The sequence below is a fragment of the Prunus mume genome, linkage group LG3 (genome assembly GCF_029339155.1).
Source record: "Prunus mume cultivar Tortuosa linkage group LG3, ASM2933915v1, whole genome shotgun sequence".
NCBI lineage: Eukaryota > Viridiplantae > Streptophyta > Magnoliopsida > Rosales > Rosaceae > Prunus > Prunus mume.
In genome coordinates this window covers 26,953,918-27,084,028 of record NC_142700.1, presented here as the reverse complement: position 1 = coordinate 27,084,028, position 130,111 = coordinate 26,953,918, and the positions used below count along the sequence as shown (strand labels likewise).

Genomic DNA, 130,111 nt, shown 5'->3' with positions numbered 1-130,111 from the left:
CTGAGTATATTCGTGTATTTTTTGTTTATGCACTATTGGTTTTGAGTCGACTATAATTTGCTGTTAGGTAGCAATGTTATTACCTTATATTGCAACTTTACAGACATGCATTAGAAATATAATTTCATATGAAACAAGCAGTGTTATTACCTTATACTGGAACTTTACAGTGGTAGACATGCATTAGAAATAAGATTTTATATGAAACTAGCATTGTTATTATCCTATACTGGAACTTTACAAGGGGTAAACATGTATTAGAAATAGGATTTCATAGGAATCTAGCAGTGTTATTACCCTATACTGAAACTTTACAAGGGGTAGACATGCATGAGAAATAGGATTTCAGAGGAATCTAGCAGTGTTATTACCCTATATTGGAATTTTACAAGAGTTAGACATGCATTAGAAATAGGATTTCAGAGGAATCTAGCAGTATTATTACCTTATAATGGAACTTTACAAGGGGTAGACATGCATTAAAAATAGGATTTCAGAAGAATCTAGTAGTGTTATTACCCTATATTGGAACTTTACAATGGTAGACATGCATTAGAAATAGGATTTCATAGGAAACAAGCAATGTTATTACCCTGTACTAAAACTTTATAGTAGTAGACATGCATTCAAAATAGGATTTCATTGGAAACAAGCAGTGTTATTACCCTATACTGAAACTTTACGGTGGTAGACATGCATTCCAAATAGGATTTTAGAGGAAATAATCAGTGTTATTACCCTCTACTAGAACTTTACAGCCATTAATCAACATGAAAGTAAACTAGCAGTGTTAAGAATGAGTATATGACTAAATATCTCTTTCTTTTTTGAGTTGCTGAAAACCGACTATTTTATAGTCATATGCAGTTAGTCCAATAGTGAAAATCCAATATAGTTTCAAAATTTTGTCTTGGATTCGAATCTAAAATATTGTTATTATCATAGACTAGAACTTTACAACAATTAATTAACATTACAATAAAGGTTTGGTTTTTAAATGTCTTACCTTTGAAGCCTTTTCTTGTTGAAATTGTTCTCTGAAATTTTATCTTTGTTTTGTATGTGGACGTTAGTGTGTGGTGTTGATTTTTGAAAGTAGATCAAGCTTGGTGGTAGTTATGGAGTTTCAGTTTGCATAAATGATGAAGACGGTGAAATGAAGAGATGTTTTGCAGAGATGGTTTAATGAAGATGCATGCTTGAAGTTACTGTTTTCGAGACAGTTTTGTGTTGTAATAAAATGTTTGGACTTTTTGTAACCAAAAAAAAAAAAAAAAAGTTTGGGCTTTTATATAAAATTGGGTTGGGCTTGTTTTGGGTGTTTTTTGAGTTTTTTTTTTTCTGTTGGACATCAGTGGCAGTCCTGTAATTTATAAAAACTTCAACACCAATTTCTTATATAGTAAATGGATTTTGGGTGTGTTTCTAAAGTGCATTCCATGTGGGGTTTTTTATAATTTCAACTCCTATTTTGGGTATATTAGTAAAGTTCCCTAGAATTAATGGTACAAATCCTATTCGAATTAGGCAAGTCTAATTCAGGAAAGTTGCAAATTGGTCTCCTAGAGAAGCCTTGGGTGCGTGAGACTGAGAGCCCACGCCATACGACGGCTCCTTCTTCTGTCGTCTAATTTTCTATAAGCAAGCGGAACCAAACGACGCCGTATCCATCCAGTTTTCAATTTTTCAGCTTTTAGTTTACCCACTTCTACCATTAATATTATAAAGATATACCCTAAACCTAGTTCCAACCCCCCAAAAAAAAAAAAGTCAACTAAATCACGTAAATACCGATTAGTGTTTTTTCCCTTATGCCTATTCCGTGTGCACAACTTGGGTGTCTACCTTTCACTTATGTAGCCCCGCCTTTTTTTTTTCTTTCTTGTAGTACAAGCAATTCACTGTATAAAATTATATAGCTACTCCCTACTAATTGTTACATTAATCTTCCTTTGCTGCCATTAAATCAAATTCAGAAAATTAAAGCCTGCTACTAGTTTGTTACATGAATATAACAAAGTATCAGCATATTCAAATAAACATAGTTAAAATTCCCAAATGATTCAAAATGCTAAATGAAGAAACAGTAGGTGACTACCAAGATTGTCAAACAGAAAATATTTACTTGACAAAATGAAGAAATAAGAATCACATAGACAAACAAGTGACTAGAAAAATTTGATAATTCAAAGAAACCACAGAGTGAATATGAATTTAAGGGTGAATCTCATGCATCTTAAAAAATATTATGGCTTTTGATCCGTGGCATTATGTTTTTTACATAAGTTTTACATCCTTGGATTCGCCCATTATGAACGAATGAGATTAAACTTGACATGATAAGCTTAGCATTTATTACCAAACATTCTACAATTTTGTATCTCTTATAAATAAAATAGGCTTGTTACTTATAATGCCCCCTGAAATTTTGGTCAAATATAACTTTGCGCCCTCAAACTGAAAGTCATCCATATACCCCATTTGACCATGATTTTGTGTTTCACTTTACCCTATGCCGTCAGCTCCATTAAAAATGTTGACGTGGTAGTTTTGTCTTTTCATCATAGATGGATATTTTCTGTCTAATATGAGAGGGTAACCTGGCAAATTGTGGAACCTACCTCCATTCACGAGCCTAAGTACAAAATGAAAATTTTAAGTGTGTTGGTGCAAGGAGATTTGAAACCATGACCTCCAATACCAAACAATGGGTCCTCACCACTAGAACAAGATGTGTTCTTATGTAATATTTGTACTATGATCAATTGGGGTGGCTAGGTAAGTGTTTGGGCCAAAAATTGACACATCCAGCCCAAGGCTCATCAGAGCAAACAAGGTGATTTGGGCCTCACAGGCCCAACATAATAGGAAGAGGGAGTCCAGAAGAGGGAACAATCCCACGTGGCAACCTCTGGGATAAAAAGTCAGCAATGGCAGCCTCTGGGATGAAAAAGTCAGCAATGGCGGAAGTCAGCAATGGCAACTGCCATAGAAGAAGTGATTGAAGGGTTCGTGACATCAAGAAGAAGAAGATTAAATCCCCCTTATATATGTATATTCGAGATTTTTTCTGTCTTTACAGAGAAGGTAATTCTCCCAAATAGATAAGCAAGTTACAATCTCGAGAGAGGATAAGCGGGAAGCGAGGCTGTCCGGAAAAGAATCAAACTAACCATCACGGGTAAAATATCACAAGGGGCAGCTAAAAACAGGGAAGTGATCGCCTATCCGAGAGCCTATCTGCCAAAATCAAGAAGAAGAGGAAAAGGGGAAAATATCTTTGCCGCCAATAAAAAAACACAATCACCCTACTCCAAAGAAGAAACAGTTTTTCTATAAATACAAGAAGGAGTGAACAGGGTAGAGGACACTCAAGAAACCAAAAAATCAATCAAAAACAAAAACTCAAAATGATCACTTGATCTCAAAAAACCTTCAAAACACTGAAGCAACCAAAGCTCATTGAGCCAAGACACCAACACAAACAACTCAACCAGAAGCTCACTTGAATTCCAAGTGAAAACCAGCTTTAGATTAGAATTCCCAAGGTTCAGACTTAGCAAAAACCAAGACAGGTAGAGCTTGAGCTTTTCCCAAACATGAAAACCTCAACAAATTTTACAGTGCGATCTCTAGCCCATCAAGTCCTCGAGAAACCACTTCGCCTTACATTGAAGAAGCCGTAGTTCGCCCCTCGAAGCTTCACAAAGCTTAAAGTACATTGAAGCTCGCAGAATCTACCTTTGGTATCGATTTATAGTTGAAACTTAGCAATCGAGTTGTCAACATTCCGATCCGGCCAGTTCGATCCGGCCGGACATTTCCGGTCAACCGAGCGAGCCTCCCATCCAGAAATGGAGTTCCAATTGTATCTTCATCTCTCTAGCATGAGTATTTCTTGTTATAGTTTTGTAAAAGGCGATTACGCTAAAAGCGATTTAAATTCTATCGATTCGCTTAAAAGCATTTAAATTCCATCGATTACGCTAAAAGCTTTAAATTCCATCAACCATTCGGCGAACAACCTCTTTATCTTGAGATAAATTATTAAAGTCCTCACCGATCGAGGCAAGAAAAGAACTTACTTGGGAGATATTCCTCACCCAAATTCACAATCGTTTGTTTGCATAAATCAAGAACTTGGCGCAAGTTATCTATTCCAAACTAAGTCTGCTAGAATTTTATTACTAGCGTTGGCGCTCGCACACCAAAGAACGCTGACTTGTCGACAGTTTATGGTTCTCAAGCGCAGTGGGAATTTTGCCCTTCCATCACAGAGTAAACGCAAAACGGGCAAACAGTAAGGATGGATTTGTTGGAGTTGGTTGGGTGTAGGTTGGCATTTTGGAGTTGTGTGGTTTAGGGTGGGTGATTTGGAGTTGGTGAATGAATGTGTTGGAGGTGATTGGGTGGAGATGGCTGGTGGTTGTGTGGTGGTGGGGTTTGTCCAATGGGAGCAGCAGTGGGGATGAAGTGGGTTTGTGGGCTAAGGCCGGTTTGGGATTCTGCCGCTTTAAAAAAAAAAAAAAAGATGCTTATGCTGTGCTTTAAAAAGAATCAGCTATAAAGCAAAGCAGTTAAACGTTTGGTAAATTGTAATTTTAAAAGTGTTGTGAGTATGAAAAGCAGTGTCAGAGTGTTTGGTAAATTTTATTGTAAAAGTGTTGTAACTGTTTATAATGGCTAAAATAGACATGATGCTAAAAGTGTTTTTATACTAATCTGTTTTGTAAAAAATAAACTTTGAAAGTGTGTTATACTTTTCTCCCTAAAAATTATAAATATTTGCTTAAAGAAAAATAAAAATTCAATTTTCTAACGAAATATACCATTTATTTTCTAGGACCAAATATAACCTACTTTTGTTTAGACTCAAATGACATTATACACAATCACTTTATACTCTACTAGAACAACCTTGGGTATGCACAAATTTGAACTCTCAAGGTCTGGGAAAAGCAAAAATAATTAGGCATTTAATAAATCTTCCAACAAAGAAAAAGTGATCACCACGGTAGTGGGTTAATAAACCATCCTTCAAATTGAATAAGTAATAAATATTTTTTTGACAAATCCATCGTTCTAATAAGGTTTAAATTGTAGCAATAAAAAAATGGAAATAAAGAAATTGTCTAAGAAGATGCATTCATTAAACTTGTTGCAATCTTGTTCATTAATGTTTCTACTTCTTGTGCTCCAGGCCCTTGAGTAATATGATATTCTTCTTGTGCATCACCCTCCATCTCCATTGCATTTGGGTTGTCATTTACTTTGTCAAAATGAAAATCACGCTGGCCATGCCTCCTTATGTACCTGTGAAGTGCCATAGTTACAATTACTATCTTCACTTGTTATGGAATGGATAGCTAGGCATGTCTCGAAAAATACTCCACTTTTTCTTCCATACACCAAAAATGCGTTCAATGACACTCCTAAGGGAAGAGTGTATGTGATTAAATACTTCTCTAGAACTTGTTGGTTGAGTACTCCTATGGAAATCTGGAAGATGATACCTTTCACCTTTATATGGTCCCTAATACCCGCTCATTTGTGGGTAACCCGCATCCACAAGATAACATTTTCCTATAACCAATAAGATATGTTTAATTGTAATGTAATTTGAAAGTGAAAAAAATTATAAGTTTAATGATATGCACATATTTGAAACATTACTATTTGGAGGTTTGGGAAAATTTAAAGCATTGTTTCATAATGCTGATAAAAATACCCTTGTATTGTGTGTAGTGCCTTCCCAACCTGCACATGCAAACATGAATTGCATGTCAAAATTACATGCAGCCATTATGTTTTGAGTCGGTATTCTTTTCCTGCCAATATATGGTACTTGATCTTCAGGAGGTATTGATGCTTGAACATGTACGTCATCTATAGTACCAATGCAATCCTGCAAACAGTAAGAGAAACATTTGAATAAATATTACTTTGTTCATAAAAAAAAACGATAAATTGTTACATCTAATTCTTACCTTAAAATGGGGCATATATCTTGAATCTCTCAATATCTCTTTCAGGACTCCATTAAACTCAGGATCCGAGGGTTTTATGACATCAACGGCTATAAGGCATACAATATCAAGTAATGTACCAAAGTATCTACTCACAGTTTCACCAGAATGTTGAAATCGTTCTTGTGCTAGCCTATTCCCTATACCATGTCCTAGAATGTGCACAAGCATTCCCAACATCTCAGCAGCGCACATTCTCCTAGAACCTCTCAACCCACAATTATTTTTCAGGTCAGTGTGTAATTTCAAAAATACACTTTTATCCATTCTAAACATTCTATAACAACATTTTTCATTCCCCCGTAACATTTCCATCACCCACTTATTTCCTGTTTAAAAAGAATCCATACAAGGACTTTTAAGAGTATACTTCTCATAATAATATTCCATAGTACGAATACACACATACAATTTGGTTGAACTCCCTTTCATCTTCTGAAATTTCCATATCTTGAAATAAACCTGCAATGTTATAGACATTCTCATCATCATAATAAACTAAAATCCACATATGCATTGATATAAAACAAAAGTCATATGAATTTTCAGTCAAAGCAACCAATTAAAGTCATTCAAGTAACAACTCATTATTAAAAGGGTAAATTACTCAAATGGCCCTCAAACTTGTACGCGATTTATATTTTGGTCCATAAATTAAATTATTAGTCCATATAGTACATAAACTCTATTTTAATTGCCCATTTGATCCAACTGTTACATTATGTCAATGTTGTTGTTAAATATGAGGGCAAATTGGTCATTTTGTACGTTAAAAATAAATAAATACTAAAAAATAAATAAAAGCTCTCTCTCTCTCTCTCTCTCTCTCTCTCTTCCCATTCCCCCATGGCTGCCACCCTCAAGCTCCAAACCCATCCCACAATCACTCTCCACCCAAACCCATCCAACAACCACCCTCCATCCCAGGCCCCATGAACCCAAAACCCAAGCTCCTCCTACCCTCCACCCAAGCCAGCAACTACAGAAAAAGAAAAGAAAAAAATCTTCCACAAACCCCTCCCAACCAACCCAGAACCCCAACTCAACAACCACCCAGACCCTCTCCCCCCCCCTTGATTTCCCTTTGTTGTTGAGAGACAACCACCCACCACCCTCCTCCCCACCTCATCACCCGCCAACCCCACCTCCCAAAATCACAACCACTGTCAATTTCTCACCCTCCAAGTACAAGTACCGATTCTTCAGCCAAGACACCGACATTGCTGCGAGGTTTTGGGGATTTATGCCATCAATACCAAGGCCAACACTCCCACCAGTTTCGCCATTGCCCACCTCCTCAGGAGCTTTCCTCTTCCTTTGCGTCTCTTCAGCAACCTTCAACAACCTTTGTTAGTATTATTTTGGACATTAATTGTTGGGCTGGATGGTTGAAGGTCATTGACAAACCATCTTTTTTTTTTTTTTTTTAACAAACACAGTAATTGGAGAGGTCTATAGGGAATTGGGGAGAAGAAATTGAAGGGAGGGGGTTTGGGTCTCATGATTTTTTTTCCTTTTTTTCTTCAATTATTTTATAATTTTGTATTTATTTTAACCATATTTTATTTGTTAATTATGAAAAGTCATATTTGCCCCTAAAATTTGGTTACATTTATCAGAAAATGTAACAGTTGGATCAAATGGGCGATTAAAATAGAGTTTATGTACTATTTATACTAATAATTTAATTTAGAGACCAAAATGTAAATCGAGTACAAGTTTGAGGACCATTTGAGTAATTTATCATTATAAAAATCATCAATATATAGCAGTCACATATAAACTAACCATCCAAATAGCAAACCCAAATAAGAAACCTAAAAAAAAAAAATCCTTGAGCAAAACAAAGTTCTAAGAAATTTTAGACCATATTGTTTGCCACACAATATATCATTAATCATAATTAAATTATAGCTAGCTTATTTTTCAGAAAGCTCATAGTTAAGCCATTGAAGCTTGACGTTAGGATCTTCCATAGTTGTGAAAATTTCTCTTTTCTCTTGATTTAGAAATAACCGAGTTGCAAACAACCACAAATGGCTCCCAGGTCCTGCACCTGTAAAGACGAAACTGCTTTCATCACTTCAGCAATGCTACTGCCTTGTGACCCTTTCATCATCACTAAAGTTGTACCCTATTCTCCATTATATCAATCATCCACTCAATATGTTGTGACAATTTAGCAACACCTCCTACCTTCTCCACTTTTGTAGCAACTCTATTTCCATTCTTCTCTTTCTTAACTTGTGTATCAAGTTGTTGATTTGTTCTCTTTTTCCCCTTCCCACAAGATTTTTCAGTGACTTGAATTATTTCATCTGGTACGTATACGGGATCATCCGAATCATCACCACTGTCGAGTAGAATACCCTCACATTTGGATGAATCATGAGTTTCATATGGGAAGTACACCAGATGAAGGTGCCCAAGCATGGTCACCAGTGGCGGTGGTGTTCATGAACATTCTATCAAACTTCTCTTCCATATCAGGACTATTACCCTTTCTACGTAGTTTTGCATATTTGGGATTTATCTGCATTTCAAAGAGAACAACATGAAAAACTATTACAGAGGTTTCATTGAATTATAATAAACAAACAACATTAAAAGCATTAATAATAACATACCTGAATTTTGTTATGCCACCATTCATCAGAAGCATCAACAGTCCGAAGTTTGGAATTCCACCCAAGACCAGTTTCCTTTCCAATTAGTTCTTTCCATATTTTCCATTGCTCTTTAAATGCATCCCACTTATTTTTCAATTGTGATTTATTATACTCTGCTCCTGTCTCTTTACTCATGCTAATCCTCACATTTTCCCATCATTCTTTCTTAAAGTGAGTACCAGGACGATTTCCTGCCTCCACCTCCTTGATACACAAGTCACAAAATATAGTTGTATTTTGATTATTCCATATAGCCGAAACTCGAGATCCACTAGCCACATTATTATTCTTCACCATCTGTGCATTTCTTATATAAATATGTATGTATTGGGAGATGAACATGTTATAGCAAATAATTGTTTTACTAAAAACATGCATATAGTGCCCTACAGGAATACTTGGGAAAAACTACATATATGAAAAGCAGTTAAACCAAGTAGTACAAGATGACAATGATTCAAACACACTCCAATATATTTTTCTCTTATTTTTGGGTCTGCAGTTTTGATATTACCTATTCTGACATCAAACCCTATTGAATTAGGAAAAAGATTAATAAAAGTTAGAGAAAAACCACCATAATTTTATTTCTTTTATTGAATCAAACCCTCTAAAAAAACAAAAATAATGAAAAGCAAGAATAATACCTATAATGAAGAGCAAAAATAATTTATTTCTTTTATTGAATCAAGCATCACTATCATACATCAGCTATGGAAAAAAAAAACTTGTGGGTTGTTTAGAGCATAGATTGATGACTTTAAGGTTTTGAAAACTAAGCACTAGGCTTTTCTAATTTGCTTAAACTTTTTTCACCCCGAACCCATAAATTATATGAAGATCCGAATTTGAATCTCATTACTTATTATACTTGTGAATTGCTAAAACCGGGAATATATTTTGGTAAATAGTTGAGTGACTTGGATGAAAATAGAGTAAAGCTTAGGCCTTTTACAGGACAAGCAACCCATCAATGGATAAGAAAGCTTCCAACTTGGAAGAATTAGAGTTGAAGGAAAGCAAGGTTGACCTACCATTCAAGGACCTTTTGGACCATATGGATTCCATCCCTCAAAACTATCATACACGAGAGATTGAAGAATCCATATATCCCTAAAAACTATAATCAATAGCTTTGAAGAGTTTGATCATTTACCTTTGAAAATAGATTGAGTGAATTGTTTGCAAACTTTGGGAGGCTATAAGAGATTGAGCGAATAGATTGATAACTTGGGAGGCTACAGGAAATACAAAACGTTGGTGTCTGCAAACTTGAGAGAAATACGGGAGATAAATTTCTAACCTAATAAGGGTATTTGTGGAATTGCAAAAAATTCATTAAAGGGAGCGTGTTGCTTCAATTGAAAGCAGCTTTAAAAAGCAACCCCAAGGTTGTTTTTAAAAGCTGCTGTCAAAAGACCATTGTTTTTAAAATAAGAAGGATATTTTATTTTTACCAAACACCTTAAACCAAGCAGGTTTTTGGCGAAAAAAAGCAATCCTAAACGGGGCCTAAGAGAGATGGGAGATGGAGATTGTTGGAGTGGGTTGTTCTGGTAGGTAGGTTGAGGTCGCGGTGAGGTGCAGGAAGGTGGAAAGGTAGTGGTGACATCGAAGTGGGGCTAGGTGGACATGGCTGATGAGGGTGGGGGATGTGGTTGCTGGTTTTTTTAATTATATATTTATATGTTTCAAGAGAATTTTCTATTTTATTAATGTTTTTATGCCATATGGGACAAACAGGCGAAATTATCCTTGCCATGTCAGCAATTTTGACGGGGTTAGAAACAGAGTTGATGGTAGGGGCAAAGTGAAACGCGAAACCACAATCAAATGGGATATATGGGTCACTTTCAGTTTCAAGTGCAAAGTGAGATTTCACCAATGTTTTGAGGGGCATATAAGTCAATAAATTAAATTAAATTAAATTTCCTGTCTCCCTTCCTTTTTTTGGAAACATAATTTTTTATATACCTAAAACAGAATAAACTAGCAAATTCCAATAGGTTGTTTGCAGCATGAAAAGTCTTGTGATTAATAACCTCAAAAATGGATTCTTTTTGTTATTAATATTTTGAGAAGTCATATAAGGTTAATTAAATGTGTAAGCAATTTATGAAGTTGGTTTAATGTGGAAATCATGGTAAGTGTGTTTAATCTCAATTCGGATTATAATGTGCTTAAGTTTAATTTTATAATTTTTTCAAAGCATGTATTAGAAATTGAAGTGAGAAAATTATGATTCTTGGATATAAAAATAGTATAAGTCGATACAAGCACATGGTAAGTTTCGGAGAATTTGTCAGAGCTCGGATGAATTTTTAATGAATTTTTTGAAATTGGATCAATAAGAGGATGACACGTGGCAGCCAAGGAAATAAAATAAAAGGCTTTTTATCACAAAACGTCCTTGACGTTTGCGAAACTATCAGATTGCATCCTTAAGGTTTTTTTGTATCACTCATGGTCCCTAACATTATTATCGGTGCTCTTAAATAGTCGATCCGTTAAAAAAACTGTTAAGTCCCTATTTTATGAAGGATATAATCATCAAACCAATCCGTTTTGACCTCTTCAATGCCTTAGACCCATTTGCCACCAATTCAGGACCATTTCCCTCCATTTTTTGTTGGAATTGGCGGGCAACTAAAGCTGCAATTCATTTTCACATGCTAAAAGCTTTGAAAATGGAATGGAACAAATTGGACTATAAACAACACACGTTGAACAAATTTAATAAACTACCAACCACTATGAACAAATTGAACCAACTGCATACATCAAAAACCACTTCCATATATAAAAAATCACTTTCAATTACATCATCAACCACATTCAATCCCATCACATTAACCCCTACATGACTTCCATCAAAAATCACTTCTATACATACAAAAATCCTAGACCACTTCCATCAAAAACCACTTTCAGTTCCATCACTTTAACCCCTAGAAAGCTTCCATAAAACAAAACAATATCATACATCAAAAACCTTATACCACTTCCAATTACAGTTCCATAAAACATCATCTCAAACTCTCCATGACCTTCCTTTCTTTGTTGGAGACTTTAATTTCCTTCTTTGAACATTTTGTGATGTTGAGGCCTGTTGGGGTGAAGAATTGTGTGCAGTAGGAGGTTGTGATGCCACTTGAGGTGCTGGAGAGGGTTGTGAAAACCTGACAACTGCTAAAGAAGGTTGTGAAATACTTGTTCCCTGCTGGAGCATTAGAGTTTGACCTTGATTGCTGCATTTTCCTCCCTTCTCTTGCCACCTAGACAATAATTAAAGTCAAACTATAATACAATAATGAGAACCATTTTAATCACAATACAACGATTTTGTAAAACCTTAAGTTTTGGTTTCCTTTGTCTAGGTTTAGGGACCACTTCGGCACTTGGAGGCTACAAAGCATATGAAGAATTTTAGTAATTAATCAATAAGAAAATTAATAATATAATTCCTTGAAGTAAGAATATAATATACCTGTTGACTTGTTGATTTGCCACATGTTTTCTTATTATGGTCAGCTTGGCCACATTTGCTGCAACTAAATTTGCCATGAACCCACTTAGATAGTTTGTTTCCTTTGGTTGTAGTTGATGGATCACCTTGCTCCCTAGCCCTTTTCTTTCTTAGCCTCCCAATTTGCTTCTTAAATAGAGGGGGCAACAATGGGTGAAGACCAGTGCTTAGCCACTGATCCATACTAGGCATTGGAGAAATAATAGGGTTATAGCACTTAAGATAAGCTTCCATTTTGTAGCACTCATCTACATATGAGTAAGGGTCATGCTTCCTTCTAAGAATGCAACTGATTGCATGTGGACATGGGAGCCCACAAAGATCCCATCTCCTACATGAGCATGTTTTTATTGCAAGATCCACCGCAAATTGCCCCCCATGCATATTTGTGACTTGATATTTCATATCCCCAGACAAAGTAGGAATACAATAACCATCCTCCAACTTGTTCTTCTCCATAATTTGTTCAATCCTTGGACCAACATGCCTTTTCCACTTCCAAGCTGCAACCCTCCTGTTTGCCATCCTCACCATGAGATTTGTCCTTATACCCTCAAGCATTGACAAAATTGGCTTGTCCATTGCCTTTAATATTGAAGAATTGAAAGCCTCACAAAGATTATTCAACAAAATATCACACTTATATTGGGTTCTAAAGTGTGATCTACTCCAATGAACTGCAGACTTTGGGTGCAACCACTTCCAAGCAACTTCACTCTCTTGCTTTATCCTCTCCATATGGCATTGCCACCAAGGGATTGTTGTTGCCTTAGCTGCTTCCCACATAAGTTGTTTCAATGTCAGGCCACTATGTGAAGCCTTGAAATTGTTGTAAAAATGACGGACACAATGCATATGTTCTGCATTGGGAAGTAAATCACTAAGGGCAAGTGTTTATCTGAAATGAAAGCATAACCATGTCCATTTTCAATGGCTAAGTCCGCAATCAGATTTCTTAAGAACCACTCTCATGTCTCTTTATTCTCTATCTCTACAATAGCATAAGCTAGCGGGAACATTCCATTGTTCCCATCGATCCCCACTGCTGCCAATAACTGACAGGATGTGGTCCCTTAATGAAACACCCATCCATACCAATTACAGGCCTACAACCTTGCAAAAATCCAGTCTTGCATACTTCCAAACAAATATACATCCTATGAAACCTTCTTTGATCACCCTCCATCTCAGTTTTAAGCAAAACCGCACTTCCTGGATTTGCCCTCTTCAATTCCTCACAGTAATCGTGCAACTTGTGGAATTGCTCAACAAAACTACCTTTGTTTAACTTCGTTGCCTTTAGCTTAGCTCTATATATTTGTTGCATACTCGGTTCCAAGCCAAAATCTCTCTGAGTTATAGCTGTAAATCCAGGAACTGATCAATCCGGATCAGCCCTTAACTCATTTGCATACCTTTGAGCAAAACAAGTAGAATTCAACCAGTAATTTCTCTGATCCCTTGAACACTCATGCTCCAAATTCAAGGTTTTGATGACCATTGTTGGTGAGTCATTAATTCTCGAAGCAAATATGACAAAAGGGCTGCCCACCTCACATGCAACCCTTACTCTTCGTTTGTCATCCTTTTTAAACTATATGTTCTTCTTTACCATGCAAGTATAGTGTTGCACGACCTCTTTAAATACTGTTTTGTTGGCAAAGTGCATGCCAATATCAAAGGTTGGATTTTTTAACATAGCTTCTCTCCTCCATTGTCTGAAGTTTGGAACATTTCTTTTCCTCCTATTGCTGGTGACTTCACCATTCTCATCGCACTCGTCATCATTGTCTTGTTTGCTATGAAGATGTTCTGAATTCTAGACATCATCTGAAATCTCCCCTGCATAACCCCTTCAGGCTATTTTTCAATTGGATTGTCAATGCACTCCTCAAACATTGTATCATCAACGTCCACCTCTTCTGCATCTGTATCTTGCTCATAGTCACTATCTATGAACTCCGTATCGTCTTCTTCATCACTCTCTTCATTTTCACTAGCATTCCCAGCTCTTTCACTTTCTTCCTGCATATTAACTTCTCCATTTTTTGTACCATTCTCATCTTGTCCCTCATTTTGCCCTTCATATTCCCTTTTTAAACCTTCAGCTTCTTTATAGGTGCTACTTGCTGTTTTACTTAGTAAATCCCCATGCTAACCTTGCCATGACAACTCATAAAGTGCCACATCAAATGAAACAACATATAGATGGATAATTTTGCTGTTAGGCCTTTCTGCAACCATCTGCAACACATTTTCATCATTACCTATTAATTTGTAATCCTTATCAAAATGCAACTTGTAGTAAAAGCATATGTTCTCCCCTGTATAACCTATTTCTTTTGCAATCCTAACTAGCTCAATCCACAATAATTTATCTCCATCTATATTGTCAAGAAACACAACCACCCCTCCACAATATTTATCCCCTTTTCCGACAGCTACTTGCATCAGTGTACCTCCATAGTGAATCTCAAGAGTAAGCTTGTCAGGATCTACCAGAACAAACGCTTAATTAATCCTAAGAATTGAAGTGTGTTTTTTTTCCTTCATTACCGATTTCGAAGCTTTTCTATAATAAATACATACACCAACTGCATGAAAACAAACCATATATGACAAACCACAACCACACACTGACAATAGCCAAAGTACCAAAGCACCAAAACAATAAACAAACCCCCATATTTGAATATGACATAAACTAGTCAAATATGGACCACACCCAAAGCATAAAGCCACAGGTTAAAGCATAAAAATCCTCATCAAAAGCAAATAGTCAAATACGACTCAAACTAGTCAAATATGAGCACTTTGTTTTTTCATTCTTCAAAAGATTCTTACCTTTATACGTTGGAGCCTTTCCTCCTTTTCGATAGGTTTCTTTTGCCTCATCCATCTTCTCTCAATCACTTTTGCAGATGAGCTTTACCGCCCAATTTCCCAGAAAATAAGGGTAGAAATAGGTATGATGATGTTGACGACAACCTCGAGGAAACATATTTGAAGCATGAGAGGTAAAAGGGATCTGACGATTTTATCCCTCATAAAGTTGGGGATTTAACGATTTTTTTTTATGGAGGGACCATTTAAGAGCACCCATATTAATGTTAGGGACCACGAGTGATACAAAAAAACCTTAAGGCTGCAATCTGATAGTTTCGCAAACGTCAGGGACGTTTTGTGATAAAAAGCCAAAATAAAATAAATGTTCACTACTGTTTGCACGTGGGTGCCTACACTTTTTTCTCCTTTTCTTCTTCTTCTTCTGGTTCTCTTCTCGTGTGCTTTCTTCATCTAGTCCAATTTTCCTATTACCAAATCCCCTATACCCCCCTTGTTTCCTCCTTAGTTTTGTGACATGTGGCACTATGTTAACTCTCTTAATTCCTTTATTTTTAAAAATAATTACAATATATTAAAATACATGTTTGACAAAAGAAACTGAAGTATAAAATAAAATAAAAAGTTCCTAGCACACGACGACCATCCAACCCCACCGATGAAGCGTCCCTTTCCCCCTCTTTCTCACCAAATTTCTGGCCCAATAGAACATATTTATGTCGTTTGACTCAAATCCTCCATCAACCTTATAGATTGTTCTTCGTTGGAGGAAGCAATCATGGGAAAAGTCAAGGTCGCGATGGAGCAACCGCGGGAATGTTGAGCTCGCGATGAAGCTTGATGGCATCTTCGAGGCAGAGGACTTGTGGATTCTAGATCTGGTGTAGCAGTGCGAAGGGAGATATAGGAGAAGAGGAGGGTGTGCTTGTTGAATTAAAGGGACCACAATAATTGAAGGCAAATCGAGATCTATATATGTTGGCACTGCATGGTGGGTGGAGGAGAAGATGAATGGACTATGCTTGTGAATAAAATTATTTTAATATTTTAATATTTTAATATTCTTTAATACAAATAACAATTAACATAGTTGCCGCCGCTGGGGTTGGGTTGGGGATAATAGGGGCTGCCGCCGTTGGGGTGGGAAGTGTTCATGTGCTGGGTGGTTGTTGAAGTTTGATTGGGGAGGGGGGGTTTGCAGGGATTTTTTTTTATAACTTCAATTTCTTTTGTCAAACGTGTATTTTAATTATTATTTTTAATAAAGGGATGAAGAGAGTTAATAGAGTTAAATTAGTGTTAGGTTGTGAGCCACATGTCACAAAACTAAAGAGAAAACAGGGGGCACTGGAATTTGGTAACCTAAAAATTGGACTTTCCTTGGTTGATTTGAGAGAGAAAAATAAATTTTCTTAGAAAATACTTTGAAATTCATAGCTTTAGTTATAGAGCTCAAATTGTGGAACCGTTTTCACCTACGTGATCGTGAGAACGAACCCTACAATCTAAGGTAAATTTTGAAGGCTTTCATACAAATTTCGAAATTGCTACAATAGTGGACTTTTTATGATTTCAGTTCCAAGTTCAATTTTGAGGATAGGTTGTAGTCCTCGTTGTAATGAGCATGGTGGTGCGAGATCCGTAGTTTGACCGATGATTTATGCATCACAAATTCTTGATTGTTAGATTGGACTGCTGGATCGTGTCCAATTTTATGTATGTAGTTGTTTGTATTGTTGTGAGTCTATAGGTTCACGCAGACCCTAAGTGATCGTGCCTAATCGTGTGATCTAGAATGATCTGATCGTTGGATTGGACCCAAATTGATGCTAGTAGATGTTGGGGCTATTTAGAGTCAATTGGTGCAACCGTATGTGAAATTTGAGGTTGTGGGCCTGAGGCAGATTTTTGGAGCGTCATGTTGCCGTGTGGGACCTATGGGACATAAATAGACTTTTTGGACAATTGGAAATGTTTGTCTTGTTTTGATGCCGACAATGAGTATGTCATAGTTTTGAAGTTGTTTGGATGAGATTTGATCGCTTTGGACCCTGGGTTGGTTTGAAGGGCATTTTCATCATTTGGATGCAGAATCTTGGATTTGCGCGAGGTTGAGGATAAGGTTGAAGACGTGGTTGGTCGTGATAGTTTTTGAATTGTCAATGACTTTCGGGAGTCACATGTGAGGTGCATCTCGAGTGACGTGTGCCTTGATTTGCATGCCAGTGCACGATGAGATGAGTTGGGAGCTCTTTTTTTCTTTTTTTGTGTGGGAGTTTTGTTCTAAGTTGAAATACGTACTTTGAGTTTGTATTGACATTGTAGTTTGGAATAGGTTGTATTGTAGTATGGAAAGAAAAAAAAAAGTACATTTGTTGAAGATTCCAAGCTTCGCATCCCGTATCAGTTTGTTTGTAATAACTCGAGGGTTATTTTTTGTTGAAAATTTGAGAGCTATTAGAGTTTTATATTTTACTTTTGGAACACTCGCAACTCACACATTCTCAAAGCCTATACTAGGGCTTTGACAATTTCAGTTAAACAGCCCAACTACGATCTTATTGAGTGATAATTTTAATATTTTGGCACATATCTAAAGTTTTGTATCAGATTATTTTCCTCATTTAATATGTATGAGTTAAAGCATTAGACTTAATGGTCGACTTACAATTTTTTTCTGCTTTTTTAGTTTGCAAATTAATCGTTTTATTAGTCCCTGAACTTAGACCCGATTTTGCATTTAAGTACCTTAGTTTCCAAAATGGTTCCCTTGGTCTTTCAACTTCAGTTTAGTTAGGACAAATGGTCATGCAGTTAATTTTGTTAACTTTTCTGTTAGATCCAGGGGCAAAATGGTATTTTTGTATCAAAATTTATTAAAATGTGAATAAAAATTAAAAAATTAAAAAATTAAAAAACTAAATTTAAGTAGCATGTAATAAATAAAAAAAGGCTCTTGCATGCACGGGAGAGCTTGCAGAGAGACTAGTTGTTTAAAGGTATAACCAAAACATGATTTAAAGGAATAATTAAAATTCGAAGATATAGAAACATAATAGATTAAAACATACCTTCAAATCTCTTGTTCTGATCTCTGAGAGTGAATCTTCATAAGAAAAAAAAGAAAAAAAAGAATGAGGCAATAGTAACAGAGAAATAGAAAATAATTAACACCATTATAAATAAAACAAAATGACACAAAATAACATAAAATTAATCCTTCAAATCTCTTGTTCTGATCTCCGAGAGTAAATCTTCATTAAATCAAAGGACATAGTAATAGAGAAACAGAAAATAATTAACACCATCACAAATAGAACACAAAGAAAAATATGTTATATTCCTATTTAGATCGGTGCACTAGATTCTAAGTTATATCAAGTTTGATAGGTTATTTCCTTTTGCGCGAACCGTTGATGGGCTTAGAGTGTTAGGGCTCTTTTGGGAGTGCTTTTGGATCAGCGAAAAGCGCTTCTAAATGGGTGAAAGCGCTTCTGTCTTTAAAAAATGGTGTTTGGCAAAAATTGCAAAAGCGCTTTGGGTGAGATCCAAATGCACTTGGAGTGGTTTTGGAAGAAGCACTTGAGAGATGCCAAAAATGCCGATATTTAATTTTTAAAATGCCAAAATACCCTTCCTTACTTTTTTTTTTCCTCTTTTTATTTTATTTTATATATTTCCTATATTTATTATAGTATTTTGAGATTCTTTATATTTTTTAAAGAACTTTTAAAAGCGGTTTTACTATGTTAGCCAAACTCTCAACAAAATATCAAAAGCGCTTTTATATAATGTAAAAGCATTTTTAAATGTGACATTCAAACGACAAACTACTTCTTTGTAGAAGCCCTTATGTCATAAGCGCTACTGACATAACCGCTACTAGCATAAGCGCTTCAAGAAGAAGCACTCCAAAACGAGCCTTTAGTCAATTCGGCCTTGGTGATGAGTAGAGACGACTTGACCTAGCCTTATATAAGCTTAAGACCCTGCTCTCATCACATACGTTCTCTAACCCTAATCTCATCATAAACAGAGAGCTGAAACAGTTTATGAGAAATAGCAGAAGTCTTAACTCGTTCCTGTCTTTTGCTAGAGTTGTTGCTGCTGTGATTGAATGAGTTCGAAGATTGTGTACTCAAGGAAGATGATGTCAGGTATGTCTTTTATGTATTTCAGGTTGTGTGAAAGATCATGAACACTTATATAGAAATTCTAATAGTTAGTATCAGAGCACATGGTGATTTTCTTTTCGTTGATGCCATGAATATTTTGGTTATATTTAAAAAAATTTACGACAGATTAAACATGTTTTCTAAATACTATGAATATTAAAGAATTTGGAAAAAAACATGTTTCAATTGACTTTTCATATCTTCAAAACTTTAAACTCGGCCTTATGTCACTGTAAAGCAGTGGGTTCTGTTACTTATGTCATTCATTAGGGACACTGAAAACCCCTAACACACTTTTCAAAGCAGAAACATTGTTCACGTCATAATCATTGTTCACAACAATTTTAGGGTTTTCTCTTAGATTGAGTTTTGTTTGGTTATACTATGTGCTAGATATGAACTTGTTTTTGTTATGAGAATCAACAAATTTTTCATAACAAAACCAAACCTAAATACTCAAACCCTAACGAAATAATAAAATTGCATCATACCTAAATTACTTGATAAGTTTGTTCAACAAATAGAATCTATCCTGTAATATATTTATGATGGCACAAAATAACACGTAATCTGTTTGTAAGTTATAAGTAATCTCCTACCACAAAGGCGTGATACTTAATTAAGGAAACTTGTATCTATTACCTGTTAGTTTTGTGGATTAAAGTTAAATTGAAAAACTGTTTTCTCTTAACAAATTGCGAATCGGTTTTTTGGAAAGTACTTATACTTCCTTTTGCAAATCCTTATAGCATCGAATCCTTCCTCAATCAATTTCTCACAAATTGAAAAATTCACTGTATTAGATTTTAAAGTTATTCTCAAAATGAATGAGATTGATTATGATCTCACTCATGATTGTATTTAATTCAAGCTAGTCATTTCATCTATGTGTCTTATAGTACAGCTCCCAAAGCTTAGGAAAAAGGAGAAGCATCTAGCATTTAATATGTGCTACTCGTGTCAACTTGTCATGTATGAGGTTCTAATAAAGAATATAAAGGAGCTAATTAAGAAGCTGGACGAAGATGAATTGCTACGAAAAAGGGTTGAGGCGTAGCGACACCATCAACTTTATGGATGACTCATAAAGAAGTACACAGCTACAATGGACAGTCTTAGGATCATTGTAAAGTTTTGGATGTTCTTGGGGAATGGAGAGCAAGTAGATGTAGAAGTCATTGGAGTTGTTAACATGAAGTTGGATTCATGATTTTTAGAGTTGGATGATGTAGTTTTAGTACCTCAATGAAGAGGAATTTAATTTATGTTCCAAGATTATCAAGACTTGGTTTTGTTTCTGAATTCAATAAAGATGGCTTCACATTATCTCAAAAATCTAATGTTCTTGCTACTGGTTTTCTCTCAAATGGATTATATTGTCTCAATTACAATAAAGATGGTGAAGTTTTAATGGCTAAATTGAGTGTGAAAAGGATTAGCAGTGAAGGAACATTCACTAGGTTATGACATAGATGTTTAGGGCACATTTCAAAAGAAAGAATGAAAATTATTATTAAAGAACAAGTCTTGCCACCATTGAATTTCAGTGATAACGAGATTTGTATTGAATATGTTAAAGGAAAACTCACTAAAACTAAAAAGAAATGTGCAACTCACAATGGTGATCTTTTAAAGATCATCCACACAAATATTTGTGGACCATTCCCTTATCAAACAATTGATGGAAATCGATTTTTTTATCACTTTTATAGATGACCATTCTTATTTTGGTTATCTATACCTTGTAGCAGAAAAATCTCAAGCTTTTGAGATGCTCAAAAATTTTCAAACTTAAGTTGAAAGACAACTTGACAAAAAGATCATAATTGCAAGGTCAGATAGAGGGGGTGAATATTATGGACGTTTTGATAAAGGAAGATGTTTTGATGAAGGAGGATGATGTGCTAGATCTTTTGCTAGGTATCTACAAGATAATGGAATAAATGCTCAGTACACAACGCCAGAAACTCCGTAATAGAATGGTGTGGCTGAGAGAAGAAATCGAACTTTGAAGGATATGGTTTGTAGCACGATTTCCAAAACTAATTTGCCTATGCATCTTTGGGAAGAGGCGATCAAAACAACAAACTACATACTTAATAGAGTGCCCAATAAATCCGTGGCTAAGACATCTTTCAAAATTTGGACCACCAGAAAACATAACTTGTGACATCTTCATGTATGGGGTTGTTGGGCTGAAGTTAGAATCTATAACCCTCAAGAGAAAAAGCTTGATCCTAAAACGATTAGCTGCTATTTTATTGGTTATCTTACAAGGCCAAAGAGTTCTAGATTTTATTCTCCAAACTATGGTTCGAATTGTTGAGACTGGTTGTGCAAAGTTTATAGAACGTGAGGAGAATGCTACTGGGAATGAAGATTTTATTTTTGAAGAAAAAGGGGATGTAGCTGTGATTGAGAATGCTGAACCACATGTTACACCATTGATTCCCTTAAGTGATATCACACCAGCCCCTTAGAATGATCAATTGGAGCCTCCATAATTCGAAGAACCAATTGACCAACAACAAGAACAAGCTACAAAAAATCCTCAAATAAAAAAATTAACAAAACCAATACAACTGAGGAGATTTGACAGACCAAGAAGATACACATCAAATTCAAATTATGTGTACCTACAGGAAACATATTTTGACATCAGAGATGAGGATGATCCAACAAGTTTTAAATAAGCTATGGAGAGTCAGAATGCAGAAAAATGGAGGGAATCAATGTTAAATGAACTCGAAAGCATGAAGAATAATTAAGTATGAGAATTAGTTGAACCTCATAAGAACTAGAAATTGGTAGGCTCAAAATGGGTATTTTAAACAAAGAAGGATAATGATGGAGAAATCAAAATATTTAAGGCTAGATTGGTAGCAAAAGGATTCACCCAAAGAGAGGGAATTGACTACACTGAGACTTTTTCCCCAGTTTCTACCAAAGATTATTTTCGCACAATTATAGCATCGATGGAGCATTATGACTTGTTTTTACATCAAATGAATGTAAAAAACTGTCTTCATGAATGGTTTACTTGAAGAACCAAATTTTATGAGGTAACTTGAAAGGAGGAAAAAGAGCATATGGTTTGCAAACTTGACAAGGCGATTTATGGACTAAAGCAAGCAAGCAGGATGTGGTATTTAAAATTCCATCAAACTGTCTCATCCTATGGTTTTGAAGAGAATATAACCAATTAATGCATTTATTTGTGTGGGAGCCGATTTATTTTTCTAATGTTGTATGTCAATGATAAACTTTTGGCTACAAATGATCACAATTTATTGAAGCATACTAAGGAGCTACTTTCAAATAATTTTGAGATGAAGGATTTGGGAAAAGCTACTTTTGTGTTAGGCATTGAAATTCAGAGAGACCAAGCTCGAGGTCTGCTAGGCTTGTCATATAAATATACATTGAAAGAGTACTCAAACGTTTTGACATGAGTATATGTTCTGGATAGAAAGTTCATTGGCTAAGGGAGATTTGAAGAAAGAGCATTGCCCCAAGAATAAAGAATGAGAAGCTGAGATGAGGAACAAGCTATATGCTTCTCTAGTTGGAAGCATTATGTATGCACAAGTGTGTACAAGGCTAGACCTAGCCTTGTGCATTAGCAAGACGGAACAAAGGAGATTTCAGAGAATTTGGAGCTTGTTTCATGCCAATCTAGGATGGTTACATCTTTACTTCAGGTTTTCTTTTCAAAATGGCAAGAGCAGTTGTTGCTTGGAAGAGTGCTAAACAATCTGGTGTTTCGAGTTCAATTATGTTTTCAAAATACATAGCTTGTTATGAAGCCACTTCTCATGCAGTATGGTTAAGTAATTTTATCAAAGACATTAAGATGGTGGACTCAAGTTCAAGACCAATACAGATATACAATGACAATACTGTCGCAGTTTTTCACTGCATGAGCAATAAACTAGTCAGGTTTGATCATATTAGAACTCAAGATATGATTGCAGATCCGTTTACAAAGTTTCTACCTTTAGAAATTTTTTTGAGACATGTTGAGAACATGATATTATTTCCTAGCTTTGTTGTTGCAATCTAGTGGGATTCTTGTTCCAATTCTGATATTTTTCTAGTATATTTATTTTGTTGTTTTCTAGATTGAGGGATTTGCATTTAAGGATGTTAATTTGGTTGACAGTTTTTATTATTAAATAATTCCTACCATTTTGACTATTTAGATGTTTAAACTTATTATTCATTTTGTTTACGTATGTGAGATTATGGTCTCTTTGAGATACTATTATTTTAATAACATAACGGATTGACTCTTGCTAAGTCGTAAAGGGGTATATGTACTAAAAAGCATAAAGATTCACATTACGGATCAATACATGTTAAGGTTCGCGTTTGTAGGTGTTTCATGTGTTTTGAGATTGCATTATGTGATTGTAGAAGATGACATATTTTTAATAAAGAAGAGTTGTGCTTGTCTATAGTTCGTTTTGTCTAATCGCTTTTCACTATAGTTTGAAGGGAATGACTTAACTATTTTAAACTCATGGCCAATAAAGATTATCAAACTTTTGCAACACATAAGCTTAATGCTCTAGTGCTTGATCTAGTGGGAGAATGTTATATTCCTATTTAGATCGGTGCACTAGGTACTAAGTTATATTAGGTTTGATAAGAATTTAAATTAGGTTATACCTTGAGGCCCAAAACCTTATGAAATAAGATAAGTTTTGATTGAATCAATTAGGGAGAATATTCATTTGTAGATCCTTTGCCTCTTGAACTTCCTTCTCTCTCTTCCTTGTTTCCTGTAAAACCAAAGATGAGTAAAAGACCACACCTTGGGGGTGTTGGCTAGCCTAAGTTAGTTCAATTGAATCCTTGAGAAACAATAGTTAAAAAAAGGTATGAAGTTTTCTTTATGGGGAGAACCGGGTGGCCGGAGCCGTGTGTGGTGGCACTTAGCCGTGTGGGAGAGACAAATTTGGGAGAAGTCGACGCCTAGGGAGGCCGTAGGCTAGGGGAGAGAGAGAGAGAGAGTGAGAGGTTTCAGTTTTTTTTAGGTTGAGAGAGGAATTTTTGAATTACCTTGTGTGTTGAATGATGCTATATATTTATAGGGCTCTAGACATCTATGGTTTTTCAAAGAATATCTTTTTATTTGGAAAGAATATATTATTTCTCCAAATTGTAGAGATTGAATCAATTAGGGATTTGATTGGGATCAAATTACTAATTGATGATGATATCTCTGAAATATGATAATATCCTAAATTTGTGATATTATCTTTTAATTGGTGATTATATTCCCAACCATATTTAAGATAATATCCCTATTTTTAGTATCAATTAATTGGCAAAATAAATGGGCTCAATTAATTACCCTAGATGATATTCTTGTTGTCCACGTGGCGCCTTGTGATTGGAAGTGGGATTATTTGCTCCCACCGGGATTGAAGGAGAAGAAGGGGAAGGAAGTTCGAGAGTTAAAGAATCTACGTACTAATATTCCTCGTACAGAATTTTGCTCAAAGATCGGCAAATCTTGAAAAATCTAATAACATGAAGTAATAGAAATTTTAATTCAATCTAAAATTAAAAAATAAGACTAAAAATTATAAAAGCCAAAATTTAAAAAAAAAAACTACAAAAGACAACTCCCCTTCCCAATCCCTATCCCCACCACCCTTACCCACCCCGACACCACTCATACCGTCATGCCTCTCTCAAAACATTTGGGGCTCGTTTGGTATGCGGGATTGTCATGGACTAGACTAAATATTGGGATTGTCTTGGATTGGCTTGGCTTGACATAAGTTGGATAAGACTTGTACTGTGTTTGGTGCGCGATTGGATTAGGACTAAATTTTTTGACTTTTTTATTTTTTATTTAAAAAAAAGGCAAGTGGATTTATTTGTTTTGTTTTTTTAACTTTTCTTCTTTCGTTCTCTGCAACTTCATCTTCTTCTTCTCCCTCATCTCTCCTTCTCCACTTCTTCTCAATCTATTTGTCTCTCTACTTCTTAATTGAAAATTTGATACTCTCTCATTTTCCTATTTCACTATTTCTCTCTTCACCCTCCTTTCTCTTCAATAGCCACATGCCCAAACCCCACAATCTAAATTTGGGAATTTGCTTCTTTGAGGAGGCTTCTACCTAGGAGGATTCTTTGATGATGAATTGCTTGATGGTTAGCTATTGTTTTATGAGGTTCTTCCCTAACTTCATAAAAAGAAAAGGGATTTGAATTAATTGATTTATTTCCTCCATTTGGGTTTTGTAGCAGACTAAGAGAGAGAGAGAGAGAGAGAGAGAGAGAGAGAGAGCAGCTGACATGGATGAGGGTTGGAGGCCATGGTTGTGACGAGGTGTGTGCTTAGGTGGGAGGTGATGACTGTGACGAGCTGTGTGGTGGGGTGGGAACTGATGGCAAAGACGAAGATGTGGAGGGGGGAGGAAGTCGCGAGCGATGAGGAGGAGATTATTTGTCCCCCCTTCACAGACGGGTCTCACTAAGCCAAGTTAAGAAGGTGTATGTGGTGGGCCCCAGGTTATTAGTCCCATTTAAAACTAGAACCATTATGACAACAAACATGGGATAATTTTTTATCCAAGCCAGTCCAAGTTAGGGAGGCGTACCAAACAAGCCCTTGTCTCTTTCGGTGGTCCTAGTCGTTACAAGGACTATAGGGCTTTGGCACATTGAAAACCTAACTCCTCTTTTCCCTTCCCCTTTTCCATAAGCACCCACCAACTACGGCTACACCAGTGAGCTCTAAAGCAATCTTCTAGTTAGGGGACGAAACCCACCAACCAATTGATGTCCCTGCTACAGGGAGAAGAAGGATCCACTATGAATGAATGTGAAGATTGGAGTAGCCTCACCCTAAGCCCTCCACCTATGATTGCAACAACATGATTTTTAATTTGTATTTACTTAATTTTTTTGAACAATAAAATAATTGTTAATTTTAAAATAATTTTATTATAAAAGAAAAAGAAAAAAACAAATGATGATGTGTCGTGTCATAAACAGTTAGATTATAAGAATGGTCCAGCTATTGTGAAATGTTGGTAAATGTACAGACACTAAATGTAGAGGCTGGAGATCCTTCAACCCTGTTGAGACCCAAAAAATTCATGGTTGAGCCCGAATAAATTATTAGTGCAAAACAACAGTCCATTAAGAAAAAGCGTAAAGCAGAGTACTCAAAAACCTACCACATGCGAATTATAGTTCACGTGCCACGCTAAATAAATAAATTTGCTAGGGGTTGAGATAAAATATACCGGTTCTACAAGCCCATGCCCAAATTAAACATCGCAGGACGATAAATTAAAACATGCCAATCGACATGCCATGCCAAGCGACATGTCATGCCAAGCACGAAATCGTTATCTCACACCCAACCACACTACAAGTCTAAGTGGGCCCAAGCCACTCAAACACCCGGGGCTTGCTTGAGTGGGTTGTGGCATGGATGATAATAAATCAACATGAGGCCCATTGATGGGCCGAGAAATGGAAAGTCTCGGGTTGCTTGGGAGCCTCGAGACTCAAGCCCATTTCTTAGGCCCAAACATGTGGGTGAGCACAAGAGAGAAAAATAGCCCAATAGCCCAAGCAAAATAGCCTATGGACACAACCAAAAAGCACAATATTTAACAAAAAGGCCCACTTGCTTAGGGAACCACCTTGCCTATATAAAACCCAAAAGAATAACTCACAAAAGTCTCAACCCTTTTGAAAAAATAGAAGCCACGTGAGGAAGGTTGGCAGATTCATTGAGCAAAGCTGCTGGGAGGTTCCATCACATGTAGGGAGCAAGTTCCAAGCCAGAGACGCTCAAAGAACCAAGGAATACTAGCCTGCAGGTTGTCAGAAACACCATTTGGACCTAGCATATATTTTCACTTCCTTTTCTTCATCAGATTTGGCAGAAGGGGAAGGAAGAAAACAATAGCCAAGAATGGAAGTTCCCACTGAATAGCTACGGGAAAGGGCATTGAGCTCCTAAATTTCCTGAATTCGTGCAAATAGATAAAGAAATTTTTGCCAAGATAGGGAAGTCAAAGAAGAAGAGGAGAAAGGAGGAAAAAGCTTAGCCAAAATGGGTAGAAGCCATTAGGGTTTGTTGAAAAATGGTGGTTTCCAGCGGCTATAAATTGAGGCTTATCCTACCTAACGAGGGTAATTCAGATTCAGAGAGCAAGCATTCTCTCTAACTTGCAAAAACCCAGCAACCTCGTGCACTGTTCATCTTCTTCTCCATTTTGTTCTTCTGGTAGCTGCCAGAAGAACTATGCTCTTCATTTTCTCTTTTTTTTTTAGCCAAATCCCTCACAAAACATCTCATTTCTTACTTTAACACTTCATTTTCTCATAAAGTAAGCCTAAATTCTCTCTAGGTGCTAAACTCATGTTGATTTTGCTCCCATGCCACATGCCACTTACGCTGAGCTAAAAAGATTATCTGTAAGCATGCCAAAACCACCTGTAAGCACCCATTATTTTGGTTGGTGAAGATAACCAAAATATTTCCTAAGGTTTTGCTGCTCTTTCGAAGTATTTTTGAGACTTAATTTTTGAACCTAAACAAAGGGACGGTCTCCTCAGTCCGCCTTTTACGATAGCGAAGAAAAAGTCCCCAACAAACCCTAATCAAATGTAGAAAAGTTTGCGTATTACTTGGTGCCAAAAACAACGCAACGAGCACTATAAGAGGCGCAAAGAGAAGTCATTTAATGTTCTTAAAATAGAATGTTGTGTGGTATAGTGTATTAAATGATTAAGAGCATTTTTACCTTTACACCTAAGTTCCTAGGTTCAATTTCCCCAATATAGCTTATATTAATTTTTTTTAAAAAAAAAAAAACATTACTAAAAAAGAAAATAAAAAAGAAAGCTAAAAACCCTCAAAATGGGACTTTCCAGTCGGGCGGGAAAATCCAGTGTCTGATCTCTGTGTGGTTGAAGAAAGAGAAAAGGCGCAATAAGCTAATAATGGTAAATCTAAGGAAGGAGCAGCGGGTGTTGTAGAGGATAGGAGAGGAGAGGAGGGCTGAGAAGAATGAGGGTGCTGAATGTGGCGGAGAAGCCGTCAGTGGCGAAGTCAGTGGCGAGCATACTCTCAGGGAACCAAAATCTGAGAATGAGGGAAGGCCGATCCCGCTACAACAAAATCTACGAGTTCAACTACTCCATCAATGGCCTCCCCTGCCACATGCTCGTCACCTCCGTCACTGGCCACCTCATGGAGCTGGAATTTGAAGACCGCTTCCGCAAGTGGCACGCCTGCGACCCCGCCGTTCTCTTCACCGCTCCCGTCCGCAAGTTCGTCCCCCAGGTCACCTCACCTCCTCCATTTCTTCTCTCTCTCTCTCTCTCTCTCTCTCTCTCTCTCTCTCTCTCTCTCTCTCTGTCTAGTGTGTATGTCTAGGTTTTGATATATTGTCTTCTTATTGGTGGTTTTGTCAAGTTCAGAGTTTGTAAGTAGGAAAAATTTGGGTGCTCGTGTTTTTGTGTGGAGTGTGATAAGAAAAGTATTTGCAAATTTTTAGTATTTTGAAAATTTGATTTTTATTGAACAAATTCATCATTTCTGGATTGAGACGGAGACTATTAAGGTGCTTGTGGATAATGTGATAAAAAAGTATGAAGCTTCATGGATATCATATGGAAATACATTATTATTTTGTTGGATGCACGTTAGAGTGATGAGATAACTTCTTGTCAAAGATGTATGGTATAACAGGGGTGTGTAAATCTGCAATTCAATATGCAGCAGCAATGTTTGCCACTTATTTTTTACTGTGGGCAGAATTTGATGAAATTATACATGTCTCTTGGTTTCAAATTCAAATAATTTAGGACAAGTTGGATATCAAGAGGACGTTAGAGGAGGTAGCTAGGGGGTGCCAATGGCTTGTATTGTGGCTTGACTGTGATAGAGAAGGAGAAAACATTGCATTTGAAGTGATAGAAGTCTGCACAGCCGTAAATCGTCAACTTACCTTAAGGAGGGCTCGTTTCTCAGCTTTGATTGAGAGGTGCTGTACCCTAGTCTCTTTTGTTCCTTTCCTTGAGATTCCAAATTTCCGATTTCCTTGGGTATCAGTTTCTGTAGTATTTGATTTAATTTTTATTTTCAGAGATATCCATGATGCAGTGCAGAATCTTGTCAACCCAAACAAATGCTTTGCGGATGCAGTGGATGCTAGGCAAGTCAGTACCTTTCATCACTAGACTCTCTTTGTGTTGTTTTGGCAACTTCAAAGTTAGTTTACTAGTTTATATAAAACTATATGCTTCAGGGAACTGAAAATTAGGTTGTTAGTTTTTTGTGCTATAGGCCATTTACTTCTTCATCACTCTTGCTTAGTAACTCAAGGGACCACTGTTAATCATGTCCTCATACTAAAATTGTTTGTCTATCATTTTATGGCCATGTTATTTTCCTATGTCAGATAAAATTTATCTTCTTTTTTTTTTTCTTTGGCAGGAAATAGACCTTCGAATTGGTGCTTCGTTTACCAGGTTTCAGACTATGCTGCTCAGAGATGCATTTGTTATTGAGTCTGCTACAAATGACAGAAATCTTGTTCTAAGTTATGGTCCTTGTCAGGTTTGAGAATTCTGCATTTATCATTTGTCCCCCTTTTTAATCCAGTTGTCTACACTTATGTATGCGTTTTTACTTTTTGTTCCTTTTATGCAATACAGTTCCCTACACTTGGATTTGTTGTGGAACGATATTGGGAGATACAGTCGCATGAGCTGGAGGAATTTTGGACCATTAACTGTTCACACAGATCAGATGAAGGCGTTGCTACATTCAATTGGATGTAAAGTGTGAAGACTCTATGTTCTTCTTTCCAGCTTCAGCAACCATTTAAAGTTTTATAATATTCTAGATTTGCAGGCGTGGACATTTTTTCGATTACACTTGTGCTGTTATAATTTATGAGATGTGTGTTGAGGAACCTACTGCTACTGTGAGTCATGTTGAGTTTGTGTGTATTGCTAATTTCATATTAACTAATGCACTCTCAGCTTTAACATTTTCAGTTGCTTACAGGTCACGAAGGTGAGACAACAGGAGAAGCTGAAGTATGCTCCAGCGCCTTTGAATACCATTCAGCTTGAAAAGCGTGCCTCGATATACTTTCGGATGAGCTCTGAACACACAATGAAGGTGAGCACTTGGGCCACAATGTTGTGTCTTCCTGTTTTATGCCAATGGGTTACAACTTAAATTGATAAATTCAATTTCATATGTTTCATACTTATCCCAATAATTTGACTGTCCGTCCATGCATGTCTTTATATGTGAATGCTTTTAAATTATGGATATTGGTGATAATGATACACATCATCAACCTTCTGCCATCTGCTTCCCCAATATTAGCACTGGGGTTTCTAGGCTGAAGCATGGTTCTGCACTGGGGTTTCTAGACTGAAGCATTGTTCTGCACTTTTTGAGGCTTTACCTTCTACTGGATCCAGCCATTTAGTCAGTCCAATTCCGTCCTCTCATAGTATCTCTAGGCTTTAGAGTTTTCAATGGTTGTCTCATAATTTATTTTCATAAGAATCTCTTAATCATTGATTGAAGCTAAATATGTCTTAGGGTTTCTGAAATCAGCTGGTTATAGGGTATGTTTGCAAATGTTTTGGATCAGTTATGCACTCTCCTCTTTTTTCCCCAGCCCCTTCCAGAGAAAAGGAAAAGAAAAAAGAAAAAGAAAAAGAAAAGGGGTCTATCGTTTCCTGTACAGTGGGGCATCGTCCAGTTTCTTAAGTTCTAGTTGCATATGCAGTTTAGATGACAATTGATGTGTTTTTATGGTTGTGTTTTCAATCACGTCCTCATATCTACACTCACTCACTCTTACTGATTGTAGGTGGCAGAAGAGCTTTACCAAGCTGGTTTCATCAGTTACCCTCGTACGGAGACTGATAGCTTCTCTGAAAGGACCAATTTGCATGTTAGTAACTTTTTCTTCTATTGATAATCCCAAAATATGTGACTGGTTCGCGCAGTAGTAACTATTGACAGCATTTGGATTGTTTCGATTTAAGATTTTGATATATATTGGATAAAAGAACTAGAAATATAAAGAGTGAATTTAAGCAGATTCATTGTGAGAGAAATGATGAAGAATATAGAATAGGAATGTTTATAGAATTCCCAGAGAGAACTAATTCATATAGATACAAGAATAAAACATGTGTCTGTACAAAAAGTTAAGTTCAAATTTTAGCTTTCCTTGTAGAGCTATTTATTCTCTTTGACTGACCCTTTCAATTCTCTCTCCCTGGGTTCTACATCAGTGTAATTAAACTCTGACAGGAAGGGAAGCTAAACAGTAACTTACCAAAACGAGCTGTCAGTTATTGTTGAAATGCTATTATAACTCATTGAATGTGAAATGATTTTTTTTTTCAAGGCCTTTAAAGTTCCCTTTTATACACTAGTTATCACAAATTAGCATAGTTTCTTCTTTTACAAGAAAAAGGAAAAAAAAGGGCATAGTTTCTCATTTTTATTGCCTTTGCACTCTTCAGGTTTTTAGCCTCATTGAAGGTAGTATTGTTTCCATCTCTATCTTGGTCATTGCAGCTCTATTTTGGTAATAATTCCTTACCTTTTGCTGCATAACTAATCAGTTGTATCTTAATTTCATGTAGGCGATTGTACAAGAGCAACAAGGGCATCCTGGATGGGGATCATATGCTCAAAGATTGTTAGACCCTGCATCCGGGCTTTGGAGAAACCCTAGGAATGGTGGACACGATGACAAGGCCCATCCACCTATTCACCCGACCAAATTTTCTTCCGGAGAATCAGGATGGAGTCAAGATCACCATGTAAGTAGTCTAAAGCATGCACAGGTGATCTTTTGATCACCGCATATTCTTCAATTGCACTTTTATTTGATCTGAGCTGAGAGACATGTTTTTGTTTTTCTTGAATCCTATTGTCATCTTTTTATCTTTTTCAGAGATTGTATGAGCTGGTTGTTCGCCATTTCTTGGCATGTGTCTCACAGCCAGCTGTAGGGGCTGAAACCACTGTTGAAATTGATATTGCTGGCGAATTGTTCTTTGCATCAGGGAGAGTGATAGTAGCTGTGAGTTTTCTATTCCAGTCTTCATTCTTCTTCACTGTTTGGAGTCAAATTTTTAACTGTAGTGAATTTTTTTTCTCTTTTTGTTTTTTTTGGAAAAGAATCGTGATGATTATTATTCATTTGCTAGTGAGTATTTTTGTTTAGGTTGCTGGCTAAGTGTTACTTTTTTTTAATGCAGATTTGTCTTTCTTGAGTAATTCTTAGGTCGCTGGCTAAGTGTTACTTTTTATTATTATGCAAATTTGTCTTTCTTGAGTAATTCTTAGGTCTCTGGCTAAGTATTATTATTTTGAGTGCAAATGTTGGAAACTCTGTAAGCATTAACTGCATGTAGGTGATGTAGGTGTTATGTTTGGAAAGTCTCTTTTGTACCTTATGTGCGCGACTTAGGGTTTGAGGATTTATTTTGTTATTACTATTAGGTGATGTTTTGTTAACATGAATGAAATGGAGTGCCTGAGACCTCAAACCCATGACCTCTAACTTGGACCTATCTCTGGGGAACCCGGACTCTAGATGCTAAATCGAAGGTTAAGCAAAACACTGAATGGAATCATAATTGATTCCATTTCTAGTTCTATCTTTCTTCAACAAAATAATTGACTTTATTTCATTCCATTCCTATTCCCCTTCCCGTTCCTATTCCTATTCCTATTCCACCAATCAGACACCCATTCCCATTCCTATTCCTTTTATGCCAACCTAACACCACCTTAGGGTTTTCTTATCGAGTTTGGATTGTCTATTATACAAATAAGCCCTACTTTAACGAGGAAGTAGACTTGATTAATGAATTAAATTTACATTTTCCTTAATTTCTCTTCACTATTTCTCTTATTCTCCCTTCCATTGTTCTGTCTCTCTTCTAATTTTCTCTTTTTTGGTCCTACACCACCTCTAGACTGAAAAGTTGAATAGCAGTATCCTTGGGCCTTGCAGTCTTATCTGTCCTGCTGTGTGTTTGATATGCTTTCTGTTGGAAAGTAGGAAAGTGTTGACTAAATAAGCCTTTAATTGATCCTTGATTATGGGTTTGAATAAAGTATGGGATTATAAATTACTTAGCCTTCTGATATAGTAATTTAGGAGCTGGTTATGCAATTAGGAGTAAATTTTGTTCCCTATTTTATTTCCTAAGTTAGCTTTACATTTCTTTTATAAATTATGGAGAAGAATAATGGCAAAGAAAAAGGGAGGTTCTTCTATTTTTCAACACTTTCATTGTCCTCATACAACTTGTGAGTACTTCTGTCTCTGTTTGAAGGTTTGGCACTACATTTATATGTTTGGAAAATAACCTAAGTGTTTGGCATTTTGTACTTGATTCAATTCCTTCCTTTTTATCAGAAAAATTATTTAGATGTTTATCGCTTTGAATCATGGGGAGGTTCATTGCTACCAACGTATGAAGTTGGACAACAGGTGTGTTCATTTATCATTAAACCAAGCTATTCATCTAAGTTTCCAATTGGAGTTCAATTATTGTTTTATACCATTCCTGTATAAATGATCAGCTCTGTCACCATTTCACAAGTCATTTAATATGTCCTATCAGCGAGTGAATCCATAAACTAGCATATGAATCCAAATATTTGTTCTACCCATTAATATAAATTATTTCAGGAGTGAATGTGTGGCTGAACTGCTAGATCAAGTGATACAACTGTGTTACCCATATTGTCAATTATGTTATCAAATTGTAGAAAGTAAAAGTTTGGCTATGCTATTTGTGATTTTTGAGGTATGTTTTATTAGGTGAGCTTTAACAATCTTGATGGATGATATGGTTTAAAAAGTTCAATCTTGTTTCTAGTAGGTGTGATGATGTGATGGACATAAAAGTGTGATCTCCACAAAAATTTGTACTGAAACTCAGATCCATATTTTAAAGAACTTGTCTTGATACTTTTAAACACACACACAGAGAACGAGAAAACACAGATTCTAACAATTCAAATTACAATTTTTTACGTTCTGTACCTTGTGGATAACCTTCTGCTTTATGAGTGGCTGAAAATAAAAATAAAAATCTTCTGCTTTATGTTGTAGACTGACTGCATCATAAAAACCCATGCATCTGATATACATTAAAACCTTAATTGGTTACGTTGCAGTTTGTCCCAACAACATTGACTCTGGATTCAGGAGTCACAAGGCCTCCACCACTTTTGAGTGAAGCTGATTTGCTGAGTTGTATGGACAAGGTGGAAAATATATTTTGATCTGGCTTATGATTCTTGTATTGACTCTATGAAATTTTCAGTTGTTTTCTTAGGCAGTTGCAATGATATTTGTTCATGTGTTCATGTGTTCATGTATATATGTTGCATATATACTTTCTTCAAAGGTGTATTAAGTTTGGAATATATTCCATTTTGAGAGAGTTGAAAAAGCACTTTCTTGTTGAAAGGTTCTTTACATATGCCCTTTCTCAAGGCATTTCTTTAGACAAAGACCACGTTTTTTCCTCATTGTGGACGGTAAATATTTCTCAGATATTAATATATTTTCTGATCTTTTGCTTGATTTATTAGGAGGGCATTGGTACAGATGCAACAATGCATGATCACATAAAAAAGCTGCTTGATCGATTTTACGCAACTAAGGACTCAAGCATGCGGTTCTCACCAACCAATCTTGTAAATTTTTTTCTGGCTACAATTATATGATATATTCTTTGCTTGATTTGATCCTGTTTAATCTTCTTCACGTAGTTTTTCTTCATATTGTTTTTTCATTTTTGCTTTTTGTTTTTTTTGTTCTTTTTGTCTTTTTTGTTTTTGTTTTTGTTTTTGTGTTGCTTGCCCATGATTATTCTCTTGTTGTTCGTTTCCCAGTTCATATCCTAGTGATTGGAAGGACAATTAGGTAGTGCTAGAATTGAAAGTGGGAAATAAAATTCTAAGGTTATATGTAGTTCTCAAAAGGTCTTTTCAATAAAATGCCTTGTTGGTCCCATCTAAGTGAGGATGGGATAATTTTGGAGTGGGAATAATCAGGTGTTTTTTCTTTTAAGTCCAATTCATGGAAACTAATGGCAGTTTTACTAATGTGGGGGTCTTGGGAGGGCAGACTTGCTTGGGGGGCTAAGCTCTCAAATGGGAGCTCAACACTTTCTTACTCAAGGCTTAAACGAGCTTGCGTTTGGATTTTTAAAGAAAGAAATGGTTTTTTGTGCATTTGGTTTTCATAATCCCGAAGTTGGTTGAAGTCATGATGGAGTTGATTCCCATGACATGATTCTACTAGTGACACAACTGGTCTATTCCAACAATGTTTTAATATGAGAGGTTTGCTTGAGTCCCTACAATATGTGGTCAAGTGAAAGGGATTTTTTAGTTATCTAGAATATCTCTCTAAGTCTAAGCCTAAGTTCTAGACGGACTCCTTGTTGTAGCCTTGGTACCTATAGATGACACTTCTAATATAGGCAATGCCGTCGTAACCCTGTAACCCCAGCATCCGCTCTGATTATGAACTTCTCTGGAAACCAAGCACAACTTTCCTTGAAGTAGTTGTGCCAAAGAATCATACAAGTTACCAAAATGGCAATAATGAACTTACACACAATCCCTTATTATCGCCTTTCTGCCCCCTATTGGGCCTTCTTGGGAGCCACACTATTTGTATTCCATGCTCCGTCTCAATGGCATTGCAAGATTCAAATTGGGTAGCTGCCATACAATGTGAAATGGATGTTCTAAAGGCCCAACTTCAGAGATGTTCCCATACCTGTGGGAGAAAAGACTGCAGGGTAAATTGGTGATCAGGGTAGTGGTGGTGGTGGAGGTGGTGGCGGTGATGGTGATAATGCTAGCGGTGGTGACGGCGGGGCTGATGGTGGGGGTGGGGGTGGTGGGACGTGGGGTGGGGTGGTGGTGGTGGTGGTGGTGGAGGCGGTGATGGTGTTGGCGGTGGTGGTGGTGACGGTGGGGTTGATGGTGGGGTGATGGTGGGGCTGGTAATGGGGTAGCGGTGGCAGTGGGTGGTTGTGGAGGTGGCGGTGGTGGTGGTGGTGCTGGGGGGTGGCGGTAATGGCAGTGGTGATTGCGGCAGCGAAAATGACTGGTGGCGGCAGCGGTGGTGTTGATAGCTGTGATAAGATGGTGGTAGTAGAAGTGGTGAAATCATATCTTGAGAATAAAAATAATATACCTATCAAAATCTCTTGGGGAAGCAAAGATTTGTCATGGCCTAAAATTAGTCTATGATGAAACGAAATCTACTACTTTTTTTATTTCCTTTGAAATCAATGAGTTTTTGAATACACCCAAATTTTTATGAAGTCTTTTAAAGTCGTGATTGAATACATCCAAATTTGAATGGAGTTTAAAAGTCTGAATTGAATACACCCATAATTGTATAGACTTCTGTAAAATTGTGATTGAATACACCTGAACTTTTAAACTTCCTTAAAATCTTTTAAAATATCAATTGAATAGTCGATGGTACAATTGACTTCTAAAATCCCTGTTGGTAAGGGCTTTAGGTTCCAAGGAAGGACTTCACTTCCGCTTTTTCTCCTTTTGCTAAGTTGAAATTCTAAAAGAGGTTCCTTATTTCATATCAATAAGAACCTTGACACATTGCATGCCACATCCTAACATGGCTTTATTGACTTCTGTCCAGCCTCTCTAACCTGACTGGGTTTAATATGCTAGTTTTAAATTTATAATATTTCAAAATCTTCTTAGCGTAGCAGGAAATAATTGTGAGTTTCTAGTAGCTTTTATTTTATTTTCTAAATGTTTCAAAGATAGGTGAACTTTGACATACCATTCTCTGTTGCATCCTACTAGGAAATGAAATGGGGTTTCTATTGATAATTTGACATGATTTCAGGGTGAAGCGTTGGTGATGGGATATGATGACATGGGGTAAGAATTTCAAATTAATCTTCAATCTTAATCTACTTATCTCAAACACATTGGGATCAGTTTTTATTTTTTCCACAAGAAAATAATTCAAGGATTTTTATGGAGATTTCTTTTGATTTTTGTTAGCACACCTGGAAATCTGTACAACTTGTTATATTATCAAAATGAGATATTTTATAACTGAATGAATATTTGCATGCTAGTATGGTATTGGTATATAAATAGGAATAGGCTCCTCTCGTTTTGTATGAAAAATGGAGAAATCTTGAATTTGTACCATCAAGGCCCAGACTCCAGAACCCTAGGATTGGGGCTGGCTCCATGCAGGACCTTCAAGCAATAAATGGTCTTGATTTGGATCAATCCTCTCCATCCTGTCCAGAACTGAAGGGTAGCTGGACCCATATACACAAGCATGTACATGTATCTGTAGTTTCATATACTTGCATTTACCACTCCCTTTGTAAAAATGATAAAACAATTTTGTACAGTGAAAATGAAAACATTGCAACAGAAATGTCACCATGAGCATATCAAAATAAATATCCTTTATAGTCATATTCTTAGAGTGTCTGGGTATAATGTTGTCAAGGCAAAGGTGTTATATGAGCATTTTAGTACTTGCAAGGCGTTGAGGTGTAAGTCATTTGTTACTTGAATTATAATAATATAAGATATATATATTAAACTATTTCTGGGAAAAATCCTTCTTGCTCATGGAAGTTGGAAACTTGGGTGATTGGTGGCTTAGAGTTGTTGATGTTACCTGGGGTGAAAGCTTAGAGCTACCTGGGATTTGGGTTTTGAGCAGCCGGAACTCATTTGGAGTTAAGGGTTTATTGCTTTTCACTTTATATTGGGAGGGTAGGCATTAGACCTCTTTTATTGGAGCTGTCTAATGCTTTATTTTCTTCATTTGTTGTTTGAAGTGGACTTCTAGTCCTCTGCTCTTGTATTTTTGTACAGTTTTATATGTTCAATCAACTTTGTTTCTTCTGAAAAAACAACACTACTTAGTTGCAGATACTTTTGTTTCCCATGATTTTTGATGACTTAATCTCTAGGGAAGTAATATTTTCTCACTGATGTGTCTTTCAAATTTGATGGTGATCAAATTTATGGGAATCTTAACTTCCTAGGTATAAACTCTGGAAACCCTACCTTAGAGCTGTTATGGAGCGTGACATGAAAGCAGTTAGCGAAGGTGCCAAGAGCAAAGCTGAAGTTTTGGAAACTTGCTTGCAGCAAATGAAAGCTTGCTTCCTAGATGTAAGTTTGTAGTTGGCTTTTTCACGTACTGTTAAGTGTGTGTGTATATATATATATATATATATATATATATATATATATATTTTCCATGATACTATTCTCATGCACACGTAAATACACAAGTTTTACTGCCTTTCATGATTTTAATTTCCTGTGCACTTTAATTTTGTTCCAACTATTAGACTTTAGACCAATTATCACCAAGGATGAAAATTGTAGTGTTGACGGAACTTCTGGTAGTTCTGACTTATGAAAATATCAGTGAAATATCAAATACTAAATCAAATATCAGGTACAGAACATTTATCAAAAAACATTGATGTAGGATATGGGTGAGTTGAGTATTTGGGTAATTTAGCGGAAGCGAAAAAATGGAAAAACAGAAACTAGGTGGTAAAAGATGCCTTGGCTTCACACCAAAAGAGTTTGGCTTCACACCAAGGAGTCTCCAATCTCTGGAAAATAAACTTTTCTTAATATCTCAAATCCCCATTTTATGAACTACATAGGGAGTATTTATAGCAAACTAAACCTAGAGACAAAAGGAAAAAAAATCCCTTACTAAAAAGGAATCCTAATCCACAAAGGAACCAATCCAAACAAGCTAGGAAACTTAAATCAAATCCTACTAAAAACTGGAAGCTAAAACTTAGTAAAAAATCTGGAAAATCTAGAAATCCTAGTGAAATCTGGAATCTGGAAACAAAATAGTTTTCCTATTGAAATCTGAAACTCAGATTTCACCCTAACCATAATGATAATGTTGGCTTGGCTGATCGTTTCTTCCTTCTTTGGTAAACCTTAAAAGGTTTGTCACTGATGTCCGCATCAAACATGGATAAACAAAATTTAGGAAATGCTAAACCAATTACTATATTCGTGAAATATATATATGCATAGGATGAAAGCAGTGCGACTGACACATATATGGTCTTGAAACTTGGATTCTAGAGTGCAACATATTTTTATTCCATAAGGATAGTATTCTTTGTACCTCTAGCCGAACAACTTACTTCAAACTGCTTCATTCATACATAGTATGAAAATTATTTTTACATTACCTACGTTCCCACTATAGCTAGCTTTCTACTGTCAAACTTATTTATTAAGAGTGTCTTTTCTAGAAACCAATTCTTTAGCCTTTTAAATTTACATGGAATAATTTCCACCCAAAAACCTTTGAAAATAATTTGGGAGTTCTGATTGACACCAAAAACCGTTAAAATCTGTGTCTTATTGCGAAGATGTCACTAATATCCTTCCACCCCTTGTTGATGTTGGTGGCTACAAAAATTAGAAATTTCAGTAACTTGATGGATTTGATCCTTGATTTTCACAAAACCTGGAAATGATTGTAGGCAAGGTTGAACAAAGTAAAACTCTTTGAAGCCATGGCAGTATTCTTTGAGAGGTAATTTTACTTTTTCCCTGTTTCTCCGGTGTATATATTTTGCTATGATGATGCACCATTCACCTTTTATGCAGATCAAATAGGTCTGGTGGAGACGAGCAGCATGTATCTGGAGAGTTTGTTCGGCGATGTGGCCTTTGCCAGGAAGCAGATATGGTGCTTAGGCAAAATAGGGTAATTATTTATATCATAAAAATCTCTAATTCAAATATGTTTGACTCTTTCCTAAGTTTCTTGCTTGAAATTTTCTTAGAATTTGCCATCCTCAATCCATAAGCTTCATCATCACATGTTCATCTTCTACCAGACCTTTGGAGAAAAAGTGATGCTTTTGTTTGTTGAACTTATGTCTCTCCACACTCTCATAATGGATATCCTTTGCAGTGTTTGGATGAGGAAATTAATATCATTGTTTAGGCAAAAGTCAAGATTTGGAAAATGATAATGTCTAATTTGCTTGCTTGGTATCATAAAAAAGGAATCATGAAATTCAGTGTAGAATGGAACATATGGAATGTGAGGGTCATAAGTTCCGACATAATTCCATTTAAGTAGATGTCATTTCCCAAATCTCGTGACAATGAGATTGCAAGAAAAATCCCAAACGTAATACCATCAAAGCGGCTGCCACCGCAGCTACTGCCTCACTGCCACCACCATGTCACCGACTTCACCATCACTGCAACTGACCCTTACCCCCACTCCAACCTGCTCATTTCCTCCACCACTGCTGCCAGCCCCCCCTACCCCCAAAAACCCCACCATCCTGCCTCCAGTGCTGCTGCTGCCCTGTCTCACTGCCACCACTACCATCGCCACCTCGCTCCCACCATTCCTACCTTCAGCATTACAATTATTGTCGCTGCTAACAGCACCCGTACAAACCACACCTCACCACCACCATCTCCACTACCACAACCGCAGCCTCCACCTTTGTCACTGGCACCATCATCACTATCACTCTCATTGCGACCATAACTTGCACTGCCACCACCATCTCAATCACCGGTATCACATGTGAATTAGGATATTCAAACAAGAAATTTTACAAATTCCAGAATTTTAAACTTATTACTTTGTTATGCTTCCTCTGTACAGGATGGGAATTTCATGGTTGGATGCTTGGGTTTTCCTCAGGTTAGTGTCCTTGTCGATGATACATTTATTCTATTGTAAATTGCATGTTTGGACAAAGTATTGTTCGGACTTGGTGTAAACAATTTGTCAAAAACAAAGGGAAGAAAATTGTGGACAATATTGGTGAAGCTTTTCATATGTTGTAATTATTGATAAATGGTTCTTAGTTGTAATACGTTGTAGCTTATCGTTGATGACTCTTTTTGTAAAACAGGAGTTTTATAGTTTCATTTGTGTTGCTTTTGACTGCCTGTCCATGGATGTAATTTCCTTTTCACTAATAAACATTTTTTCTTCTCAACAAAATAAAATGAAAAAGAGCAGTGGCAGATCAGGTCATTGAGTCCAACTCTTTCATTCTTTTACTTTTGTCTATTTTTCTGTCAATTTCTTGCTTCTCCAGATTGGAACTGTTTATTTCTTTTAAAATAGGAAGTCTGAGAAACTTTATGAGACTACATCATATTTCATTTTTTGTAACATCACTGTGGTCATAATAATTGTAATACCTGTTTGGTACATATTTTTAGTGTAGGAATGTTGTCTGGCTCCCTGGTTCTGTATCAGAAGCAGCTGTAACAACTAACGTTTGCAATTCCTGCACTCCAGGTTCCTTTTTATTATTATTATTATTTATTTCTTTAAAGTTACCTAAATAAATGAAACAAATGCTATTCACCATGCGCTTAACTATTAGTTTTTGTGCTTTTATATGTAGATGGAAAATTCAACTATCCTCTAGCTATTAACGTTCATTTCATCTAATACCCTGAATTTGGAGTCTATATAAGCTGTTACAATTTCTTTGTGAAATTGAACCCACTTCTAATATTCATAGCATAAGGAAATCATTAAGAATTACATCTTTTAGGTAACTTTGATATTGTTGTATCCAAAACTAGGAGACATGCCTCCTACCTGTATCCATGTTATCTGCTCATGTGGGTGGTGGTGGGTCCAGCTAGTATTCAGAACGTGTATCAACAGCCTTTGAGAAGCCTGTTCCTAATCTTTCACCGACCTTTCTAAATACATCAATTGAAAGGGACTCACCTGAATACACATGGTGTTGCACTACTGCATTATTTTAATTTTGGTGCTCACATGAACTGTTTATGTAGTTCACCTGCTTTAAAGAATCATGTGGCACACGTTGTGCAATATTATGTGTGTGACTAATCCTCGTGTTTCAGATCTCATTTTCTTCCGTGTAATATTAATTTTTCAGGTCCTGTTTACTTGATTCAATTTACATTTCGCCGGCTGGAAATACCACCAGACTACAGTGCCAATCATTTGGGTAAGTGTGACTCCAAAGTAAGATGGGCATGTTTAAATACATCCTATATCGAGTTCTTTTCCCTGCCCCAGACAATCATCCAATGTATTAATATCATATTTCACATTAACTGCTTAAATATCTTTGAGGTAGAGTGCTTCCATCAGCCTTTCCAATCACAGCAACTAACAAACACTGAATTTTCAGGCCATCAGTTTTTCCTCAATAGATCCATCTCTAACTTTTGAATAGAAGCCATTCCTTGTTCTTTTTCCTGTGGTTTCCATTTACTCATCAAATTTGCTTATTGTTTCCACTTCTGTGCAGACACTTTGGCCCAGAATTCTAATATATATATGCTTGTACACACAAACATTCTTAATGTCACCCCCTTACACCATACATTTTTTCTTGGTAGAGTATTTTGCTTCAGTTGGTCTATCATGGAAATTCATGAATACATGTAATCAGGTTGCATTGGTGGCTGTGATGAAACTCTTAGACAGTTGACAGAAATCTGTGGAACTGGTTCTCGGTTGTCAGGTTTGTTTGTTTTGAGCAACTGTTTGAATTTGTGTAAAATAATTGATTTTTTCATGATTATGACCAATTTGTATATGAATTTTGTTACTGATGCTATCTTTGCATTATCTTTGTACAAATTATAGTAGCCTTTTAGTTTCATATTTTCTTTCCATCATTTTTCTTGGGTACCGCCCACTACTCTGACCCTCATATGCTTAGTTTTCTATTTATGCAAATAATTATCATATCTAAAAATGGGATATATTTAGAACTCTGGATTAGTGGATCATTTGCTGTATTATTATTATTATTATTATTTTTAAACTTAGGAGTGGAACTCATGTCTGGAATTGTCTGCTGTATTCTGAAATTTGCATTAGTAATAATCTTTATGGGTATGTTGTTTTTGGATTGTCTTTTCTTATTCAAGAATTACTCAGAAAGGTAATATCAGTTTTACCGGGATCACTACACCCCTTACGCCATATCACGGTTCGGAACCACCCAAAATATGGTGCATGCGCACTCTAAATCATTAGAATTTGGTTCTCCAATTTTATCTTTTGCTCTTTTATCAGTAATAATCAAAAGAGTTAATACACTACGCCTCTTGTGGTTTAGTGTAATTACAAGATCTACCTTGCCCTTTCAGAATTTACACATAACTCTTTAACTAACAGTAAACTTGCAGTCTTGATAAAAGTGTACTTACTAAATCTGTACTTATAACCCAAAACACAACCTTAATAAGAGTGCACTTTGGGGCCAAATGTGCCCTTTGTTGAACTATACATATGGTCAAGAATATACTTATTTCACCTACCGCTGAGCAGACAACTCTCCATTCTCCTGGTAACAGTGGGTGATATCTATAATGTGAAAAAGTTGTCTACTGAAAGTCAATAACATTATTTTGACTTGTAAATGAACAACTTCTATGTGCTCTTGAATGTTGCACTTTGTAACACATCCTATTTCCATTAATTTGATGATTCCTGTCACTTGGACTTCTCATTATAATGCTTCTATTACATTAATATTTTCACATGTGTCTCCAGCTATCATTACTAGTTGAGGACTGAAGTGATGAAAATTAACTAAGAAGATGATAAATGTCCAAAATAAATGAAAAAGTGGAACAACTTGGGAGAAAAAGTTCTTGGTGTAGGGGTTTTCATCTTCTAATTTTTATCTAAATTACACAATGTAGATGAAATTTATTCATCTCTTATAATCAATATGCTAAATAGTTTAGGAGAAAATTTTATTGAAAACTAATCAGAAATTCGAATTTATATTTGAAAGCGTCGTTTCTTGGAGTGCTGTTTATTACAGTGCATAAAAGAAAAATTGGTGGAATGGTATGACACCTAGCTTAAATTTTGTGATAAGATAGAGTTAGCGGATAAAGATCAGTTCTCAGATCATGAATGTGAAAAGATATTTTAAGCATAAGTGTGAAGCATTTTTAGATAGTAGAAGATGTGTTGCTTCAACAAAACCTGTAGTATAACTAATTTTATAGTTGTCCTATATTCATCATTCGACAGCATATAAATCTGGAAAAAGTTGCCTATTCAAGGTGTTTATGTACAATATTTAAAATTTCGTGTACCGAGTGTTGACTACCTCCTCCAACTGAAGATTGCTTATATTATTTTGGTTATGTGTCACCAATAAGTGAAATACCAATCTTTTGACAAGATGTATAATATGTTCTTCAGCGAGAGGGCGTGGTGGGCCAGCAATGCCAAACAATGTCCAACGAAGTAATACCAGGCAGGGTGCTTGCATATACTGTCATCAAACAGGGCATTCTTCAGGCAATTGCCCTTCCCAATCTTCAGGTCCTCAAAGTTCGAGGCCTCAATCTATGAATGTTCAAAGTGGTATGACTGCTGAACTTCCATTTATATTTTTTGAGTTCATATTTTGTCAGAAGCTGTTGCATGGACTAAGTGACCAAGACAAGTATAATCGTTGAGGATGGGAGCAAATGATCATATAATGTTAGAGGACAGTATGAAAATGGAACATGTCATCAACGTTATAGGTTTGGAAGTTTTAGGGAAATAGAATTCTTCTTAGGAACTATTAAATTAAAGTGTATGACACCTTTTGGGAATATATTATGCTGGTTCCAGTGTGAGGTTACTGACGTGAAGGCTTAACATATGCCTCTTTATGGTGGTGACGATAAGGTACGAATTATCTCAAAAAGCCTCCATGATATGATATATCCATCTATTCTCAACAGTAAACACCACCCTAACATGTAGATCTAGCACCTATATGAGCATAATTTCAAACTATTTTGGGAGATTTTAGGATTCAAGCAGAAGACATCATGTTCGGGATTATTGATTCTCTGAATTACTAAAGCACATTACTAGATGAGCCCCCCTGGCTCACCTGCCCCGCACTTCATTATTTTGTTTATATCCCATTTAACTTCAAGCCCCACTTGATCGAACTAATGTGTTTTGATAATGGTGTGTATTTAGCAGGGCAAGTGTCAATCTCATGTAGTGCATGTGGTGCACTGTGTGCTTTACGAACTGCTAATACGACGACTAACAGAGGAAGAAAATTCTACTCATGTCAGTCGCAGGCGTGCAACTTCTTTGTGTATGTACCCAATATATATCATGTACTTCAAATTGCTTCATTAGGGACCATTGGAACTCTTAGTATTTGGTTTTTAGTTTCCAGGTTTTTTTTTTTTTTTTGGGTAGTTAATGATAGAGGGAATATATATGGGAGGAAGGAGGGAGGAGGGAGGATAAGGAGAAATGAAAGAGAATGTGTGAAATAGAAACATGAAAATGAAATCTAGTTCGAATTGCTTTTATTTTTTGGTTTTTGGTTTTCATTTTAGGTACCATCCCTCCTCCCCTTCGTCCTCCTTTCTTTCTCCTTTTTTTCTCCTATGGATTTCCTCTCTTTTAATTAAAGATAAAAAATTGAAACCAAAAATGGAAGTGTTACCAAACAGGCCATATTTGATTGTTTTTTAGGAAGAGCTGTCAAATGGGCTTCACAGGTAGCCACAATGTTTCATGCCTACTCTGTCTAAATGATCATTGTGGCCTGCCTTGAGCGATACTTTAGTAGAAGCTTGTCTCTAACAGACAGCTCTAGATTGAGGTTTTCATCTGGATGGAGATGACCTAAATGAAACATACAGTACCTAAAATGCTGGTCTGTATTTTTTTTATGGTGACCTATCTCATTACTGGTCTATCCTTGTTGCTCCTTGTGCAGATGGGAGGATAGCATCAACAATGGTAATAGAGGAAGAGGTTTTCAGCGTGTAAATGTTAGTGCCTCAGCATCGAACCCCAGTCGGAGTCAAGGCCATGGTAGAGGTGGCCGGGGTGCAGTAGATGCCGCTGGTGTGACTTTTGTGTCAGCAACTGGTGATCCCATCTCTGGTAGAAGGTGTTTTGTCTGTGGAGATCCATCGCACTTCGCAAATGCTTGCCCGAATCGTGGTATCTGATGCACCTCATAAAAGTGTACTTCAGTAACCTTTGTGTTTAAAGATTGATGTCGTTCTTCAGCGTAGATACTACTAGATAGTGGATATACAAAACAATATGAGGTTGGGTTCTTAGCAGTCTATAGTGATGTTTTAAAAGGATTAGGATTAACATTGTTACATATGAATCTGCATTATAATGGGAACCCTCTTTGTCAAATGGCAATGGCTTTGGAAAGTGGGAAAAAAAAAAAAAAAAATCCCGTATACGAACGAAATTTCAAATATAACTTCATTTTTTAAATTAGCTCACCTCCATTTATTCTTTAAATATAATTGATTATTGTTGTAAAACAAGTTTAAATAATGGATTCGAATCCTCTGCTTGATTTTTCTTTAATGGAATTTGTGGGAGCAAATTTCCCAACGAGAATAGTCGATTGGAAAGATTCTCCTTTCTTCTTCGCTGCCTATTTCTCCCTGCAAAATAGAACAAATAAGAGGACCACACCCGGAGGTGTTGGCCAAAGGCCCTCCGATGCTTGAATAGTTCAATTGAATCGTATAGAAAACAATAGCTAATAGGGTACGGAGATGTGTTTATAGTGTACATCGAGTAGCCGGAGCCTTATGTAAAAGAGTGAGAGAGAGGAGGTGGTTAGGGTTTGAGAGGAATTTTCTGCAGAGTTTCAGTAGAGATTTTAGACGTACCTCAACTCTTGTGTGTGATCATCTTTTTATAGTGGTCTTGGAGGCTAGGGTTTCAGAGGAATAATTACGTAGATGGAAATGAATTATTCCTCCTCGATTTGAAATTGATTTGATTTATTAAGGTAAATCAAATCCCTAATTGTGGTAGGTATCAAATCAATTCCTAATTTGATTAGGTAACTCCTCATTTAATTGGGAATTATGGTAGGAATCAAATCAATTCTCAACCTAATTTGATAACATTCCATTTAACTCTCAATTAGGTCAAATAATCCCCAAATGGAAGGAATTATTTGACCTAGTCTCTGATTTAATTCGGTTCCCACAAATGCCCCCCAGCTTCTGCATGGCACGTGGTGGCATGTAGGAGATGTAAATTATCTGTTGGGCTGTCTAGCTGTAACTAGGCTTCCTTCAGTGAGTTGGACTCCTTTTGCAGATTGGGTTCCCAATTGGAGTGGGCTTTTGACTGTTCTTGGAGTTGGGTTCCCAGTAGGAATAGACTTGAGATTCCTTCTTGACCTAGGATGCCCAACCTATGTAAATGCAGGGCTTCTCTTCACTCTTCTTTACATCGCAAACTTAACTTCTCTACTTTCTAGCTTGAGAGAGAACTTGGAGAATTCGTACTGCTTGTCAAAGAGGGGAGTCACCGTGCATCCCAAGGTAAGTTGAGCACGTATATTTCTTTTTCTTGGTCTTTTCTTCTTTTTTGCTGCGAAGGCCAATTGGGGGAAGCCCGTGGTTGTCATTGTGGCAACGATGGCGTGAGCGGCCGTGGTGGAGCAGTGGACCAGCTGCTCTCTATCGTGGCAGGTCTATGTTGGAGCGTGCTTGGCCTCATGCGTTGCGAGCCACATCAGTTGAGCAAGTATTGGGAGGAAGTTGGTGGTCTGCCCCCTGCCCAGGATGTTGAGAGATGGAAGTAGAATAGTCTAGACTTTGATGATCTGCCAGTTGGGCAAGAGGAGTGTTTTGCCAGACTCTCCTAAAAAAAGTAGGTTGTTGTCAAGTCTTCAAGAAACAAAGTTCCGACTTCACGGGAGAAAGATGTATCTCTGTTGAGGAAGAAATAAGTAGAAGTTACTCCTCCTTCATCTAGTAAGGTTAAGCACCTCTTGGGCACAGACAACAAGAAAGTTGGAGCTATGCGAGACACTTGGGACGTTCCGCTCAAGCCTTCTGCTGATAAGCTTGGAAATCGTGGATCTACTCCGTGAACTAGTCCGCTCGCGAACTAGTTCACCTGTAGAGAAGCAAAGAGATGTTGGTATTCATCTCCGAAGTTCGAGTCGTTTGCACCAATCAAGGGATGAAGATTGAACTGGGAGGTGTGCTCATCTGCCCAACTATCGCAATTCAGCTGTTGAGTCACGAGCAGTCAAGCATAGAGTTGATTCAACATCGTCGACTCCTTTGGAGGTGAGGATGGTGCCGATTTGAGAAGGCAAAAGAGTCATCTGTCCGAGTAAAGGGTTCTTCTACAACGTCAGCGGCTAATCCCAATATGGACAAGTCCACCTGCAGGGATGCAAGCGTGTCTGATCTGCTGAAGACGAACCTCCTGTCAAGCCCTTCTGCTTGCTTCAATCTGGTTTATCTTGAGACAATCTCAAGTCTTTCCTTGGAAAAACAAAGGGAAGCTACATTTCATCCGCTTAAAAAAGGAGTAGTTCTTGTTGTGAACATGGAATGAGTTGAGCAGGCCGCTGAAGAGGTGGTAGTTGAAGAGGATGAAGCAGTGGAGGATGCAACAGATGAGGTAGTGGCGGATGTCGCGAATGAGGCAGGTGGAGTTGTTGAGAGCGCGGTGATCGGGGACCCAAAAGGTAAATCAGGGATCTCCTGTTAGCGTGTCTGAGTAAATGAAGACTCATTTATTTCTTTTCATATTTTGTAGTCTGCTTTCTTGTTTAGAATAATTGGTCTTGTTTGACCATCTTCTTTTTGTTGAACTTGGCCGGTTGGTCAGCTTGCTTAGGAAAATTTTAGTTATTTTTTCAACTTCAATTTGCCTATTGCCTTGTAAACTGCTTGAGTAACCAGCCAATGTCTTGACGGTGTGTCGCTCCTAGGAAATTTATAGATACAGGGTCCCCTTAAGGGATTTCGGGCGTGCATATCCCGTAGGATGTTTTTCCCTTATGAAGTTGGCGAGTGCCGGGTCCCCTTTAAGGGACTCCGGGCATATTCTGCACATCATGTAGGATGCCTTGGTCATCGCACTGCGTCTCCCAAAGGACGCTACTTATGGGCAACTGCGTGACTACCTTGCCTCCTTTAGAAAACGAATAGGAACCTGGATACCTCTCTCAGAAAGCATGTAGACCTTTTGGAAAATTCCTGGCACCTTGCGTCTCTCTTAGGACGCTTTTTAGTGGGCTACGTCTCCTAAAGGACACTTCTAGTCGTCGCCCTGTGTCTCCCTTAGGATGCTCCTTATGGGCAATAGTGTGACTATCCTGCCTCTTTTAGGAAACGGATAGGAACTTGGATACTTCCCGCAAAAGGCATGAAGACCTCCTTTTAAGAAATTCCTAGCGTACTGCGTCTCCCTTAGGACACTTTTTACGGGCTATGTCTCCCGAATGAGTTCAGTAGTCGCCTGCGTCTCCTTAGGGACGCTCCTTATGGGAAAGCTGATGACTATTCTCGCCTCTCTTAGGAAACGGATAGGAACCTGAATACCTCCCTTAGAAAATTCCTAGCGCACCTTGTGTCTCCATTAGGACTCTTCTTTGCGGGCTGCGTCTCTCGAAGGACGCCGCTTATGGGCAATTGTTGTGTTTTGTGGGCAGATGAGACATTGGATAATACTTTCGGAGATGGTGAGCATTCCATTGTCGTGGTATTTCCTTCCCATCCATGGTATCCAGTGTGTAGCTTCCTTTGCCCCCGGACCGGTTGATCACATAAGGGCTCTCCTAGTTAGGATTCATCTTTTTGACCCTTGTCTTGGTGCGATGATGAAAGCCTTTCTTAGCACGAGGTCGCTTGGTTGGAACTGTCGACCTTAGCTTTTTTGTCGTAGTAAGACTTCAATCGCTGCGATAAAGGCGACCGGATAATAGTCTTCTCGCGCTCGCCCTCAAGTAAGTCAAGGTTGAGCCTTATTTGCTCGGAGTTCTGATCAACATTGCCTACCTCAAGGCTTATGGAGGGGACAATGACATGAGGAGGGATGACCGCTTCTGTCCCATAGGTGAGGGAGAAGGGGTTTCGCCAATCAATCTTCGTTTGGTGGTCTGTAAGCCCATAGTACTCCTCGGAGTTCATCCACCCATCTTCCTTCGGCGCCTTTTAGCCTTTTCTTCAAGCAGTCCAATATGACTTTGTTCGATGCCTCGGCCTGTCCATTTCCTTGTGGATACCTTAAGGTGGACAAGTGTTGCTTGATCTTGTATTTCGTAAAGAAGGCGGTGATCTGCTTGTCAATGAACTGCGAGCCATTGTTGGTAACCAACAACTGTGGGCAGCCAAACCGACCGATGATGTTTCTCCAGATGAATCGCTCCACATCGGCTTCTTTAGTAGAGGATAGAGCTTCGGCCTCGATCCATTTAGTAAAATAGTCGGTGGCTACGATCATTGTATCCTTCTTAGCGGGTGCCGATAGCAAGGGACCCACTAGGTCAATGGGCCATTGCATGAATGGCTATTGACTGTTTTGTGGATGGTAGACTTTAGCAGGCAGGTTAGGGATCGGCTTGTATCATTGGCAGTGATCACATTTCTTGACATATTCGGTGAAGTTATGTTTAGAGCCTTTTGGGTGAGTGACCTGCAACACTCGCCGTCGTGAATTTTATAAAAAAACCTCAAGTGTTTGAGGGTACTTTATGCAAGTAAGATGAGGGCCGGAGTATAATATGCGAATGAGCTTGTTGCTGTGCATGTAGTATCTCACGGCTTTCTGTTGGATCTTTCTAGCTTCGAGCTTGTCCGTTGGCAAGTTTCCATTCATCAAGTAGTCAATGATGGGGTTTTGCTAGCTGGGGTCCTCGTCAATCTGCATTGTCTCAATATATTCTATTTCTTCAATGCTTGGTCAATCAAGGTGTTCAACCAGGATGGAGCGTCTGAATTGGGTATCCAGATCGACCCTAAGCTGGCGATTGCTTCAGTATGCGCGTTCTCTGCCCAAGGTACTTGTTGGATGGTGAAGATAGGAAACACCTTCAATAGCTCTTGGACTTTGTCAAACTACAAGATCATCCTTAGGTGCTTCGACATATATTCACTTGAGGCTTGATTCGTGATCAATTGGGAATTTGAGTAGATGGCTAGCTTCTTGATTGCGAGTTCCCTTGCCAAGCACAGGCCGGCGAGCAATGCCTCGTATTTTGCCTCGTTGTTCGAGGCCGGGAAGCCAAGCGTGATAGCTTACTCCAACAGGGTTCCATCCAGGGTGGTGATGACGACACCGCTCCAGCTCCCTTTTGGTTCGACGCTTCATCTACGCGCAATTACCACATGTCACTGGGTTGGCTAGGTTTAGCGGAGGTCCCGTCTGCTTTTGAACTTTCCTTATTTTTGTTGACCAATTTCTCAAAGTGGTATTTTTTATTTTATTTTTGCTTTTTGGGGTTTTGAGGTGAGCTGATAGAGTGAGAAGGGCATGGATGAAAGAGACGAAGTTATGATATGGATTGAATATGCCTAGGTGCTAGGAAATATGCTAACTTATTTTTTTGTGGGCAAGGGGAAATGTACTAACTTTCAAAGGCAAATTGGAAAACTTTTAAGGGGAGGAACCTGCCTTTCGTCCTGGGCTAGATTTTGGTGGAAAAATCTGTTCCTTTCTCTATAGATTGGAGGGTTTACGAGAGAAGTAGACGAACCTACCTTTCATGTATTGAAAAACTGTGTATTTGTATTTGTAGTTATGGATATCTGAAGTATCTAGCTGCACATTGGAAACTGTAGAACACCTCAACAAAGAGAGACGCCTGAGTAGCCCAAGATTTCTCAAATTCCAAGGGTCATTTGTACGCTTCTTTATGGTAAAATCTGTAATTTGTGTTTGCTTTTATTTTAAGGTGCAATTTTCTGTGATAATATACTTAGCTGATTAGTCTGTTTGGTTTGTAATAAGCAAAGACTTTCTTGGGTTTATAGAAGAACAAAATTACATTACATACAAGTGGTGCCCAAGAACATTTTAAAAGCGTAACAGAATTTTAAGATTTTCATGGAAAATTAGGTTCAGTTGTGAAAGGTAAATTGATACCTACTTACACAGAACAGGGGAGGACAATTCAGCTCTTGCATCATGTTTATACCTGTATGTTTTATTATATATAGTTGCAAAGCAAGTACAGGTGTTTATGGCGTCCATAGATAGACAATGCTTCTTGGTGTCTGTTTGAGGTAATATGTGGCCGCTGTGGAAGCAATTCTAATTTTTTATGTCAAATGTAGCGCTTTAAGGTAATAAGAGTGACAGTGTGATCCCTAATACTTCATTGTCTTTCTTGATAGTTTCTTCTAATTAAGTTATGAAATTATTTGAAATACATATGAACATGCAATTCGCCTATGGTATTTAGGTCAAATATCAACACATAGAAACTCATTAAGATCAGTGAAAACCTCGAACAAGCATGTAAACCCTAGGAGTATGGTATTTACCGTAGACGAATTACAAATCCTAATCACAAGAAGCAAGCCTCAAATTAAGTATGGTATTTATTCTAATTTGCATCCGATTAACTCAATTAAAAGTCTAGATGGTGATCAAGCATCAAGATAAGAAACCAAGTTATTAAGCACAGTGATTAAGAATCCAACGTCAAACGGCAATCAATAGATAAGTAAAATAAGAAAACTACATTATCATACTAGGGCTACATCATGCCCTAGCAAGAGAAAATTAGTTACACATAATCGTAGAATTCGACATAAGCAAAAACATAAGGAAGAAACAATCAAACTTAGCCAATAGCAGTACTCTTCTGGTGTCTTCAATTTCTCCTAGTCCTTTCGTCTCTCTCAGGGAGTTGTATATCATGCTTAAATAAAACACCCCCACGTCTATTCCTACCCTAGCTGGGCTTTTACAGCAGCCCAAGATTAAAGAAAAACCTAATTAAAACATAAATCTAAAATGGGTAAGTAATTGACTCCTTTTCCATCAGTTAATTTGTAGGCACGTTTAAGGTTGTTCCTCCTCCGAGAAAATTCGGCAAAAATATGGAAATTGTAGATTTTTGTCTTATCTTTCCATCCATATATCACAAGCCTGAGGAAAAATCAGAAAAGTCTTCAAATACTCATTCTTCCACAGCACCACAGTTTTGACGGGATTGCACCTTGTGCTGACTTAACTTCAAAGACTGCTCTCATTGGCTGCTCAGAAAATTCTAGAAAAATTCCACAATCATCTTCAAGGTCTTAGCTTTCATCTCCAATTAGTCTCGTACTAAAACTCCACCAAAAAGTCGTATTTCCATTGGAAACAAATTACTTGCTCTGGAAAGCTGAAATTTGAGAAAATAAAGTAATAAGTCTTTTTTAAATCAAATTCTCCTACAAAAACTAAGTATAAAGAGTACATAAATGTGTAAATTTATGGACTTATCAAGTCCTTACTTTGGTCTTGAGAAACCATGGTTACAGACAAATCAAACCTACAAGTGAAAATATTTCAGGAAAAAATTAAGAACACAAACGACGATTATTTATAAAACACGACGCAATAACATAACATCAGACGTAATAAATGTTTAAAATGATGGTACTTAAACAACGACGAAACAATATAATAGAAGACGTAATAAGAACTTATTACAGCGATATTTACATTCCGTCGTGATATTTAAATTCAAACGACTTTATGCAAGTATTATGGGGGTAAATGATCCCTTCTTCCTCTTCTTCGCAAAATGTGATGGGTTCCCAACCTACCTTCGAAACCTTACGGTACCGATCGTCTTCTATTCCGAAGACTTGAGGGTAGTGAGCAGCACGCACATATTGCTTCATTGATCGGTTAGAGGGTCCCGCTAGGGGCCTCCGCTGATGGTGCTGATCATGTTGATCGCCGATTCGCATTTGGGGCTGGTGCTGCTATAGTCCTGGCAATATATTGATCCAACTTTCCCTCCCGAATCAGTCGTTCAGCGATCTTCCTCGAGCTAATGCAATCTTGGTGTTGTGGCTGTTACATTGATGATATCGGCAGAATTTGCGGTATCCCGATTGTCCTGATTGGGCTTCGGTTGTTGGGTTCCGGATTTTTCGTGCTCGTTCATCGACGGCCTCATATGTTGTGTTCAACGGTGTAGACTTCTTGAGCGCGGTATTGATTCGGCAAAGTGGCTCGGTGGTCGTTGCGGCTGTATTTCCCACGCCCTTTCTTTGAGCTACCCCGCCGCTTATCACGGTCGTCCTTTGCTTGTGCCTGCCGAAGAGTCTTCATTCCGCCCAAGATAGCTCTTGGTGCCGATTCCTCTGCCTAGCCGAAGGCCCGTGCTTGGAGTTGAAATATTCGCCTTGGCGTGGGCTGCCGATCGCTTCATCGATTCGTCATATGTGCATCGGTTGCTCACATGCACAAGGTACAGTCACGAGGACCGAAGGCCACTCTTGAAGGCGCGTAGGCTGCCCTATCATCCGTTTTCGGACATCTCGAGTACTCATGACCGAAGCGCGCAGCGCATTCCGATGGGGTTCGTCTTCTCCTGCCAACCGTGTACAAATCGCCGGTAGAGTATGACGGTCCATCTGGATCATGAAGTGATTCAGAAAAATCTGCTCGTCAAAGGAGTCTACCGTTCTGGTTCAAGACGATAGAACTAGTTCAAAGCAGCTCCGTAAGGGAGGATGGGAACAACAGAGTGCCCCTCATCGCCGAGGCCCTTGCATCCAACCGCCGATTGGAAGGAGTAAAGGTGGGTCAAGGGGTCTTCCACGCCGATGTAAAGCGGTATACGCACGGTGTACCGCCTCTCGGTCGGACCTCTTGATGCGCTCGGTAAAGGGTCGGCCGCCAGTTTCCCCAGTCGGGCTCCACAGGACCGGGTTCGGTCATCTTCCATCTTCCGAACTCTGGAAGAGCAGACGGATAGCGGTGTTTCGCTTGGGACCTCCTCGGGAATCAAGTCTTAGGAAGTTCTCCTCGGACTTAGTGGCCTCGCCTTTGAATACTCCGTGGGAGTTTCCGAACGGTAGTTTGATTCGGTGCCCTTGGACGGGGCATACTCGTCGTCGATTCTACCTCCGATTCCAACCCTCGGACTTTCCGAGGGGTGATTTGTCTCAAGGACCCTCATCCGTGAGTCCCGTAGGCGAGCATTGATCCTGATTGGGGACCTCTCGTTCGGCATCCTTGTCGTTGATCCGATGGCGCAGATCGGTATAGACCTTCTTGATGCGTGAGGCTGGTCCGTGGGGCGGGACTACCATTGTTTGGAAGGCGCTGGCGTTGCCTTTGCACCCTTCTTCCCTTTCTTCGCCGACCGAGTCCGCATACTCGGGAAGGTTACGTGAATATTCTGCGTTTCCTGCGATTAAGCAGAATGAGTTTCGTCTACTTTGGACGAGAGGAGGTTGTTATGTTCTTGGAGCTTGGCCATTTCCTTTGAAATGAAATCATTTGAGCGTAAGCCCGCCGATCGGAGTTTGAAGCACCGGAGGATTACCGAAGGAGTGCTAGGTGCAGGGCTTGCTCCGCTTTGTATGTCGTGACGGTCGAAGGCTCTCCGATGCTTAAGTAAGTACGGATTTGGTAAGATTGAACTACAGATCAATGGGCAGTATGTCATAAGTTCCGATTGATTACCTCCTAGTTGGGGCCACGTGCCCTTTGCGGTGGAGTGGCCCTAATCGCGATCGGTAGGAAGCAGTGTAGCTAGGTGCCGAAGGCTTCCATTATAAATTGGTCCACGTGTCCGATGCTTATTGGCTGTTCATTCGGGTATAAACATTGGCTAGTTGCTTCTTTCTTTGTTATTGTTTAAACGTTTATCAGCAGATTCTAATTTTGGATAAATATTCTGATGAATTTGGAATATTTTGCTATAGACAGCCAGGTATGTGTAGTCTCATGATTTGTAGTCCTTATTTATCTAATTAAGATATCCCTTTTTAAAAGAAATTTTAAAAGAAATTCAAAAAAATTTAAGGTTCAAAACATCTTAAGTTGGAAAATCATTTATAGATTTTTACAGTGATTTTATTCAAAACTAAGGGTTCATTGATTTTCTATTTTGTAATCACACAATGAGAGGGCTTTAGAGGAATTTTATGGGGATGAGGAGGATTCACGCAAAGGAGTTGCATGTTTGAATGTGATGGCCGCTCGTGTTGCCACAGTTTTTGCTTCGTTAAGGGTACATGTTGTAATTGAATGTATTTTGATTGAAGGTTTTAGTAATTTTACTTATTTATTTATTTTTCTGAAGCACCTTTTTGCCTCTATAAATCCATTCCCACCTCGGTCCTCTCTAGCACCTTTTTATATTTTGTAAGGAAATGCTTAACAAGTAGAGATTCAATGGAATCAGCTAAAGATGGTGGAAGAATATTATTAGAGGTAGGGGGATCGTCCTTTTCTCCTAAAATTTGGATAACGATCAACCACCCAATATTAATACTTTAAAAACTCGTATATGATTTTCTTCCATTACTTTTGTACCTAATTATCTTTATGAAATGCATCTTGCATAAGATATATTTATATACATAGATACACAGTATGGCATTTCCTTTGACATAGTTCAATCAAGAAAATAAAAAATAAAAAATCTATCTTCCTTTATCTTAATTTAGCTTATAAAACGTTATTTGAAAAAAAAAAAAAAAAAAAGTACAATCATATAGAAATAAATTGTATTAAAAGCACCATTTCCCTTCCCAGTAAGATAATGTCATACTGTTATTGAGAAAAGCACCATTTCGTTTGAGGTTGGGGTTGGTTTGGGCGCATCTTCAGATGCACATGCATGCTCTCACATTTTTTATTATAATATTTGTTATTGAGAATAACTATTACTAATTATATAGAGGGAAGGGAGTTAGTGAGGAAGATTCCATCCATATATTTTTATTCCATATATTTTTATTAAATTATCATTGTAAATATTTTATTATGAAAAAGATTATCCTCTTATATTTTATTTGCTCATCCTCATCTTTTCATGAATTCACATTAGATATGCAAAACAAAGAGAACGTTTTCTGCATTTGCTCACACCCAAACTCTTCTGAGAGAGTGAGACTTTTCAGCAAAAAGAGAAAAACATCCTAGTAATAAAAAATTAGTTACATGTTGCAATAAACAAAACATATCCGGTGGGCTCGGTTTAATTTTCAACAAGCATTGACTGGCAGGTTGTGTCAGGTTGTGAAAACGCATCACTAACTGAAGACCGGAAGTTTCAGCGACATTTGCTCACATCCAAACTCTTCAAGTAAAAAAGACTCATATTTGGCTTAGCGAATCCGGAGAGAAGCAAACACTGAAACAATTATGTTGGCTTCCATGGCCAACCGAGAAGCCTCTTCTTCTTCTGCTCCTTTCACCAAATCATGGAAATACCATGTCGTTCTGAGCTTCAGAGGCGAAGACACGCGCCACAACTTCACGGACCATTTGTATAGCGCTTTATGTCAACAAGGCATTAACACCTTCAGGGATGATGATGAGCTCATAAGAGGAGAAGAAATATCAAGCGCGCTTTTCACAGCAATTGAAGAATCAAAGATTTCTGTCGTTGTGTTCTCTAAAAACTATGCCTCTTCAAAGTGGTGTTTGGATGAACTTGTTAAGATTCTTGACTGCAAGAAATCAAAACAACAACTGGTCATACCAGTTTTTTACAAGGTGAATCCATCAGATGTACGGAATCAGAGAGGTAGCTTCGGGGATGCACTGGCTAACATGGAGTGCAAATACAAAGAAAATATGCAGAAGGTCAACAAATGGAGGGCAGCTCTTTCACAAGTAGCAGCTTTGTCAGGGTTCACTTTGGACGAGTAAATTTCTAACCCCTTTATATAGTGCTTTTCCTTTTGTTTTCTTTGTAATAAGTATAGCCACTATATTTTTATGTCAATAATTAATTAATAGTGCGAAAATTATTAAGGTTATACTTATTATTAATAAATTAATTTTCTCCGTTTCAAAAATTATACTTATTATTTGAAAAATATAAGATCGTGTATTTTAAAAATAAAACTAGTTTTTATTCCAATTCTTGACAAACTTTAATTGGAATCAGTTTTATAAGAGTTAATTTATTCATCGTTGCTCAAAGTTCTCTTCTTTTTGTGTGTATAATGTTCTTTTTATTTTTTATGTTATATAGAAATGCCATGTCACTAAATACTTCATTTTCTTTTAAATTGGCAGGCGTCAATCTGAATCTGAGTTTATCCAAAACATCATTGAAAAGATTTCAAAACACATATTAAACACCGTGTGTTTGGAAGTGGCAGAGCATCCAGTTGGAATGCAAGCTCAAGTACAAGTTATGAATGAGCTATTAGATTTGGGGAAAAGCGATGTTCGTATGGTAGGGGTATGGGGAACTGGTGGAATTGGTAAGACCACAATTGCTAAAGCTGTTTATAATTCAATTGCCCACAAATTTAAAGGTTGTTCCTTTTTGGCAAACGTTAGAGAAAGGTCAACGTCGCATGAAGGTTCAGTCGGATTACAAGAGAATCTTCTTTCTGACATTCAAAGGGTAAAAAATTTGAAGGTGACCAACGTTGATAAAGGAGTCACTATTATAAAGGAATGGTTGAGTCGTAGAAAGATTCTCTTGGTTCTTGATGACGTGGATGACATGGAACAGTTACACAAGTTAGTTGGAGCATGTGATTGGTTTGGTGCAGGCAGTAGAATTATCATAACAACAAGGGATAAGCAACTGTTAACTGCTCATGATGTTAATTTAATCCATGAGGTCAAGATTTTAGATGATGATAAAGCCCTTGAGCTCTTCTGTTGGCATGCCTTCAAAACAAGTGAGCCTCCTTTGGGTGATTATATGAAACTTGCAGAACGTGCAATACGCTATGCCCAAGGCCTTCCTTTGGCTTTGAAAGTTCTCGGTTCTTGTCTATGTGGTGGAAGTATAGATAAATGGGAACACGCATTGGATGGTTTCAAAAGCAAGAAAATTCAAGATGTTCTCAAAGTAAGTTACGATACCTTGGATGATATTGTCAAGGAGGTTTTCCTTGACATCGCATGTTTCTTTAAGGGTAAAAGTAGAAACTATGTGATAGAAACACTAGAAGCTTGTGACCTCAGCCCTAGGTATGGTATTGAAGTACTCATCGAAAAGGCCCTCATAAGTGTTGAACATGGAGATTATATTCGGATGCATGACTTATTAGAAGAGATGGGTAAGGACATAGTTGAGCAAGAGTCGCCCACTGAAGCCGGAGGACGTAGCAGATTGTGGTTTCATGAAGATGTCGAGCATGTTCTGACTAATAATACTGTAAGTATAATAATAATTATTATTTTTATTTGGAAGAAAAAGTTGAATTTGAAACTCGTGCACCTTTTTTTATTAAATACTTTGTAACAATGGTCCCTTTTCTTTTTTATGTTAGGGGAAAAAAAAAATCACAGGCATCATGTTAAATTCCCCCAAAAAGGATTATGAGATATTCATGGATGTTGATTGCTTCTCGAAGATGAAAAATCTTAAAATTTTCATGAACTATAACGTATGTCTTTCTGGAGACATTGGTTGTCTCCCAAACACGTTGAGAGTGCTTGATTGGTATAGATGTCCGCTCCAATCTTTTCCACCCAATTTTCGTCCAAACGGACTAGGGTTGCTCAATCTGCCTTACAGCCGCATCAAACAACTGTGGGAGGGATTGAAGGTACTTTAAGAGGTCTCGTTTATTAACTGATGTATGTTGTAGATTTCTTTAATGCTATCCATTTGATTATTATTATTTTTTCAATACTTTTTTGGTTTCACAGCATTTCACAAAGTTGACATCTTTGAATTTAGAGCTCTCTGAATTCCTAACTGAAATCCCCGACCTATCTGGCAGCCCAAACTTAAGGTACTTGAATGCTAGTTATTGTGAAAGTTTAGTTGAGGTTCATCCATCTGTTGGATATCTTGATAAACTTCAAGTATTGGATTTTTGTGGCTGCTGTGAACTCACCAAGTTTCCAAATAAAGTTTGGTGGAAATCTCTGAAATGGTTGGATCTTAGAGATTGCATAAAGTTGGAGAGTTTCCCAGAAATTGTGGACAAAATGGAATCCTTATATCATTTGGGCCTTGCCGAAACGGCTATAAAGGAGTTGCCTGCATCAATTGGACATCTCATTGGGCTGAAATATTTGTTCTTATGTGGAACTCATATAAAAGAGTTGCCTTCCTCATTTGGACATCTAACTGCGCTTGCAAAGTTATCTTTAGAAAGAACTGCAATAGAAGAGTTGCCTTCATCTATTGGAGATTTCACTGCGCTTGAAATTTTAAATTTAGAAGGATGTGAAAACCTCGCAAATCTGCCACAAAGTATTTATAGGTTGCAAAATCTCACATATTTAAACCTCAATCGATGCCTGAAACTTGTCACACTTCCAAATAAATTGATCTCTGAAGTTTTATCGAGTGCAGAATCACTTCCTCTATTTTCATTATGGATGCAAGAGTGCAATGTATCAGACACTAATTCCTTGGAGAATTTTTGTTGCTGGTTGAACTTTAATGATATTGATCTATCCAAAAGCAATTTTGTCAGTCTTCCTGTGTGCAAATTTGTCAACTTGCAGATGCTTAATTTGAGTGGTTGCAAGAAGCTTGTAGAAATTGCAGGACAACTTCCAGCGTCTATAGAAATTATCAATATGGCTGATTGCATATCACTAGAAAGATTTCCAACATTGTCAAAGATATTGGAAGACGGAGACATGCAACATATTCAGTACATGAATTTGTCCAATTGCCATAGGCTATGCCATAATATAGGGTTGGACGTTGCAAAGATGGCAAATATTTTAGTGAATCAGGTGACGTATATATATTTTTCTCTTAATTTCTATATAATACGCATACATTACATGTATTGTTAATGCTATAGTATGCACGCATGACTAATTAATATATGCCTCTCTTGTCTTGTCTTGTGTTATAGGCAGCAGTCAATACCGGACATTTTATTAATGTTTTACTTCCAGGCAGTGAAGTTCCACAGTCGTTCAGATTTCGCAAGGACGTAGGTGTACTTCTTCCAAATCATAACGATCATTTGTTGGACTTACCGACTGAAATTCCTTGGACTTCCGGATTAGAGAACTTGGTTTTGTGTACTGTTTGTGAACCTACGAAATCATTCAATAGGCCGCATTTCCTCATTTGTCACTTTTGAATTCGACGTATCACGTAATGATTACTCAAAGATGTCGGAAGGATTGAGGCAGTCATGTGGGCTGCGCTATATTGCGATACCGCGCAAAATTTCATTACCTGCTCACATGAAGCGAAAGAGTGATGATCAATTAAAGTCGTCTGTTCATCGATTTATTAATGTTAACTACAAAGGCGGCAGAGGGCTCTTCAAAAGCTATGGGGTCCACCTGTCTCTTAACAACATGCCAAAGGATGGTTTTGGTTTTTGCTCAATGCCAGAGGACTGTGATGATGATGAAAATAAAGAGGAATTAGATGATGATGATGTAGGTGATGAAGTTCGACTCAGAAAGAGAAAAAAGATGACCTCCCTCTGCATTTCAATGTGAGTTCGCATCACTTTTCGTTTTCTTTTAAAAAAAACTTTTTATTAGCCTCCCCTTCCAGCACAAAATTAGTAATGATTACACCACTTTCTATTTTTAATATTTTTTTGGGTTTGCAGTCGCACTCACTTAAGGACCTAAAAATGATATTTTGTGAGCAACTATTCAATATAGACCATTAGATTAATCTAATGGCATAAATAACTAGTAGTTTAAACCCTAGTTATACTCCTTATAAATCTGCAATAATTCCCCCTTAAAAAAATCTGCAACAATTGTAAAAAAATAAAAAATAAATTAGGGAGACATAGTTCGGATCTATTAAAAATTGAGTCTTAGGAACCAAATCAAAGGTTGGCCTTATATTCTTTTGCTATTTTTTCTCCCTTTTCTCGTTTATGTTCGTTTTGTGTATTGGATGTTGAAAATACAGTCACTGTATAATTAGTTATGGTGGGCCCTTTTTTTCTTCCTCGCTTCCTAATTTGGACACTTTCTTTCTTTTTAATTATTTCCAGGGTTTAATGAAAATACTTTTCTATTCTAGAAACGGTCTAGGGTTTAATGAAAACACTTTTCTTGACAGGACCCGACCCAAATTCCATTTTGGAATCCGAGCCGAACCCTGTGTGTGTCCAACACGTGGCAGGTGCAAGGCACAAATGACCAAATTGCCCTTCTAACCAAACTTCAATGAAATTCGGTAGAGTCTCCCCTGTAAATTGGACATTTCCCAAAGATTCCCACCTGTAAAACAAGCATATATGTTTATATATAACCCAACTGCCAGCATGTATCAAATTATATCAAAAATGAAGCATCATACTATTCTGGCCTCAGGCCTCAATAAATCGAATAAATCATTATGCTAATAAAATTCATCTCAGCTTTCAGAATATCAATAATACACTAACATTCTCAAAGACTCCAACTCGTGGCTACACCTTATAAACTTAGGCTGCCTACGTACCCTTATTGAGGGATCAAGCCACACGTATTTATTTCCTCTACTCATGTCAGTCACACACTGAAAATAAGTATGTCATACACTAAACTCTCTTATTTTAGTTTTAGAATATCTCAGAACTGAAATTCTCTCCACCTAGGCGTAACTCTAATCTTGATCCGTCAACTCCATTAATACCGTCAATTTCATCTTCGCAAGCCGGGCCGTAATCCTTGCAGGTCTCGGAGATACCGCTTTTATCCAAGCCGCAACCTATAATTAACTATCGACCAACCTGAAACACGACTTAGATAACTCATTCTCGGTTAGGACTCGTCCACATGACCATTTTATCATTTCTCAAAATTTCTAACTGCCTCGGAAAACTCACGATCAACCGAGGTATCAAACTGCCTATACTTGGTCAACAGGGCTGTGGGGCCCACAACCTCTTATCACCAATCCGAAAGTCCCTAAAGGTTCCAATATGCCTAGGACACATGTCTCGAGAGTTTGGTCTTGATCGGACGGTCGGATTACACACGATCGGACGATCGGACGATTACTATAAACCTAGGTCTAGGGTTCAAACGTTAACCAACATGGAATCCATAAGTACCTACGCGCTCGTGAGAACAAGGGGACCATTTTAGGACCTAAAGCCAGCCACACGCCGCCGCAGCGTGTGGGTGCCTTGATACATTCTGGCGGCCGAAAAAACTCCAAACTGCCAGCCAAGCTTCCTACTCCAGGTGTAAAACCCTATTTGGAACTACTTTTGTTCTTGGACCCACCCCAAAAACTGGCTGGAAATGGCCGGAATTGTGATCCCAAAATCGGTCAAACCCTAACTCGAAAATCAACCTGTCAAACCTAGAAATTTCTCAAATCCTACCTAACCATCAGCTAGAGCCTGAAAAGTAGTCATAAAACCATACCTTGATTGCTGGAATTGGTGGCTGGAGAAGAGAGATTGAGAGGTTTGAATCTTGGGAAAAATCGGCTGGGTTTCCGAGCTTTTTCGGCGTTGGAGTCGTTGACGACGTCGAGGGTGTGGTGAAATGAAGAGTTGAGGTGGTGGCAGTCAATCTAGACCAGTCCCATGGCTGGTGGTGCGAAGGGCGGCGACGACCCTCGGAGCCGTTCGGTGAGAGAAAAGCAGAGAGAAGAAGCTCTGTCACGAGGAGAGAGATGAGAGAGTTTTAAAATCTGATTTGCAAATTTCCATTTTGCCCCTCACCGTATTTTGATTGTATCTTTCTTGATACAACTCGGATTTGAGCCCACTACATGTCTACGGACTCATCTCGATGTGCTCTAACGGTACACTGAAATTCCCAAATTCCTTCATGAATAAAAAGTCAACTTTTAGACCTAAAAAAATACTCTGAGGGTATTCTAGTCCTTTCTTTGAATAAAATAATAATTAAAAATTAATTAAGGATTGGATTGTTACATACCGCTTCTATCCGTGCCGGAACCTATAATTAACTATCTATTCAACCCAAAACAAGACTTAGATAACTCATTCTTGGTCAGGACTCGTCTACATGACCATTTTATCACTTCTCAAAGGATATAACTACTGATTTGCAAAGGAAAAATGACCAAAGACAACATCTTTGCCCCCAAACCATTTGCTAATCCTAATAGGTTAGATGGTTAAATGACCTAAGACAACACTCCCCTCTACAATGGTATACTTGTAACCTATGCTTTCTACAACATCCCAAACTGGATGCAATCTCCAACACTGCCTAAGCTCTCGAATCCAACATACCCACAACTCTTTTACTTTCCCCAATCCTCAACATAACAATTTATGTCCTCAATTATAGTTCCTGTCGAACCGTGTACTTTCAACATGTATATTATGTTTTTCATATGAAAACGTCAACACATTTTCCAAACCCTTCTGGATGCCCTAAACTCAGTCATACCGAGAAAACGAAATAATCTGATATCACATCAGGCACTCCACTAGAGTAAAGATGCACACAAGCCAAGTCTACAGGAATTTAACCTAAAATAAGGGAGTTCAGTGTATGGCATACTTATTTTCAATATGTGATTGACATGAGTAGAGGAAAGAACTACATATGGCTTGATCCCTAAGTAAGGGTACGTAGGCAGCCTAAGTTTACAAGGTGCAGCCACGAGTTGGAGTCTTTGAGATTGTTAGTGTATTATTGATATTCTGAAAGCTTAGATGAATTTTATTAGCATAATGATTTATTTGATTTATTGAGGCTTGAGGCCAAAATAGTATGATGCTTGATTTTTTATGAATGTCAACCCGGGACCCTGTGGGCCCACGACCTCTAAATTCTAATCCGGAAGCTCCTAGAGGTTCCAATATACTTAGGACACAAGTCTCGAAAGTTTGATCTTGATTGGACGGTCGGATCGACCACAATCGTACAATTTGATAATAATTGTAAACCTAACCCTAAGGTTCGCAATTTCGAAGTATCCAAGACTCCAATTCATGATCTGTCGAATCCTACACGATCTTAGAAATATGAGGTACGACATACGAGAATTTGGGTTCGATCCAATGGTCCGAACCTATTGAACCTAGATATTGCACAATATACAAAATCCGTTTGAGGCTCAAACAGTATCCAAATGTGAGGAAAGCTTTTGTAGGCATAGGAAATGTTTCTAAAGTTAGTGCATGCACTTCTAGGAGTCGGGGGTCCGGGTTTTATTTAAATACTTATGCCGAGCAGTTTTTTTAATTAAATATTCATGATGTTTTAATCAGGCACATGGGCTCGGAACGACCCATAGGAAGGACCTTCAAGGGGTCCAGCTAGCTCGGTCCAGGAGTGAGTGGACCTTTACTTTCGTAAATGGTTTTATGCAATTTAAATTCATTATTTGATTTGTATAAGCATGCAATAGATTGAGGGTTTTCTAGCATGTATTGCTAAGGTTAAGTATTTTATTTATTGGCTACCAAGATGAGAGTACCTAAAGAATAGTAAAAATAAGGATTTTAGAAATCGGATAGGATGGCGACAGAGTTATAAGATGAGAGGAGATAGTTTTATTTATATTAAGTAGTGTCTTCAGTTAAGTCAGCATGCTTGACTTTTCCCCCACGAGGCTTAGGGATATTCGAACTGTGGTAGCGAGGAATGCAGCTCAGGTGGGCCTAGTGTCCCTTGAGTCTTGCGAGGAGGGCGGATTAGGCTAACCTAAGTCCTGCGAGGGTGTGTCACCACGGTGACATGAGGAAGAGATAGTAATTAAGGGTTTTGGCGAGAATAAATAAGTATGCCTTGGTAGTAAGTTGAACTTCATTTCAATGTCTTTCAGCAGGATTAATGTTTTGTAATATATGTATATACATGAACGCGTGAGTTCAGTACGAGTATATATATGAGGATATTGATTCAGTTTTTATAATTGTTTTTACAATGGAGTTAGTATGTTCTTATACCATTTTCTAAAACTTTGTTTTTGGTCCACTCACATTTTTCAATGTTTTGCTCCCAGGTAGTAGGCGTGCCTGATGATCCACCACAGGGCCGTTCCACTTCGCGCTTCCTCATTCTGATATAGGGCTCTTCTGTAAATGAGTTGACTCTTTTTGAAATTTCTTAGTGGTTGCTCTGATAATCTGCCCTAGAACTAAGATTTAATTTTTGGATTGTATATGTATACACATGCTGGCTGTTGGGTTGTATATATATGCTTGTTTAACAAGTGTAAATTTAGGAAATGGTCAAATTAGAAGGGAGACTCTGCCGAAATTTTCCGTAGGAGTCAAGCTTGATATTTTATCGAGCTTAGAATAGAAGGGCAATTTGGTCATTTGTGCCCGACACCGGTGTCGGACATGCACAGGGTTCGCCCTGGATTCCAAAGTGGAATTTGGGTCGGGTCTTGTCAACTTGGAAGATTAATATATATTTAGAAAATTAAAAATTAAAGATAATAAGTTTTATTTTTATGATATACAATTACTCATTATTATATATATATAATCAATTGTCACGCATATTAAGAGTCTAGTTTAATATTATAAGAGAAAAAGAAAGGAAAATGAATAAAGGTAAATATATAATCAATTGTCACGCATATTAAGAGTCTAGTTTAATATTATAAGAGAAAAAGAAAGGAAAATGAATAAAGGTTTTTACCCACAGAAAAGGGCATTCCTCTTCTTCCACTTCAACTTGTGAAAAAACAAAAAGGCGTTTCATCATTCGCCGCACGCCTCTGCTACTCCGTCTGTTTCATCCCTTCGGAGCCCCTAGAATAAATTAGTAAGGAAAAAGTTGACTTTTTGACCAGGAAGGTGTTTGGAAATTCTGCTTGCACCGTTGCGTAAACCACGACGAAATGAGTCCATAGAGACGTAGTGGGCTTGAGTCGGGGTTTTAACGAAGGAATTATGATCAAAATACTACGAGGGATAAAATGGTAATTTTGGAAATCAGGAATTTTAAAACACTCTCACCTTCTATTTCTCTTCCTGCCACAAACCCCCCCTTCAAAATTTTGCTCCAGCCGAACCCTTCCCTCCACCTTAGCCTCCGCCACCGACCACCCTAAGCCGCAAGATTGGAGCCAAAACGATCGGCCCAGCTCCACCATTGCACCCGACCTTCCCCTACGGCCAGCGTAGTGAAATCCAGGAAATCACAAGCGGAATAGCCGGTCTTGACAGGAATTTCGTCGACTTCGCTCTCTATCTTCCGGCAGCCAAATCGATCGATTAAGGTATGGATTTCTAGCTATTTTTTCGTGCTCTAGCTGTTGGTTAGGTAGGAATTGAGAAATTTCTAGGTTTGGCAGGTTAATTTTTGGGTTAGGGTTTGGCCAGTTTTGGGATCACAATTCTTCTTCTTCCGGCCAATTTTCCGGTCATCAGAATTGATATAGCCACCCACGCGCTGCCAGCACGTGTGGCGGTGCATGGGTAGCACGGTGGGGACCACATTCAGTTCTAGAACAATCCCTTGGTCCTCATGAGCGCGTAGGTCCTCACGGATTTCAGTTTGGACAACGTTTGAGCCGTTAGGACTGTAGTCATTTTCAGATATGTTGAACTAGATTATTCCAGGACTGTGTAGGAATCGACGGATTGTAAATCGGAGTCTTGGATACTCGAAAATGTCAAGCGTAGGGTTAGGTTTATGATAATTATCCAATTGTACGATCGTGGTCAATCTGACTGTCCAATCAAGATCAAACTCTCGGGACTTGTGTCGTAGGTATTTTGAAACCTCTAGGAGCTTCCGGATCATTTTTTGATCTACATAAGTATGCAATAGATCGAGGGCTTTCTAGCATGTATTGCTAAGGTTAAGTATTTTATTACTTGTTGCCGAGATGAGAGTACCTAAGTATAGTAAAAATAAGGATTTTGGAAATCGGTTAGGATGGCGGCAGAGTTTTAAGATGAGGGAGGATCAGGCTAGGGATTTTCGAACTGTGGGAGTGAGGGATGCAGCTCGGGTGGGCCTAGTGAGTCTTGCGAGGGCGGATCAGGCTAACCTAAGTCCTGCGAGGGTGTGTCACCACGGTGGCACGAGGAATAGATAGAAATTAAGGGAATTGACGAAATTAAATAAGTATACTCAGGTGATAGGTTGAATTTTACTTCATTGTCTTCCAGCAGGATTAATGTTTAGTAATATATGTGTGTATATATATATATATATATATGAATGCATGAGTTCAATACGAGTATATATGAGGATATTGATTCAGTTTTTATAATTGTTTTTACAGTGGGGTTAGTATGTTCTTATACTATTTTCTAAAACTCTTTTTTTTTTGTCCACTCACATTTTTTCAATGTTTTGCGCACTCAGGATGTAGGCGTGCACAGTGATCCACCACAGGGTCGTTTCCCACTTCCCGCGCTTCCCCATTATGATGTAGGGCTCTTCTGATATGAGTTGACTCCTTTTGTAATTTCTTAGTGGTTGCTCTAATAACTTACCCTAGAACTTATATTTAACTGTTGGAATGTATATATATACGCATGCTGGAAGATGGGTTGTATATATATGCTTGGTTGACAGGTGTAAATTTGGGAATTGATCAAGCTTGATATTTTATCGAACTTTGAATGGAAGGGCAATTAGGTCATTTGTGCCTGGCATCCGCCAGGTGTCCGGATTCCAAAGCAGAATTTGGGTTGAACATTTCCCAAAAATCTACACTTGTAAAACAAACATATACATATATAACCCAACTAGCATAAAATTATATCCAAGGAAACAAAATCATATCGTTCTAGGCTCAAGCCTCAACCAATCAAATACATTATGCAAAATAAGTTCATCTTAACTTTCAGAATATCCATAGTACACCAGGAATCTCAAAGACTCCAACTCGTGGATGCACCTTGTAACATTAGGTTGCCTACGTACCCTTACTGAGGGATCAAGCCACACGTAGTTCTTTCTAACACTTGTATCAATCATATACTGAAATATAAATATGTCATACACTGCACCCTCTTTAGTTTGGTTTAAAAATATCTTAGAACTATAGTTCTCTCTACCTAGGCGTACCCCTATTACTGATCCGTCAATTCCATTAATGCCATCAATTCCATCCTCGCAAGCCGAGTTGCAATCCTTGCAGGCCTCAGAGATATTGCTTCTATCCGAGCCACAACCTATAAATAATTATCTATTCAACCCGTAACATGATTTACATAACTCAGTTTCGGTCAGGACTCGTTTACATGGTCATTTCATCACTTCTTAAAGGATATTGATATAACTACCTCGGGAGACTCACGGTCAACCAAGGGACCTAACTGCCTAAACTTGGTCAACCGGGCCCGCAGGGCCCACATCCTCCTATCATAAATCTAAGAGTCCCTAAAGGTTCCTAGGACAAATGTCCACAAGGGTTTGGTCTCGATCGGACGGTTATTGTAAACCTAGCCCTAAGGTTGGCATTTTCAGAGTATCCGGGACTTCGATTTACGATCCGTCAACTCCTATACAATCCTGGAATTATTTAGATCAATATATATGAAATTTACTATGATCCAACGGTTCCAACGTATCGAACCCTGAAATCGCACAATAGGTTAGATCCGTTCGGGGTTCAAACGTTATCAGAATTGAAATCCGTGAGAACCTACACGCTCATGAGGACTAAGAAATCATTTCAGAACACAATGCTAGGCCACCATGCTGCCCACGCGCCGCCACACACGCCAACAGCGCGTGGGTGACTTGATCAATTTTCGGCGGCCAGAAATACTCCAAACCGCCGGCCCAAACTCTTACCTTAACACCTTATTTGGAGCCACTTCGTTCTTGGACCTAACCCAAAAACTGGTCGGAAGTGCCGGAATTTCGATCCCAAGATTAGCCGAAATCCAATTCAAAAATCGAGGTGTCTACGCTACAAATTGATGAAAACCTAACCCAACCATCAATTAGAGCATGAGAAATAGCTAGAAATTCATACCTCACTCGTCCAATTTGGTGGCCGGAGGAGAGAGAACGAACCGATGAAAATCCGTCACAAATCTGGCGGAATGCGATATTTTCCGGCGAGTTTGAAGGGGGAAAGCGGTTCGAGGTCCGACGGCGGTGACTTGCCGAGCCTTTTGGAGTTGGGTTTGGGGTTGGGGTGGCGAAAGTGGTGGCTGCGAGGGAAGGAAGGCCAGTGGAGAAAATTCTTGGGGAAGGGTTTGTGAAAGAGAGAGAGAGAAAGATGGGAGAATAATATTTTTTTAAATCTGATTTTCTCTGAATTACAGTTTTGCCCCTCAAGGTATTTTGATCGAATTTCCTTCTTTATAACTTCAATTCGAGCCCACTACGTGTCTACGGACTCGTTTCGACGTGATCTATGCAATGGCATAATCAAAGTACCCAAATTCCTTCCCAGTCACAAAGTCAACTTTAAACGTAATAAAATATTCCGAGGGTATTCTAATCCTTTCTTTGAATAAAATAATAATTAAGAATTAATTAAGGATCAGGTTGTTACAAACTACCCCCCATATGAAAAGTCCTCGAAATTTCATAACTGCCACTCAAATCGGTAAAGAACTAGGCCCTTATCTACTACTCAGTTTCTTTAGTAACCTCCTCCACAACTTGATATGATAGGAACTTAACTTCCCTCGTTCTATGAGCCTCACCACAACTCCCAAGGAAATAATTTCAGAAATGCTCACTCACCCAAGACATACTCAATACCCTTAAACCAATTGTTGCATACTACTTCTATCGGTGGTGGATGATTTTGGGCTTTGCCAACCTCACTGCCTATATAATTAAACAAAAGCTCACAACTCACTCATTCCCCTGTAACTTATTCATCAATTTCCTCTAACAATTTTGCATCCCATAATTTCTTTTATGAAATAACTTGACTTTTGAAAGCTCTTACCAATTTTTACCTCATCTCTGCGGATTCAGTGCTTCTAGCTTTTCAGCTTTCCTCATGGTTATAAGCAACTTGAATATTGCTTGCCTAATGCAGAGGGCACTATGAGTATCTTCCAAATCTTCCTTAAGTACCCTCTGAAGTACTCCTTCGGCATCCCTCCATGACTTAAAGGTGCAATTAAATGTCTCGAAAATTATGTATTCCTCTGTGATTTGCTTACTTTAACTATCTTCATGAAGTTCACCATTTAATCATCTAAAACTGTTGAATCAACATCAACTTTAGCTTGCCACCTAGGTATACTTATTTATTTCCGTCAAAACCTTTAATTACAATGTATTCCTCATGTCACTATGGTGACACACCCTTGCAGGACTCAGGTTAGCCTGATCCGCCCTCCTCGCAAGACTCAAGGGACACTGGGCCCACCTCAGCTGCAACCCTCACTCCCACAATTCGAATATCCCTAAGCCTCGTGGGGAAAAAGTCAAGCATGCTGACTTAACCGAAGACAATACTTAAAATACTTGGTTACCTCAGGCGATTAAAGAAAATATGACTTCTTAGAAGGTTTGGAATAAACGAAACTAACTCCTCTAATCTTAAAACTCTACTGCCATCCTATCTGATTTCTGAAATCCTTATTTCCACTATTCTTTAAGTGTTCTCGACTCGGCAACAAATAAATAAAATACTTAATCTTAGCAACACATGCTAGGAAGCCCTCGATCTATTGCATACTTATTCAAGATCAAATAATAAATTTAAATTGCATAAAACCATTTATGAAACCAAAGGTCCACTCACTAACCTTGCCACCCTGATTAGTCAACTCTTTGTCGATTTTATCGACTCGAACACTTCCCTTGTGATAATGCTTCCTCTTTGCCCCTAAACCACATACTAATCCTAATAGGTTAGATGGTCAAACGACCTAAGACAATACTCCCCTCTACAATGGTATACTTTTAAACTATGCTTATTATAATACCCCAAACTAAATGCAATCTCCAACACTGCCTAAGCTCTCGAATCCGAGATGTCCACCATTCCAATTTTGTTTTCTCCAATCCTCGGCATAAAAATTTCATGACCTCTGTTATAGTTCCTCTCGAACCATTTATTTCCAACATGTATATTACGTTTTTCATATGAAAACCTCAACAAATTTTTCAACCATTCCTGATACATTTTTACTCAACCACGCCGACGAGGTAAAATAACATAGGGAAATGGTGCTGAGTCTATAGGAATATAACCAAATGCTCTGATACCAATTGACAGGACTCGACCCAAATTTCACTTTGGAATCCGAGTCGAACCACATCGTGTCCGACACCTGGCGGTTGCTGGACACAATTGACCAACTTGCCCTTCTAACTAAAAATTCAAAGAAATTCAAGTACGACTTCTGCCGAAAATTCTGCAGACTATCCCCTGTAAATTGAACATTTCCCAAAAATCTCCACCTGTAAACCAAGCATATACATATATAACCCAACTGTTCAGCATGCATTAAATTATATCCAAGAAAAGAACATCATATCATTCTAGGCTCAGGCCTCAACCAATCAAATAAAACATTCTGCAAAATAAGTTCATCTTAACTTTCAGAATATCCACAGTACACTAGCAATCTCAAAGACTCCAACTCGTGGTTGCACCTTGTAACATCAGGCTACCTATGTACCCTTACTGAGGGATCAGGCCACACCTAGTTCTTTCAAACACTTGTATCAATCATATACTGAAATATAAATATGTCATACACTGCACCCCCTTTAGTTTAGTTTAAGAACAAATGTCGGAGAGGTACTAGAGTCCCGGCATTTAAGTACGTATTTTGGGTGATATTCATATAGGGGATGATGTTGGCAAGGCTTAGAAAGACGAATACCGGTAGAAGCATGTTGGGGATATTTGCTTTGAGGATGTTGTGATGCGATTGGTGAGTGAAGTTCTAGAGGAGCATACTTGGGAACTCGAGTAGCAGATGCGGGCCCAATATCCCTACCTTTTCGAGCGACGGGTCTGTAAACTTCGAGGACAAAATTTTTATAAGGGGGTAGTTTGTAACAACCCGATCCTTAATTAATTTTTAATTATTATTTTATTCAAGGAAAGGACTAGAATACCCTTGGAATATTTTATTAGGTTTAAAAATGAACTTTTTATTCCAGAAGGAGTTTGGGAATTTCAATAGCACCGTTGCGTAAAGCACATCGAGATGAGTCCGTAGACATGTAGTGGACTCAAATCCGAGTTGTATCAAGAAAGATACGATCAAAATACGGTGAGGGGCAAAATGGAAATTTGCAAATCAGATTTTTAAAACTCTCTCTCTCTCCTCGCGACAGCCCTCCCTCTCTCTGTTTTCTCTCCGGTCAAATGGCTCGAGGGCTGCCGTTGCCGCCTTATCGCGCCACCGCCACGGGACCAATCTAGATTGGACCGCCACCACCTCAGCTCTCCATTTCGCTGCACCCTCCACGTCTTTGACGGCTCCATCTTGGAAAGCTCGAAAACCCGACTGGGTTTCCCCGAGATTCAAACCTCTCGATCTCTTTCCTTCGACCACCAATTCCGGCAATCAATGTATGGTTTTATGACTACTTTTCAGGCTCTAGATGATGGTTGGGTAGGATTTGAGAAATTTCTAGATTTGACAGGTTGATTTTCGAGTCAAGGTTCGGTCAATTTTGGGATCGCAATTCCGGCCACTTCCGGCTAGCTTTTAGGGTGGGTCCAAGAACAAAAGTTGTTCCAAATAGGGTTTTACACATAGAGTAGGAAGCTTGGCCAGCGGTTTGGAGTTTTTCCGACCGCTAGAATTTGCTCAAGGCACCTACATGCTACCAGAGCGTGCAGTGGCGCGTGGGCCAGGCAGTGGACTGGCTTTGGGTCCTAAAATGACCTCTTTGTTCTCACAAACTCGTAGGTACTTATGGATTCCATTTTTGTTAGCGTTTGAACCCCGTACGGATCTCGCCTACTTTGCGATTTCTGGGCTCGATACGTTTAAGCCGTTGGATCATAGTCATTTTCTGATAGGTTGAACTAAATAATTCTAGGATCGTATAAAATTCAATGGATCGTAAATATGAGTCCCGGATACTCCGAAAATGCCAACCCTAGGTCTAGGTTTACAGTAACCGTCCGATCGTGCGATCGTGAGTAATCCGACCATCCGATCAAGACCAAACTCTTTTGACATGTGTCCTAGGCATATTGGAACCTTTAGGGACTCTCGGATCGGTGATAGGAGATCGTGGGCCCCGCAGGCCCTGTTGACCAAGTATAGGCAGTTTGACACCTCAGTCGACCGTGAGTTTTCCGAAGCAGTTATATCCTTTGAGAAGTGATAAAATGGTCATGTAGACGAGTCCTAACCGAGAATGAGCTATCTAAGTTTTGGGTTGAATAGATAGTTAATTATAGGTTGCGGCTCGGATAGAAGCGGTATCTCCGAGACCTGCGAGGATTGCAGGTTGACCTATGAGGATTGCGACCCAGCCTACGAGGATGGAATTGAAGGTATTAATGGAGTTGATGGATTAGGATTAGAGTTACGCCTAGGTGGAGAGAATTTCAGTTTTGAGATATTCTTAAACTAAAATAAGGGAGTTCAGTGTATGGCATACTTATTTTCAATGTGTGACTGAGTAGAAGAAAGAACTACATGTGGCTTGATCCCTTAGTAAGGGTACGTAGGCAACCTAAGTTTACAAGGTACAACCACGAGTTGGAGTCTTTGAGATTGTTAGTCTATTATTGATATTCTGAAAGCTAAGATGAATTTTATTAGCATAATGATTGTTTTGATTTATTGAGGCTTGAGGCCAGAATAGTATGATGCTTGATTTTTGATATAATTTGATACATGCTGGCAGTTGGGTTATATATAAACATATATGCTTGTTTTACAGGTGGGAATCTTTGGGAAATGTCCAATTTACAGGGGAGATTCTGCCTAATTTTCGACAGAAGTCGTACTCGAATTTCATTGAAGTTTGGTTAGAAGGGCAAGTTGGTCAAATAGAAAATTCTAGAAAAACAGTTTCCTAGTATTCTTGTTCTCTTTTCAAAGCATAGTTCCTTTGCATTTACAATATTATATAGTAATTACAATTTTTTTTGTGTAAAAAGAAAGAGTGGTGATTTCCCCACTCCTTTTTCTCCTATTTTATCCATTTACACTCCTTTTTTATAACTAAAAAAGGAGTGTAAGTGGATAAAATAGGAGTGGGGAAATCATTGCCCAAAAGAAATGAATGAAAATAATTTTTTGATGTCAATAATTATTTAATAGTGTGAAAATTATTAATTCTTTTTAATTTTCTCTGTAGTTGAAAAATATAAGACAAACTTGAATTGGAATCAGAGTTAATTTATTCTTCATTGCTCAAAATTCTCTTCTTTTTGTCTGTATAATGTTCCTTGTCCTTTTTTTATTTTATATTTTATGTAGAAATGCCATGTCACTAAATGCTTCATATTCTTTTCAATTGGCAGGCATCAATCTGAATCTAAGTTTATCCAAAACATCATTGAAGAGATTTCAAAACATTTATTAAACCGTGTGCCTTTGGAAGTGACAGAGCATCCAGTTGGAATGCAACCTCAAATACAAGTTATGAACAAGCTTTTAGATTTGAGGGAAAATGATGTTCATATGATAGGGGTATGGGGAACTGGTGGAATTGGTAAGACCGCAATTGCTAAAGCTGTTTATAATTCAATTGCCCACAAATTTGAAGGTTGTTCGTTTTTGGCAAACGTTAGAGAAAGGTCAACGTCGCATAAAGGGTCAGTCGGATTACGAGAGAATCTTCTTTCTAACATTCTAAGGGTAAAAAATTTGAAGGTGAATGTTGATAAAGGAGTCACTATGATAAAGGAATGGTTGAGGCGTAGAAAGGTTCTCTTGGTTCTTGATGATGTGGATGATATGGAACAGTTACACAGGTTAGTTGGGGCATGTGATTGGTTTGGTGTAGGCAGTTGAATTGGATGATGGTGTTAATTTAATAGATGAGGTCAAGATTTTAGATGATGATAAAGTTCTTGAGCTCTTCTGTCACTACTTCAAAAAAGGCAAAAGACGACGGGAATTTACCGTCGTGTATTCGGTTTTCAAACCGTTGTGAAATCGACCGACATCTATTTGGGTGTCAAATTACGACGCCTTTTCATCGTCGTTGTTTATTTGTAACGACGATGGTTTTTAAAGAAAATCGTCGTTGTTTAGAGGTAAAGATCATTAATTATAGGAGAAAAGATGACTATTTTTAATAAAACCGTCGTGTATTGTATGTAAAGAGGACGATTTTTTATGAAAACCGTCGTGGATTGTTTATAAAGACGACGGTTGTTTTATAAAAACCGTCATCTTTATATTCAATAGACGACCCTTTTTTTTTAAAAAAGGCTATCTTTACATATAATAGACGACTCTTTAAAAATAAAAAATAAAACCGTTATCTTTACTTCATAATAGATGATGATTTTTATAAAAAGCGTCATCTTTACATATAATAGACGACGGTTTTTTTTATAAAAACGTCACCTTTACATATAATAGACGACGGTTTTTAAAAAAAAAAGCGTCATCTTTACATATAATAGACGACGGTTTTTATAAAAAAAACATCATCTTTACTTCATAATAGACGACGGTTTTTATAAAAAACGTTATCTTTACATATAATAGACGACGGTTTGTATAAAAATCGTCATCTTTACATATAATAGACAGTTTTTTTTATAAAAAGCATCATCTTTACATATAATAGACAACGGTTTTATAAAAGCGTCATCTTTACATATAATAGACGACCCTTTTTTATAAAAATCGTCGTTAATTATCTGTAAAGACCATGATTTATAATAAAAACCGTCGTCTAATAAGTTTCCAAACTGCTACATTTTAGTTCTTTTTTATTTCCTATGATGCTATACAACGATTTTAACTAGAAAATCAACCATAATGCTTTATTAATGAATATATACACTCAAAAATAGTTTCTTTCATAAAACTTGAAGATTCAATAGTTATTACATAGTTAACCAATCTTTATTCTACAACAAACATAATTCCTAACAAGACCTACGTACTCCTAATCCAAGCATTCCTCATCCAAACATAAAAATGATGCACAACTGAAGTCTCCTCCATCATCCCTGTAAATAAATCAAAATGACAAAGAGGAAAAAAAAAAAAAGCTAAGATTATAAACATAAAAAATTAGGTCGAAGAGAAATTTTACCATTGGTCCATATTTCCATAGAAAACTTGTAAAATGAGCATAAAAAAGACCATCGAGAACCTGCAAGTTTTCAACAACAAAAAAACATACTACTCACACAGAAAACCTGCAAAAGAAAAAGTTATAAATATGCAAGCTTCCTCCTCATCTCCTGATAACCAAATCAGAAAATATAAAAAGAAACTAGAAATAAAAAATATATATATATAAACAAACCAGACAAATCAAGAAAGACAAAATCTGAAATTATAGAGACAAAGAACATACCAGAAACGCAAAGAGACTAATCTAGAATTCACTAGCAAGATATAGAAGGGTATTAAGAGATTAGGTAACTTTCAAATCAAACCTTTCAACCAACTTTGATTCTCAAATACAAAACATCCCTCTACATCTTATGGATCTGCGAAGACCTCAATCTCTCAACTCCTTCATTGATATCGATTTTTTGATGATTTTGTAGAGAGTTTCATGAGGGTGTTTTAAAGAGTGCAAGAGGCTTTCAAGGAGGGAGAGATAAGGTTTTCAGAGATGGGGGAAAATCTGAAAAATTTTCGAGCGCGAATTCACTCAAGTAGCCCTTTTTTAGCGTGTTTTAAAAGACGACGCTTGTTAATGAGAGATAAGGTTTTCAAAGACGGGTGAAAATTTGAAAATTTGTCGAGCCCGAATTCACTTAAGCGCCCATTTTTTAGCGTGTTTTAAAAGACGCTTTTAAAAAAAAATTGTCATCTTTACACATAATAGACGACGGTTTTTATAAAAAGCGTCCTCTTTTCATATAATAGACAACAATTTTTTATAAACAGCATCATCTTTGCATATAATAGACGACGGTTGTTTTATAAAAAAGCGTCATCTTTACTTATAATAGACGACGGTTTGTATAAAAATCGTCATCTTTACATATAATAGACGATGGTTTTATAAAAAAACGTCATCTTTACATAATATACAACGATTTTTTTATAAAAAGCGTCATCTTTATTTCATAATAGACGACCCTTTTTTAAACAAACCATCATCTTTACATATAATAGACGACACTAGTGGATACCACAAAATCTTATGTTATATTTAACGAAAGTATAAATAAACTCTTAATTGTTAGTGAATATATTGTTCTGATGGCATACGCATTTAAAAAAACTAGTTTCAACGATCCAACCGTCAAACTTGTTTGTTTATACTTCAAGATCATATACACCAAAAATCAGAAAAAATAAACATTCAGAGATCAAGTAATGGGACAAAAAATTTCGACGGTTACAAATGAAAAATCATAATTTAACGGTTATTTTAACTCCGATTTTGATGATTTTTTACCGCTACACTCCTTGACCCTATATGAATACAATGATTGAATTTGATCTTCAATTTAAAATATTTACACTAGTGGATACCACAAAATCTTATGTTATATTTAACGAAATTATAAATAAACTCTTAATTGTTAGTGAATATATTGTTTTGATGGCATACGCATTCTAAGAAACTAGTTTCAATGATCCAACCATCAAACTTGTTTGTTTATACTTCGAGATCATATACGCCAAAAATCGGAAAAAATAAATTTTCAGAGATCAAGTAAAAGGACAAAAAATTTGGAAGGTTACAAATGAAAAATCATGATTTAACAGTTATTTTAACTCCGATTTTGATGATTTTTTACCACTACACTCTTTGACCCTATATGAATACAATGACTGAATTTGATCTTCAATTTAAAATATTTACACTAGTGGATACCACAAAATCTTATGTTATATTTAATAAAAGTATAAATAAACTCTTAATTGTTAGTGAATATTTTTTTTTGATGGCATACGCATTTTAAAAACTAGTTTCAACAATCCAACCGTCAAACTTGTTTGTTTATACTTCGAGATCATATACGCCAAAAATAAGAAAAAATAAACATTCAGAGATCAAGTAACTGGACAAAAAATTTCGATTATATGAAAAAATTTCGCTGGTTGTTCTGTCCATGTCACAAATACTTTGCAGGGCTTTCTAAGAAAGAGAACTTCAAATAGGAATGAGGTCAATGTCTTCGTAGGGGATGGAACAAAGGTTGAAGTCAAAGCAGTAGGAGTCGTCAATCTTCAGTTAGGATCGAGTCATTGTCTAGAGCTAGATGATGTAGTCTATGTACCTTCCATGAGAAGGAATCTTATTTCAATTTCTAAGTTGGTTCTGTCGAATTATTCTTTTCAATTCAATAAAGAAGGCTTCAGTTTGTTTCATTTCATTCCAGTTGCAAAAGGCCCTGTTGAATGTGGTTTATTTCACTTGAATTCCATACCATCTGCTCTAAACATTGAAATCATTCCAAGTCCAACTCAATCTGCTAGGCTTTGGCATCATAGTTTAGGTCACATCTCTAAAGATAGAATCCAACGCTTAGTTAAAGAACAAATCCTGCCATTAGTAGACTTCTCTGATCTAGATGTCTGTGTCAATTGTATTAAAGGGAAATTAACTAAGGCAAGAAAGAAAGGCTCAAACAGAAGTGGTCAACTCTTAGAAATAATCCATACAGACATCTGTGGCCCTTTTCCCATCCAAACTCTAGAAGGCCACAGATACTTCATAACCTTCATAGATGACTACTCTAGGTATGGCTACTTGTTTCTCATTACAGAAAAGTCTAGTGCTCTGGAAGCTTTTAAAATTTTTAAAACAGAAGTTGAAAGACAGTTGGAACTAAAGATAAAAGTTGTTAGGTCTGATAGGGGAGGTGAATATTATGGGAAATTTGATCAAACTGGCAGACACCCTGGACCTTTTGCTAAGTATTTACAGGAATGTGGAATTGTTGCACAATACACCAATCCAGGAACTCCAGAGCAGAACGGTGTAGCTTAAAGAAGAAATAGAACACTCAAGGATATGGTGAGGAGTATGATCTGCAATTCACAGCTACCTAATTACCTATGGGGCGAGGCAATAAGGACAACAAACTGCATCCTAAACCGCGTACCAAGTAAGGCAGTATCAAAGACCCCTTTTGAGCTATGGACTTACAGAAAGCCGAGCCTCAACCATTTGCATATATGGGGGTGCAAGGCAGAAGGAAAAGTCTTCAATCCACAAGAGAAGAAATTGGATCCCAAGACCATAAGTTGTTTTTTGTAGGTTATCCAGAGAAGACGAAGGGGTACAGATTTTATTGTCCAAATCATACAACAAGGCTTGTGGAAACAGGTAGGGCAGTTTTTCTAGAAAATGTCCATGAAGAAGGGAAGGCCACAAATTTCGTTTTTGAAGAGCTGGGTGAAATTGCAATTGAGCCAGCAAAGCAAAATGTGCAAGTTCCACATATAAGTGAAATACAAGGGGAAGATTATGAAGATATGGAACCTGAACAAGAAGACATGAATGAAATTCAAGTCCAGGAAACTCAAGATGTGAACAATGAAGTAGTTCAGCCACAAGAAGCACCAGCTCCACAGAGAAGATCTAACAGAAATAGAAGACCAGCAATATCTCAAGATTATGTAGTGTATTTACAAGAATAAGAGTTTATGGCATCAGATTTTGAAGATCCTTTGTTTTTCAATGAAGCAATTAATAGTCCAGAGGTATTGAAATGGAAAGAAGCCATGGAAAGTGAATTAGATTCAATGGAAAACAATCAGGTGTGGGATTTAGTAGAGCTACCAGAAGGAGTGAAGCCAATAGGGTGTAAATGGGTGTTCAAAACCAAGAAAGACTCAATGGGCAACATAGAAAGATTCAAGGCCAAATTAGTTGCAAAAGGTTTTACTGAAAAAGAAGGAATAGATTATAGTGAAACTTTTTCCCCAGTTTCAACTAAAGATGCTTTTCGGATTATCATGGCTCTTACTACACAATATGACCTGTTTTTACATCAAATGGATGTAAAGACAGCCTTTTTAAATGGGAGACTGGATGAAGAAATATATATGGTGCAACCTGAGGGTTTTATAAAGGAAGGAGAAGAGCATTTGGTTTGCAAACTCAAGAAGTCCATTTATGGACTGAAGCAGGCATCAAGGCAATGGTACTTGAGGTTTGATGAAGTTGTAAGCTCACAAGGCTTCACAGAGAATCCAGTGGTTGAGTGTATTTATCTAAAATTTAGTGGGAGCAATTTCATCTTCTTAGTAGTCTATGTCGATGATATTTTACTGGCCACTAACAATTTGTCTATGCTTGCTGACACAAAGTTTTTTCTGTCATCACATTTCGAGATGAAAGATATGGGGGAGGCGTCTTATGTGCTAGGAGTAGAGATACACAAAGACAGAAGTTGTGGTATGCTTGGTTTATCACAGAAGGGATACATAGAAAGAGTGCTTAAAAGATTTAATATGTTATCTTGTGCATCTGGAGAAGTTCCTATTACAAAAGGAGACAAACTAAGTAGAGCTCAAAGTCCTCAAAATGAGTTGGAGAAAGAAGAGATGAAGAACAGACCCTATGCATCTTTAGTGGGCAGCTTAATGTATGCTCAAGTATGCACAAGACCAGACATTGCCTTTGCAATTAGTGTGTTAGGCAGATTTCAAGCAAATCCAGGGAATGCACATTGGATAGCGGCCAAGAAAGTCATGAGATATTTGCAAAGGACCAAGAGTTTTATGCTGGTTTATCAGAGACAAGAAAGCTTGGAGTTAGTAGGATATTGTGATTCTGATTTTGCAGGTTGTCCAGATGATTTAAAGTCTACATCAGCATTTGTTTTCTTGCTAGCAGGAGGAGCTGTTTCATGGAAAAGTTTGAAGCAAAGCACTGTGGCTGCTTCAACGATGCAGGCTGAGTTTGTTGCTTGTTATGAGGCCACCATCCAAGCATCTTGGTTGAAGAATTTTATAACAGGTTTGCGTGTGGTGGATTCGATTGCCAGACCTGTGCAAATTTTCTGTGATAATAGTGCAACAGTATTTTATTCCAGAAACAACAAGAGGTCAGCGGGTACAAAACATCTTGAAATAAAGTTTCTGTTAGTGAGAGAGAAGATTAAGCAAGGCCAGACTCGGATTGATCACATAAGCACACATGATATGATTGCTGACCCTTTGAATAAAGCAATTCCCAACAGTATATTCAAGAGACATGTGACTAGCATGGGGATTTTGGCTAGTTTCGATGATGCAGAATAGTGGGAGTAAATTTGCAGTTCATTTTCAGTTATTAGATATGCACTGAGGTAGAATTTTATGTTTTGATTTTGCTTAACTATTGAAGTTTCATATTTGGTTGATACAGTTTCTCATTATACTTCAATTAAGTATTTTTGTTTTCATGATTTATTTTCATGAATTAAAGTTTGAATGCAACCATACAGAGCTTCGTTTTAGAAGCATTAAGTGGACCTGGTGTATCTATATGCATGCAGTTCACATATAAAGAGCATATAGTGCATCTATTTGACTTTGTCTTGTGGGAGTTTCATGTGGATGAGGATTTTATGGTTGTAATTATGGATGCCTTGCTTGATTGCAACGAGTTAGTGTATCTGTAGTTCTGCATTTATATTCTTATCTGACAGAAACATGTTTAGGACTTTTGTTCTTTGATCTTATGGCGCCTTAAAGTTTGTGTTTGTTTCGAGTTCAAAAGGAGCTTATGTTTTGATGGTGTGTGTGCCCTAGTGGGAGAATGTAAGCATTTTAAGGTCACACACTCATTGAACTTGGCTAGGACTCTGAGACAGATACCAAGATCAATTAGAACAAGTATTTTGAAGCTTATACGGATGTGATTAAGATATTCTATTTAAGCATTGGAGTCCTAATATAATTAAAAGAGTTGGACATAGTCATCCGGTTACTTGGTAATCAAGTTGAATTCTAATAGGATTGTAATGGGAGAGTCCTATTAGAATTACACCAACTAAAGCTCATTATAAATAGGATAGGTCCCTGCCTCTGTCAAGCACCGAATCACAAAAGTTCTTGAGCCCCATTGAGATAGAGTGATATATAGAGCTTGTTAAAGAGGTGGAAGACCTGTCTACTGTAACAATGGTTTCTGCTGCAGGTATTTTGTGTATTATTTGTATGTCTGCTTAGATGTTATAAAACTAACATCAACAACTATTAAAACTGTCCAAAAAGAGAATTATATAAAAAATAATAAAATACATACTTACGTGTACATAAATTTACTCCTAGAGCTAGATATTAGAGCATCTCCAGTGATGGGTGCAAAATTGGGAATGTAAAGCCCTTTTTACATGAGTTCAGATTTTCTGTACCGCCCGTTTTCTCTGTAGCCCTCTGTCTCTCACTCAAAATTTTGACACATGGCATATCATTTAAAACTCAATTAACCAAAACTTAATAGTGTTAATTTAAAAAAAACTAAATTTGTTAATCCAGAATAAAATAATAATAAAACAAAATATTGTCAAACGAATCTTCTTCTTCGTACGACTGCTCTCTCGCTTCGCTTCAACCACTCCCATTGCCATTTTCTTCTTGCTGTAACCGGAAAAGTTGGAGTTATGGCCAAAGACGATGTAGCTGTAATTGTGGACAAGTCGGAATAGAAAGCTGCTGCACGGTTTGCATTTTCTTCTTCCCTTGATATTAATTAATGTTTTGTATCAAACCCATGACTTCTATTTTTTTTGTTCTCCAGTAATCGTGATTGAAAGTCAGAGGCTACTGATATGCAAAACCCACTTTGCTAACCAAATCGCACATACCCAATTTGAAGTCTCTGGTCACTCTCACTGAGCCAGTCCTCAACAAAATCCACCAAAAACCTCGCTTATGTCTCTTTTTTTAATTAAAAGAATGCCAAAATCAATGTTTGAAACTGGGTTATGAGAGCCACTGAGTTAGAAACCAATCGGACGGCGAATAACTAGCAAGAGAGAGCTTGCGAGGCTTGTGAGTGCTTATGGGTTTTGGTTGATTTAGGCGAAGACCCATTGAAGTGCGTCTTGGGTCTCTGGTTTTGAGCTTTCAACGATGCCTTGAGACTGGGACAAAGTTGTTTTCTTTGATTTTCTTTAGGCATTTTAATTAAAAGTATAATGCATCCACACAAATTTTTTCGACCCAAAAAAAAAATGTGTTTGAATTCACAACTCAATGCACACTTTTGGTTTTAATGAATACATCAACTGTACATCTACAATGCAGGGGTTGTTTCGTAAAATTTCATTTTCAAAGCTCTCTCTAGAAGCGCATGAGCGACTTCACCGGAAATTGGGTATGCTAAATAAAAGGAGATTTGGTTAGAACCAAAGAAAGAAATGCTCAATTTGGAGTACCGGAAATTGGGTATTTTTACATTCTTCAGCACATAATTAAACATGTTACATAAGAACACAGCTAGCAAAACAACAAATATATATATATATATAAAGACATCTCGGTGTTCATATTAGGACTAATAATACAAGCACAAGTTCATTATGCCACCAAAATATTCATGAGTCCTCTTGAGGTGTCACGCCCGTAGGCATTCGAAAATAGAAATAAGGACATGCTACTAAAGATACAAAAACAAACCCCTAGTCACTCACCCATCTGATAATGATCTACGGAGACCCAAACAACATCAACACCTAAGAGAGTACACAAAACTTAATTAACTTAGAATCCTACGATTGAAAACTGTATAATATTGCAAATGTTAAAGGATCCGAATTGAATTATGTCTCCCTAATTTATTTTTTATAATTGTTGCAGATTTTTTTTAAGGGGTAATTATTGCAAATTAAAATAGTTAAAATGATTGTTTCAGTAAAATAAAGAGTATAACTAGGGTTTAAACTACTAGTTATTTATGCTATTAGATTAATCTAAGGGTCTGTATTGAATAGTTACTCACATAATATCATTTTTAGGTTTTTAGATGAGTGCGACTGCAATTTTAATGACCTAATTTTGTGAAAAATTTCAACAAAATCAGCATGCTGTGGTTACCAATTTTAATGACCTAGCATTCCTCTTACAGAAAAGCCAACAAAAAAGTTTCCACATGGAGAGACAATAAAAAAGTTTGCAGATTGTACGACTTATTATATCGATGAGTGTGTTGAGAAACATATGAAGATTTAGTGCCTTAATTATGTTGTCAAATTTGAGCTATGGTATGAACAATCTTACTCTACTCTCTTTCTTTTTTGACACGAAAGTTTAAAAAATATAAATATGGATTCTTTCACATGTGCATATAGTATATGTGATCAATTTTTGTAATCGGATTTAAACTCTAACACCCTGATTAAAGTTCACTTAAATCTATAGAACGGTGACAACTCTCCCAATTATATAAAGTAATAAAATACAACGACGGTGATTTAGCATCGTGTATTCCCTTTTCAAATGGTCGTGAAATCGACCGACATCTTTTCCCAAATCAAACAACGACGCTAAATCACCGTCGTTGTTAAAACAAACAACGTCATTAACAAATAATAACCAACGTCTTTGTAATGGAAAAAGAGATAAAAAAAACAGTCGAGGATGAGAATAGAAGACTAATTCTAACAAAAAAACGTCATTAAAAAGGCAACATATGACATATATTAACAGAACATGGCGCAAAATATACATACAACGACGAAAACTAAAACTCACCGCCGTTAAATATACCTTTCACGACAAATAAAAATATGACGTCTTTAAATACATAATCGACGACGTTATTGACTCCTACTACATCACTACATTTTCAACAACCGTCGTGAAATGAATTTTCCACTTCGATTTTTCTATTAATGATGACGTGGAAATAGATGTTAGGGTCATTACTTACGACGCATGTATTTAAACAGACGACGTTGTACTAAATAAACAACGTCGGTTCCAAATAAATGAGAGCCGTATTATAGAATTTATATGTCATCTTTTAAAATAGAACCCAACAACAACAGTCCACAGCTAAGCCCGACTTTGGCAAAGCCTTTCCTCTCTCTCTCTCTCTCTCTCTGTCTCTCTCCCCGCTGGAGTGCTCTTAAGCCCAACCCAAAATCAGAATAAAACTAAAATAAAATAAAATTCACCGCAATTCACAGTCGCTTCCCGTTTCCCGTCCTCCCCTCCCCTCTCTTCTTCTTCTTCCTCAGGCTTTTGTTCAGTTTCGTTTGTTTCATTTGATTGGTTCTTGCTCTTCATTTTCATTTTTCTCCAGTTCTTCATGTGTATCCAGTTACCCAGCCCTCCCCCTTCTTCGGCCCTTCTTCTTCCTTTTCAGTTCGTCTTCTTCGGAAGTTGATGCTTGAGGTGTTAAATATCAGCATTTGGTCATTTTGAAGAGGTAAGCGCATTGTATCATGTGTCCCTTCGATGCTGTTTCAATTTCTTGCTTTGAGTGTTGTGGGAACCGAATTAAATCATACCCTAGGTCAAGTAATTCCTTCCATTTGGGGATTATTTGACCTAATTGGGAATTACTCAACCTAATTGGGAGTTACTCAATTTAATTGGGAGTTACCCAATTAAATTGAGAATTACCTAATTAAGTTGGGAATTGATTTGATTCCTACCCCAATTCCCAATTAAATGAGGAGTTACCTAATTAAATTAGGATTTGATCTGATACCTACCATGATTAGGGATTTGATTTACCCTAATAAATCAAATCCCTAATTAATCAAATCAATTCCAAATAGGGGAGGAATAATTCCCTTCCATCTATGGAATTATTCCTCTGAAACCCTAATCTCCGAGACCATTATAAATACTTGGCTACGCACAAAGGTGAAGGTATGTCTAAATTCCTACTGAAACTCTACAGAAATTATTTCTCACAAACCCTAGCCACCACCTTCTTTCTCTCTCTAACACAAGGCTCCGGCCACCAACGGCTCCGGCCACCCGGTTTTCCTTGAAATACCCTACCTAACTTAGGCGAATATTCTAGTGGGACGAAATTTGCTCCCACAAATTGGTGCTTTCATTGAGAGCACGAGATATATTCAAAGCGTGCTCCAAATCCATCTTTCACACATTTTTTCAAACAACCATGGTTGATACAAGACGTTCGAAGAGTAACGCCACCACAATGGGCCCATCTCATGGTTTTGTGGTGGAAACCTCAATGCAACCGCACGGAATCATGGCTGCCAACGCCTTGCAGCCGTCTTCTAGTGCTTTGCAGCCGCCTTCAACTACTGGAATTGCAAAACAGCCGCCACATGACCTCTGGGACCTCCACAGCCTTGCGGTTGCGGCGCCGATTCTAGAGTTGCTCGCCTCGTCCTGCCGTTGGAGCACAGCAGCCACACCACTTAACTACCGGACCATGCACAACCCTACGGCTACTCGACGTCGTCCCGGTCTTGGAGCAGATCCATTCTCTCCCTCCTCTGCGATCACACTTGACATATGCACCTGTGTACGCGTCTAATGGAGCCCTAGCCCACATGCCATTGGGCCCGATGCACACCACTTTACTTGACTCGGGCAGTCAAGTGGACCTTAACTCGCGGGTTGATCAACTCACACAGAAGGTCGATGATCAAAACAACCTGATTGGCCAGCTACTCAGGCAGATCAACTTGAATCAAGGCCCCAATCTTGGACCCCGTGACGAGGAGAGAAGGGCACACGAGCATGCTGGCGAGCAGTTCGAGAGGTCCCAAGCTAGTCGGACAAGGGCAAACCGGCAGGGAGAGAGCGAGATCGTGCAGACGAGACGCAGCATACCGCGAGCCGTACTCTAAGCCGTTCGAGGTTAGGACCCAGGACCAATGTGCTCAAGAGGCTAGGCCCACAATCCAATGTTCGTGCTCGCTTAGGTCCACAAGGAGCTCGAGTTCGTGAGCGGTCGTGGCGACAAGCTGTGGAGGGATCTTCCCAAACTCAACCTTCTCTCCGCCTCACGGGCAGGGCAACCAAGGATCGACCCTTGGGAGCCTGGAGAAGAAGTTAGGCAATCACGCTCGAGGCACCGAAGACGTCGACCTGAACGACCTTCCTTGCGATCGAGGATGACGATCAACGCTCACCAGCCCGCTCGAGGTCCAACATACGACGACAAGTTGTTGAGTGATCCTCCCAAACTCAACCTTCTCTCCGCCCCACCGGCAGTGGCAACCAAGGGATCGACCCTTGGGAGCCGGAGAAGAAGTTAGCCAGTGCGCTCGAGGCACCGAAGACGTCGACCTGAACGACCTTCCTTGCAAGCAGAGGATGACGATCAATGCTCACCAGCCCGCTCGAGGTCCAACATGCGGCGACAAGCTGTGGAGGGATCCTCCCAAACTCAACCTTCTCTCCTGCCCCACCGGCAGGCAACCAAGGGATCGACCCTTGGGGCCGGAGAAGAAGTTAGCGATCACGCTCGAGGCACCAAGACGCGTCGGCCGAGACTCCAACCTGCGAGCAGAGGATGTTGCGAAGCTAGTAAATGACCAACTCCGAGGTCTCCGACTCAAAGGAAGCACGAAGGAGGCCCTATGCAAGGAAATTGATCGAGTTGATTGCCGCCCTTTACCGACGAGGTAGAACGAGCTCCGCCGCCGGCGGTTTACAACGCCATCCATCACTCCATTCAAAGGGACTCGACCCGAGAGCCATTTGAGGCACTTCAAGAGCGCCATGATCTGTACATAAGGCGCACGACGCCGATGTGCAAAGTGTTCACGATGACTCTGCGAGAGCAGCTCGGGATTGGTTCCACACCCTACCGTCCACGTCAATAGGCAACTTCAAGGAGTTCGCCATCATTTTCACAAAGGAATACACCTCCTACAAGGCGGTCGAAAGCATGCAGACCACCTGTTCAACTGCGCAAGAAGCCGACGAGTCTCTACGACACTACCGAGACGGTTTAAGGTGAGAAGGCTAACATCATATGATGCAACGACCAAGTTGCATCCTCATTTTCAAGAAGGGCTTGCCAGCACCGAGCACGAGCTATACCGGGAGCTGGCCATAACTCCAAGTCAAACCTTGGCGAAGTGTTCGCGACGGCAGAGCGCTACGCACTTTGGGACGATGATCGTATCGCCGCAAAGAAAGCTAGCAAGCAAGTTGACCACTCGACGAAGCAGGCAAGCCAAAAGAGCAACAAGTTCGAGCAAAAAGTCCGAGATAAGCGCGGATCGCGGCCCCAAGAGGGAAGCTCGAAGCGGGGACCTTCACTGAGTTCGCTATCCCAATCCACCAGATCCTAGCTCAGGTGAAGGACAAGCCGTGGATAAGGAGACCACCATCCATGAAGGGAGACCCCTCTAAAAGAGGCACCAGTAAATACTGCGCATTCCACGGGGAGCACGGTCATTACACCAACAACTGCAACGCTTGGAAAAGGCACCTTGAGGAGCTGGTCAGAGAAGGCCATTGCACAGAGTTCGTTGCAAAGAAGGCTATCCAACAGATCGAGGATCGTGATGCAGCTGCCAAGGAACCTCCCCAAAAGGTCATTCGAATCAACACCATTCTAGCCGACTCCCAAGAGTCCGGGCTGACCACCAAGGAGCGCAAGAGAAAGATCGCTCAGGCAACTTATATCTCCCAAGTCACAACAGGAGTACCAGCCATTGTGGATACACCTATCATCGGCTTCCAGAAAAATGACTTGATCGGGCTTGACCTGCCACATAATGACGCCCTAGTCATCTGCATCCAAATTGAACAAGCTGTGATCGAGCGAGTTCATGTAGATGAGGGCAGTGCAACCAACATCCTACAACTATCTATTATCCAACAGATAGGGTTCGAGCCCAAGATTAGCAAACTTGCCAGATCGCTCATCGGCTTCAATGGGGCCACATCAATCACTGTTGGAACGATCGAAGTGGATGTCCACTCACCCTCAGTGGTCCTGCTCGCAAACCTTCATGGTCATCGACGAGGTTTCCCCCTACAACGGAATCTTGGGCCGACCGTGGATCAGCAAGATCGAGGCCATCACATCTGCTCTACATCAGAAGATCCGCTATCCCATCCACGGGCGGGATCGGGCAGATCAAGCGATGACCAAGCCATGGCAAGGAGATGCACAGCCAAGGGCTCAAGAAGAGCAAGCACCTGCGGTTCACACCGAATGCAAGCCGCCAACGAGGCGAAGCGCTCCTAGCGGACATAAGCAAACCCGAAAGGGAAGGAAGTTGATGCCTCACAATAGCGTTAAGGAACCAGGATCAAGGAGAGGAAATCCGCCAAGACTCCCAAAAGGGTTGGAAGCCCGAGGATGATGTTGAGTTAGTACCCCATGATCCCGCCAATCGGACAAAGAGGTGCAGATCGGCTCATGCCGAATCCAAACAAGAAGGATCGAGACGAGGGAATCCGCCCGGAAGGCTCCCTTGAAGAAGGTTGGAAGCTTGAGGAAGACGTTGAGTTAGTACCCCGATCCCTGATCAGCCAGAGAAGGAGGCGCAGATCGGCTCGCGCAGAGTTCAAACAAGAAGGATCGAGATGAGGGAATCCACCCGGAAGGCTCCCTTGAAGAAGGTTGGAAGCCTAAGGAAGACGTTGAGTTAGTACCCTCGATCCTCACCACCGACAAGAAAGCGCGGATCGGCTCGCGCCTAAGCCCAGACGAGAAGATGGAGCTGACCATCTTCCTCTAGAACAACAAAGACATGTTCGCGTGGTCACCATCTGACATGCCTGGTATTGACCCAAACATCATCTGCCACCGGCTTCATGTCAACCCTGCTAGCAAGCCCGTGGTGCAGAAGAGACGCAACTTTGCTCCCGAGCGGGTCGCTATTATTGAAGCCGAGATCGACAAGCTCCTAGCTGCCGGTTTCATTGGAGAGGTCTCCTATTCGGAATGGCTGGCCAACGTTGTTCTGGTGGCGAAACAAGAAAAGGGAAAATGGAAAGTATGCATTGATTACACCGACCTCAAAAAAGCATGCCCTAAAGACAACTTCCCATTGCCGAGAATCGACCAGCTCGTGGATTCAACTTCCGGCAACCAGCTGCTCACTTCATGGATGCTTACTCCGGCTATAATCAAATTATAATGTACGATGATGACAAGGCGAAGACCTCTTTCATCATCGAAAGAGGGACCTACTGCTACAAGGTCATGCCTTTTGGGCTGAAGAACGCCGGAGCAACCTACCAAAGGCTCGTGAATAAAATTTTCAAGGAGCAGATCGGCAGAACCATGGAGGTGTATGTGGACGATATGCTGGTTAAAGCCCCCAAGCGGGCAGACCACCTCAAAAACCTCACCGAGGCGTTCAGCCTACTCCGCCAATATCGCATGAAGCTGATTCCAAGTAAATGCACGTTCGGTGTATCGTCTGGCCGGTTCCTGGGGTACTTAGTGACGCAACGAGGTATCGAGGCACACCCGCGCCAAATCAAAGCCATTCTCGAGATGAAGTCGCCTTCCACAGTGAAGGAAATACAAAGCTTGACGGGCAGAGCAGCGGCTCTTAACAGATTCCTCTCAAAGTCTACCGACAAGTGCAGACCATTCTTCAAAGCTTTGAAGAAATGACAAAAAGACAAATGAGACGAAGAGTGCAAAGTAGCTTTCCAGAATCTAAAGACTTACCTTACTTCACCTCCCATGCTCTCAAAGCCAGTTCCTGGTGAAGACTTGTTCGTGTACTGGCAGTGTCCAACTCGGCCGTCAGCTCAGCTCTCATCCGAGAAGAACTTGGGGCCCAACATCCGATATTCTACACGTCAAAAGCTCTCCTCGATGCAGAGACTCGCTACCCGAAATTGGAGAAGCTCATTTTGGCCCTTATGGTTTCTGCGAGAAAGTCTGCGACCTTATTACCAAGCTCACCGAGTCATCGTCATGACCGACTTTCCTTTGAGATCAATCCTCCACAGCCCTGATGCTTCTCAGCGACTCATGAAGTGGGCTATAGAGCTAAGCCAATACGACCTCCTCTACCGACCGAAGACGCAATAAAAGCTCAAGCCTTAGCAGACTTTGTCGCAGAATTCACACCATCAACCGAAGAAGAGAAGTCAGCAAAAAGAAGGAAAGTTCGAGAGCAGATAAGACCTCTATTGAACCTGACCAACCCGAGACATGTGGCGATTGCGCGTGAGCGGGCGTCGAACGAAAGGAGCTGGAGCAGCGGCGTCGTCATCATCACCCCAGATGGAACCCTGCTAGAGCAAGCTATCACGCTTGGCTTCCCGGCTTCAAACAACGAGGCAGAGTACGAGGCATTGCTCGCTGGCTTGAGCTTGGCAAAGGAGGCTATCAATCAAAAAGCTGGCCATCTACTCAGATTCCCAGCTAATCACAAGTCAAGCTTCAGGAGAATACATGGCGAAGCACCCAAGGATGATCTTGTACCTTGACAAAGTCCAAGAGTTGTTGAAGGCGTTTCCCACCTTCACCATCCAGCAAGTTCCCAGTAGAGAACGAGCACGCAGATGCACCTGGCAAGCTTAGGATCGGGCTGGATACCGATTCAAGCGCTCCATCCCGGTCGAGCACCTTCACCAGCCTAGCATAGAAGAGGCAGAGCAGCCGAACTGATGCAGATCGATGAGGATCCTAGCTGGCAATACCCAATTATTGACTATCTAGTGAATGAAAACCTGCCCGAGGACAAGTCCGAGGCCAGAAAAATCAAGCTGAAGGCTGCAAGATACTACATGAAAGGAGACATGCTTATCCGCAGATCATACTCCGGGCCTCATCTCACTTGCATCAAGTACCCACAAACGCTCGAGGTTCTCTGCAAGATACACAACGGCGAATGTGGGAATCACGTCAGGCGGATCGCTTGCTCGAGAATGCTCTCGGCGCATCGGCTATTTCTGGCCTACCATGCGCCAAGACTCCACGGAGTATGCTCGAAGATGTGATCGATGCCAACGCTACAAGCCGGTCCCTGGCCTGCCCGCTGAGGAATACCATCCGCAGAATAGTCCATGGTCATTCATGCGGTGGGCCATTGACTTGGTGGGACCTATGCCGACGGCACCTGCCAATAAAGAGATGATGATCGTTGCCACTGATTACTTCACCAAATGGATCGAGGCCGAGGCTTTATCTTCTACCAAAGAGGCCGATGTGGAACGGTTCATCTGGAAGAACATTATTTGCAGATTCGGTTGCCCGCAATCGATAGTCACCGACAATGGTACGATTCGTGGCGGCGAGATCACCGCATTCTTTGAGAAGTATGGCATCAAACAAGCATCTGTCAACACCCGATACCCGCAAGGCAATGGTTGCAGCGAGGCATCCAACAAGAAAGTCTGGTGCCTAAAGAAAAGACTGGAAGGCGCAGAAGGAAAATGGGTCGACGAGCTGCCGAGTCCTATGGGCTTATCGCACGACCAAAAGGAGATCGACCGGAGAGACACCATTTTCCACTGGCCTATGGGATGAAGCAATCATTCCCACACATCACAGTCCCTTCCATGAGCATTGAGATGGCTCTTGACCAAATCGCAAGCGGATGAAAGTCAACCTTGATCTGCTCAAGAAGAACGACAAAAGGCCATTGTTCGAGTTGCCGCCTACCAGCAAAGTTGACGCCCTACTACAATAAGAAGGCCAAGATCGACAGTTTCAGCCTGGAGACCTTGTGCTTAGAAAACTTTCATCACAAAGCACCAAGGCAAGGGTCAAAGAAGATGAAGCTAAATCTGGGAAGGCCCTACGTGATCAGCCGATCGGGGGAGGAAGTTACACCCTTGATACTTTAGAAGGAAGAGAAATTCCGAGACAATGGAATGCCCACCACCTTCGAAGATACTATCCATGAAACTCTTAAACACGGCTAGCAAGCGACGAGCCTCCTGTACTTCCATTAAACACGAACTACTTTTGATGTTACCTTTGTTGTCAATTTCCTTTATTCAATAAAGCGATGAATTCACACCAACATCAATACAAGAGCAAGCTTTTCAATGAAGTACTTTTTTGAGCTTTATGTCTTACGAACATACACATGGCGGCAGCAAGCCTCATCTCTATTGTAGACAGGCTGCTTCACGAAGCACAAACTCAATGGAGTCTTTTCGAGCGTTGTGTCTCGACATACGCCGCAGCGACAAGCCTCATCTCCATTGCAGCATGTTGTTTCACGAAGCACAAACTCAATGGAGTCTTTTCGAGCGTTGTGTCACGACATACGCCTCAAAGCGATAAGCCTCATCTCCATTGCATAAGTCGCTTCACGGCACAAACTCAATGGAGTCATTTTCGAGCCGTTGTGTCCTCGACATACGCCGCAGCGACAAGCCTCATCTCCATTGCAGACAAGTCGCTTCACGGCACAAACTCAATGGAGTCATTTTGAGCGTTGTGTCCTCGACATACGCCGCAGCGATAAGCCTCATCTCCATTGCGCTTCGCAAGCACAAACTCAATGGAATCTTTTATTTCGAGCATTGTGTCCTCGACATACGCTCGTAGGCGACAAGTCTCACCAGATCAAGACAAGCTACTCTTCGAGTACAAACTTCATGGAGTCTTTTCAAGCGCCATGTCCCCGACATACGCACACAGGCGACGAGCCTTACCTCCATTGTGGGCAAGCTACTTCACGAGTACAAATTCAATGGAATCTCTTTCAAGTGCTATGTCTCCGGACGTACACTTACAAGATATAATGAGAATTGAAGTTTGAAAAATAACTGAAAATTCCATAGCAAAGCGGCCAACCAGCCAAGTTCAACAAACAATAGGGCGGTCAACCAAAGACCACTTATTGAAAGAAAATTACAAAGTTCAAAAATAGCAAAAATGAACTACATCTACTAGGGGACTTCAGCAGGTGAACCTTAGCCGATCAAATTCTCAATGCTACTGGCAACCAAATTTCACTGCTTAACTATCACCACCTACTCAACCGCCTCTACCGCTTGTTCCTTACCCTCCTCAATCGCCCGCTTGGGGCTTGTCTTCCTCCATTGCGGCTTCATCTGCTACTGTTCTTCAATCGCTTCAGATCCACAACATTGATCTGCTTACTATGAGCGGGGCAGATCAAGACAGATCGCTCATCATCGCTATCTTCGAGAGGCGTAAAGGAGAAGCACCGCTCGCGATCTAGGTATCGGCTTGTACGCATTAGTAGCAATCTCATGTTTGGACGCCTCCGTGGCTTCCACATGGTTGTCAAACTTGACCAGCAGTCTATCACGATCTTGGGCTATAGCGGCATGCTTGCGTTCGAGGCTAAAGTAGGCTTCCTTGCGTTCGAGCAGGGTAGCCACAAGAGACTTGAGTTCGTCATCTTTTTGCCAACAGAACTCTTAAGTGCGGACATACTCTCCTTCATCTCGGAAATCCTCGCATCATGGCGAATCCGCTGCGTTCGAGAGCTTGTCGGTCAGCGTTCTTCTTCACCACTCGTCAAGCAGGCGTAAGAGGGGCAACATCATGCGAGTTACGCATAGCCCCAACAAGTAAAAACCATCCCTTTTGAAGATGATACATGGCAGCTTCTTCTTGCTTATCCAAGGGAAGGCTCGAGAAGGCACAAAGATCAGCACTCGATACACATGGTCAGCTAGCTTAGCACAAGCAGATGGACTTGATAGAAAGCCCGTTTTCAGCAGATCGATACAGGCTCACCCCCAACAGAGCTATTGCCAATCCCCAAACTAGCAGTTCGCATGACTGGAGGACTCTTTGCTCGAGCAGATGACTCTTTAGCTCTCTTGCTTGCAGCTTGCAACATCGAGTCAGCTACACGCTTGATTGTTCGTGGTCCCGCAGATGAGTCATGGTGGTTGGGCAGAGGTACAATCCTCTCGCGTCCCCGGCGCAGACGCCCCAAACCTTGCTTCTCAACAGCCTCCTTACAAGGCAGATCACGAGTTTTGGGCAATATGGTTGGCGACTTGAACAACATATCCCGAACTTCCTGCATGCCATTGGCCTTCCTGCTGTTCGCGCTAACGAGGCGTTTGATCCCGGCACGAAGCCTCCCGTGAGGAAGACTTGTTCACGGCAAAGAAGATCTCGGCTGCCCTGTAGAGACGATCCATTGATCGTGAAACGCAGCTCCATCGCGGCGGTCTCATCGCACGCCTTCCTATCCTCGGGACTCACCGATGACTCATCCCGCTCAACCGCAAGTCACTTAGCTTCAAGCAAAGGCAACTTCCATCTTTCAATATCTTCAGCAGGGACAAAGCACCGACTTTCTTCCGATGTTCGCTCAACGGCCGGCGCCATTCACGAAACTTGGCAGGATGCTCAAAGCTGCCGAATCTTCCTCATGTCCGGATTGAGAACGAGCTTCTTTCGGATGGCATTATCGGCAAGCGTAAGACAAAAGTTAGTCGGACACACGACGTGAAAAATCCCCAACAAACGTAGCATACCAAAGGGATGCAACTTACCGTCACAGAGGTGAGAGGAACGAGCGAACCGTCGCCAACCTCCCTTCCCATTTGCCACTCGACCTCCAGCACATCCTTGCTCCACACATGATCGCCTTGACTTAAACTATCAAGCAACTTGGGTTTGCGCGCACGGTTGGGCATACTTCTCGAAGCCGCCTCACTCAAGAAATAGAAGAATTCCTACACTGTCAAATCTAGCTTGAAGAAGTGACTCAAATTTTCAAAGCAGATGACCGCTCGATAAACGTTTGGAGTACACGCTCGGGCACACTCCATGGCGCAAAGCACATCCCGAAAAATTTCGACATCGGAAATGTGAAGCCTAGCAAGAAATAGAAAGGGCGGAACGTGATGATCCCGCACTTGATTGTTCAATCCACGTGGTACGCTGTCGGACGAGGGCTCGCTAACTTGACATGTACGTCCTGGGAATGGCGAAATCGAAAAGGGCACACCATGTTTTGAATCGGGCCTCGGTGGTGACACAGTGCAGATTGGCCACAAACTTCTCTTTGGGAACTTGAGAGCCACCCCATAGGTACAAGGGTACTTGCGAGCTTGGGATCGACTCCTTCTTTCAGAAGACATGGTTGTTGAGTAGCTGCAAAGAATAACAAAGGAAATTGCAGTTAAAATTCCTAGCTCGTGAATAGAAAAAAAAAAAAAAAAAAAAGAAAAAAAGAAAAGGGAAGCCCAAAGATGAACTGCCGCGCAGCCCAACTCACGCCTCCAGCCCAAAGGCGAGTCTCCCGCCACTGAGCGCCCGAGGCTCGCCCGCATGCGAGGCCCAGTGATGCGCCAGATCGCTCCAAATTGGAGCACGTGGCGGCTTGCCTAGCGCAAGCCCATGTCGCGCGATGGCCCAATTCCCCTTGCTCCAGCTCTTGGTCCAGCGCCTCCATGCCCCTCGCTCGAGCCCAACACGCAAACCCGATCCCGCCAGCCTTCCAGACCTCCAATCGCACCCCACCGGTCAATCACAAGGCACGGACCACCTCCTTGTTGCCAAAAGTCGGAACAAAAGGAAAAATATATATGCTGCCCAAGACAAATTACCTTGGGTGTGTGACGAGGACAAAGTCTCAAGCCACCTGAAGCAATTTTCCAAAGTTTTCTCTCTCACTGACGAAATTGGAGGATCAGATTGTGACGTGAAAATAATTTGAAGGAGCCCTATATTTATAAGGATCAAAATTCCTTGACCTACAAGGAATTTCAGACACTTTCCACCAAGTGTTCAGAAAATTAGCAAGTAAAAAGCCTCCTCCACGCAGAGCCCAAATTAAAGAAGGAAGCCCTTATATGGACAGCCCAACAGACATTCAGATCTCCTACATGCCATCACGTGCCATGCAGTAAGTCGGGGCATTTGTGGGAACCGAATTAAATCATACCCTAGGTCAAGTAATTCCTTCCATTTGGGGATTATTTGACCTAATTGGAAATTACTCAACCTAATTGGGAGTTACACTTGAGAATTACCTAATTAAGTTGGGAATTGATTTGATTCCTACCCCAATTCCCAATTAAATGAGGAGTTACCTAATTAAATTAGGATTTGATCTGATACCTACCACGATTAGGGATTTGATTTACCCTAATAAATCAAATCCCTAATTAATCAAATCAATTCCAAATAGGGGAGGAATAATTCCCTTTCATCTATGGAATTATTCCTCTGAAACCCTAATCTCCGAGACCATTATAAATACTTGGCTACGCACAAAGGTGAAGGTACGTCTAAATTCCTACTGAAACTCTGCAGAAATTATTTCTCACAAACCCTAGCCACCACTTTCTTTCTCTCTCTGACACAAGGCTCCAGCCACCACACACACTCCGGCCACCCGGTTTTCCTTGAAATACCCTACCTAACTTAGGCATCGGAGGGCCTTTGGCCAACACCCCCCGGGTGTGGTCCTTTTACCCGGATCTGTTTTGCAGGGAGAAAGAGAAGTAGAGAAGACGAAGGAATCTTTGGCGAATATTCTAGTGGGACGAAATTTGCTCCCACAAGTGCGTTTTCTAATAAGTTTGTAAAATTTTTCTAACATTTGCTTTGAGTGTATAAATTTGAGAAAATGTTATAAATACAGATGTGATGCCGCTGAAATTTTGACAGATGTTTTCACTGAATGAACAAAAAATTTGCCAAAGCTTTTGCCCGAAAAATTGTGATCCTGGCGGGCCCTGGTTCGATCTCTCTTTTCCCTCTGAATGCTAATCTCAGTCGCTGTATTTGGTTTGAAGAAACACAAAGCTACTCCCTCTTACCCACTTCTTTGCCTTAGAGCTAATTTCTTTTATCTTTCTGGACTTTCCTCTCTGTTTGTAATTAGCTTTGACATTATCAATTCCCATTAGAGTGCTAGGGAGAGCTTCATTAAGGTGTCAAAAGAATCTGACTCAATTTCTTTTGTTGTTTTATAGAATACAGAAACCTTTATTAAGAAAACAGACAATACAACAGGGGAACAAGGTGTTCACCGCGAAAGAGGACAATGAAAATAAATACAACTATTGCGCACCTTACAAAACTAGCTAACGGCAACCTAATTCACAGCTTCTTTGCTGTCTAATAAAATCATGGACAAAGATATATGCCTAAACTCAATGGAAATCGAAGCCGATATTGAGGAAAAAAACCTGTTTCATGACTCCTACAACCCAAGTTCCTAGTAATCTTCAAATATGCTCCTGTTTCTGTCCATCCAAATCATCCAAGTAACTGCCAGCACACTACCACTCCATAGAATTTTTACCTCCTTCCCACCACCTATTTCTATTAAAAGGCGCCTCTGTCAGAAAATGCTTAGCCAATCTTTTTGTTTAGATGATGCATTCAGTAATATCAGTTGTAATATCAGAGGTATTTCAATTGAATTGAACTATATTTTCAGTTTAGAAAGATGGAATTAATTGATCCTGATAGCCCAAAGCACTGTTAATAAATCTACTTTAGTTCTGATTTCTATTTCAAATTGTGTAATTGTGCAGAATCTCCACACAGCATGCAGAGAAGAATAATATGGAAAACTTGCAATTTTACAAGATTTCATTGTTGACTTGATCAAAAGGCGTGTTTTGAATCGGAGAGAACCCTTACCTTAGTAGGTGATTCAGATGATCCTTTGTATGCGGATGTACCAAGACCTCCAAGAAAAATGTCAAAGAGGAAGCCTTATCCTACACCCATGAAGGTTTTGATTCAAAGAGCGAAGGAGGAGAAAGAAGCCCGAAAGGCCCAGCCTTGTAGGATGCTTGAAGAACCTCCTGATAATGGATTGTTGGTCCCTGAATTGGTTGAGGTGGCTCATCAAGTTTACCGAGCTCAACAATCGGTCCTGTTTGGCTTGTCAAAGCTTCTTCAAGTTGTTCCTGTCCAACAGTGCAGGTAGCCAGAGGTTGCCTCTTTTATTTATGTTTGCTTGTGCTCATTCCTTCAGTTTGCTTACAAGTTCACATGTCAACTCTAATTTTCAGTTTCACCTTAGTAAACTAAACTTACTCGTCCTTATACATTGTGGTTCCTCTCTTGTCCAAATCTCTTGTAAGAGTGAAGTTTGTGTACATTGTGGGCATCTCTTTTGTCAATTATTTGGCTTAAGGATTGATATCCTTTTAGGGTTTTAAGAGTTAGTTACTGGCAGTGACTTATGTTGATTATGTAGGCAGGATATCTTTTGAAGATGTCCATATTCTCTTCCTGGCTTGTAATCTCAACGTTGTATGTGTACTGCTTTGATGCATTCAACTTGCCAAAGCAATTTCCAATATGGACGGTTGGATATACAGCTAATTTGGGAAGATAATCAGAGCCTATGGAAAGAAATAGGGCACATTTTACTGCAAATATATGAATTGCTAACATAATGATGATTCTTAATCTGCCTTTTGTAGTAATTGGTTGATTTACTGAGTTTCATTCTGATCAGAATATCTAACCCTTAAGCTTGTTAATTGATTGTCTTATTGAAACAAGGCTTTTAATCTCAGGTTTTGTTCCGAAGTTCACATTGGCCATGCGGGTCATGAAATCCGAACTTGCACTGGCCCAAATAGTGGTTTTCGGAGTGCTTCACATGTTTGGAAGAAGGGAAGAGTTCAAGATGTGGTTTCCTTTCCAAAATGCTTCCATCTTTATGATCGTGTTGGAAAACCAAGAGTTAGAGCTCTGTATACAGGCTGGTCTCGAGATTGACGAGTACCCAACAAAGAGAAGAATGAGACCTGTATATTGTATTGAAGGAAGAATTGTGGACTTTGAGATGGTTAACAAAATGGATGAAATGGAAAGAAACTCATATCCTGGGATTGTTGATACCCTAGTAGATCCTGATGTAGGAACTAATATGGAAGAATTGAGAAATTCAGCTTCACTAAGTCATACTAAATGTGTAGATAAATCAAGTGATAAAGTGGGGAAATCTTTGACCGATTTGAGTAGTACTACAATGGGCTCATGGTTTGAGATGATATCCGGAGCAAAGAATATCATGGACAAATACAGTGTGAAGACTTGTGGATATTGTTTAGAGGTCCAGGTGGGTCCCAAGGGGCACAAAGTGAGGATGTGCAAGGCATCGAAGCATCAATCTCGTAATGGTTTGCATGCATGGCAAGAAGCAACAATAGAAGATCTTGTGGGTCTGAACTATGTTTGGCATGTCCGAGACGTAAATTGTTCTGCTCTGGATAACAATCTAAAGAGGTATTATGGCAAGGCTCCAACTGTGGTGGAGCTATGTGTGCAGGCAGGTGCACCTGTTCCGGATGAATATAGGAGTATGATGAGATTAGATGTGGCTTCCCCTGAACGTGATGAGGTTGATCTTGTTGCTTGATATAAAGTTCCTGTATGCAGATGGATGTGATATACTAAAGAGATGTTAAAAGGGGTTCTGCTGCTCTTCCATATTGTGTCTGAAAGCAGCGAGTAAGTAGAGGGGAGGAAAGCTTATTCGAAGACATTTCTACTTCCATATTGTGTCTTATAGATGTGTGTGTTCTCTCTGCAGGTTTAGGTAGTCCATAGGTTAATTTGATTGCACTGCCCTTACTTCTGTAGTTTCTGTTGCTTGAATTTGTCGAGCAAACGAGAGAACTTGGATGAATTAGTAAAGAAAAATGTATCTTTGCTTCAGAAGAAGCCATAAGATTGATTTAGATGCAGTCTCAGAGGTATGAGCATACAAATGTATACATAATAAATCATTTTTCAGGTCATCATAGTAACATTACGAGGTAATAAGAAGGATACAACCTTTATGCATATAGTACAAGAAGTAGCATTTAACAGATGATAGTTTTTTTGTGGAGTTGGGCGTAGAAGGTGGGAGATCAATCAACGGTCATTGTTTAAGTTCCACCAGCGTCGGCATTTGGTGGCTACACTTATCAAGTCCTTGGCTGAGAGAGCAAAGCCTTCTACTTTTGTATGACATTTCACACATTCGGTGGAGGTAGGAACGTCAACCGTAGGTTTGTTGGGCGATGCCCACATCAGAAGCTCTTCTCCATAAGCCTGCCCTCTCCCAAGTTGCTTGGTGGGAATTGATGGGGAGGCCCCTGTACGACCAGGATCAGAAGTTGTGCTGTAGGTGAAGACGGTGCCTTCTAAAATGAAGAGCATGCGATCAAGTGGGTGCCCACTTTGAAATATGATTTTATCTTCGGGGAACGTCACTGGCGTCGCATAGTCGCAAATCATTTTCAGCACTTTTTCATCCATAACCTTAAGGAATTGTACCTGCATTTATACGTAGTTTAGCTTACATTAATCCATCGATGCTTTTGGCACTCCAAATCTCATCTCCCACGCTGTATTCCTCACAAATGATGAGTGTATAAGACAGTTTAAGGGTGATTTTAGAGTGCCTCTCAGGATACAAAAGAATTGTCCTACATTGCCCTACATCCGAAAGTTAAGAATAAAGAGTTGGATCACTTCTAATTGTCAATTGATTTTGAGGTTGGAAGCTCAACTTTCTTCAGTGATCAATATTTAAACACAAAACAAGATTCATTCATCTATACAAGTTCAATGTTGATAATTTATGAGAGAGAGAGAGAGAGAGAGAGAGAGTCACTTGTGATAGAATATCCCTGCAAAGATGATGCTTCAGAGTATGTTTTTCTTGATCGAATAGATTCTCCAGATCGGCATCTTTGTCTTTTTCCAATTTTTTATGTATGTTTTTCTTGATTTCTTTCTTCAATTCTTCAGGAACACGATTTTTGTCCATCCATGTTTCCCACACTATCTCTGTTCTTTTAATCTTTTGCCTTAGTTCCTCCGATTTTGTGGTTGTCAACTGAATGAATGTCTGTACGTACATTTCACCGCAAACAGTAAATTAGAAGCTCAATGATCCTCAGCCCTGAAGCCGAAGGAAAATAAACGTGAACTAAATAGATATCTAACAGAGATTCATTACCAACCTGCACATTTCCGATGAGATATACAAATAGTAGCACACCAGTGATAGAAATAATGATTGCAAAGAAGTTTTCCCACACATAATTACTTGTTGTGAGATTCGTGCCAAAGTTGCTGCAAAAATTAAGCAAAGGATCAAGCAAAATGTGTGACACTAAAAGTGATTCGTGGAAGAAACACTTATTTGGTTATCTAACTTTCCTTCTTCAGCTGTTTGTTAAGCTTTTACATGCCACATAAGTGGTATAAGAATATGACTTCGAATTTTTGTTTAGTCTGAATATATAGACAAAAGAAAATGCTGAAATTGTCAAATAATTAAAGGTGTACGTGCAAGCAAACCTTAGATTTCTCAAGCCCCACCAAAAAGAGAAGCATAACTTGGTTGGAAAATCTATATCCCCCGTGTTACCATCATTCTGAAGGGAATCAAGAAATATTCCATAATTAAATGGCGGCTTAGTGTCCCCTGCAAATTCTACACCACAACGTTCATTGAAAAATGTAATATTTCTTGAAGTATTGTGATCATCACAATAAAAGGTACTCATGCATCCTTTATAATTTGTAGTATTTGTACAAGCTTGGTGCCAACATGATGTCTCTCGTTGAATGGAAAAGAAATACCAAAAGGCTCCAAGTACCTAAAAGTTAAACCAGTACATAAGCATCATAACAAACACTATGATACATTAAGGAAAACTCTTGTGGCGAGATGTGCATTTTCAGCTTAATTGCATTCAGAAAATTAAAACAATTATCTAATTATGTGGTAACAGTTGTTGATAAAGATGGTCACTTTTATTGTAAATGAAGTTCAAGTTCATCAAGCATTTTAGTACCAAAATAATTATTAAATGAAAAAAGTAAAACTTACATGGCTGGCAAGAATGTACAGAAAAAAATTGAATACGGCTTTGACCCATATTCCAGCTGTCTTTGTAAGTTTCTTGGATGATAAGATAATTCGAAAAATCCTCGGCAAATACTGACTGAGAAGAAAAAGGTTCAAAACCTTTCTGTGTTCCAAATATTCCTCTCCTTTTAATTTGAAGAAAAGCACTACTACTAAAATCTGACATAATAAACAGTAATGGGTTAGAAATCTATTATTTAAAGCTGGACAAACCTAGCTCATAATCTCCAACCAAAAAAAGAAGAAGAAAAAACTGTTACTTGTGGCATGGGAAGAACAGCGAGAAGGTCAGTTAAGAAAGAGAGCCATGACAAATACCCAGCAAACTTCTTAGCAAATGGAATTATCTCATTATTTTTCAACATTGTTTTTCCTCTTGTGATTGCCTTATAGGCCTTATTGCCAGCTTCCCAAATTTGATATCCAATATGCACTAAGAACGTGACGTCTGTGAGAGATCGCAAAATAAGAGCCACATTCCTCAACGTTTTGTCCTTTCCAAGACATTTCTTTTCCTTATCAATGAATGGAATGTAAAAGAACAAGGGATCTAGGGAAACTGCAATAACACATGAAATTACAATGATCGTATTCCACAGTGAATCTGAAAGAAGTTTTGTTTCCCATTTTTTCTTTGCTCTAAGTCCTCCACTTTCAGCATTTTCCGGTGTAATGCTGATTAAAAGAAAAATGCAATCAGAAAATTAAGAGAAGTAAAACGACTTACAAACCCAATTAGAGTACAAAAAGACAAATAAAATAAATTTAGAGAGATAATCATTTTAATATATGTGACAATTACAAATAAACATAACTGCTAACTTTTCACACAACAAATAGGATAATGCTGTGATTTAAAATATACAGTTAAATCCTCTTAAAATGATGTCGGTATAAAAGAAACAAACCTTAGGAAAACGATCGTATCATCATCTTCAGGATGCTGTCCAGCCATAACTAGCCTTTTTGTATGTTGGATAGGAGTGAATAGATAGATTAGAAGAGTAGAAGAACCTTCAAGCAATAGGGATGATCTGTGAGGCAGAAACTGAATGGAAGTTCGTGAAATTTATAAGTAGGGGGCAATGAGTTCTGTTTCCCTCCGTTGACTGACCAAGACTTTGTTTTTTGGACTGATTACGAACCCCAAGTATATCTTCTTCTGATGAATTCTTTCCATATTTTACAAGGAAATCGAAAGCCTATTTCTTATAGGATTTTTCTTCCTTACTTCCAGAAAATAAAACTAGATGTTTTATATCAATTAACTCCAACTCAGCCAGTTCATTTTATTTTAGATGTTACTCTTGTGGAACAACTAGTCTTTGGTCATTATGGGCTTATTTGGGAGAGTTTATGGAAGAGATAAAAGTGCTTTTCTAACAATTAAAAGCGTTTATGACTGTGCTTGACAAAACTAATATATCATATATAAATCTAACTTGCAACCTACTCATATCAATCCAAATTGACAAAACTAATATATCATATATAAATACTTGACTCGTGCTGTCAATGTGATATTGGCTGGACTTCACAAAAGAAGAGACGACTCGGCGTAGACTAGAAAATTGGAAGAGACAAATCAGTAAAGGGGAAGACCTTTTATTTCCCCTAGCTAACCATGACATGAATATATACCTACCTTCGGGGGTGGTCCTGAGGGTGTGCAAGTGGTGCCACCGCACAGGGCCCATGATTTTTGAGGGGCCTCAATTTTTTTCATGTGTATAATATATGTTTAATAATTGTTATATATATACCGAGTGAGCAAATTGTTGACACAAAGACGTTCCTTGTTGTGTTGGTTTGCAGGGCCTCAACTTCTATTTAGGGTACGACTTCAAAACCTGCTTGTGTTAAGGGCTTGTTCGATGTCAACACCAACATTCAATATCCCAGCTACTTTCACAACCACAAACTGAAATAATAAATACCCGATCACAAAGGAATTAGTCAGTAATCAAGAAAAGAAAAGTGAAATGAAAGAAGATACTAGAAAGACTTTTCAAAGTCTGAAATTTAGTGACGAAGACTTGTGAATTTATTGTGAAGACTTCTTCTTCTTTTTTTGGCTCTTACTTTGTCAACTTATGTTCTTATCTTTTCAAGAATCTTCCATACAATTGTGCGCTAAAATAGCTTCTTGGTTTTTGAGTGACCATATTAGGGAGCTTCAAGTGAGGGATTTATTAAATTATCTTATTCGAGAGACACTCTTATAAGGCTCATTCCGTATTGTATTTCAATGATCCGAACTATTTAATTTTTATGTATTCCCTCAAAGATTATCTATGCAAAAAGCCACTTAAATATGAAGCTATTTCACCATTCAATTACGTGGGCGTCATTTTTGTATTTTCTTGAAACACCATGGCAAAAAGTTAAAAAATAAACGACTCCTGTCAGTGAAGTAAACTTTGTAGTATACCGCACAAGGTCTCATATAATTCATCAATAAATGACTTTATGCCTTATCAAGTCTTCGTTATTTAAGTCATCAAGGAATCATGGAGTCACAATATATAATTAAGCCCAAAAGGCTTGTAGCTCAAGTGGTATGTTTGAAAATTCACTCATGTATAGCTTGTAACAAAAAAGGGAAGGAAAAAAAAAACCAATGTATCAACACACATTTACACTCTCGCATGGATGGGGGAGATAAAAGAGATAAACATTGGCACTATTGTCTTGGGTTTGTGTCGCGGCTTTCAGATTTTGGGTCTAAGGTCAAATAGATGAAGTAGTGAGATTATGTATTCCACCTTTTTGATAGGATAAATTATCCTACAAAAATACACATAATGAAAATTATGGCGAGATTATTCATTATTCATGAGCACCAAACATGGTATTAGATTAAGCTAATACAATCCTACTACTTATCCTAATTACAAATAAACTTTTTTCTGTGACACACGCATGCACTGACTCAAGTAGCAAGTCAATTAACTGTTTTTGGCCTTTCTCAAGTTCTTATCGGCAGTTGGAAAAATACATATGAGGTGGGCGGGGGGTCAGTCTAAGCATAATTACTGATTAATTCCTTGTGATCGGGTATTTATTATTTCAGTATGTGGTTGTGAAAGTAGATGGGATATTGAATGTTGGTGTTGACATCGGACAAGCCTTTAACACAAGCGGGTTTTGAAGTCGAGCCCTAAATAGAAGTTGAGGCCCTGCAAACCAACACAACTAGAAACATCTTTGTGTCAACAATTTGCTCACTCGGTATATATATAACATTTGTTATACATATATTATACACATAAAAAAAATCAGGGCCCTGTGCGGTGGCACCACTTGCACACCCTCAGGGCTAGGTAGGTATATGTACTCATGTCATGGTTAGCTAGGGGAAATAAAAGGTCTTCCCCTTTACTGATTTGTCTCTTCCAATTTTCCAGTCTATGCCGAATCGTCTCTTCTTTTGTGAAGTCCAGCCAATATCACATTGATAGCACGAGTCAAGTATTTATATATGATACATTAGTTTTGTCTCCATTTATGCAGAAAAACTTTTTTTCTACGGGAATATATGAAAACAATTTAAAAAGTGTTTTCAGTTGTAGTTTTCATTATATGTAGTACTCTATGAACACATTTTCTTTTACCTCTCTTGCACCATCATTCGTCCATCTTTCTGAATATCTTCCTTTCTCCAATACATTTTCTCTGTACGCTTTAAAAAAAATATGAAAACTGAAAATCAAAACCGAAAAGTCACAAAATGGTCGTAAATCACCAAGTAAGTTGTATTATTTTTCCATATATGAGCTTGTATATACTTTTAGTTGATGACGTGGACATTGTTGTAATTTTTTTGTTTTCCACGGCTTTTACACTAATAATCAATTAAAAAATAATTAGTGGCTAGTTTTGAGTTTTTATCTCCAAATACATTCTATATGGATTTTTGTATAATATGTCCCGTTAAAATGGACTTAATTATTATAAAAAAAACCTAAATGTTTTGTCCCTCAAATTGTTTCTTCCTCTTTACTAATTTGTTTATTCCAATGTTATCCAGTCTACGACGGCCGGGTCGTCTCTGAACCAACACCAAAGACATATATATACATATCATGAGCATCAGCGTTTCTCACACGTTCAAGTCCTCATTTAGCTTCTATACATAGTCCTATATACTTATGAAAATTCCAACTGGACAGTAACTGTGGCCAACATTAATTCACAGTTGGAGATAAACAACCAAGCAAACTAACATATATATTGCAAGTTGCAACAGGAACAACTTCCTTGGACATATAATTGGCGCCATGGAAAAGGGTGCATGTGGTTTAGTATTCTATATGTCAAATAAATATTTGGGGAATACCTTGTAAGGCTCATTCCGGGTTCTATTTTAATAATTTGGCAAAATTGGTGACAATCCAATTGCCACTGTGACTTTTCTTTTGTGATTGCCTTGTAGGCCTTATTGCCAGCTTCCCAAATTTGATATCCAATATGCACTAAGAAAGTGATGTCTGTGATTAAAAAGAAAATGCAATCAGAAAATTAAGAGAAGTAAAACGACTTAACGTAGAAATTAGAGTATCGAACCCAAGTCTCCTTGTACCGGCAGGTCCATTTCTAATATCTTCTTATGATGAATTCTTTCCATATTTTACAAGGAAATTGAAAGCCTATTTCTTTTTTTTTTTCTTCCTTACTCCCAGAAAATAAAACTAGATGTTTTATATCAATTAACTCCAACTCGGCCAAGGGTTACTTCCAGTTCGTTTTATTGATATGTTAGTATTTATAGATGTTATTCTTGTGGAACAACTTGTCTTCGGTCATTATGGGATTATTTGGGAGTGTTTATGGAAGAGATAAAAGTGCTTTCTAACAATTATAAGCGTTTATGACTGCGCTTGACAGAAAAAATGTAAACTGCTTATGGGCCCTTTCTGGAGAAGCATCCGTCAAAGTGTTTTTCTAAGAAGCACTTGCATTTTTAACAAAAATTTCAACATTCTTCTAATAAAGTTGCTTCAAACAAAAATGGTTACGAGCATAAGTGCTTCTTATAGAAGCAATCCTAAGCGGTATGTCATATTTAGTTTAACATAAAGTTTAGTAATCCAAACTTGAAACAACAATATATTTCCGGAATATTCAGAATTTTGAGATACATTTTCATTCCAATCCAATTCTTTTCGGAATTTTCGGACATCGGATTTAATTTGGACATGCCGAAGTTGAAAATCTTTGCATCCAAATTGATGGCAATTGGAATTTCAAATCCAAATTGCACCCTACTCATATCAATCCAAATTGGCGGCAATAGGAATTTTCAATCCAACTTGCACCCTACTCATACCAAGAATGAAGCGCAATAAACAACCAAAAAGATAACCATAAGCATTAGGTAGGACATGCTAAAATATGAATATGGTTTGAATACTTTAGGTTGTATTTTATTCTTCTCCATAAGGAGATATATATAGGAATTTACATGAGGGTCTTACAAGGAATTAGATATAGTAAAGAATTAGGAAAGTATCTCCTAATTGTACAATGATTTATCATTTATATAAAAAATAGGAAAGAAAATCCCTTAATTAATCAAGGAAGTAAATCTCCTTGATTAATTAGGAGACTCACGTTAACACTCCTCCTCAAGTTGGTGCATATATGTCACTAATGCCCAACTTGGTAACTGAGTCATGAAATACTCTTCCACACTCACAGCATATGCAATATCTGATCTTCGAGGACGTATGAAGAGTAGAACCTTTGGTGGTGGTGATAGAAGAAGGAGTCTGGGTAGCCAAGTCAACAGGATTGACTGCATGCTTCTGTGAGTTTGCAATAAGATGGAGAATCGTATGGGTTCCTGACATCGCAGCATAAGTAAGATGTGATACGAGAAGGTGAGGAAGGTGATGTGAGAAATTTGATGTAGGAATTTGATGTAGGAATTGGATTTAAGAGGTATGTGTATAAGATTTGATGGTATGTGTTTAGGGATTTGAACAAGAAGATTTGAGGGATTTGGATTTGGGGAAAAAAATGAGGAATTTGATTTAGGGTTTTGGATTTGAATATGAGAAATTTGAAGAAATTTGAGATAAGGGTTTAGAGACAAGGGAAAAAATATGAGGGATTTGATTTAGGGTTTTGGATTTGAATACGAGAAATTTGATATAAGGGTTTAGAGACAACTTCTTTTCACTCCCCTTCTCCCCCTGAAGAGAAGGAGTCGTCGGAGTCAAAAATAGGCAATATCTTCATGAGCAAGAGAAACATATCTTTTTCACTCCCCACCCCCCTTGAAGAGGAGGGGAGGAGAGCACTTAAATTTCAAGAAGAACGCAAGCACATGTCACAAGAGAACCTGGCTCTGATACCATGCTAAAATATGAATATGTTTTGAATACTTTAGGTTGTATTTTATTCTTCTCCATAAGGAGGTATATATAGGAGTTTACATAAGGGTCTTACAAGGAATTAGATATAGTAAAGAATTAGGAAAGTATCTCCTAATTGTACAATGATTTATCACTTATATAAAAAATAGGAAAGAAAATCCCGTAATTAATCAAGGAAGTAAATCTCCTTGATTAATTAGGAGACTCACGTTAACAGGACATATATCACACTCAAGCACACAATAAAATGCTCTCTGAATTTTCTTATCCATTAATCCAAGAAATCTCTCACTTCTATCAATTTGATTTCATTATACTCAAACATTCCAATTTCAATAAGAGACAAAGACCTTGACAGTGCATGAAAAACTCCAAAGTCTTTCTTCCCCAAACTATCTTGCAATCAAGAAAAGAAAAGTGATATGAAAGAAAATACTGGAAAAACTTTTCAAATTCTGAAACTTATTGATGAAGACTCGTGAATTTATTGTGAAGACTTCTTCTTTTTTTTGGCTCTTACTTTGTCAACTTATGTTCTTATCTTTTCAAGAATCTTCCATACAATTGTCGGTTAAAATAGTTTCTTTGTTTTTGAGTGACCATGCAACCATGATTATGAGAGGAAAACAAAAGAATAAATTATTGCTTGTATATATTGTAATAACCCAAACCCAAAATTAATATTTAATTATTAATTTATTTGAGAAAAAGACAAAAATACCCCTAGAATATTTTATTAGTTTAAAAGTTGACTTTTTGACCGGGAAGGAATTTGGGGATTTTAGTTGTACCGTTGCGTAGAGCGCGACGAAACGAGTTCGTAGACATGTAGTGGACTCAAATCGGAATTGTAACGAATGAGTTACGATCAAAAGAAGTTCAGTGGCATAACCGTAAATATTTTGAAGTTCAGATTTTATAAACCTAGATTTTCTGATTTTTGGGAGAGGACCAGCCGACTTTGGGAGCTGTTTTCTCTCAGCTCCAACCTCCGATTCAGGCAAGACCAGTGCCAGACGAACCACCAAACATCCTCTTCCAACTTCAGCCCTATCACCGCTCTATCCGCCGCCATATCGATAGTTTTTGTAAACTGGTCGTCTCCGTTATCCGCCACCATTTCCGTGATCCAGGTATGGAAACTCATCTATTTCTCAAGCCCTAGCTGCTGGTTGGGTAGGATTTCAGAAATTTCTAGCGAGATAACTCGATCTTGATCCAAAGTTTAGCCGACTCGGGTTGAGATTCCGCCACTTCCGGCTAGTTTTTGGGGTAGGTCCAAGAACAAAAGTGGCTCCAAATAGGGTGTTTTACCTAGGATAGGAGTCTTGAGCCGAGATGTTGAGATTTTTCGGCGTTATCGCTTTTGCACGTGAGCAGTAGGGTGGAGACCACAGTCAGTCCTAGAATGATCTCCTAGTCCTCACAAGCGCGTGGGATTTTGCGGATCTTAATTTGGATATCGTTTGAACCCGAACGGATCTCGCCATGCGATTTGGTTCAATACGTTTGAACCGTTGGATCGTAGTTAATTCCAAGTATGTTAATCTAGACTTTCCCAGGATCGTATGGTATTTAACAGATCGTAAAACGGAGTCCCGGATACTCCAGAAATGTCAGCCCTAGAGTGAGGTTTACAGTAAAACAAACTAGTTACTGTGTCCAAACAGAGGAAAGAACTACGTGTGGCTTGATCCTCGTAAAGGGCATGAGGCAGCCTAATCGTGCAGCCACGAATCGAGTCCTCGTTGTTACTGTTTTCAGGACATTTTAGTCATTTATGACCCACGCTACTGTGTCGCTTTTAAATGTGTTTCACCCGGATTCCAAAGTGAAAATTGGGTCAGGTCGTTTCATATATACTGAAACAGAAGATAATTAATCATCAGATAAGGAAAATGATAATTAATTAAAGACCATGTCTAGTTATCACCCAAATCATCAAAGTTACAAGTCAATTAATTGTGTAGTAAAGACTGGTATAGGGTGGTTCATGAGACATGGACTAGTGGAATCAATTATGTTTGCGCGTCTACATTATTTGTTCCAATGGTCTAGTCTCGGTGAAGTGATTGACCCGTATTCTTTAATAAAAGAGGATAATATTTGGGAGATTTTGTTTTGTTTTGTTTTTTGTGTGTGCTAAAGTTAGAAAGGGTAGAAGGGAAAATTCACAAACAGGGGTACTACAAGGCTTGAACTGAGGACCACTTGGAAGCACACTAAAGACCCGGGCCAGTCCAACTAACACCCCTTGGCTTGTATATCAATGAATTTAATTACGACAAATTTTGTATAACTAACATTTATGAGACCATAGTAGAAATAGATTTTTATGTTTAGCGGGTGCTACCAACTTAAAATTATAGGAATTTCTTTTAAAATATATTTATGATCTATGCATGTTTCAAGGAGTTGTACATGCGTAGAGAGGACTAAGCCTGTGGTAAATCATTAGTTGGCATGTCATGCATGTTCACCTTGCCATATTATTAGGCCAAATAAAAATGTTAGGCATTCTCCAACTCATGAGGGGCTAAACCCAAATTTCCCCCCTTCAAAAAGTGACTATTTGGGTTTTGCCCAGACTCAAATCGTTTTTTCTCTCAACCCTTCAGACTCAAATTTTAAGTCCGCAACTTTATTAAATTGTTTAAGAATGGTTTAAGTCTAATTTATTTTTTTTTTTTGTGGATAACTTTTCTTCATTCAATCTTTTTAAATAACTTCATAATTAAATTTTTTGAACAATTTGACCTTAAAAAATTAAAATTCCACAAATATAATTTTATTTCAAAAGAAAACACACAATACTTCAAATTCACCATACATGAATGCCAATAGGAATAAACTAATAACCACCATCGTGAGGGCTTGGATAATAGTCCCCTGAGTTATCTTCAGGATTAACGGTAGACTGTTGACCCCTGCATGTTCTTGCATAATTTTAAATTGTTTATCCCGCCAATACTTCTTCTTTCTTGGAGTAAATTTGGACACGTCCATGGACATTATTTTTTGTTCTTGGGCTTCCTTGTCTTGTTGCTTCTAATACACATAAGCATCAGCTTGATCTTGGACAAATTTGTCCAATGTTTCCAAGTACTTATCACTTTTTTGTTGAGAAGGGTCAGCCATCTTCCTTTTTTTTTTTTTTTTTTTTTTGCAGCCTTCTGCTTATCTCGCCCCTCAGTGCCTTGGACTAGGCATGGTGATTTCGTCTGCATCGTTATCCAAATTCACCATACTTGCACTAGCTCTAGAAGAGCGTTGTGCGGGAGGCTCATTTATATTGTTCCATTTTGGGCAATCTTTTAAGATTTCCCAAGCATGTTACAACTTGAAAGGCCTATTTGGAGGCTTATTATCATTAAGAAATATTGTTTTTGCATACACATCCTACGCATGAAAAAATAAATTTAAGTTTGGAATTGAATAAAATTACAAATCTAAATCTAAAGCTTTAATAAGAATGTTACTTACCACATCATGTAAATTTGAGCCACTTTGTGGGTTCGTATTGGCCTTAGTCAAGCATGCCTTCCAAATAGAACACTGTTGGTTGATAGTCTTGAACCGAGAATCAATGGCTTGATATGTTCGTCACTCAAGTCCACTAATGCCCGGATCATTTTCCAGAAACTTTTGATATACACGCTTCCAAAATGTGTCACTTGCTTGATTGGTGCCAATAGCCCCATCTTCACTGACAGAAACCCACCCATTGCACAATGCCTCATCTTCTTCGGGCCTCCAATTCACACCTCTTTGAGATTTTGTGGACATCTTCAACAAGAATGAAAAGAGATTGATGAGATTGACAAAGGAAAAATAAATTGAGAAATAGATAAAATGTTTTTGGTAGATTATTTGAGAAATGGATGGGTATTTATAGAGTTTGGAGTGAGTTTTGGGGTTGGATCTAATCTAGATTAATTTAAAATATTATTTTGACCATTGGATTTAAATTTCAGCCGTTGGATCTTTTTTTACCGTTAAAATAGCTTAGATTTAATCTAGATCGTTAATTTAAAGTTACTATTATAATTTAAATATAAAAAAACAGATTATTTGAATTGCAACGTCTCTTCGAGCTGGAAACAGTCAGCATGTGGACCCAATTGATACTATTTGATTATTTTTTTTTTTTAAAAGGAGACAGCCAAAGCCCAACGGCTTTCTCACCCAAGGTCACACGTGGCCCATGCCACGACAAGCCCATCGAGCTGGTCCCACATGGTCCCAGTGTTTTTCTCATGCACATGGGCTCACCTCGGCGTTGGCTCCATTGAATAGTGTTGGGTCCAGCAATACTTGGACCCATATTTGGGTCCAAATTTGGTTTTCCCAAATTTTGGGTCCTTCATTTTCTTGGGTTGGGAGAGGTTTTGGGATATTTTGGGTTTGAGTCCTTGGGTTATGGCCTTAGGAACACCCAACATCCTTTTGCCGATGCGCTGCACCACCATGCAAGTCCGACTTCGACACAATCATACGTGATTTGTTGTTTTATTACTATTTCTTTTAATGCCTTAGCTTCTTGTTGAGGCAACTAACTATATATTCACATTCTTTTAGTAGGAAATAATATATGAGGTTATTTTCTTTCATATAAACCTTGAGGGAATGATTTGAGTTGTTCATTCGACCCAAGTATTGCGAGTGTACGCTTATGAGGGTCATAGGTTGTTGTATCCTAGAGGGTAGGGCGCCATACAACCTTGCTACACCAAGATATTGTCTCTAAGCGGCGAAATCTACTCTTAAGCACAGTGAATGACATGCCTCAACCTAAAACTATTATTCTACTCAAGTATCAATGGAGACCAACTTCTACATCCCAAAATATAAGTATTTTGTTGTAATTTCATTGATTTTATTTAATCGACTGTATCAATGTAAATTACAATTTTATAATATATATTTTCCGTGATGTTTTGCAGGAAAAGTAGCATCCTTCAACCAAATTCTACACCGAGAAGTCAAAAAGCTTGATGTCAAATATCATTTAGTCATGGACTCCACTATCATTTACTCTCTTTTAAAACTTAACGCATCATAGGCCCCATTTGCTTTTAAAAATACAATAAATAATATGATATTTGACATTTCGGGTGGAGTTAAATTTTTTCAGTGTCAAATTACAGCCATCAAATACAAATTTAACATTTTGCATTTGACATCTCCCTTGGAGATGCTCTAATTGAAGGAAATGGGTTTAGGCCAGCACATTTGTTGTAGAAACCTATGCTATAGAAAGAATGAAAATTGAAGATTAGAAAACACCAACTAGCTTTTAGTTTAGTGGTATTTTTCGATCCTAATGTTTTAAGAAGTCTCAAATTCGAAGTCTTCGGCTGAATTCTGCTACGAAGTCTGCTAAAGGTTGGGCTTTTATTGCAGCTTTTGGCTAGTAGAGGAGGTCATATTGGCTTAGCTGTATAGCCCACTTCATGAGTCACTGAGAAGCGTCATGGCTGTGGAGGATTGATCTCAAAGGAAAGTCAGTCATGATGATGACTCAATGAGCTTGGTAGTAGGGTTGCAGATTTCTCGTAGAAACTAAAAGTGCCAAAATGAGCTTCTCCAATTTTAGGTAGAAAGTCTCTGCATCGATGAGAGCTTTTGAAGTGTAGAATATTAGATGTTGGGCCCCCAGCTCTTCTTGGATGAGAGCTGAGCTAATAGCTGAGTTGGACACTGCTAGGTACACGAACAAGTCCTCACCAGGTGCTTTGACAAATAGGGGAGGAGAGGTGAGGTAAGTCTTCATTTCTAGAAAGCTACTTCGCACTCCTCATCTCATTTGTCTCTTTGTCCTTTCTTCAAAGCTTTGAAGAATGGTTTGCACTTGTCGGTTGATCTCGAGAGGAATCGGTTGAGGGCCTGCTCCGCCGTCGGACTTTGTATCTCCTTCACCATAGAGGGCGACTTCATCTCGAGAATGACTTTGATTTGACGTGGGTGTGCCTCGATATCTCGTTGAGTGACTAGGTATCCCAAGAATCGACTAGAGGATACAACAAATGTGCATTTACTTGGATTCAACTTCATGCGACATCTGGCGGAGTATCTTGAATGCCTTGGAGAGGTTTTTGATGTGATCTGCACTCTTTAGGGCCTTAACCATGTCGTCAGGTAGACTTCTATAGTTTTGCCGATCTGCTCCTTAAAGATTTTATTCACGAGCCTTTGGTAGGTTGCCCTGGCATTCTTGACCAAAAGGCATGACCTTGTAGTAGGTCCCTCTCTCGATGATGAAAGAAGTTTTGACTTGTCATCCTCGTGCATCGGGATTTGGTTATAGCCGGAGTAGGCGTCCATGAAGTCGAGCAGCTAATTGCGAAGTGGAATCCACGAGTTCGTCGATTCTCGGCAATGGGAAGTTGTCTTTACGGCATGCTTTGTTGAGGTCAGTGTAATCGACATAGACTCTCCATTTGCCCTTTTCTTGTTTTGCCACCAGACCAACGTTAGCAAGCCACTCTGAGTAAGAGACCTCTTCGATAAAGCCGGCAACTAGGAGTTTGTCAATCTTGGCTTTGATGATAGCGACCCTCTCAGGAGTGAAGTTGCGTCTTTTTATGCGTTATTGGCTTGCTGCCAGGGTTGACGTGGAGTCGATGGCAAATGATGTTTGGGTCGATGCCAGGCATGTCTAACGGCGACCATGCGAACATGTCTTTGTTGTTCTTGAGGAAGGTGGTTAGCTCCACCTTCTCGGGCTTAGGCGCCAGCCGATCCGTGCTTTTCTATCTGGCTGGTCATGATCCAAGGTGTTAACTTGACGTCCTCCTTGGGTTTCCATCCTTCTTCAAGAAAGACCTCTGAATAGATTTCCTCGGCTTGGTCCTCAAGCTTTGATTGCTATAAGGGAGCAAGATTGATTGTTCAACCTCCTTCAGATCGCTACGGCTCACATGGACAAACTTTGCTTGTTTGCTTTTCTTCAGCCTTTGGGGGAGCATTTCTTCGTCATTGCTTGATCACTGCTGATTTGGCCGATACCACCCCCATGAATTGGGTACCGAATTTTATGATGTGTGGCGGAGGTGATGACGTTAATCTTGTCGATCCATGATCTGCCCAGAATGCCGTTGTAGGTGAAACCTCATCAATAACCATGAATGTTTGTGAGCTGATTATAGGTAGGGAGTAGACGTCGAGATCTATCGTGCCCACAATAACCGTTGTTGCACCATTAAAGCCGCCAGTGATCTAGCTGATTTGTTGATCTTTTTCTTCAAGCCGATCTAGATGACCGCCAATTGCAGATATTGGCGCGTTGCCCTCATCTGTGGATTCGGTTGACCACGGCCTGGTCGTCCTCTCGTGCAAGATCCAAGATTTGGGAGATCACGTGCCCTGTTTGATCTTCCTCTTATTTTCCTTACTAGTTAGCCTAGACTCCTGAGTCGGCGAGATTGTGTTAATCCTTATGACCTTCGGGCGGCTCCTTGGCGATGTCGCGATCTTCAATCCACTGGATGGCTCGCTTCGCAATGAATTTTGTGCAGTGACCTTTTCTCACGAGTTCTTCAAGGTGTGCTTTCCAAGCGAAGCGTTCTTCGTAGTGTGTCCGTGCATCCCATGGAAGGCACAATATTTGCTAGTATCTCTCTTGTCCGAATCTCCTTTCAAAGGTTGCGGTCTTCTTACCTAAGGTTTGTCTTTCACTTGGGCTAAGATTTGATGTATGGGGATGGTAAATTTGGTGTAGTTCTCTCCTATCGCAGCGTCTCCTTGTCGGTGTGACCTACACTTGTCCTTGTTCCTGTTGCTAAACTCACGTCGCTTCTTTGGCCTACTCGCTAGTCTCGATCTTCCTACTTTTAGACTTCTTTCGGCGATTCGATCGTTATCCCAGAGCCCGTAGCATTTTGCAGTAGCATAGACCTCTGCTGAGTTGGGAGAGTGATAGTCACCATGATACAAGTCGTCTTGGTCACCAATGGAAGACCTTTCTTGAAAGCAGAGGAAGCGATTTGGTCATCGATCCTACAATGTTGGCCTTTTATGCTTTGAATCTCTTGATGTAATCTCGAAGGGATTCGTCGGGTTTCTTCTTGCGCAGGTTGTACAAGTGGTCGGGTTCTTCTTAATTGTCCGATAAGAGGTGTATTCTTTGGTAAAGACGACGCTAGCTCCTTGAAGTCGCTGATCGACTGGATGATAGAGTGTGGAACCAATCTTGACTGCTCCTAACAAGGTCACCGTAAACACCTTGCACATTAGTGCATCGTCGGCCTTGTGGAGGATCATGACACTTTTGAAGTGTTTTAGGTGGCTTTCGGGATCGGAATCCCTTTTAAAATGTGTAAACGGCGTTGAGAATCTTTTTGGGAGCAACTGCTCGATTTCGGGTGAAAGGTGTAGAGTTCACCTGGATCCATCTCCTATGTAGTGCATCTTGAAGTTTCGCGGCCTTCAAGTCTGGTCGTTGGTCATTCACAGTTTCTCCATGTCTTCCGCACACATTGTTGGTTGGTCTCGTTGGCAACCTTCGCTATTTGGGCGACGCTAATTGACTTCCTCGTTGGTTTGTGAGGGTTGACATTCTCGTCATGCATTTGCCTAGGCGGCATGTTGGTAGAATGTGTTTGCGAAGGATCTTCAGAGTTTGGTTGACGAGAATCGACTCTTCGAGAGTGAGCAGCGTGAGCACATTTCCTCACGATCCTCATTGTGAGGGTTGTCCGATTGACCTCACTGGGCGTCTAGCCTTTGTTGAATGCGCCTCTGCGAGTGGACAACTGAGCGCCTTTCTTCACGATCCTCATTGTGATGGTTGTTTGGCTGACCTCCTGGGAGCCTAACCTTTGATGTACATTTCTCGCGTAGCGGTGCGCGATGTCAAGTCGTGGGCTCAGCCTTTCGAGCACATTGTTCCTTAAACTCAATCGCTCTGAGTGTGGCTCACGTGATGTTATGGCATGTCGGGCCGATCGTTGTTGTCCTCGCCTTGTCCGCCACTCTTGCTCGACTCGCTGGTACTCATCGAATCGCCAACCGATGCATTTGTCCATCCTTCTCTCTTTGCCCGGTTGTCCAAGGCCAAGGTTTTGAGCTAGACTTATTTGGTTGAGGAGCTGCCTCACCAGATTGCTTTGGTCGTCCATTCTCTAAGCTAGTTGGTCAACTCTCAGACTAAGGTCTACTTGACTTCATGAATCGTGAGGAGAGAAGTGTGTGGAGCCCAATTGCACATGGGCTAGGGTTTCATTGGAGGTGTACGGGAGCGTGAGTTGAGCGTGGAGGCAAATGAGGAAATTCTTGAAGTTGCTCCAAGATCAGGCCTAAGTCGGCGGCGGTAACGAGCCCATCTTGATGGGAGGTTCCACCATGTTTTGCGGTGGTGGCGGTGCGGTGGTCTCAAATACTGAGTCCAAAGAGGTTGCAGTGAGTGAAAGGTGGTGGTGCCACCATGTCGATCACGGGATCATAGGTGGAGTGGCTTTGGGCCGTCGCGAATTTAGCCATCGCGGCGTGTTTTGCCTCTCGTTCTTCTTGCTTCCAACCATGGTTGTTTGGAAGGCTTCGTGGATTGGAAAATAGAGGAACGGATTCCTTGAGCACATGTTGAGTATAACTCATGCTCTCAATGAAAGAACCAATTTGTGGGAGCAAATTTCGCCACGAGAATATTCGATTGGAAAGATTCTCCTTTCTTCTTCGCCACCTCTTTCTCCCTACAAAATAGAACAAATAAGGCGACCACACTCGGGGGGTGTTGGCCAAAGGCCCTTCCGATGCCTAAATTAGTTCAATTGAATCGTATAGAAAACAATAGCTAATAGGTGTAGGGGCTTTTCCTTCCGGCAAATGGACTAAGGTTAAAAGCAAAAGCATGATGAGAGATTGCCCCCGTTTAGGGTTGAAAATTAAGCCCAAAATACCTCGAAGAGGCGACAAAACCTTAGGAGATATTTTGGATAATCTTCTTAAGAATAATGGTGACTTGCAGGGGTTTTGGCATGCTCGGATGGTCTTCATTTCGGCATAGTGGCATGAGGCATAGAGCAAAATCAACATGGGTTTAGCACTAAAGAGAGAGAAGACAGGCTTAGTTTATGAGAAATGAAATTGTTTAAGTAAGGAATGGGGTGCTTTGTAGGAGATGACTAGGAAGAGAAAAAGAAAGCCGAATGTACAGCGGTTTGCCAGAAAAACAAAGTGGAAGATGAAGCAGTGCACGAAGGTTGGTTGTGGAGTTTGTTGCAAGTTAGAGAAAGCTTATCTCTATTATGTGGTTGAGTTTGTTAGTAGAGAGAGGCTCAATTTATAATGTGCAGAATCATTTCCTGAAACCTAATGGCTACTACTTTACGGCTTTCTCCCTTCTCCTCTTCTACGACCCTTCTCTCTTGGCAAAGATGTACATCTATTTCATGAATTGAGAGAGTTTGGGGCTCATCCCCTCCCATGGTGTGCAATGAGAGGCTTCCTCTTGGTTTGTGCTGTCTTTCTTCTTTCTTTCCTCTTCCTTGTGAATCGATGAAGGAAAAGAGTGCAAATGTATCTCTGGGTCCAAGCTTCGATGCTGCCGGCGACATGCGGGATGGTATTCATCAGTTCTTTGATGTGATGTCTACGGCAGCAAATGTTTCGGACTGCAAGGGCCTACCATCTAGTCCTTCACGTGTTCTCTGTTTTCAAAGCTGAAGCTCTTGTGGGCAGTTTTCTAAGGGCCAAGATGGCTTTCTAAGCAAATGGGCTTGTTGAGGCTGATTTGGAGCATTATTTTTTGGTTGGGTTATCTCTTGTTGGGTTATTTTGCTTGGGCTTTTGGGCTTTTTTTCTCTCTTGTGCTTACCCACATGTTTGGGAGGCCTAAGAAATGGGCGAGTCTAGAGGCTCAGCAACCCGAGACTTTCCATTTCTTGGTCCATCAATGGGCCTCATGTTGATTTATCACCATCCATGCCACAACCCACTCAAGCAAGCCCCGGGTCTTTTTGAGTGGCTTGGGCCCACCTAGGCTTGTAGCGTGGTTGGGTGCGAGATAACGGCATGGCATGTTGCTCGGCATATTTTGCCTTATCGCCCTTGGGAAGGATTGTTTTTTTAGCATGAGTTAATTATATTTTATCGCGAATCATAGCATGATATTTTGTTTGTTTAGCGTGGCATGTGGATTATAACTGCGAGATCCTTTCCTTTTCCTCGTGGAAATATTGTATTGGGCTGATAGTTGCTTGGGCCCGATCCATGGATTTTTTGGGCCTCAACATTAGCCCTCTTAATTATAAGGGCCATGAGCAGTCTTTGGAATGGGCGAATAATTAAACAACAAAATATCATTTGTATTTGCATAGGACTCCTCTTCTTCCAGCGTGCAAAAAATGGCGTGACGTGCCATGATTAGTCCGGTGGTTATTTCAGTTTCATCATTGCCTTCTTCTTCTCCTTATTTTATTATATTTTTCTCCTTTTCTTTCTCTTTTCTTGCACCGACATCAATTTCAAAATTTCCTTCTCCTTCCCACGCTCCAGACCAAAACTTCCCTCTAGCTCTCCTCCCTTCGTTTCTTCTTTGCTTCTCCATGAATTCAAATATACTGAGAAAGAGTGAAGTCGGGGCCAAAGTTATTTACCTCGACTTGAGAAGAAAGGACCAAGTGAATCCAACCCGTCGTTCCATCTTTGTTCCAAGGCCCGTTCATCATTGCTGGAAGATTCCTCTTTGTCAATTTTATTCAAATCCCTATTTTCTCCCTCTTTTGGTGCATTCAGCGTCATCCCTTGGAAGATTTAACAAGTACCCTCTTTCTCATACCCATAGATGTTGCCTTTTTTTTGGTGGCAAATACCAAAACCCCCCTTTTTACTTATCTTGTTTTTGTGCAAGCAATAGTGCTCACGGAGTGGGTGCTAGAAGGAAGACCAGCGCCATTGTCTAGATTTCTTCATCCGTTGATTTTGCTCGAGCTCTTGAAAGGTAATAATTTTTTCTTGTTGGCTTAGGTTTTCTCCCTTTTCTTCTTTTTATTTTGCAGGCTTCCCCTTTTGTGTGTAAAGGGCTGATTGGCATATTGATATGCTTTCCCGTTTGTTTTATTTTTGCTCAGTATACACATCTTAGGCATAGGTGAAGATAAATCTGAGAAACCCTGACATTTGCTTCTTTGGAACCTTCAAACCCTTGATCTTCTTAGACTTTGGTAATAACTCACGTAACTCGGTATTTTAGAATAAGTGTAGACTGATGTAGCCTAGACTTTCTTTCCTTGAGGCGTATGTCCGATCAATTATCACTTGGAGGCAATTTTTCTTGTGCAGGCGGATGTTAAATATTGCTGGTTGAATATTCCTTTTTTTTTTTGGAGAATGGACACCTTATCACCTTGCAGCAAAATTCTTGTTGCCATGGGCACAATTCTAAATTGCATGTTTTCTCGGGATGACCATAACGATTCGTTAGCAGTACATATATATGTGTGCTAATTCCATCTTGCTTCTTCTTGCTTTTCTATATGCAGGTACCTATTATGGCATCCGGTAATCCACCATTTATCATAAGGGATCACCTTTATTCCATGGATGACAAGTTGAAGAGAGGGAGGCCACCTCCTCTGCTTAAGGGTGCCGACAAGGACATAATCATTGATGAAGAACAGCTGAAATCTACCGTTGATTGACCCAGCATCTATATCAAGGTCTGCATAGAAAGAGTACATTTAAGCGGTTCCTTTGTTCTTTCAATATCCTGCGGCCACCGACAAGGGTTGGTCAGTGGGTTGGCCAAGAGCTGAAGGACCCGTCTACCCGTGATATCCTAAGCCGGGCAGGTGTGTTGGAAGCCATCTTTGCCTCTAAGGCTTGCGACATCCATATTGAAGTCAAGACGCTTCGACATTTGGTTAGGCGGTGGAGTACTGAGACACATACTTTTATTTGCTCGTGGGAGAAGTTCCACTCCCGCGCAGAGGATATAATAACATTTTCGGCTCCGCTGCGCGATCAAGATCCTTTCCATTACTAACCGGAAGGCGGGCTAAAGCTTGAGACTTCTGGAAGGTGCTCAAACTTCTCCTAGTACTTCTCTAAGATTGATAGTGGATTGGTTTTTTTAGGGAGCAGGCGAGATGAGCCGTGTCGCCTTCTTTCGTGTCATTGTGGCTCGGGAGATTCCTCTTTTGTGATTTTTCCCAAGATTGCTTGCATGGGAGAGTGTTTCCGTTGGCTTTGGCAATAGCAGGGCGACATGATTCCTTTAGCCCATGTTCTTAGGGCACCTATACGGCTTGTGACGATTCAATTTCTTGAGAGAAGGCGGCGGAACCATGGGTACATGGAGACTTTTGTAAATTCAGTTTTCTGAGATCTTTTTATGGAGCAGCTTCAAAGGGAATAGGTATCTCACTTCCTTATTCAAAGTGAGTCATCTAGTTTAGCTGGACGAGAATTCCTAGGGTAGTCTTCCTCGGATCTGTAGATGGTTCAGTCGCATGCAGGAAGGGCCAAAAATTTTTAAATTGTTGGGCGATGTTGAAAATTCATCTTCCCATCTGCGTTTTATCGGAGGATTCAATATGCACCCTTTTATGCAGTTACATTGTCTTGAGTGAGGCCCTAGCCCGTCGGTGCCAGGTTGCCTTGCGTAGGGAGGCATTACTAAGACGCATGTCTTCCTTCACCCACATTTGGTGGCGATCACTCGGAGGTTTCGTACATTATTCCCTTCTAGGTGGGGCAGCGACTTAGGTTCGACCAAAGCGTGCCTTCGGTAACCATGGAGATTCCACGACCTTGCGGGGTTTTGGGCTGAGTGTGTAGGAGGCAGTGGACCTCTTGCTCTTACTCAACTAGCGGCCGTATTTAGTAGTCTCTCGAAGCTTAAAATTATTGGAACCATTGCTTTGCCTCATTTAGCGATTCCATGCTACCCATTGTGATAGATTGATCCCTAGTCATTCATCATGCAGCTTAGTGTCGGAAGAGAAGGCCATTTCCTGAGCTGACGAAATGCCTTTACTTCAAAGTGGAGAGATTGTTGACTTTGAAGGCTGACGGAAGTTAGAAAGGTCGGGTTCTCACGACGGGAAGGAAGTGTTGTGCGTGGGAAGCGAGGCGAGAGGAAGGTGCGACATCGAGAAAGGCAAAGCGTAAAGGGCCGAAGGTTCATCCCTAAGGTAGCGGCAAGTGATCCTCTAGCTCAAGAAAAATGCCTTGCGGAGCCTTTGCGGTAGACCTATAACCGTAGTGACGGCGACATCAAAGAGCTTCATCTCCTCGCGTAGTATTAGCCCTTTTTGTGTTTGCTCTCTTTGTTTCCTGCTCGTACATATAAATATACCCTTTTATCTTATTTTGCAGGTACTTCTCAAAGTGAAGGCAAGGGTAAGGGGTTTTCGTGACCCAAGCGTCGAAGCATCGCGTATTCTTGAAACGCGGTTTGCTAATACCCGTAAGAATAAAGGTGAAGACCCGGGACCCAAGGTAGTGGTGACGGTTGATGATAGTAGTGATGATGATAGCGATGACAGTGGTGCTGCGGGGTGATTAACTGTTCATGAGCAGAAGCGCTCGTGATACAAGTGGCGCGGATGAGGACCTTGATGAAGGTCAATATGATAGTCACGATGAAGACACATATCCAGCCTTCGGCACTAGCTTGGAGGCTTCGATGGCCAGATCGACTCACAGTGACTAGCAATCATGGACAGCGTGTCGACATTGATGGTATCAAATACCCTTCTTGCTTGTTCTACTTAGAATATTAACATTGCATACTGCCCGTTGTGTCCCATGGTTCATACTTTGCCTTTCTCCTACAGGTCGTGCCCACCATTGAAGGCACAATAGGTGCTTCATCAGAGGCTGATTTTGCCCTTCCCTCACTTCCCATTGATTGTTACGAGCCTTCGGCGGTGCCATCTCCTCCTTCTCTAACCCATGTACTCCCGACATGGCTCTTTGGCCGCCTCTCCACCACTTCATGATTCCTCCTCCTATTTCTCAATTAGGCGCTTGCCCAGCATAGCCGACCACGCTCCCCTTCTTCGTGATACATCCTTACTTTTCGATCTAAAGCACACGACATAGCTTGGCGCATTACTTCTTCAATGGCACCTCCCTTTGCCGAGATTATTGACAATAGCCATAAGAATGGTGGTGCTTTTATCGCAGGTTCCTCAAAAGGGCATTCATTCGAGAAAGGCATGTCTTGGTGAGATTGGGAAAACTCCTACACGGCATTCAAAGCCTTTTTTGATGGTGGTGTCACCATTCTTAGATCCATTGATGAACTTCTTCCGCTTTGCCACAGGTTCGATGGTTATGTGGCGTTTCAAGGTGCCCTCGTGTATCCAGAGACGGTTGAAGCTTTGAAAAGGTTTATGGATAAATACGGAAGTTTGATGGAAGCTACAGATGTCACCTCCTCTTTCTCTAGGTGCACTGCCCCTCGAGCCCTCGGCTTAGTACTTCACGGGATGGACACCATGCAACTCATGACATTCTGAGATCACAAACTACTTTGTTGAGAGCGATATAGTGAGCCGTAATCTAGGTTTTAAAATGCGATTTCTTCTCAAACTTGTGAAGAACCTTGTGCAGTCTTTGGAGCCGCGGGCCATTCGGGGTATACAATTGCTCGCATGACTACGATAAAGTGAGGGGCTGCGGGCGCTTTGAGTATCAAACAGCAGAGAGTTGGAGAAAGGTAGTAGGAGATGCATGCCCTTCTTCTTGCTAAGGGTATTTACATTGTGATCTTGAGTGCGTGGACGTGGCGGCAGTTATCTCCTGGGGCTTCCTTTGTTCTTTTCGGACATTCCCCATAGCCTACAGGTACTCAGCTCATCCATTATATTTTTTTTTTATTACGTATTCCAGCAGAAGCCATTTTTTTGGACACATTTTCTTTTATCTTTTGCAAATTGCCCATCCTTAGCTTGGAGACCGTTTAGCTTGGCACATGATCCTGCTTTTCTTTGTGACTCAAGGGCGCGTGAACCTTCAGCATATGCAATTTTATTTTGCTTTGTTTGTAGTGTTGTTTTTTTTTTTTTAGACTCTAACGACACGACTGCGTCGTTATGCCTTTGTAATTTTGATATTAAACTACGAAGCTTGTATGAATTTCCGAATGCTTGAGGCATGTTGCATATTTCTGTGTAGATATGTATATGTACTGCTTTGTTGGCCAGTGTCTTTATAGTACTTGAAATTTTTTTGACAGGTTGGATATCATTGAAAACAGGGTATATGCTGTCAAAATTTTTTTTTTAGAAGCAAAATCTTCGAAAGCTTCTTTTGCATGGCTTATCTAGATTCTAGGCTTGACAAAATAGCTTCCCACCTTCCCCAAAGGGTTGAACCAATATGTGCATGATTTCTACTCGGGCTTTATAAAGCTTCCAGGTGTTGTATCGTGTTGTTCCAGCATCTCAAAATTGCATGTTTCTTTGCAACATGGCTTATGCCATTATTATTTTTTTTTTTGCTTAAGCGTGATGCTTGGGGACCCCATCTAAGTGACTTTGCCCGGCATGTCTTACTGCTAAGTAGCATGTTTATATATACATATATAGATATGGAAAATTCGATAAAGGGTTAATAATAGTAAAGTTTTGGAGACACAGTATATATTTTTTTTTTCAAAATATTCCTTCATCCTCATTGCAAAAGCCCCTTGCTACCATAATGGTGCATCATACAAAAGTGTCTTTTTTTTTTTCAAAACATGAAAATAAGACAGAAGAGTCTATTTTTTGAGAGAAAAATACAAAGTACTGAGGCATAAAGTTAACAGTAATAGAGCTTGAGGCACTTCCCATTGTGAAGTCGGTCAGCGTGCCTTCCTTGGCCAGACCAAGCGATAATAGCGGCTGCATGAACCTCTTTGACTGCAAGCGGGCCTTCCCATTGCAGGCGTAAATTTGGAAGGTCCGACACACTTCTTCTCACATGTTCCATAACTTTTGCCTGGTCTCCTTGCTTGAAAGCGCGGTATCTGTTATGAAGCTTGGGCTACGATTACGGTAGCGCTAGCGTCCGGCTGACGCCATTCAGAGCATGACTTTGTATCCCATTGAAATTCGTGCAATGCTTCATTCTGGCGGTGGGATGGTGATCTCTGGTGAAATGGCATCGGACCGTACACAAGTGTATGGCGAGAGCACCGTGGCACTTCTTGAAGAGTGCGATAAGCCCATAAAGCATCGCGGTGGTACTCCAACCTCCTCATGCTCGCAAACCATTTTACTTAGGATCCTCAATAAAGTTTTGTTTGTTGGCTTCGGCGACCATTTCCTTGTGGATAATAAAGGCGTGGGCGCGATGCTTGATACCATAACCACTAAGTGTCGAGCTTACTTGCTTATTGACAAACGGGGTGCCATTGTCGGTGACAATCTTGTATGGGATCCCAAATTCTGCATACAATATTTTCACCGGATGAAATAACATGGCAGCTCGTGGCCTTCCGCAGGAGAACGCTTCTACTTTGTGAAATATTCGGTGGCTGTGAGGATCCATATGTAGCCGTCGGATGGTGGATGGATAGTCCCGATCAAATCAAGCCCCCAAGTATGGAAGGGCCAAGGAGTGCGCATGTCTTGCAGCAGCGTGGGAGGCTTATGACTTAAATTGGCATGAACTTGACATGTGTGACACCTCTTCACAAAGTCGTATGCATCATTCTTCATTGTAGGCCAATAGTACCCAACACTCAGCAGCTGCCGGTAAAGCTTCTTCATTCCTTGGTGTTCACCACATTCTCCAGCATGAATCTCTTGCATGACTTGCTTGTGCCTCTGACTTTCCCAAGCATTTTAATGGCTCACCATTAAACCCCTTACGGTAAAGAGTTGACCCATCTATGAAGTATCTTTTCATTGTCCTTTTGAGCTTGCGTGCATGCTTGGGATTGGTCGGCAAGACTCCATTGATGAAGGATGCCAAGTATGGAGCCCTCCAATGCTCCGCAAACGAGACGGTGAATGATTCCTGGTGGAAGGTATCTTTGCACACTTGGGACAATTGGCTTGTATTTTTGCTTGTTTCCTCATTTCTGGCGATTAACCCTTATAGCTGGCAGTCCCTACAAGCGCTGATTATTGGCTCCAAATTGCAAGTGACCTCATGCCTCTTGAAGCCTCTCACAGCTTTATCCCTATACAGCAATGGTCAAAATACCTCCGGAAGCGTCAGACATCCCCAAAGATGATCGCATAATCCTTCAATTCTTTGATGTTGCTTCCTTTGCCTATTTTTTCTTTCACAAGCTTCCTCCAGTCATCCTCTTCCAGCTGCTCCTCTTGAGCCATTGCTTCAATAACTGGCATGTCCTTCTTGATTACTGCAATATTGGGCTGTTCTTCAATAAATGAGAGCCTCGACCCCAAAGTGGCCAACGCATCAGCATATCTATTAGTGACTCCCGGGATATGTTCCAACACAACTTGTTTGAATGAGCGAACAAGCCTTTCAGCAGCTGATTATGCGATATGGTGCCAATCTTTGGTTCCTTCACGCCGAAATTTCCTTGTAATTGACTCGGCACCAAGTTTGAATTCCCAATAATTTTAATTCTTTCGACACCCATTTCCCTTCTGTAGACATCCCGCAATAAAAGCCGTACTCGCCGTATTATTTGTGCATGGGAAATTTAGCTTGAATGAGAGGGTCGTGGCTTGCCTCGGGATTGACAAGCACCACACCTGCCCTTCCACCCTTCGATGTAGAAGACCCATCGAAGTAGAGGTCCATGGTTTCGCCTTTGTGACTCAGACAACCATTTCGTGACTCCCAGAACTTCCTTAGAGATTGTTGATTCTTCAACTTCGAGAAATAGAGCCAACATGTCAATCACGCCTGCCCTTTGATGGCTTTTGGGGTGGTGCAGGTGATATCAAACTCGGAGAGTTGTAGCAACCAACGCGCAAGGCGTCCAGATAACACCGGCCTTGTAAGCAAATACCTTACGGGATCAGACTTCACCATGAGATGTAGCTTGTGAGCAAGGAAGTAATGCCGCAAGCGCTGTGCAAGCATAGACAAGAGCAAGGCACAAGAGTTGAGTCTTCGGATATCTTACTGCTCCTCGCTGCTACTTACGTAATAAATAGGACCTTCTTCCACTGTGATCATCTTGAGCAAGTAAGGCACCAACCGCTGTGTTCGTTGCAGCCAAATAAAGCTTGAGAGGAAGCCCCTGGAATAGGTGCTTTCATAGTGGGCAGCTTGGTGATTATTTGTTGCACCTTCTTGTAAGCTTCTTGGCACTTCTCACTCCATTCATACGGCTTGCCTTTCTTGAGCAATGGAGTAAAAGCACTCATGGTGGCAGCAAGACCTGGGATAAAGCGCCAAATATACGATAATCTTCCCATAAAGCTTTTCAATTCTTTTGGGTTTTTAGGCGGTGCAAGAGAATTTATGGCTTTAGTCTTTTCAGGATCCACGTCTATGCCACGCTGGTGTACTTGAAACCCCAAAATTTACGGATGAAACCAGACGCACACTTCTTTGGATTCATCTTCAAACCGCATAACCGACACCTTTCCAGACTCTTCTTAAAACTTCTTGATGGCCTTCTCTGGTTTTGGACTTCACCACAAGGTCATCCACATAATCTTCGACTTCTTTTCCCATCATGTCGTGAAACACCGCTGTCATGGCTCTTTGGTAGGTGGCGCCAGCATTTTTGAGGCCGAATGGCATGACCGTATAATAAAAATTTCCATATGGTGTTCGAAAGGCTGTCTTCTCGGCATCCTTGGGAGACATCTTGATCTGATTGTAGCCACTAAACCCATCCATGAAT

General features: G+C 39.4%; 6 protein-coding genes and 2 pseudogenes across 12 annotated transcripts; 4 read left to right on the top strand and 4 right to left on the bottom strand.

Moving 5' to 3' along the window:
• Positions 1–5,132: 5,132 nt before the first annotated feature.
• Positions 5,133–6,356, bottom strand: LOC148919272 (uncharacterized; annotated as a pseudogene).
• Positions 6,357–7,154: 798 nt separating this feature from the next.
• Positions 7,155–8,992, bottom strand: LOC103327067 (uncharacterized; annotated as a pseudogene).
• A 2,729-nt stretch (positions 8,993–11,721) lies between these two features.
• On the bottom strand, positions 11,722–12,959 carry LOC148919271 (uncharacterized). Its single transcript, XM_089048834.1, has 3 exons — positions 12,183–12,959; positions 12,047–12,100; positions 11,722–11,970 (listed from the first exon to the last, which is right to left on the bottom strand). The coding sequence occupies exons 1-3, from the start codon at positions 12,957–12,959 to the stop codon at positions 11,722–11,724; spliced, it is 1,080 nt and encodes a 359-aa protein (XP_088904960.1).
• Positions 12,960–28,119: 15,160 nt separating this feature from the next.
• On the top strand, positions 28,120–46,551 carry TOP3A (topoisomerase 3alpha). Of its 2 annotated transcripts, none has more exons than XM_008229326.2 (24): positions 28,120–28,565; positions 29,090–29,268; positions 29,371–29,443; positions 29,721–29,843; positions 29,942–30,063; positions 30,141–30,213; positions 30,297–30,413; positions 31,123–31,206; positions 31,910–32,089; positions 32,224–32,352; positions 33,700–33,774; positions 34,467–34,556; positions 34,887–34,991; positions 37,195–37,229; positions 38,369–38,498; positions 39,857–39,909; positions 39,984–40,083; positions 41,008–41,046; positions 41,577–41,655; positions 42,275–42,346; positions 42,797–42,868; positions 44,575–44,739; positions 45,358–45,478; positions 46,115–46,551. In XM_008229326.2, the coding sequence occupies exons 1-24, from the start codon at positions 28,290–28,292 to the stop codon at positions 46,350–46,352; spliced, it is 2,730 nt and encodes a 909-aa protein (XP_008227548.2). In that variant the 5' UTR covers positions 28,120–28,289; the 3' UTR covers positions 46,353–46,551. The 2 variants fall into 2 exon arrangements, with proteins under 2 accessions (XP_008227548.2, XP_088904415.1); XM_089048289.1 differs by having other exon boundaries at positions 45,355–45,478.
• Positions 46,552–57,441: 10,890 nt separating this feature from the next.
• On the top strand, positions 57,442–61,406 carry LOC103327062 (disease resistance protein Roq1-like). Of its 2 annotated transcripts, none has more exons than XM_089049126.1 (5): positions 57,442–58,019; positions 58,396–59,497; positions 59,613–59,891; positions 60,805–61,041; positions 61,167–61,406. In XM_089049126.1, exons 1-5 carry the CDS (start codon positions 57,514–57,516, stop codon positions 61,398–61,400), a joined length of 2,358 nt encoding a protein of 785 aa, XP_088905252.1. In that variant the 5' UTR covers positions 57,442–57,513; the 3' UTR covers positions 61,401–61,406. The 2 variants fall into 2 exon arrangements, with proteins under 2 accessions (XP_088905252.1, XP_088905251.1); XM_089049125.1 differs by having other exon boundaries at positions 59,995–61,041.
• Positions 61,407–61,464: 58 nt separating this feature from the next.
• On the top strand, positions 61,465–76,261 carry LOC148919270 (TMV resistance protein N-like). 5 transcript variants are annotated; one of them, XR_016125518.1, is made up of 2 exons: positions 61,465–61,766; positions 68,545–68,981. XR_016125518.1 is itself a non-coding variant. In XM_089049127.1 (2 exons), exons 1-2 carry the CDS (start codon positions 61,507–61,509, stop codon positions 76,104–76,106), a joined length of 753 nt encoding a protein of 250 aa, XP_088905253.1. In that variant the 5' UTR covers positions 61,465–61,506; the 3' UTR covers positions 76,107–76,261. The 5 variants fall into 5 exon arrangements, 1 of the variants encoding a protein (XP_088905253.1); XR_016125519.1 differs by lacking the exon at positions 68,545–68,981 and adding an exon at positions 66,218–66,434; XR_016125521.1 differs by lacking the exon at positions 68,545–68,981 and adding an exon at positions 65,481–66,209.
• A 23,369-nt stretch (positions 76,262–99,630) lies between these two features.
• On the top strand, positions 99,631–101,576 carry LOC103327061 (APO protein 3, mitochondrial-like). Its single transcript, XM_089049145.1, has 2 exons — positions 99,631–99,999; positions 100,588–101,576. The coding sequence occupies exons 1-2, from the start codon at positions 99,770–99,772 to the stop codon at positions 101,447–101,449; spliced, it is 1,092 nt and encodes a 363-aa protein (XP_088905271.1). The 5' UTR covers positions 99,631–99,769; the 3' UTR covers positions 101,450–101,576.
• A 229-nt stretch (positions 101,577–101,805) lies between these two features.
• LOC103327048 (cyclic nucleotide-gated ion channel 1-like) lies at positions 101,806–105,038 on the bottom strand. The gene is made up of 7 exons (XM_008229325.3): positions 104,869–105,038; positions 104,221–104,635; positions 103,922–104,119; positions 103,387–103,688; positions 103,047–103,158; positions 102,695–102,931; positions 101,806–102,354 (listed from the first exon to the last, which is right to left on the bottom strand). The coding sequence occupies exons 1-7, from the start codon at positions 104,913–104,915 to the stop codon at positions 101,950–101,952; spliced, it is 1,716 nt and encodes a 571-aa protein (XP_008227547.2). The 5' UTR covers positions 104,916–105,038; the 3' UTR covers positions 101,806–101,949.
• Between the last annotated feature and the right edge of the window lie 25,073 nt (positions 105,039–130,111).

What these genes read in the sequence shown, in the direction of transcription:
- LOC148919271 (XM_089048834.1), bottom strand. Translation starts at nt 12,959, where the DNA reads ATGGAGAGGATAAAGCAAGAGAGTGAAGTTGCTTGGAAGTGGTTGCAC. An exon ending in GCAAATCAACAAGTCAACAG is followed by an intron (nt 12,101 to 12,182) that starts GTATATTATATT and finishes TATGCTTTGTAG; the next exon opens with CCTCCAAGTGCCGAAGTGGT. An exon ending in AAAGGAAACCAAAACTTAAG is followed by an intron (nt 11,971 to 12,046) that starts GTTTTACAAAAT and finishes ATTATTGTCTAG; the next exon opens with GTGGCAAGAGAAGGGAGGAA.
- TOP3A (XM_089048289.1), top strand. Translation starts at nt 28,290, where the DNA reads ATGAGGGTGCTGAATGTGGCGGAGAAGCCGTCAGTGGCGAAGTCAGTG. An exon ending in GATGGAGTCAAGATCACCAT is followed by an intron (nt 32,090 to 32,223) that starts GTAAGTAGTCTA and finishes TATCTTTTTCAG; the next exon opens with AGATTGTATGAGCTGGTTGT. An exon ending in CAGGCGTGCAACTTCTTTGT is followed by an intron (nt 45,479 to 46,114) that starts GTATGTACCCAA and finishes CTCCTTGTGCAG; the next exon opens with ATGGGAGGATAGCATCAACA.
- LOC103327062 (XM_089049125.1), top strand. Translation starts at nt 57,514, where the DNA reads ATGTTGGCTTCCATGGCCAACCGAGAAGCCTCTTCTTCTTCTGCTCCT. An exon ending in TCAGGGTTCACTTTGGACGA is followed by an intron (nt 58,020 to 58,395) that starts GTAAATTTCTAA and finishes TTAAATTGGCAG; the next exon opens with GCGTCAATCTGAATCTGAGT. An exon ending in ATGTTCTGACTAATAATACT is followed by an intron (nt 59,498 to 59,612) that starts GTAAGTATAATA and finishes TTTTTATGTTAG; the next exon opens with GGGAAAAAAAAAATCACAGG.
- LOC148919270 (XM_089049127.1), top strand. Translation starts at nt 61,507, where the DNA reads ATGAAGCGAAAGAGTGATGATCAATTAAAGTCGTCTGTTCATCGATTT. An exon ending in ACCTCCCTCTGCATTTCAAT is followed by an intron (nt 61,767 to 75,613) that starts GTGAGTTCGCAT and finishes TTCAATTGGCAG; the next exon opens with GCATCAATCTGAATCTAAGT.
- LOC103327061 (XM_089049145.1), top strand. Translation starts at nt 99,770, where the DNA reads ATGTCAAAGAGGAAGCCTTATCCTACACCCATGAAGGTTTTGATTCAA. An exon ending in GTTCCTGTCCAACAGTGCAG is followed by an intron (nt 100,000 to 100,587) that starts GTAGCCAGAGGT and finishes TATTGAAACAAG; the next exon opens with GCTTTTAATCTCAGGTTTTG.
- LOC103327048 (XM_008229325.3), bottom strand. Translation starts at nt 104,915, where the DNA reads ATGGCTGGACAGCATCCTGAAGATGATGATACGATCGTTTTCCTAAG. An exon ending in TGGGGCTTGAGAAATCTAAG is followed by an intron (nt 103,159 to 103,386) that starts GTTTGCTTGCAC and finishes TAATTTTTGCAG; the next exon opens with CAACTTTGGCACGAATCTCA. An exon ending in ATCTCATCGGAAATGTGCAG is followed by an intron (nt 102,932 to 103,046) that starts GTTGGTAATGAA and finishes ATGTACGTACAG; the next exon opens with ACATTCATTCAGTTGACAAC.